Source organism: Nicotiana tomentosiformis, chromosome 11 (assembly GCF_000390325.3).
Source record: "Nicotiana tomentosiformis chromosome 11, ASM39032v3, whole genome shotgun sequence".
NCBI classification, from domain to species: domain Eukaryota; kingdom Viridiplantae; phylum Streptophyta; class Magnoliopsida; order Solanales; family Solanaceae; genus Nicotiana; species Nicotiana tomentosiformis.
Window position 1 is genome coordinate 101,761,908 of NC_090822.1, and position 124,429 is coordinate 101,886,336.

Below are 124,429 nucleotides of genomic sequence, written 5' to 3' on the forward strand. Positions count from 1 at the left end.
ATTCGAGAAGAATAATTAGGCTCATGTTCTACCTTTCTACAATGCTTATAGACGAAGTGATTCGTTTCAAACATTTGTGTATGTAAATTATTGAATTTATTTTGAGTATAGCGATAAAATGACTCAAGATTATTTTAGATTGCATATTTAATTCTCATGCGTGGAATATAGAGCAGCTTGTTTCTATAACCATTGTGCACAGGGTTGGAGCTACAGTAGTGAGTGCGGGTTCGGGCGAACCCAGTGACTTTTTTCCGAACCCTATATTTGTGTTAAAAAATTTAGTGTTCCTATATAAATATAATATGCCGAACCCATTAACAAAATGGCTCTGAGTTTAGCGGTCAAGGTTCTGCGTTCAGAGCCAAAGGATGTTGGTTCAATTCTTCCTGAAAGCAACTTAACTATTTTACAACTTTTTCTTTTTAAAAAAGAAAAATCACAAACTTAATTAAGACATACAAGGCTTCAAAGTTCAAAACGAAGAAGCCCATCAAAACTTAGTAACAAAGAAGCCCATTAGGACTTAGTACCTTGTTTTATTTGTAAGAAATTAAAATATAAATCAAATTGAACAAAAAAATTTGCTCCTCTAAATAAAAAAAAAGACATCACGCTAGGGTTCTGCCAAATCAAAAATCCAAAGAAATTGTCCGTCCAACTCTGGTCGCTTCTTCTTCCTTCTGGTGAGTGGTGACCTCCGTATATATTATTTCTCCTTTCTTTCTCCTTCTTTTCTGTTTTTTTGTCACTGTTTTCCTCTTATATTTCATATTTGTGTTAACAATTTATACAAAATTTTAATTTTTGATCTTTGATTTTAGGGTTGTCCCATATACATTTATTCTCTTTGTCAATTTGTACTTTTGTGCTTCCCAAAATTTCAAAAGTGAGTTCCCGACAAGGTGTGTGGTCATACTTTCTTGTTTTTAGTTTCTTACTTTCTTAGTGAGACCAATATCTTTAATAAAATTAGTGACTTTAGAAGTTTTTAGATTAAACTTTTGTGTTTAATCGATTGTTGACCTCTTCTTTTATTTTTTTTAAATAAAGTAATTGGTCGAGTGCAATTGAAATAAAGTAAATGGTATTTTTTAAATATATATTAAATTTCGGTACTCGTTCTTTAGTCTGTTTGTTATTGTATATTAGTTTTAGGTCATGGTTCAACCTTAAATTTAGAACTCATACACTTCAAATCCTAACTCCGCCTCTCATTGTTCACCCCTACAACAAAAAAGTAATTTCACCAAAAGATAAAGAGAAGAAAACAATCTTGATAATATTTTCCATTTTCCAGTGTGTGTGTGTTTGCTGCAACGTAAAAAAAATTCCTTTACTAATTTGGAAACCTATTACTAATTCATATTTCGGTGTTTGTTTAGGTACTAAAGTAGCTTAAGTATAGTACTAGACTACTAGTACAATGCGGCAGGGATATGCGATAGTGCTTGAGTTATGGTTGTGTATAAATGAGCATAGTGTTTGACTTGACGCAGTAATAGCGCATGCTAGCTCTTTTCAATCCTTTATTAGAAAATTGTCATTATGAAGTTTCAAGTTTTAGGGGTAAAACTTTAGGATATTAAGTTTGACCTATGAAATTTTGAAAACTCATGATAATGGCTATTTTTCAAATACAAAAGCTGAAAATTGGCTAGTTATGAATTTTATGAAGTAACTGACACGAGCAAGAGCAAAAATAGTACTTAATAGACAAAAAGTGAATATGTCCATCTCATTGTGTAAAATATATTTCTTAGGTATATATTTTCATGTTTTTATCAATGTAAGCCAATAAAACATTGTAAAATAATCGCATAAATGAAAACATTAAACAACATTGCACACTATAATTTTTCTTCGAAACTGTACCTTGGAACAAAATGTAATTGCATTCAAGAAGTATTAACATAAGGTATCTGTCCACCTAATCGCTTAAACTAAAAATAGTCGGTAGATATATAAGATATGTATAATTCATATATATTATGTATATAACTGTGTATAATCAGTATATAATCTATGTGTACCGGCTTGGAAAAATAAATAGTAAATCCAACGGGCTATTTATGTAACGGTTCCTATTCAAATTCAAAGGTCCAATTTGCAAAGCTCAAGGTCCAAGACAATACTATTGGGTATTGGGCCAAAGCCCAACGTAGGCCCACGCCCCTCCTTCTCCCACAAAGATTTTTGCCAAAAATGGAGAAATTGGTAGACTTGACGGGAAAAGAATTGCAAGCACTCGAAAAAATATTCTCCAAGTAGATCTCATCTCTATTTATGCACTATTCTAATCAAATATAACAATTCCACATTACAAAAGATTGTACGTGATTGACAATGCACAGCAACTACATAGTTGTATACGGGTAAAACCGAACCCGCTGCATGACTCGACTTCCCGGTGAGCCAAGCGGAGCAGGAATGTGACCATAATAAATTGGAGTCAGAACGAAGAACCCCACATATCAGGGCTCGGGAAAACACCTACCCTCGGGGATATCGGGGCCATATTCTCAAGGTCCGATTTAACGATTGCGACTTCGGAAAGCATTACCAAGCATCTGCACACAACTAACAAAGGGCTGTGATATCCGTGCCTAACCGGATATCACGGTGTGAATCTCAGCTCGTATCAGCGAAAAACCAGCGATCGTCGAAACGGAAGATCTTTATCTTTTTTAGAATTGTACTTAGGGTAAAAAAAACCTACTATATAAAGGGAAAAGCTTATTATTCATAGAGGCATTGTAACACGTACATCAAGACAATATACTCTTATTTTCTCTGCTATTCAAAGTTCTTATTTTTGTTCATCAGTTCTTTATTAGTGTGAACCCGAAATCGAAGGCAGGCATTTCATTAAGTTGTTACTGAGTCCGGAGTCACTCACCTTAATTGATTTGAAAATTTATTACATCATTTATCTGTTTAATCTAATGCAATTTAGCATTTGTATCGAATTAATCCGCATATCCTTAACACCACTTATAAATTCAATTGTTATCCGTTTTTAGGGTAAACAGTTTGGCGCTCATAATAGTGGCAATTTGATACAAATTTTCATAACGCACTATATTTTACACTTGTTCTTTGAACTTTTAATTTCAGGTCAAATTAAAAATGTCCAACTCACAATCTGCCCATTTGAATGTTGATGCTGAGTCCGGCCACCATAGCGAGAACAAGAACGTGGTGCCCAACAATGAGGTGCCCCATGTTGACCCCAACGGAGTCCCAGTCGCGGATCCGATTGATGCTAACTCACACTTGGCTATCAAATCAAACTTTCCTATTGACCCCGAAAACAACATTCGCGGGGAAGACCGATCGATAGCTTGGAGTACACATGACGGCGAAGGTGATGGGATCAACTTGCGAGTGATTTTTGAAATGTTACACGCTCAACAAGCAGCAATAGCCCAGTTACAAAACCAAATACATGCCCCTAGCAAAGTTAAGCCTGAATCATCCTGGGAAAACGCCCGCAGAAATAAACCGGACACAGAAAGGCCAGGTGAAGCTGAATCCGGGACCAACCCCGAGATAATAAAGATGCTTGAGGAACTGACAAAATGGATGGAATCGGGAGAAAAGAAAATCGAAGCCAACGATAAAAAAATGGAGACCAATAACTCCAGGATCGATCAAATCCCAGGAGCACCATAGATATTGAAGGGCCTCGATTCAAAGAAATTTTTGCAAAAGCCTTTCTCTCCGAGCACAGTTCCGAAGCCTATCCCAAAGAAGTTTCGTATGCCCAAATTTTTGAAGTATAATGGAAAAACTGATCCAAATGAACATGTGACCTCCTACACGTACACCATTAAGGGGAAGAACTTGGAAGATGACGAAATTGAATCTGTTCTGCTGAAAACGTTCGGAGAGACCTTGTCAAAAGGAGCTATGATATGGTATCACAACTTACCCCCTAATTCTATTGAATTATTTGTTACGCTTGCAGATGCCTTTGTAAAAGCGCACGCCATGGCCATCAAGGTCGAGACCAGGAAGTCAGACCTTTTCAAAGTAAAGCAAAGAGATAACGAGATGCTCAGAGAATTCGTATAGGTTTCAAATGGAACGGATGGATCTGCCTCTGGTTGCGGACGATTGGGCCGTTCAGGTATTCATCCAAGGACTCAACCCCCAAATCTCATTGGCTTCGTAGAAGTTGAAACAAAATTTGATAGAATACCCGGCGTTAACTTGGAACCGACATCAGGTACCAATCAAAAATTAGGGTCGAAGGCGATCAGCTGAGGGCCCCTTCCAGATCCGTTTATCTCGTCATAACTAGTGACAGATCCAAAAGAGTCATCGATCATGAACCAAGATCGAATAAAGATCGGTATCAACAATACAATGGATATCGAATAGGTAATGGGTCCGGACGCAACCCTGCGAGAAGTGAAAGAAGGAACGATCGAGGCCACAATAGTCAGGGAGTCATGGGTAAGAATTGTTTCAACAGGCCACTCGGGGCCCGGGAGGCACCGAGACTATCGGAATATAACTTCAGTGTCGATGTTGCTAGCATCATATCCGCCATCGAATGCATCAAAAAACCAAATGGCATTGACCACTGCAATCTGATCTTGCCGACAATTAAGAGAAGAAGTAGCCTGGTTATTCAATAATGGACACCTCCGAGAATTTCTTAGTGATCGAGCCAAAGTTCACTACAAGAATAGGGTCTTCAAGAAGCATACCGGACAAGAGGAACCTCAACGCATCATTAACATGATTATTGGTAGAGTTGACGTCCCCCCAGGGTTGATGCTAAAGCGCACTAAGGTGTCCATTACAAGGGAAAAATGAACTCGAGATTATGTACGGGAGGGAACCGTATCTTTCAATGTCAAGGACGCTGAAGGAATCGTGCAACCACATAATGATGCAATGGTAATATCAGTACTTATAAATAAATTTCGAGTTAAGCGTGTGTTAATCGATCCAGGTAGCTCGGCCAATATCATCAGATCGAGGTCTTGTTCTCGAGTTTAGATCGGCCAATATCAAGCAGAACTTTCATCGGGGACAAGTCTTGTTCGGACCTACGAAAAATGACTTATTACTACGTTTGATTTTGTGTTAAGGCATTTGAAATCTTTGCAATTGTAAAAAGGATGCTAAAGATAATAGTGTCATGACCCGCCATATCATAATGCCACGTATGTGCCATTTGTCATATATTAATTCCATGTGGAAGCTTACATATGAAATAGACTAGCACATGTGGGAAGGTTCTAGAGAAATATGGAGATTTCTCATGGAAGATCTTAGAACCCTATGGAATTGCTAGGAAAATCCTTAGAATATTCTAGAGAGGGGACTTACTTATAAATAATAAGGGTCTTGCATATAATTATTACTTACTCACTAGCCCATATGAAACTAGTATATAAAGAGGGTTATTCATTTGTAACTCATCAAACAAACAATTCAAGTTCTCTCTAATACAAAGCATTCTTTAACAATTCTCTTATGTCATTTCTACGATTCTCTTAGTGATCTTGAGTAGTGTAAGGTTGACTTGGCATTGCAAGAACGTGAGCAAGTTGTGCAATATCATGAGTAAATTGTTAAGTGTCGCATATGTACTTAGTTAATGACTAAGGAAGTGACAACGTGGTATTAGAGCAAGGTTATGACTAAGTGACTGTTAGAAAGAACACACGATATTGTTAGAAGGAAGCTTTGTAGGGGACCATAGTCGGGATTACCAAGGGTGTGCTACTTGCAAAAGGGACAAATGTGAAGGTGTGATGACCCAAAAGGTCATCTTATGTTTTAGAACTCGAACTGCACTCTTAAACCTTAAAAATCTCATTTTACCCTCCTCAATTTGTGTGCGCAATCCGGGCAGGTTTTCGGAAAGCTTTTATGTTGAAAACTAATGAAAATAAGAATTTTTGCTTTAAAAGTTAATTTTAGTTGACTTCAATCAACCATTTTGGTAAACTGGCCCGGATCCGTACTTTGACGGTCTCGGTAGGTCCGTATCAAATTATGGGACCCGGGCGTATGTCCGGAATCAAATTCGAAGGTCCCTAGTTTGAGTTATGAATTTTTGATGAAAATTAAAAGTTTGAAAATTATTTGTTTTTAAGAATTAATTGATATTTGGCATTATTAGTATCGGGTTAGTATTTTGGTTCCGGAACCCGGTACAAGTTTGTTATGATATTTAAGACCTGCATGTGAAATTTGGTGAGAAACGGAGTTGATTTGACGTGATTCAGACGTCCAGTTGAGAAAATAGAAATTTTAAAGTGTTCTTGAGAATTTCATTTGATTTGGCGCTAAATTCGTAGTTCTAGGTGTTATTTTGGCGATTTGATCGCGTGAGCAAGTTCGTATGATATTTTTAGACTTGTGTGCATGTTTGGTTTGGAGCCCCGATGCCACGACCCAAAATTCCCACATTCGGACCGTGATAACGCCTAACATGTCACTTGCTAGGCAAGCCAACGTTAGAATAATATTAACTATTTTTAAACAATTTTAAATTTATTACTAACAAGGAAACAAACGCGGAAGCAAAGTTTGAAATATAGTGAAATAATCCATCAAAATAACGGTGTCTAAATACCATCCCAGAATTGGTGTTACAAGTGCACGAGTTTCTAGAATAAATACAAATAAAGGTCTGAATAAAATAAAGTTGTCCGAAAATAAACACACAGCTAAAGTACAATAGACGGTGACTTCAGAACTGCGGACGCCATGCAGTTATACCTCAAGTCTCCTCTGAATAGCTGAAATTCGAACAAGTCTATGGTACGCCGTTGGGACCAACTCCAAAATCTACACAAGAAGTGCAGAGTGTAGTATCAGTACAACCGACCCCATGTACTGGTAAGTGCTGAGCCTAACCTCGACGAAATAGTGACGAGGCTAAGGCGGTTCACTTACATTAACATGTACGCGGTATTAATAATAACCACAAATAATAGAAATAAATCAGGTAACTCATTTATTATAATTGAAGCCAACACAACAGTCATAATCAATTATCATTTCCAACAATTCCGTTGCAGTATGCAACCCGCTCTTATCATATATTTACATTCAATTCTGTTGTAGCATGCAACCCGCTCTCACAACCTATTCACATTCGGTTATAGAACGGCGTACAACCCGCTCCTCCAATATATTCATTTTAATCAAGTGTGTTATATATTTATTTCAATCAAGTATATATATAGACTTTTTAATAAGTCTGTTGCGGCGTGCAACCCGATCCTCCAATTTTCACTTTTCATAAGTCTGTTGCGGCGTGCAACCCGATTCTCCAATATTAACTTTTTAATAAGTCTGTTGCGGCGTGCAACCCGATCCTCCAATATTAACTTTTTAATAAGTTTGTTGCGGCGTGCAACCCGATCCTCCAATATTAACTTTTAATAAGTCTGTTGCGGCGTGCAACCTAATCCTCCAATATTTTCATTTCAATCAATTCTTATAGAAATAATTTTCCCAATAAAAGCAACAATTAATATAAAATCATAAGACAACAAGCATACAACAATTATGATTTAATCATGAAACAAACAATGACAAATAGCAAATTATTATAGAGATCAGGGAGAAAATAGGCAGTTTAATATTTAATATGCTAAATGTCAAATAACAATTAAATCACATAATTCAAATAACATGTAACAATTAATGCAGAAATTCAAGAATTAATATTTGACAAAGAATAAGAGAGAAATAATTATTATAATAATTAATTTATGATTAAAAATAATTTATGATTTTTTTCAAGTAGGCAGGCAAACAATTAATTTGACGACGTATAGACACTCGTCACCTCGCCTATACGTCGTTCACATGCAATTCACATAATAAATAATTTAAGGGTTCTATTCCTTCAAGTCAAGGTTAACCCCGACACTTACCTCGCTTTGTAAATTCCAAATTAATTATTCAACCACAGCTTTCCCTTTTAAATTTGCCTCTGAAAGCTTCAAATCTATTCACAAACAATTCAATATATTCAATACTAATCATAGGAATTAATTCCATATGAATTTACAAATTTTTCGGATAAAAATTCAAAATTCATTAAAACGGCAGTGGGACCCACATCTCAAATTCTGGAAAAACTCACAAAATTCGAACACCCGTTCCGATACGAGTTCAACTATACCAAATTTATCCAATTCCGATATCAAATGGACTTTCAAATCTAAATTTCTCGTTTTTGAAAGATTTTAGAAAAATCTAATTTTTCTTCTATAAATTCACGGATTCATTATATAAATGAGTATGAAATCATGAAATATAATCAATATATGATAAGGAACACTTACCCCAATGTTTTCCGTAAAAATCGCCCAAATATTCGCCTTAATCGAGCTCAAAATAACCAAAATGAGTAAAAATGTCACACTCTTCGATATATACACTGCCTAGGCATTTCCGCACCTGCGGTACTTGGGCTCGCACATGCGAGCTCGCTTCTGCGAGAAAAATCTCGCATCTGCAGAAAAGGGCTGCGAGCGTATTTTCGCATCTGCGAACGAATGCTCGCTTCTGCAAGCTCGCACCTGCGGTCAAAAATCCGCAGGTGCGATTATAACAGAAGGCAAAATACAGATTTCGCTTAAGTCCAATTCTTGATCCGATTTCAATCCGTTTCACTCTCGGGGTACTCGGGACCCCGTACGAATATACCAACAAGTCCAATAACATAATACGGACTTACTCGGGGTCTCGTATCACGTCAAACAACGTTGAAATTACAATTCACACCCCAATTCAAACTTTGAGTTTTAAACCTTTAAATTTACAAATCTCGTGCCAAAACATATTAAATAAATCCGGAATGACTTCAAATTTGGCACACAAGTCATAAATGACATAACAGAGCTGTTCAAATTTCCAGAATCGGATTCCGGCTCCGATATCAAAAAGTCAACCCCGCAGTCAAACTTGAAATATTTAACATTTAAATTGCTAGATCCGTTAAATGGTCATAACTTGAGCTAGGGACCTCCAAATTAAATTTCGGGCATACGCCCAAGTCCCAAATCACGATACGGAGCTACTGCAACTGTTAAAATACTGATCCGGGTCCGTTTGCTAAAATTGTTGGCCAAAGTCAATTCACTTGAATTTTAAAGCTCTATTTCACATGTTAATTCATTTTTCACATGAAAACTTTTCGAAAAATTTTACGAACTGCGCACGCAAGTCGAGGAATAATAAATGGTATTTTTTGAGGTCTTATAACACATAATTACTTATTAAATTTAAAGATGACATTTTGAGTCATCACACCCGAGGGCTGGGTGAGTTTCGGATAGGCCACGGGATGTTTTGGACTTTGAAAATCTGGTATTTTGCTGCATCAGCTGTTCTGGCATGTCCTTCTTCGCGTTCGCGAAGGTAATCTCGTGAACGCGAAGAGTAAACTGGGCAGCTGAAGATTTCTTCTTCGCGAACGCGAAGGCTTGGTCGCAAACGCGAAGCGATGGGGGCGTTACCCTTCGCGAACGCGACAAGACCATCGCAAACGCGTAGTGTTAGGCATTGGGGAGGGGGAGTCAGTCATTCCTTCATCGCGAACGCGAGCAATGCCTCGCGAACGCGAAGGCTTGGCAGCCAATACCCTTCACGAACGCGACAGTGCTCTCGCGAACGCGATGATCACTGTCGCCCAGCACTTAACAGAATCCAAAAACGGGATTTTAGCTAAAAAATTATTTTTCTCAAAAACCAAACTGTGAGAGGCGATTTTTCAAGAGTCATTTCTTCCCCAAAGTGTTGGTAAGTGATTCTAAACCATTTTCTTTCAATTACCCATTACATTATTTTTGAATTATTAACCTAAAATCTAGAGTTTTCGTGGTAGAATTAGGGGTTAGAATATAAACTAGGGATTTCAGGAAATTTGGGGATTTAAACCTCGATTTGAGGTCGGATTCCAAAACCAATTACATATTCGGGCTCGGGGGTGAATGGGTAAATGGATTTTGGTTCGAACCTTGGGTTTTGATCAAGCGGGTCCGGGGTCGATTTTTGACTTTTGGGAGGAAACATTTGGGAAATCTGTAATTATTCAGTAAACTTAGTTCCTTTAGCTATGTTTGATATTATTTAGTCATTTTTGAATAGATACGAGTGATTTGGAGGTGAATTCCAAAGGAAAAGTTGTGATTGAGAATTAAGTGGCCTTCAGAGCGAGGTAAATATCATGTCTAACTTTGGCTTGAGGGAATAGGTATTATGTGTTTATTTGCTTCATGTTTGGTTGTTAAATACGATGTATAGGTGAGGTGACGAGCATCTATGCGTCATTGTCGAGTCATAGCATGCGAGTGAAGTTCTGTTCTTGTCTATTTGGTAGCCTCAAATTCTACTATCCATGCTTAGCGGGTTATTTGAAATGTTGGGTGACTTATATCTGGTTTCACTGAGATTTGGTAACTTTCGAATATTTATTCAAGGTTGAGATTACATTATGCTATTGATTAAGGGTAAAATACCGATTTTTTTGTGATACTCATGTCTATCCGTTGTTATTTATGTCGTACATGCATTATTTATATTGTGAGGAAGAGTGTAAAGCACGAAGGGTGATGCCGTGCATGCATTATTTATATTGTGAGGAAGAGTGTAAAGCACGAAGGGTGATGCCGTGACGTTCTATTATTTATTTGGTGATGTTGAGAGTAAAAGCACGAAGGGTGATGGTGTGCCATTCTATTTATTTATTTGGTGAGGTTGAGAGTAAAAGCACGAAGGGTGATGCTGTGTAGTTTTCCTTGCTTTTTTTTATTTGCTCAATTTGTTTTAGGATTTTCGGTTTAACTCTGTCTTTTCATTATTCTCACTCTTTATATTGTATTCCCTCATTGTATATCCCCTTCCCATTATTTCTGCGTTATTTCTTTATTTATTGTTGTTGCCACTAGTATGATTATACTGTTTAGGTTATATGTGGGTGTCTTGTTCTAGCCTCGCCACTACTTCGCCGAGGTTAGGCTCGACACTTACCAGTACATGGTGTCGGTTGTACTAATGTTGCACTCTGTACTTTCTGTGCAGATTTTGATACCGGCTCAGGTTGATCGAGATTTTGCTATTGGTCCGTTGTGCGGAGACTCAAGGTAGATCTGTCGGCGTTCACAAACCTTGAAGTCCACGTCTACTTTTTATGTCACTGTTATTTTCTTTCATTCAGACAGTTGTATTTCTTCCAGACTATTACTTGTAGTAAATTCTAGAATGCTCGTGAATTGTGACTCCAGATCCGGGTGGTAGTAATTAATACAGTTTTATAAAATTTCGCACCTCTTATATTTTATCTTAGTTAATTATTTTTATTTACTGAATTGAAATAAGGAATTGGTTTAACGATTTTCTAACGTTGGCTTGCCTAGCAAGTGAAATATTAGGCGCCATCACGGTCCCGTTGGTGGGAAATTTCGGGTCGTGACAGTTGGTATCAGAGCACTAGGTTACATAGGTCTCACGAGTCACGAGCAAACTTAGTAGAGTCTGAAGGATCGGTACGGAGACGTCTGTACTTATCTCTCAGAGGCTATGTAGTTTAGAAACAATATCACTTCTTTCATTCCTTATCGTGCGGCATTGATTTTTGCTTGAAACCTATATCTCGTATTCCTTTATATCCACTCGTGTATGACATTACGCACTTGGTATCAGTTGTGCGTCGATGGTTCGTGATGCTGCAGATGAACTACTAGGGATCCAGAGATGCTCAAACATTGCCTCAACGTGTGATTCCGACTGAAGATGCAGACGTATTAAGAGATCACCTAGTGAATCAGATGGGGGATGCAACGGACCTTGGCATCTGGTTGATATATACAAGATGTGAAGGTTAATATTGTGGACCATCGGAAGCGGTGAACTATGACTTCGCGCCGAGTGGGGGGGAGTCCACTATCAATTGATGGATTGCTGGGTCATGTGTTATATCAGTTTTGGCCTGAAAAATATATATGTGGTACTGAAAGGTTCCCAAAAAATTTACACATGTTTAAGGCCTGAGATTTTGTAGAGGATAGGGTTTGTACTTGCAGTATGTCCGGCTACTTAATAATCTTATACTTCAGTACCAAAGGAGTTAGAGAAACAACTTTAAATTTACTGAAGATCTACTCAGCGTGGACGTCATGGTTGCGGATTTTGGGATGCTTCGGAGGAAGTACAGTGGTTGACGAGATTCTGGACTATGTGGTTTGTGCCAAGATTTTTCTATATGGAGCTATACTTTTGTGATCGTTGTATATAAATAGGGGTAAGGGTTACCTCTAAGAAGAAATGAAGAGTATGTTAGGAAATGGATCAGCTCAACAGTGTTGAGTCAGCATAACAAAAGAAGAAATTGGCCTTGGGAGAGATAATTCTCCACAGGTGTCCGTGGCAAGCCTATGAAGAGGGCAGACCAGCCAATGCAACACCGCCCACTTGGCTCAGTTCTCATAAATGCTTTTGAAAGAGTTTGTTCCCGGACTCTCCGTAATGCGTGGCGCATAGTGTTTGAATGGTAGCATCAGGTCACCAAGACGGTGTCATAATATGCCATCAGATTTAATAAGTTAGCCCGTCATATTCCTACTTTGTTTCCTACAGTCAGAGAGCGAGTCCACAGACTCATTGAAGGATCCAATTATAATTGTAAAATTTGGTACGACTCGGGAGCTACAGGCTAATACTTCATTTCCATTAGTGTAGAAATTGCCAAGATATTAGAACGTGTTTGGGGTGAGGAAAAAGGAAACTAAGGAGACCAAGACATCTCGAGGTTCTGGGGGATTCAGTGGATTCTACTCTGCGAGTATAAATCATTATGGCGGGGGCTCGAATAGTTGGCCAGCCCAGTCCGCACATCGGATTACCCGTGGTGCTACAGTAAGTTATTTTAATGCGCCACTGACATGATTTCTTACAAATGGTTATTCCAGTTATCTCGCACAAACTCAATATGAGCAACCAAACCCGCAAAGAGGTTGTTTTGAATACGGTGATACCAGGCACATCATGAGAAAATTGTTCCAAACATGGGAGAGATATATTTCATCAAAGCACTCATACTACGTGACCCATTGCAGTTACCACACCACTCACACAATCAATTAGGGGTGGAGAACATGCGGGTAGAAGGCTTCTTAGAGGTGGAGACCCAGCCGGTGTTATAATTATTTTGTGGTATGGTGGAGGTCGTTACATCAGATGGTGTTGTTATAGGTACGACCTCGATTTAAAATAAAGGAATAATTTCCTTAACTTGATTCGGTTCTGAGTATCAAAACGAGTCCTCCTATTGTGCTCCACTTATAAGTGAGCTTCGTAATTCTATAATCTACTTATGTGTCTACTTCTGTGGGGAGGTTTTATGGAGATAACTACACCTATTATTCCATGATGGACTCTAAAAAGATCTGTGAGGCTAATAGTGCCTTTCTGGTACTTATTTCGGTATGTTTTGATGTATTTCCGGATAATTAATTACAAATTGTAAATTAGATGCCCTACCGGTGTGAAGTTCATTATGTATTGTGATTTTGTTTAACGAAAGTTATTTAAAAGGAGAAAATGGAAAGTTTCGATTGGCAAGATGTCCATATTACTTGTGATTCAGAACTGAGGCTGAGGTCCTCACATTTTAAAATAAATTGATATGTTTAAGCCGGGCTATGAGCTGTGGTGGATGTTATATAAGGACGAGATCCTTGTGATAAAAATTCTTGTGTTTAAATTCTCCCTTGTGAAATTAAATTTGTACGATAGTACTAATAGGGAGTCATGCCTGCTAGGCTTATTTAAAAATATTTGTATAAAATTCTCTGTGCATACTTGCCAAATTCGTGTTGTAATATTAGGTTGTAACCTACGAGGTAGGTGCCCGCCCAGGTGGCGTTAAATGCGACTCGTTAATTCGGATAAATAATTATGAGGTCTTCATGCCTCACATCTCGTTATTAGTATCGTGAAGGTTTGAAACGTGATTTTTGTTAACATGAAGTTAATTGACAATTCTGTAATTGATTATGAACAATTATTAAGACCAGATTGACCTAGAAGGGTGCCCCATTTAGATGGTCAGACGAGTGTGAGTTGAGCTTTCAGAAGCTCAAGACTGCTTTGACTACGATGCCAGTATTATATTACCCATAGGTTCAGGATCTTATACGGTGTATTGTAATCCATATCACATTGGTCTTGGTGCGGTATTAATGCAAGATGGCAAGGTAATTGCATATGCATCGCGGCAATTGAAAGTTCACGAGAAGAATTATCTTGTTCATGACTTAGAATTGGCAGCCATTATTCATGCACTGAATATTTGGAGGCATTACCTTTACAGTGTCTCGTGTGAGGTATTTACTGATCATCGTAGCCCTCAGTATCTGTTAAGACAAAAGGATCTTAATTTGAGGCAGAGAAGATGGTTGGAGTTGTTGAAAGACTATGATATCACCATTTTGTATCGCCCCGGAAAGGCCAATGTGGTGGCCGATGCTTTGAGTAGAAATGTTGTGAGTATAGGCAGTCTTGCATATATTCCGGTTGGTGAGAGGCCACTAGCTGCATATGTTGAGACTTTGGCTAACCAATTAGTGAGGTTAGATGTTTAAAAACCCAGTCGAGTTCTAGCTTGCACTGTCACTCGGTTTTCTTTATATGAGCGCATCAGAGAGAGGCAGTATGATGATCCTCGTTTACTTGTCCTTAAGGACACGGTGCGGCACGGTGATGCCAAACAGGTTGCTGTAGGGGAAGATAGAGTTCTACGAATGCAGGGTCGTATTTGTGTGCCTAATGTGGATAGGCTTCGTGAATTAATTCTTGAAGAGGCACACAGTTCTAGGTATCACCAAAATGTATCAAGATTTGCGGCAACATTATTGGTGGAGGAGAATGAAAAAGGATATAGTTGCATATATAGCTCGGTGTCTAAATTGTCAGCAAGTTAAGTACGAGCATCAGAGACTTGGTATGTTGCTTCAGAAGTTAGAAATTCCTGAATAGAAATGAGAGCGTATCACTATGGATTTTGTTGTTGGACTCGCACGGACTCAGAGAAATTTTGATGCAGTTTGGGGACATTGTGGACAGGTTGACCAAGTCAGTACATTTCATTCCAGTGGCAGCTACATATTCTTCAGAAAGGTTAGCTGAAATTTACACTAGTGAGATTGTCCGCCTTCACAGGGTGCCCGTGTCTATTATTTCAGATCGAGGTAACCAATTTACCTCACACTTTTGGAGGGCAGTACAGCATGAGTTGGGTACGCGGGTTGAGTTGAGCACATCATTCCATCCTCAGACGGACGGGCAGTCCGAGCGTACTATTCAGATCTTAGAGTATATGCTTCGCGCCTGTGTTATTGACTTTGGAGGTTCTTGGGATCAGTTCTTGCTGTTAGCGGAGTTTGCCTACAATGATAGCTACTAGTCGAGCATTGAGATGGCTCCATATGAGGCATTATACGGAAGGCGATGCCATTCGCCAATTGGCTGGTTTGAACCGGGAGAGGCTCGGTTATTGGGTACCGATTTGGTACAAGATGCCTTGGATAAGGTCAAGATTATTCAGGATCGACTTTGCATAGCTCAGTCTAGGCAAAAGAGTTATGCCGATCGTAAAGTTCGTGATATTGCATTCATGGTTGGAGAAAGAATATTGCTTCGGGTATCGCCCATGAAGGGTGTTATGAGATTTGGGAAGAAGGGCAAGTTGAGCCCTAAGTATATCGGGCCATTTAAGATCCTCGAGAGAGTGGGGGAGGTAGCTTATAGACTTGCGTTGCCTCCAGGGTTATCCTCAGTTCATCCAATATTCCATGTGTCTATGCTCCGAAAATATCATGGTGACCCGTCCCACATGTTAGATTTCAGATCTGTCCATTTGGACAAGGATTTGACTTACGAGGAGGAGCCGGTGGCAATTCTAGCCCGGCAAGTTCGCCAGTTGAGATCAAAGAGTTACCCTTCAGTTCGAGTGCAGTGGAGAGGTCAGCCTATTGAGGCAGCTACTTGGGAGTTCGAGTCCGATATGCGGAGTAGATATCCCCACATTTTCACCAGCCCAGGTACTTTTCTATGTCCGTTCGAGGACGAACGGTTATTTTAGAAGTGGAGAATGTGATAACCCAAAAGGTCATCTTATGTTTTAGAATGCGAATCTGCACTCTTAAGCCTTAAAATCTCATTTTTACCCTCCTCGATTTACGTGTGCAGTCCGGACAGGTTTCCGAAAAGCTTTTATGTTGAAAACTAATGAAAATAAGAATTTTTGCCTTAAAAGTTAATTTTAGTTGACTTCGGTCAACATTTTTGGTAAACATGCCCGGATCTGTGCTTTGATAGTCCCGGTAGGTCCGTATCGAATTATGGGACCTGGGCGTATGCCCGGAATCAAATTCGGAGGTCCCTAGCTTGAGTTATGAATTTTTGATGAAAATTAAAAGTTTGAAAATTATTTGTTTTTAAGAATTGATTGATATTTGGCATTGTTAGTATCGGGTCCGTATTTTGGTTCTGGAATCCGGTACAGGTTTGTTATGATATTTAAGACTTGTCTGTGAAATTTGGTGAGAAACGGAGTTGATTTGACGTGATTCGGACGTCCAGTTGAGAAAATAGAAATTTTAAAGTGTTCTTGAGAATTTCATTTGATTTGGTGCTAAATTCGTAGTTCTAGGTGTTATTTTGGCGATTTGATCGTGCGAGCAAGTTCATATGATATTTTTAGACTTGTGTGCATGTTTGGAATGGAGCCCCGAGGGCTCGGGTGAGTTTCGGATAGGCCATGGGATGTTTTGGACTTTGGAAATCTCGTATTTTGCTGCAACAGGTGTTCTGGCATGTCCTTCTTTGCGTTCGCGAAGGTACTCTCGCGAACGCGAAGAATAAACTGGGCAGCTGAAGATTTCTTCTTCGCAAAGTGACTGGGGCGTTACCCATCGCGAACGCGACAAGCCCATCGCGAACGCGTAGTGTTAGGCATTGGGGAGGGGGAGTCAGCCATTCCTTCATCGCGAACGCGAGCAATGCCTCGCGAACGCGAAGGCCGGGGGGAGTAACCATCGCGAACGCGAGCTGGGTCTCACGAACACGAAGGCTTGGCAGCCAGTACCCTTCGCGAACGCAACAGTTCTCTCCCGAACGCGATGAACACTGTCGCCCAGTACTTAACAGAATCCAAAAACGGGATTTTAGCCAAAAATTTATTTTTCTCAAAAACCAAACTGTGAGAGGCGATTTTTCAAGAGCCATTTCTTTCCCAAAGTGTTGGTAAGTGATTCTAAACCATTTTCTTTCAATTACCCATTACATTTTTTTTGAATTATCAACCTAAAATCTAGAGTTTTCATGGTAGAAATAGTGGTTAGGATAGAAACTAGGGATTTCGGGAAATTTAGGGATTGAGACCTCGATTTGAGGTCGGATTCTAAAACCAATTACATATTCGGGCTCGGGGGTGAATGAGTAAATAAAATTTGGTCCAAACCTCGGGTTTTGACCAAGCGGGCCCGGGGTCGATTTTTGACTTTTTGGAAGAAAAATTTGGGAAATCTGTAATTATTCATTAAACGTAATTCCTTTAGAAATGTTTGATATTATTGAGTCATTTTTGAATAGATACGAGTGCTTTGGAGGTGAATTCCAAAGGAAAAGCTGTGATTGAGAATTAAGTGGCCTTCAGAGCGAGGTAAGTGTCGTGTCTAACTTTGGCTTAAGGGAATAGGTATTATGTGTATATTTGCTTCGTGTTTGGTTGTTAAATACGATGTATAGGTGAGGTGACGAGCATCTATGCGTCGTTGTCGAATCATAGCATGCGAGTGAAGTTCTATTCTTGTCTATTTGGTAGCCTTAAATTCTACTATCCATGCTTAGTGGGTTATTTGAAATGTTGGGTGACTTATATCTGGTTTCACTGAGATTTGGTAACTTTCGAATATTTATTCAAGGTTGAGGTTACATTGTGCTATTGATTATGGGTAAAATACTGGTTTCTTTGTGATACTCCTGTCTATCCATTGTTATTGATGTTGTGCATGCATTATTTATATTGTGAGGAAGAGTGTAAAGCACGAAGGGTGATGCTGTGCATGCATTATTTATATTGTGAGGAAGAGTGTAAAGCACGAAGGGTGATGTCATGCATGCATTATTTATATTGTGAGGAAGAGTGTAAAGAGCACGAAGGGTGATGTCATGCATGCACTATTTATATTGTGAGGAAGAGTGTAAAGCACGGAGGGTGATGCCGTGTATATTATGAGAGGTTTAATGCACGAAGGGTGATGCCGTGCCGTTCTATTATTTATTTGGTGATGTTGAGAGTAAAAGCACAAAGGGTGATAGCATGCCGTTCTATTTATTTATTTGGTGAGGTTGAGAGTAAAAGCACGAAGGGTGATGCTGTGCAGTTTTCCTTATTTTTTTTATTTGCTCAATTTGTTTAAGTATTTTCGGTTTAATTCTGTCTTTTCATTATTCTCACTCTTTATATTGTATTCCCCCCACTGTATGTCCCCTTTCCATTATTTCTGCGTTATTTCTTTATTTACTGTTGTTGCCACTAGCATGATTATACTGTTCAGGTTATATGTGGGTGTCTTGTCCTAGCCTCGTCACTACTTCGCCGAGGTTAGGCTCGACACTTACCAGTACATGGGGCCGGTTGTACCTATGCTGCACTCTACACTTTCTATGTCGATTTTGATATCGGGTCATGTTGATCGAGATTTTGCTATTGGTGCGCTGTCCGGAGACTCAAGGTAGATCTGCCGGCGTTCACAGACCTTGAATTCCCCGTCTACTTTTTATGTCACTGTTGTATTCTTTCATTCAGACAGTTGTATTTCTTCGAGACTATTACTTGTAGTAAATTCTAGAATGCTCGTGAATTGTGACTCCAGATCCGGGTGGTAGTAATTAATACAGTTTTATAAAATTCCGCACCTCTTATATTTCATCTTAGTTAATTATTGTTATTTACTTAATAGAAATAAGGAATTGGTTTAACGATTTTCTAACGTTAGCTTGCCTGGCAAGTGAAATGTTAGGCGCCATCACGGTCCCGTCGGTGGAAAATTTCGGGTCGTGACATAAGGTCCCTAACAAAATGAGTATGGCGGAACACGGGACGCACGTGATGTGGGTGACTTACTTTGGAAGGACAAGTACTTTGAGGAAGTCAAGGAGGATGACAAAGTTGTTAAGGTATGCAACGCCTCAATGTATTTGACCGAGGTTGTCGCGCTATGGTGGCGTCGAAAGTGTGTTGACCTGTAGGGAAGGGCTATTCAAGATTGAGATGTGTGAGCAGTTCAAGAAGGAGTTGAAGAAGCAATTCTACCCGGTGAATGTGGTGTATGAATCTAGGCGGAAGCTAAAGGAACTCCGACAGACGGCCACAATTCGGGAGTATGTGCGCGAGCTCACTACCTAAATGATGCAAATCTCATCGTTGTTCGAGGAAGATTCCCTATTCTACTTCATGGATGGGTTGCAAAATTGGGCAAAGTAAGAGTTAAGAGGACATCAAGTAGCCAACATGGATGAGGCCATAGGGGTAGCCGAGTTGCTCATTGACTTCAAGATGGAGCCTGCCAAGTCCAACGAAGGCAACGCCGAGAGATGTGGGGGAGATCATGACAAGGACAATGGGAAAGGCATAGCCTAGGTATACAAGAGCAATGGCAATGGGACATCCCATAACGGGCTGGGGTCCAAACGAAACGATAAGGGGCAAGAAAACGGTAGCGAGTACGTGCCTAAGGGAGGGTGCTACTTCTGTAAAGGATCACATCAGGCAAGTGAATGCCCAGATTTGGGGAGGCTTGCAGCAATGATCGTGATCTTTGCTCAAGCACACAAGGGTGACACAGGAGGGACCACTAGTATTGGGGGGATGCGCTTGGAATCTAAGCAGAAAGTAGGGGATTCCAAAGCCAATCTTGGCGCCAAACAAATGGAGCATAGTGGTAACAAGAAACGTTGGGTGGACATAGTTGAAAAGGATGGCCAGTTACAAAGTGATGGCACACTATCGGACTTGGACAAAGCACGAAGTAGAGGGGTCAAGTTTGTCAATAAAGTTGTGACCACGGAGGGCATCCAAATAGGGAGTGATAGCATGTACCCGATGCTTGAGAAGCTGCTAGACTTGGTCGAGTCATGGGGAGATCCAGGCTAAGTGTAAGGAGAGGCATACGATGGGCGGAGGATCGAGGCCATCATTGCTAGCCGTCCAAAGTACAAACAGGGCAAGAAGAAAGGTGACCAGTACCTTGTAACATGGGAAGGCAAATTGTTCCATAGAGTATCATGGCTAATGGACAAATATCTTCGGCGACACCAAGGCGAGGTGCATGTGTACTTGTCGATACTTTGTGCCGAGGGCGGCACAAAATTGGGTGGGGAGAGTGTTATGACCCACTGCATCATCATATCACGTAGGTGCCATTTGGCATATATTAATACCATGTGAAAGCTTACATATGAAATAGACTAGCACATGTGGGAAGGTTCTAGAGAAATATGAAGATTTCTCATGGAAGACTTTAGAACCCTATGGAATTGCTAGAAAAGTCCTTAGAAGATTCTAGCTATGTAGAATATTCAAGAGAATGGACTTACTTGTAAATAATAAGGGTCTTGTGTATAATTATTATTTACCTACTAGCCCCTATGAAACTAGTTTATAAAGAGGGTTATTCATTTATAACTCAACAAGCAAACAATACAAGTTCTCTCTAATACAAAGCATTCTTTAACAATTATCTTGTGTTCTTTCTACCATTCTCTTAGTGATCTTGAGTGTAGTAAGGCTGACTTGACATAGCAAGACCATGAGCAAAATGTGTAAGATCGTGAGCAAATTGTCAAGTGCCGCACGTGTACTTAGTTAACGACTAAGGACATAACAATAGACTTGAAAATTGCCAAAAGGGAAAAAACTTTATATACATTCCGGAATGTCTTTACAAAGCCAATGAAAATGGTCTCAACAAAATAAATGTACAAGATACAAAAACAAAGACAAAACATCCTAAGGCATCTACGTCTTCACAATAACCCACTTCGTCACCAGAGTCGTCAGGGCTTTCGGGTTCTTCGGAGCCCTCAGAACTTCCTTCATCTTCAGGTTCAGCTAGCTTCTTGGTCTCGACCTCAAGTCTCTCCGCCTCCTCAATCTCGGCTGACAGGTCAAAGCCTTAGGCATGGATCTCTTTGAGGGTCTCCCTTCAGGATAGCCGTCTCACGTACTCAGCAATAGTCTTCAGGCGAGCTTTGGCCGCTTTGACATTTACCCTATAATGGGCCACCATCTTTTCAGCATTGACGGAGGTTATGCGTAGCTCAGACATTATAGCTTCACATTCTTTACCGAGGGTGTCCCGCTCTGCCAGAGTCGAACTTAATTGCGATTGGAGTTCATCATTCAATTAAGATCGTTTGTCGGCCTTTTCTTTCGCCCCCCAGAGTTGAACCTCTACCGATGCCAGTTGTGCCTGGGCGGTTTCCTTATCCGAAGTTAGTCGGTCCATTTTGCTCTTCCAACCATCGGCCATGGCTTGGACCTCATTCATTTCAGCTCGGAATTGGTCGATCCGGTCAATCTTCAGTTGAACCTATGAGGGTTGGCCATGGCTTGGAACTTATTCATTTCAACATGGAGTTGGTTGATCCTGTCAATCTTCTGCTGAACCTGCGAGGGTTGGTCGTTAGTCGCCATGGCTAAGTCTTCATTGCTAACTTCAAAAACCTTTACCTTTTTTACTAGATCGGCATGTTCCCGCCTCAGGTTCGAAGCTTTCCTCCGAGTCTCATCCAGCCCGGCCTAAAGGTCCTTGATGGCCCTTTTATGTTGCTCGCTGAGAAGCTGATACATATCTCTTTTCTCGGCAAGCTCATTGACCTCGAGCTCAAGATGGTTAACCTCAGTCTAGTACCGAAGAAAGCTTTTGTGATGAAGTACCGAGACCTACAAAAGGGTAAAAGAAAGAAAACATGAGAAATATTAAGAACTAAGTCAAAGTTCGGAAGAGCGTAATGATGCCTTACCTGATTCAGCGCCTGCTGCGCCTTGTTGACAGGCACGACATGTCTACCCCGTTCATTTTTACCTGGTCTTCTTCGGTCACCAGACATCGAAGGTAGCTCGCTACTCCCACGGGAGCAGAATGAACTCGGGCATCCTCCGGGACAGTAATGATTATCGACCTCTTACAGTTGGGATCCGCACTCGGGGCAGGGAACTAGTTGATTTACTTTGGGCTCGAGTTTAGCTCACCGACTTCTAAAGACGGATCCTTTTTCGGTACTTCTAGGTCTCTCAGCCCGTAAAATTCTTCCAAAACGGACGAGTCCACGTCGTCGAAAAAGGAACAAAGGGGATCGTCCACGCTATGAGTCCATTCGTTAGATTTCTCCTTCCTCGCTTGGGCCTCCTCGAGCATAGACTCGGTGTAGGAGGGCGTCCCCGAGATCTCAATTACGCAAGGGACTTCCTTTGGTACAGAGCCATCATCCTGGGAAGTTTCACCCCGGGGATCCGCGTCGGCTTTCTGAGTTGGAGGGGGGTTGGTCTCGCGATTCTCCCCCTCAGATGCATCCCAATCCCCGGAATAGGTGGTCTTCCCGTGAGTTACGAAGACAAATTCATCCTCCGGATCGTCCCTAAGCTGAAGGAGGGAGTCGGAGGCATGCACACGGGAACTGGAGCCCCTTCTGGGCTTGCGGAGCACCCACTTCTTCGGTTTCTTCGCCTCGGAGCTCGGGGTTTTTCTTTTCCTCTTCTTTTTTCCCTCCGTGGCAGGAACAGAGGGATCAATGGGCGATGGCACATCTTCTTCCCCATCCAAAGGCCAAAGTTCGGTGGTCTTAGGCAAACCTACAATGAAGAAGAAAATGGATTAGTATAATATAAAGCGGATATGTAATGTTGGCTAATCGTAAAGAGACCTTACCATGAGAACGGGCTTCCCATCGCCCTTTTGAGAGTCCGCGCCATGTGCGCTCGAAGTAGGACTTCTGAGTACAAATGCCCATGATCCACTCCTTTGACCGGGGGACTGCATTCGGAACCTGGGCAACAGTTGCATAGTCACAAACATAAATGAGAACATCGGTTAAAAGAAGAAGAATTTTTTATGAAGGAGTTGCAGTTACGAGACACATTCTATTTCTCAAGAAATGACATGTATTCTAGGGGGATCAAATCCTCGGTCTTCACTCGGACGAAGCGTCCCTGCCAGCCACAGTCTCGGTCTTCGTCGATACTAGAGAAAGGGGTCTTGCTGGCCCGGCGTGTGAGCTTGATCAGTCCCCCTTGGAACATTCGGGGATTGTATAAGCGAAGCAAGTGGTCGATCTTGAACCAACAAGATTCGGTCTTGTTCACGAAGTAACGGAGGAGGATCACGATCCTCCACATTGACGGATGTATTTTCCCGAGGCACACTTCATACCTCTTGCAAAAATCCAGGACGATCGGGTCCACCGGGCTCAACGTGAAGGGATAAGTGTAAACACTTAAGTACCCCTTCATATGGGTAGTAACTTATTAGAGTTATGCTCAATCTTCATATTTCTATCGATGAATAGAACTTTTATCATTAATTTGTTAAAGAATTTTGAAGGTCAACGATATTAATTAGGAAATTCGACTCGTGATTTGTATTAGAACTGTTAGGCAAGCCCCGAGCGTTGAGCGTTAGGAGTGTTTAGGGCGCGCAGTCGGGCGCTTGGGGCGTAAGCCTCACAGAATTAAGCCTCAGGACGTTTTGCAAGTGCCCCGCCTAGGGGCGAATCCCGGACGAATCCGAGAAATGCCTTTTAAAACACTGGTTGGTATTAAGAACTTAACTTATTCGATTAATCACAATTTGCGTTGAGTATGTCCATTAAAAAGAGAAATGCTCTCGGCCAGACGTTTAATGCCAACATTATCGAATAAACACAACTTCAAAATTTAAAAAAGAAAATTGTATATTTACCTCGTCATCGAAATAATTTCATAAGTATGTGTTTCTTACTATTAGTAGTGAACTGATTAATAGGCAACAATCACACCGGACAGGACCCGCCGGGTTGTCGGTGCTTGGATCATGCCTTGCGTAGTGAATCGTGCGAAAGACGCGCTCAATGGTGAGAGTGGGGAACACCAGCTTGCTTGTACTAACTATTTTTGTACATTTTTGGCGTGCACTTTTTGGGTGAAGACTTCGGCGTGATATGTGTCGGTGCTTCTTACCTCAAAACTTTGTAGCAGTACTTTTCTTTCTTCTTCTTCTTCAGAGCATGTGCGTTATATTTTTACTATTCTCATGCTTTTATTATAAAAATCGAGATTTGTTGCGATTTATTTTTATATTATATTATAATATATATTATTTTTAACATTATTTCACTACAATAATAAAAAATATTCGAAAAAACGAGACCGATATAAAAAAGATTGACTGTACTAAATTCATTTCATGTTTTGATGTTTTTTTTGTATTCCTCCTCTCTACTTGTTGACGGCACTATAGTTTGTTTTCCTTTTCCTTTTAAAAAATGAGCTAATCAAAACAGACAGATGAAAACAGTTGGAAAAGAAAAAAAAAACTTGGAGTTAAGATCGTGAAAAGCGCGTGTATATGATGAGTAGAACAAAGACGGAGCAAAAAATTGAAATTAATGGATTCAAATTTTATTTATTCTAAGTTATTAAATTTTAAATTAATAATTTATATATACTTAATAAATTTTAAAAATAAATATAAATTTGGATCAAATCTATTTGGTTCGGCGGAAAGCTCCGGCTCCGCCCAATGATTTGATAGATGTATATTTTTAAGATATGAGCCACGTGATCATGAAAGAGCTGAAGGACAGCTCATGCAATGATAGCTACTCGCATTGCACGGTAAAGAAGAGCGCGTGGGAGAATGAAGCACGTTAAGCTGCTCTTTTTATCTTAAAAACTTCCTCAGTGACCAAAGTAGTCTCTTTCTCGGATCTACTGCTATTACAGGGCAGTAGTAGTTTAGTACTTCGTCCGTTCATTTTTACTTTATATTATACTAAAAATAAATTTTTATTTTAAATTTTCGTTTTACGCATATTAAAAAAAATAATTTTTTTTATGTTATACTCACCGTATTTATTACATATTTTAAATTACTTTCTCAAATATAATAAAATATACATTAATTAATATGAGTATCATGATAAATTATACACTTCATTTATTATTTCTTAAGGACGTTGAAAAGTCAAAACGTGTCAAGTAAAAGTGAACGGAGGGAGTACTTAATAAATTCTTGATTTATAGCCTGTTTGAACAAGCTGAAAAAATTAGTTTATTTTGAGAAGTAGTATTTTTTTCAAAAGAATTTTTTTTAAAAGTATTTTTGGTGAAAAAAGTTTGTGTTTGACTGATTAATTTGAAAAGCACCTCTAAGCATCAATTTGTGTTTGACCAAACTTTTAAAAAGTGTTTCTATGTGTATTTTTCTCAAAAGTATTTCTCAAAAAAATATTTCTAGGAAGAAATTATTTTTTTCTGCTTATACTTAAAAGTATTTTTTTTTCTTCTAAAAGCTTGGCCAAGTATTTCAACTTTAAAAAAAAAAAATTAACTTAGAAGAATCTTGGCCAATCATATTAGTACTGCCTAGTAATATATAACGTGTAACATGAATTGCCAGCACAGAGAAAGTGATTTGCAACAATTAATGCTTTTTATATAACGTGTAAAATAATGCCAACAGAAAATAATACTTTCTGTCGTAGCAAAATCTATAATAATGATGTCAGGGGTCGTTTGGTAGAGTGTAGAAGAATAATGATGAATATGGTGTATTAGTAATGCTGATATTAATTATGCTTGTATTAGTTATGCTGGTATTAGTTATGCTGATATATTTCTTATTCATTGTTTGGTTTGATGTATTAAAGCATTGCACAATTTCTAAAAAAATTATTTGTTTACAAAATACCCTCATAACCAGTCCATCACTTTATCTCTTTAAAAGAAACATATGTCGAGGAATGTCAGTATATGAAAAAGGTTTTAAAAAATTATTTGATTTGTCTACCTATATCGTAATATAAAACTTAATATTTATTTATCAAAAATAAAATATGCTAAGCATTTATTTATTTACTAGGGATATAATTTTATTTCTCGCTTTCTTGAATTATTTCAAACTTGCATTATATAATAGCATATTTTAATCAAGTATAAATTTTGAAGGATATTTTTGTCTTTGGCTAAGTTAATGCATGCATTAAAACCCATTGCATTGTTAATACCATGATTTCTTATGCATTAGTTACGCATAGGATAATACCAAATATGATGTATAACTAATGAAGGGGTTCAAAAAGTGTACCAAACAAAGTATTATTAATACACAAAGCTAATGCATGTATTATTTTACCTATTGCATCCTACCAAACGATCCCTTAGTGTTTAAGTTATAGACATCATAAAAGGTTTACATTACTAATGTAATTTAATTTGTTTTAATGGTTTAGTTATTATTTATTCTTAGTTACTAATTATTACAATCTACATATGAAATTATATATAATTATAAGTTTTTGAAAATATTTAAAAACATTTAGTGACACGACCTAAGAGAATGTATTTCGTTCTAATGCTCTAAAATAACAGGAATATTTCAAAAGTTTTCATTTATTCTCCATTACTTATGTGGATAAAAATATTATAAATTTTGATGGTAGGAGTCAATGTCCAGTCGCAAAACTTCAATGAACAACTTAAAAATAATTAGTCTTAATTGATTTTTTTAGATAATGTTCTGAAATGGGAGGTATAAGTTCATTATTTATTTTTTCCTGAAAGGTATGAGTTCATTGTTACTTCCCTTTTAAAAACTAGACACCATTTTGTTCCATAGGATCATAACTTCAATTGCTACTTTCATTTTTTCATTTTTCTTCCTTTTTAGTGTAGTATAAATTTTAAGAAAATGGAAATTTTTATTATATATAATTTATAATTCAAACTCGTATATCTATTTAACTAAAAGGACAGTTTGATGCATAAAATATTTCGTATTTATATAGGGTCCGAAGAAGGGTTATACCCTTAAGTGTATGACGTAGAGAGTTACTCTAAAATGACAATTCGATACATAAAATATTTTGTATTTATATGGTCCGAAGAGGGATTACACCTTTAAGTGTATGATGTAATGATGTAGACCGTTACTCCTTTTCAACTAACTAACCAGTCCCATAATAATCATTCAGAGAGCAAAATCCAATCAGCCTTATCCGTCAAAATAGTATCTTTTACATTGTCCAATCGTGTAGCGCGTAAAGTAAACGTGATGTTCTCGAGCGTAGAAATAACACTGTTTAGAAAATAAATACAGTCGGGCCACAGCCAGAGACTCTGAGAAAGCTCTCCTCTCTCCTTTTTCTTGCTTTAAATATATACCTTTCTTCTCCACCGTCAAAAACCCCATTCATTTCCCCCCAATCCTCCATATCCATTCACGTCAATACAGAGAGAGAAACTGAAAGAACAATCAAAGAATAACTTCAAAAAATTATAGAGAGAGAAAGTGAAGTTTTTATAAAAATGGCAGGGAGAGTAGATCTGGACGGTAATCCAATAAAGCCAATTACAATATGTATGATTGGTGCCGGTGGATTTATTGGGTCCCACTTATGCGAGAAACTCATGTCGGAAACTCCTCACAAGGTACTCGCCGTCGACGTTTACAGTGACAAAATTAAGCATTTGCTTGAACCGGCAACTCTCCCTTGGGCCGATCGTATTCAGTTCCACCGTATCAATATTAAGAATGATTCTCGCCTTGAAGGCCTCATCAAGATGGCAGATCTGGTAATTTTCTCGCATTTTCTGATATTTATCTGCGCGTGGTGAATTGTGCCTTAGTGTCAACACTAGGATCTGGTTTTCATCGTTATTGCGAAATTGCCACTGGTAGAAAGTTCATTTATGAAAATAAATGCTGAATCTTGCGTTATTTTGAGGAATCTTATCATTTTTCAGCTTGTTATTTCTATGAGTTGATCTCATTCTCTTTTTGTTTATTGCGCCATTATGACGAGCTTTAAATTCTTATTATAGGTTTTTGGAAATTCCAATTTTACTACGCATTTTTTGGGCTCTATATTGTGAATTGAGACTAGTATTGGATCAAGAGGCGGATGTAGTGCTTTAGTTACATTTCGCTAAATAAGTACAAATAATAGATTTCGAACACAGTAAATCAAATAGTTTGTGGTAGAATTTTGAATTCGAACCCGTAACATTCATATCCCAAATCCACTTCTGATTGGATCAGAGTTTGATCATTTGTCGTGATATTGTAGAGAGAATATACAGACATTTCTACCGCAGAACACTTCTTTTTCTACCGAATGCATTTGTTATTATTATTTGGAATTATTTTATTTAACAGCTTTGTCTAATTTTCTGTGGATATTGGTTAATTTATGCAACTGCACATTTTCAGATACTTTTTTCCTGGGATTTTAATGTTGATCTGTGCGAGTGTTTTACTATAACTGACTTTTTTTGCTTTTATTGTGACGTAGACGATAAATCTTGCTGCAATCTGTACTCCAGCAGATTACAACACTCGTCCACTTGATACGATTTACAGCAATTTCATCGATGCTTTGCCAGTGGTATGAATATTGGACTATTTTTAACTTTATTGGGAGATGAAATTGATAGTTTTGATTTTGATGATTGTCAATTGTCGGAAACATTTCACTTTTTTTCAGTTGAAGTTGATAGATGTGAATTGATTAATGCAGGTTAAGTACTGCTCAGAAAATGGAAAGCGTCTCATTCACTTTTCAACTTGTGAAATATATGGGAAAACCATAGGTGCCTTTTTACCAAAAGACAGCCCATTGCGGCAGGTGAGAGTTTGCTTTCACTGTGTTATATTTTCAGTTTATTAATGCAAAACTGATGCTAAACCTTGATCTGTTATTTTCTTTGCGTTTCATGTGTCATATCATGGAAGTTCTTGTTATATTCTTTAAATATCAAATATTTGTGTATGCTGAATTTGGTCTTAATATTGTAAGTAATGTTGTCAGATATAAATAATCTCAATTTACTTTATGTGATTTTTCTTTTCTGGTAAACATGTTTCAATCTAGATGGCAACCTGTAGATATCCTAAAATGTTCTAAACATGGCCTTGTTGCTGTTGTTTCTACATCTTCCTCTTTTCTCCTTTGGTAATTCGAGTTGAAGTCTAGTATAACCAGGATGAAGCCAGCCAACTTTATCCAGTGTAGCACGTCTGACTTTATGTAACTGAAGTAGTCTTGGGCATTTTGTTGTTTGAAGTTACATGGGTTACCTCGTAATTTGAATGGTAACGTAGGAAACTGGATTAGAAATCAATGAATTTTGTTTAATCCACAATGTGTTTAGCTGTGGAATCATGGAGAATTGTCATTATTTACCATTTACTTTTCCATTGTTTGTTGTGGAAATGTTCTAACTCTTTGGCGTTTTGTAGGATCCTTCTTACTATGTGCTTAAGGAAGATGCCTCCCCTTGCATCTTTGGACCAATTGAGAAGCAGAGGTGGTCCTATGCATGTGCAAAGCAATTGATTGAGAGGCTGGTCTATGGTATGTGACATTATGCATTGATGTGGCAGTTTCACAGTTGAATCTCTTATCGTACATATCTCACGTGTTATATTTACAGCTGAGGGTGCTGAGAATGGCTTAGAGTTCACCATTGTGAGGCCCTTTAACTGGATTGGTCCTAGGATGGATTTCATTCCTGGCATTGATGGTCCTAGTGAAGGTGTTCCAAGAGTATTGGCTTGCTTTAGTAATGTATGTATACTTTCCTTTTGGTTGGCCTTAAACCTGTCTCTGATGTTCACTTGTGACCCTTATGATTTCATCATCTCATGTTTCCTATTCTCAGAACCTTTTAAGACGTGAACCTTTGAAACTTGTGGATGGGGGAGAATCACAAAGAACGTTCATTTATATAAAAGATGCTATTGAAGCTGTTCTTCTAATGATCGTAAGTTTGACCTCCTTATCCCTTTCTTTTGTTTACTGAAATACATTAAGATCTATCTTGATTCAAGTATATATCCTCAGGAAAATCCTGCAAGGGCCAATGGTCATATCTTTAACGTTGGTAATCCGAACAATGAAGTTACTGTCAGGCAGCTGGCTGAAATGATGACTCAGGTGAAATAAATGTTCATTTTGTCTTTTCGCTACCCTCTTGTGGTGGCAACTGCTTTGGTCCTAAATCTGATTCAGCATATTGTCCAAATCATGCTGATTTTTCTCAGCTCTTTTCTCTGAATAATACCAGGTCTACTCAAAGGTGAGTGGTGAGTCTTCTATTGAAACACCCACCATTGATGTAAGTTCTAAAGAATTTTATGGCGAGGGGTATGATGACAGTGACAAGAGAATTCCAGACATGACCATAATCAACAGGCAGCTTGGTATTGACCTGTTTCTTCACCCACTGACAATTTAATACTTGTAAAAGTCAAGAATAATCTAACTGTTAAATGTGTGATGACCAGGTTGGAACCCGAAGACATCCCTATGGGACTTGCTTGAATCCACACTCACATACCAACACAGGACATATGCTGAGGCTGTCAAGCAGGCCATGTCTAAAACAACTGCCAATTGATGGTTTGCTACTTGTTGGCAGGTCTTTTTCTCCTCAGTAAAAATCTACATAGTTTGTCTCTCATACACGTAATTTTTTCGTTATTCACGTGTTGCAACATCTAAAGTACCTCTCTTCTGTAAGCAATCATTATTCTATTTTGTGACATCAGATTCATTACAAAATTGTGTCATAGGTTGGTGTATGCCGCTAGAGCCTTGTCTACGACAGTTATTGGGTATTAGACGAAGGAAAAGCTGCCCTGTTCTTTTAATAATTGTTGTCAATTCATATTATTCACTCCTGTGTATGGAAGCATCTTGTATAATTTTGATTGACCTGCTGTTGGGGCTATAAAATTTTCCAATTTATTGCTATTTGTTCATTTGATGTCCCTTCTCTTACGGGCTAAGAACATATGTAACTTGCCAGGAAATTAGATCGAATAGGTGCTATAGATGTTTTGTCATTTGTGTTTGGTTTCAAGTAGTTAATGAAGCGAGAAGCTTATGGTTTCTGGGCTTTCTCCTATTGGACGTGACTATTATTCTAGAATTTAACCTGTTTTTGCACTTTATTACTATGCTCCTGAATTATCGAATACATTAACTATGAACATGCTCCTAGAAACATCCATTTGTAAAATTGCTGAGTCAACCCCTGAGGATGCAGAATTTTACAGATAACTTGGGCAAATGCAGAGTCTCCAAATGAATTCATTCGAGGGCGAGTCTTGCTGCAAATGTGTAATGACTTTTGAGGGACAGGGTCGGTGGTTCGAGTAAATATAGCTGCTTTGAAGGTAAGAACTCATAAGAAGGAAGTTGGCGTGGTTGAATAGTTGAGGTGCGTCCAAATTGATCCGGACGTCACCATTGGAAGAAAAAAAAGAGAGGTTAGGGGTGTACATAGGTCGGGTTGGTTTGGATTTTTTAATTATTAAAGTAAATCAATGGTGTCGGGTTTTTAAATTTATAAACCAAACCAACAAAGTCGGCTTTTTCGGGTTTTCGGATTTTTTCCGGTAAAGTCTTAATAGCATAAAATATGTAACTTGTGCACCAAATTTCTTAAGTTCTAGTAAAATACAACTATATAATGTATTTTTCAAGAAACTAATACAATAATATGAGATAAGTCATAGCATTATACTAAAATATTCAATAACAAAGATAAAATAATAAAATTACATAAAATAAATATTGCTAATTAATAAGCCATAACGAAAATTAACATAATCTAAAAGTACTATATAGCTCATGCTAAAATAAGGATAGCTAATAAGTGTAAGCACGTAATTTTTGACCCGCGCAACTTTTAAAAGTAGTATTTCAAAAATATTTACTTATTTTTCATTTTTATAGGATTTTCCATTAACTTTTAATTTTTATTTTAAAACATAAGTTTAAAAACACAAAAAATAGTTTATTCTTATTAACTAAGATTAATTAAATTATTTTGATAGTATTTTTATTTTTGTTCAACGAGAAAGAATTGAATTTGGGACAAAACAATTTATTGGTGAAGCCCATTTTCGAACCTGAGCCCACTCCTCCCCTCAGCCCATTTACCCATTCCCTAAACCACAACCCTTTTATAATCCCTAAATTAAACCTAATTCCTCTACTCTTCAACACCACCAAACAGACACACATATCAGAGGAGACCCTCCCCATTTCCAAAAAAAAACCAGCAGCCACCTCCCTTCTCCATCTTCGCCGCCTGCTGGCGAGCTTAGCCAAAAAACACCCCAAACCACCTCCGAAACTACTCGAGCTTGGTCGATTTTCTTGAGTCGGGTTCGAGTTCGGCGCGACAAATGGGTCTCGCTAGAGCTTTGGTTGATCGCCTGAGGTTTCCGCGATTCGAAAGGCTCCGTCTGAAAGTTATCCGATAATTGAGCTGCTGTAATTTAAAGTTCACGGTCATCAATAAAGGTCCAATTATTTCATGCTCTATCTCTTTAGTATGCTCTTATCTAATGCTTAAATGAAGTTGGAACACTGTTTCATATTTAGTGATAGTGTGTGGATTTTTTTTAATTTTTTTTTTCACGGGGCTCATAATTTATTTTTCGCATCTTTGCTGCTGCTTTAACGTCTAAAAGCTATAAACTTTTCTGTTTCGGCAATCCAACTTAGGTTGTATTTATGTTGATAAGAAGTGCATTACTTTGTTTGGATGAATAATTGTGTGCTTAAGATGGATGTTGTTTAACGCTGAGATTTGCATCATGCACAGAAGTTTAATGTTGTTTGCTAATGATGTGGGAATCAGATTTGAGCAATGTACAAAATGAAGATGTGAATGGGATTTGGTCCTGATTTTTTTTCTCAATTAAATTTTATAGATTTGGTGCTCAATTAAGTTGAACCATGTCAGGCCCAATTGATAATAGCTATAGGTAGCCCAATCCTAGTAAGCGCATTTTGCTGGCCCATTTATACCGTTCTCCACGAATTCATTCCATAACTCCTGAGCCTCACAACAATCTCAAATTTAGAGAATAATTCATGAACATCGTAGTTTGCTTTAGACGCGATTAATAAATCATCGTGACTATGGGTACGGTCTCGTAGCATAGTCATGATACATAATTCCAATTTGAGTGTGCGTTTCACGTGACTCGACCATAATTTCAAATAATAATAAAAATAGGCATGTTGTAAATCGCGGGTGCATTTCATGTAGCGCGGTTTGCGACGTGTGTCAAAACGACAAGCGCACGACATTGTGACTTGTTTCAAATAAATTTTATAAATATTAAAAGCGGTTTAGAAGATAAAAATGCACACTAGGTTTTAAAAACATGTATTAAATCAGATAATTAGGCTAATTATTAATAGTTGAGCGATCGTGCTAAAATCACGGAACTCGGGAGTGCCTCACAGCTTCTCCCGGGTTAACAGAATTTCTTACCCGGTCTTCTGTGTTCGCAGACCATAAATAAAGTCAAACTTCCTCGATTTGGGATTTAAAATAAACCGGTGACTTGGGACACCATAACTTATTCCAAGTGGCGACTCTGAAATAAATAAATAATCCCATTTCGATTAATGTTACCTTAATTGGAAAAACTCCCATATCCCCCTCGGGAAAAAGGAGATGTGATAATAAGTGCTAATATTAATTACATAACTGAGCACTAAAGAAAAAGATAAACTAAGTTATGCATTTTCATTATAAACTAATGTAAAACTAAAATAATTATCCAACACTATCGTCATTCCTAGTATTGAATTGAATTTCTTTTATTAGCATTAGTATTGATTTGAACTTTGTTTGAGTTACTACATTTATAGGCTTTAAAATTTATTTACCATTTAAGAATATTAAGTCTAAACTTGAAATAATACGTTAAAAGATAAAACTGTGAAAAAGTTTAAGAAATATTTATAAATTACTTTACAATAAATATTTATATGTATAAAATATTTTTAAAATTATATAAATGTACTATCGAGGTGGTTTGGTTTCGGTTCAACTATTTTTAGTTAAAACCAAACCAAACCAATTATGGTCTGGTTTTATTTTTCAATACCAAACTAAATCAAACCGAACCACATCGGATTTTTTTCTGGTTTGACTCGGATTATCGGTTTGATGCGGTTTATCGATTTTCTTTGTACACCCCTAACTGCGGTTAAAAACTTAGATATCCTAGCTACAATGCCATACAATACTTTCGAAAGCAACACTTAAATAGTAGAAAGCTCCTAGAGGTTCAAGCAATAAACGACTTGAGATCCTTTTTGCTAAATGGATAATAGAGATTATGATATCAAGTATCGTTGGTATACTTGGAGTGTTATGTAGGGGATTAGTGATAGGATATGAAAAATAATATCGCAAATGCGTTACCATTAACCGACATATCTCAATCATTTAAAAAGAATTACTCATTTGGTATTAATTGTTAAAAATATTAATAGTTCTTTGATGAAAGCATGTGATTTCATTTCAACACTTATTATGAGCCTATTTTATTTGATGAATGTTATTTTTATTTTCGGTTGAGAGATTAATTTCGCCAAAATCGATTATTTATAATTTATAATAAAGCGTCAATTTTGATCCTGGCTTTATTTAAGATAAAAGATAATCAAGATAACTGCAGATCAGCGGTGTCTACCTCTCATTGCATTTAGCTAAATTAAGACTAAAGCAAATTCGGTTAATTTCTATGTTGATTTTAGGTTTGAATTCAATTCACCAAATAGCCTTGAAATTCTATTCTGTCTTGCTTGGATGAAGTACGCAACATAAATTTAAATTTAACAAGTGTTGTCCCTCAACACTTTTAACTTTTAACTTTTGACCTTAAAGTTCTGCTCACGAGACAAGCCAAGTCAAAAATTAAATGACCACTCCAAAAAGTCATATTTCTGCAATTTTTTGGTCTTGTTTCATGGGTTGATACATATGCGGCTATATGAAATGCTGTTAATGATCTCATTCACTTCAAGGTGACTTAATCGATCAAATACTCGCACTTTTTGCAACTTAATTGCAAAAAGCTAGTATCAATTTTAGCAAAGACAAACTGGAATTTGGAAAATACAATGAATAATAATAATATATATATCGAAAAAATAGTTTTGTTTCTTCTCAATCAAGCTCTGCTTACATTTTAAATGACCGGGACATTAATAGCTTATCTGTTTTGATTTGGTCTAGTTTGCCCTACTGTTGGTTGAAAGTCGTCAAATCCGAAGTCTTGGGCTGGATTGGAAGGTTCTGAATTTAATTCTTAAAGTTATATTGGACTTGCTCCAAATTTAAAACATAGAAGCACGAATATATTGTTAACAAATTACTCTCCTTACGTGGAATGGCCAAAATATTACTTATTTGTCAAATCGAACTTCATCTACAAATAAAACATAGAAATAATTAATGTTCACTTTACAAATTTTACGTCTAACAGATGAAGGAAAATGTTATATAGAAGTTTATGTTAGGATCGGGAACTCTGTTAGTGCGGAATTTAGTCAAGCAATGTTATAATGATAATAACAAAGACAATGCAAGTTGATAACAACGATAATTAAAGCATATAAAGAAGACACCAATTTAACGTGGTTCGGTCACTATAACCTACGTCCACAAGCGGAGAGGAGCAAATTCACTATAGCAACAAGAGTATAAAAGAGCGTACAAAATTAGAGTAAATATTCTAATTAATCCCAAATACCCCCGAGAGAATAACCTCACAAGATCACTCCAAAGAAAGGGGATCATACAAGTGTTTCTCAACACTCAACTCTCTTACAAAATACTCTCAATTACTGAAGGAGGATAAGAAATAAGAAATGAAGACTCAAGTCTTGTTGGTGTGTTTAAAATGAACTAATGGCCTTTCCTTTTATAGGCAAAAAAGCATTGGCCTCTTAGTTGTAAGAGAAAATATACAACTTGTGTAAATGATATCCACCACACAATGCAATATTTTTGGGTTCCAACGAATATTGTCAACAAAGTCTACTTTGCAAATAGACTTATGATTATGTGAGATGGACTCCACTAGCCAAAATATTAGTCATAATTACAAATCTCCACCTTGGCTTATTTTGGCTGATATAATAAATTTGCTTCACCTTCTTTGCAAAAGCCCCAATGGGCATATGTCAAAATTTAATGCCATCAAAATCAGACAAGTTGTCTGATACCGAAACTGTAGTAGGACCTATAACAATGGATCCCAATAAAGTATACACCAAACCAGATCTGTGCGCTTTCATGATCACAAGAGCACCTTGAAATATTTTTAGAACTCCACCTTCACCAGTGAATTTGCACCCAATAGATTCTAAAGTGCCCAAAGAGATGAGATTTTTCTTCAACTCAGAAACATATTTAACATCGGTAAGAGTTCTCACCACACCATCGTGCATTCTGATCCAAATTGTACCTTTGCCAATAACGTTACAAGTAACATTGTTACCAGTTGGACAACTCCACCTTCAACTGAATCATATGTAGAAAACAAGCCCCTGCTATGACACATATGATATGAACAACCGAAATCTAAAATTCACTCATTGTCTCATATGAAACTAGTTTCAGTTGCTAAAAATATAGTTCCCTCAATCTCATCAGTTGCTACACTGGCTTCAGCGGTGCCAATATTTTTTTGCTCATTTTTTCTTTCTTTATGCTTTTCTTTATTTTCCAGTTTATAGCATTCAGAGATAATGTGACATTTCTTATGACAATAGCGACACTCTAAATTATTGTATCTGGATATGGAGTCGGATTTGCCCCAAACAAACAAGTCAACTTCCGCTTGAGTTCCACTAGCTTCCCCAGTAACATCACTATCTTTCTATTTTTTTGATTTTAATATAGATTTAATATCCGTATAAGAGATATTATCCTTTGCATAAAGCATAGTATCTCTTATATGCTTAAAAGATGAGGGTAGAGAACAAAGCAGTAACACTGCTTGATCCTCATCTTTAATGCCAACATCTATATTACTCAAATCCATAAAATTGGAATCAAAGGTGTCAAGATGTGAGAGAATAGAGGTACCTTCACCCATACGAATTGTATAAAGCTTATGCTTCAGGTAAAGTCTATTTTCCATTGTCATCTTTATATATAAGGCTTTTAATTTTTTCCACGTGCCTTTGGCTGTGGTTTCTACAGAAACTTCACGTAAAACCTCATTTGAGAGATTTAAGATGATACCTGATTTTTTTCTTTTTACCTATGACGGCAAATTCATCGTCCATCATTTTATCCGGCTTCTTCTATTTTCTTGCAACGCCAAGTCTAAGCCATTCTGAATTAGGATAGCTTCCATCTTTAATTTTCACATTGCGAAGTTTGCACTTTGGTCAAATTTCTCGACATAGATTTTTGTTAGAGTCATTTTGGCTATTGAAACTAACTCGGTTAGATCCGGCTCTGATACCAATTTATTAGGATCGGAAACTCGGGTAGTGCAGAATTTAGCCAAACAATGTTATAATGATAATAACAAAGACAATGCAAGTTGATAACAAAGATAATTAAAGCATATAAAAAAGACACTAATTTAACGTAGTTCGGTCAGTGTGACCTACGTCCACAAACGGAGATGAGCAAATTCACTATAGCAATAATAGTACAAAAGAGCATACAAAATTAGAGTAAATACTCTAATTAATCTCAAATACCCCGGAGAGAATAACCTCACTAGATCATGATAGTAGCAAACTTGTTGTTGTATGTAAAAGAAAGAAAAGTAAACAAAATAAAAGAAAAAAAATCAAAAAGAGATGAACTTATGTGTAAGCGCTTACATCAACATTCGTATGATGTAAGCGCTTACATCGACATTTCTATGATGTAAGCGCTTACCTCGACATGACATTCAAATGACTATAAAAGGGGTATGCATTGCCATTTGCATATCATCCCTCAAATTCTTCTTTCTCTCTTCAATTAATAAAAAACTATTCTTTGTGTGGTCGTGGAGTAGGCAAAAATTACCGAACCACGTAAATCTTCTCTTGTCTTGTCTTGTGCAATTTATTTCTTTTTTCTTTCAAATATTTTTTCCCTTTTATTAACCTGGCACGTTTCCCAATAACTGATATCAGAGCACAGACAGTGTAATTCTGGTAGAAAAGTACGATATCGGTGCAAGTACTATTCACAAGAATAGTGCGACGTTATTGATCATCATTACTATTCACAAGCACTATTCACATAAATTATTTTTGTGAAAAATGGCATTGGAAGAAGGGAAGGTTAAGATTGACAAGTTCAATGGCAAAGATTTTGGATTCTGAAAAATGCAAATAGAGGATTATTTGTACCAGAAAAAATTACTCTTACCTCTGACCAAGGTAAAACTAGAGACTATGGCCAAAACGGATTGGGATCTATTAGATTGACAAGTTCAATGGCAAAGATTTTGGATTCTGAAAAATTCAAATAGATGATTATTTGTACCAAAAAAATTACACTTACCTCTAACCGAGGTAAAACTAAAGACTATGGCCAAAGCGGATTAGGATCTATTAGATCACCAAGCTCTTGGTGTGATTCGTTTGACACAAATACAAAATGTGGCATTTAACATCATTAACGAGAGGACCATTGCAGGCCTGATGAAGGCGTTATCAAATATGTACGAGAAGCCGTCTCCTTCAAATAAAGTTTATTTAATGCGTCGATTGTTCAACTTAAAGATGACAAAAAGGTAGATCTGTCACGGAATATATCAATGAGTTGAATGTAATATTAACTCAGTTGAGTTCTGTCAATATAACATTCGATGACGAAGTCAGGGTATTGATTATACTATCATCTCGACCGGAAAGTTGGTCTGCAACGGTAAGTGTAGTTAGCAGTTCATCAGGAAGTACCAAACTCAAATTGGATGATATTAGAGACTTGGTTCTAAGCAAAGATATTCGCCAGAGAGAATCAAGTGATTTTTCAGGATCTGCTTTGAATATCGAAAGCAGGGGGATAAACAGCCAAAGAGGACAAAGTCATGGTCGTGGCAGATCAAAGTCAATGAGAAGATGACAATTTAAAAATCGCAAAGACATTATGTGTTGGAACTACGACAAAAATGGTCACTATAGTAGTTAGTGTAGAGAGCCAAAAAAGAAGAAGAACAAGCAATACAAGGACGATAATTCAGCAAATGCAATTGATGAACAAGTCGGTGAAGCACTAATTTGTTGTGCAGACAGTCCAGTCGAATTTTGGATTCTCTACTCAGGTGCATCCTTTCACTCTACATCATGCAAAGAATTATTGCATAATTATATTGCTGGAAAATTTGAGAAGGTTTATCTAGCAGACGGCGAACCTCTGGATATTGTCGGAAAATATAAAGTTCATATAAAGACTTCACAAGGCACACTATGGAAATTGCAAAATGTCTGATATGTTCTTGGCCTCAAGAAAAATCTGATATCTATGGGTCAAATTGATAGTGAAGGATATACAACAACATTCGGTAACAGATCGTGGAAGATAACCAAAAGAAACTTGGTTGTGGCACGAGGCTTCAAGAAGGGAACACTGTATGCAACTGCAATACAGAGAGATACTATAGCAACGGTTGATCATGGTTGTGATACAACATTATGGCACCGGAGGCTCGGGCATATGAGGGAGAAAGGAATGAAGTTGTTGGCATCTAAAAAAAAGTTGCCAAACCTAAAGCATGTTGACTTAGATTTGTGCGAAGATTGCATTTACGGGAAACAAAAGAGAGTTAGTTTCTCAAAGGTGGGAAGGACGCCAAAGAAAGAGATGTTGGAACTAGTGCATACAGATGTGTGGGGACCAACAACTGTAACTTCTCTGGGAGGCTCATGCTATTATGTCACCTTCATTGATGATTCCACAAGAAAGGTATGGGTTTATTTTCTGAAAAATAAATCTGATGTGTTTGTTACCTTTAAAAGATGGAAAGCTGAAGTTGAAAATTAGACAAGTCTAAAGTTAAAATATCTGAAGTCTGACAATGGAGGAGAGTATGATAATCAAGAGTTTAAAGCATTCTGCTCTGAGAATGGGATCAGAATGATCAAGACAGTTCCTGGAACACCGGAAACAAAATGGCGTTGCTGAGAGGATGAACAAAACCTTGAATGAACGAGCCAAAAGTATGAGAATACATTCTGGATTGCCGAAGTATTTTTGAGCTGAGGCTATTAACACGGAAGCTTACCTCATAAACAGAGGATCCTCTGTACCGTTGGATTTTGAAATTTCCGAGGAGGTATGGACAGGAAATGAGGTAACTCTCTCACATCTGAAAATTTTTGGTTGTGCTGCTTATGTGCATGTAAACTCTAATGATCGAGATAAGCTTGATCCTAAAGCCAAGAAATATTTCTTTATTGGCTATGGTGATGATAATTTTGGTTATTGATTTTGGAATGATCATAATAGAAAGATCCTAAGACACAAAAATGTCACATTTAATGAAAATATGATGCACAAAGACAAGCTTGAAGTAGAACCAACCAATACCAGTAGACAGACATTTGAAATAGTTGAGTTAGAAGAAATCTCAGAAAATGAAGTGGCTAGAGAGACTACAGCTGGATCTAAAATTGAAGATGCCGAACCAGAAGCTGAATCTGGATCAAAATCAGAACCAGAACCGGAGATAGAATCAGATGGAGAACCATATCTGGAGTCAGGACTTGAATCAAATTCGGGATCAGTTAATCCTGAACCTACATTAAGGAGATCTAAAAGAGTCACGAATGCTCCAGATATTTTAACTCTCTCTCTCTCTCTCTCTCTCTCTCTCTCTCTCTCCACTATTTACTTGACTGATGCTGGAGAACCAGAGCATTTTGTTGAAGCAATGCAGGTGATAAGCTCTGATAAGTGGAAGCTAGCCATGAAAGAAGAGATGAATTCTCTTCAAAAGAATAAAACCTTGGAGCAGCTAAGTATCGTAGCTGTAGAAAATTTGTATTTGGAGAAGCTAGATGTTAAAACTGCTTTCTTGCCTGATGACCTTGAAGAAGACATCTACATGAAGCAACCTAAAGGTTTTCAAGTTTTTGGTAAAGAAAACCTTGTGGGTAAGTTGAAGAAGAGTTTGTATGGTTTGAAACAAGTACCCCGACAATGGTACAAGAAATTTGATGGATTCATGTATAATAATGGTTTCACACGATGTGAGATGGACCATTGCTGTTATATCAAAAATCTTGATAAATCCTATATCATTTTACTGTTGTACGTTGATGATATGGTAATTGCATGATATAGCATAAATGAGATCAACAGGGTTAAGCAACAACTGGCGGAGGAGTTTGAAATGAAAGACTTAGGACCAGCTAAGCAAATGCTTGGGATAATGATTAGCAGAAACATGTCTAAAGGAACCTTAAAATTGTCTCAAGAAAAGTACATACAGAAGGTACTAAGCAGGTTTAGTCTTCATGATGCAAAGACCAGAAGTACTCCACTCGGAAGCCATCTTAATCGGTCGAAGGACCAATCACCTAAGATAGATGAAGAAAGGAAGTACATATTCAAAGTTCCATATGCTTCAGCAGTAAGAAGTTTGATGTATGCTATGGTTTACACTAAAGCTTACATAGCCCATGCAGTTGGAGTTGTTTTAAAATGAGCAATATTATCTTACAAAGTTTTGCTGATGCAAATTTAGGCGGCGATCTGGATAGTCAAAAAAGTACCACAGGCTACGTATTCTCCTTGGGTGGTACTGCTGTTAGCTGGATATCCAGACTTCAGAAAAGTGTTGCTCTATCTACCAATTAAGCATAATACATGACAATCTCAGAAGCTGAAAAAGAGATGATTTGGCTCAAGAATTTTCTTAAAGAACTAGGTAAAGAGTAGGACAATTGTGAGCTTTTTAGCGATAGTCAGAGTGCAATTCATCTTGCCAAGAATTCAGTGTTTCATGTAAGATCGAAGTATATCCAGTTAAGGTATCATCATATCCGAGAGTTGATAAGTGAAGAAACTCTTTCACTGTAGAAGATACCGAGATCAAAGAACTCGTCAGATATATTGACCAAAGTTGTCAGTGTTGACAAACTAAGGTTGTGCACTGCCTCAGTTAGCCTTCAATACTGATAGCATGAAGGCGCCACTAGAGAATAGTAAATCTTTTTTTTAATTTCTTTCTTGATGTAACATAGGTTTGAGGGGGAGATTAATAGTAGCAAACCTGTTTGTTGTACGTGAAAGAAAGAAAAGTAGACAAAACAAAAGAAAGAAAAATAAAAAAGAAATGAACTTATGATATAAGCGTTTACCTCGGCAAGGCATTCAAATGCCTATAAAAGGGGTATGCATTTTCATTTGCATATCATCCCTCAATTTTTTCTTTCTCTCTTCAATTAATAAAGAGCTATTCTTTGTGTGGCAGTGGAGTAGGCAAAAATTGCCGAACCACGTAAATCTTGTCTTTGTCTTATCTTGTGCAATTTATTGCTTTTTTCTTTCAAATATTTTTTTTCTTCTTTTAGCATGACACGTTTCCCAACAGATCACTCCAAAGAAAGAGGATCACACAAGTGTTAAACACTCAACTCTCTTATAAAATACTCTCAATTAGTAAAGGAGGAGAGAAAACAAGAAATGAAGACTCAAGTCTTGTTAGTGTGTTTAAAATAAACTTATGGCCTTTCCTTTTATAGGCAAAAAAGTTTTGGTCTCTTAGTTGTAAAAGAAAAGATACAATTTGTGCAGATGATATCCACCACACAATGCAATATTTTTGGGTCTCAAAGAATATTGCTAACAAAGTTTACTTTGCAAATAAACTTATGCTTATGTGAGATGGACTCCACTACCCAAAATATTAGCTACAATTACAATTTATTTTTTAACCATCATATAGTGAAATAAGCCTATATAGCACTGAAGGAGTACTATGTGTTTTTTTTTATTTAAAAAAAGCATTACATGAATTGTGTAATATTTAGTCACTAATGAATTTGGATAAAGATAATGAGGATTGCGTACTAGGCATCCAGGGAAGTACGCAAAACTTTTAATAAGCGGTGTCATAATTAATTGATAGCTAATGACCCAAGGGAGTTTAGGGAGATAGGCGAAAATGAAAAGCCGAGTAAAGTAATAACAAACCAACATAAATAAAAATTACAAATTCAAGGAGGGGGTTTCCTGAATATCGGGTAGGTCATAAGTTCGACTCCCCAAAAAATTTCAGCCCCTCTTTTTTAGAGAAGCAGTCTCAAAAACAAAAAGTAACATACGCAAGGGGGATCAAACCCCGAACCTTTGCTATCTAAATCAAAGGCTTGACCCTTGAGCTAACAACTGAATGTTGTTAAGCGATGTTACTTTAAATAATATGTAGTACTTATTTACTGTTCGCATATCATCTACAACAAAAATATTTAATTAAAATTGCCGACGAAGCAGTGTCAATGTGACACTGCTTCGATCTACGTGCGTTCGCCCCTGTAGGCTATATGCATCGACTAATCAATTTTTAGTTATTCACTTTGATGCAGAAAAATAAAGGTATTAGTTAAAAAACATAATGTGATAACTAAAATTGATCTTGATTAATGAAAGTTATTTAATCAAAGAGTGTGATTAGAAAGATTAGGCGAAAATTTTGGAATCATACATGCAAATTATTCTTTAGATCAATATTTTCGATCGAAAGTTTCTGGATTGCTTTAACCAACCAAATATTCTCTCTTACCTAAACGATGCGAATATTTCCTTTACAGGCACATCTTGAAGTTTCTCTTCTCTTCATGTACTATATTTCATATTTCATATTTCATATTTTAACAAACAAATAATTTTGATTATTACATGTTCCCTATGCTTGTTGACTCTTCTCAAATAATACACACATACTTATATGAAACCAAAAAGGGTGGAAAACGTGCTATAAGATAACTTCACTTATATAGGTGGTGGCTAATATATTTCTTCTTGCGCAAAATAATGATGGGGAATTAACAATAGGAATAATTATTCGACAATAATACCAAAAGTATCCAATCAATGGAAAGTGGCTACATATTAGCTCATTTTAAATTTAGCCTGTTTCAAACTAGATAGAAAACAAGAGATTGGGGAAAATAATCCTAACATAGATATAATTTTTGCACTTTTACTAAGAAATCTAGTGATAAATGGGTCAATTACACATATATTCCTTGTTACCTTTTAATATGTAATAAAATCTCCCCCCTTTGATCTATGAAATATTGCATAAATCTTCCGTTTTTCTTTTTTGTTTTTCCCGTAATTTGTCTATAAAAATCAAGTTTATTTTCTTTCTTCCATTTTGTGTTGACAAAGCTACTCTTGCCGTTTCTCAATTAGTTGGATGCATGCAATTTAATGCTTTCAAGTTATTCAATTTCTCTAAATACTATTGCGGTAATGCCTCTACCTTTTTTGAATAAGATCGACAATCCTCCCGAGTAGAAATCCCAGTGAGTTTTAGAATTTTAAACAATTTTTTTTTTCCTTTTGCTTAAAATTTTAATAAATAAAGCATATGATTACTTGGCTGAATTGAGTGAATGCATACAAAATAGTATACTTCATAAGAGAAAGATTTGATATGAATGCAAAACCATGTATAACACAAGAATGCAACAAACAACAGTTTTTTCTTGCAATAGTTTAGAGAAAAAATGTTCTTGACACTAAACCATTAAATACATAGTGTAGCATTTCTTTTTGATTAGTTAATACATAAATGTATCATAGCCTATAGGAGTATTAAATTTATTGAATTTGGAGTAAAAAGAAGTTATAATCCTAGTTTCTCTTACTCCTTTTATTAATGTACTTTAGTAATCAATGACTAAATTTAATGTCCTAAATTCTCGTCTCTTATCTTGTACACAAAGCAAAGCACCAAGTAATAAAAGGCACGAAACGCATTTGAAAAATAAATGATTGTAGTAACGCTATTTTCACGTGTCACCCAATTAAGCGGACCACAAAAAAGAGCCATCACAGAACCCAAAGCCACATTCTCATTGGATCCATGCTGTTTTCTCGATAAAAACCAATTCGCACTCCACCTGTTCGACAAAAAGCGTGAACCAAAAACCCAACCATCATATTCCCCTTCTCTCTCATCATTTACCATGTCTTCTTGTCTCCATTTCCCTTCTTCGCCGGCCTATAGAACCCCTTAGGGGTGGAGGAGGGTGGGGGGTTGTACATGTAGAAGTTAACATGTAGTGAGTGAGGGGTTATGTAAATACAAATCTAAGTAAATAAAATAGCTAGCTACTAGTCAAAAATCCAACTGAATATTGTAATTGGTCTTTGCAGAAAGGAAGAATCTTTGTGTTGCTGGTTTTGGTTTTGTGGGTTCTCTTTACACATAGGCCACAAGTATATAAACATATAGTATACAGTATATATAAAAGTAAAGTGTATTGTATATTATGGACCATACTTGTGTTTGCTGTGCTGTTTTCTTTGTTAGGGTTGTTGTGACTTGTGAGCAGTGAATTTGAGCCTCTTTTTTAGAAACATAACAAGAGCGAAGGGTAACTTTATTGGGGGGGTGTTGGGGGGAGGGGGAAGAAGCTTAGCTGTAAGAGAAGGGGGACCAATGATTATGATTGCTTTTTATGCGTGTAATTAATTGAGTAGATTCTTGTGAGACCACTTAAGGTTTGACTCATTGGAATTCTCTTATATGGTTCCCATGTTTGGTGGTTTGCTTTTTTCCGTTGATGGGGTTTGTTTAATTTTGGTAATTAAATGCTAAGATCATATGGGTATCATATGTTTTTTTCAATTGAATTCAGGAGAATTTGGGTTGGAGAAAGTAGAAACTGAGTGAGGGTGTATAAGGAGAGGTGTGTTGTAGAGTTTGGATCTTGTGATGGCACCTGCTGGGAAGGTTACTGGGTTCTACCGTGAGGGAAATGACTGGTATGTTACTCTGCATCAACATTTCTCTCTGTGGTATAAAAAAACCTATTTTAGTTGTAATTTTTTTTCTTTTACCTTTCTTTAGATTAAAAAATACCTGAGTTTTCGTTTTTATGGGCTACGATGAAGAATTTTGCATCCAGCGCTCAAGGGTGTGACCTAGTGGTCCATGAAGTGGTAGGAGAACCATGAGGTTTTAAGTTTAAATTCCAACGGAGTAAAAAACACTAGGTGATTTTGTCCTATCTGCCTAAGGTTTGGTGGGATGAGTTATACCCGATGCCTGTGCTGGTGGGAGGTAAAAGGTACCTTGTAGAATAGTCGAGGCGCTCAAGCTGGCCCGGACACTACCATCATAAAAAATGAATAATTATGCATTCGGCATAGATATTATTGAAGAGTTGAACTTTATTAGGCTCTTGCTTTTAGGTTAACATGCCAGTTTGATGATGTGCTTTAGATTTTTAGAGGCAATATCAATCTTGATGGTAATATTGTGAGAGGTCGCGGGGGGGGGGGGGGGGGTATCTATTTTATGACAAGGAGGATATGTATGTTTTTGGCTAATCTATTTGGTTAATGCAAGTTAAAATATTATTTCAGTACCAGGAGATTCCTTGGGCTGGGTTATAGTTCTGATTGGAGTCTCATTCACCTTTCAGAATAAAAAACATGATAATAGCTTTGGATATGTTAGAATTATTTAGCTGTGTTTTTTCTTTTGATTCATAGTTTGATGCTTGTGACAGGTTTTGCAATGCAAGTTTGGTCAGTGATGTTACCTTGGTAGTAGATGGAGTAAACTTCCACCTTCACAAGGTAGTCATTCTTCTTTAAATCTTTAAAATTGAGGATGTGCAACTTAGCCTGTGACTAAAAAGATTGTCTTATTTTACCTTTTGAATTGTCCCTAACTTTGTATGTAATCTCTAATTTGAAACTCTCAAGGAAAAACTAGCAATTACATCTGGTAGTCCATGCTACTATGAAAGTTATAGGAGATGCGCTTTTATACTGTTTATGTTATAAACTAATTTAAACGATCTTCCTTTAAAATATTCGCCTACCGAATCCACATTTGATCTGGACCATCACTTTTTGAACCATAACGAACTATGTTGGTATATTTAATATGGAATAGCCATCATCAAATGAGTTTTGAATATTATGTATTGGGTAAGGTTTGATGAACATGATAGCAAGACTTGATGGGTTGCCTGATTAATTCTTGTTTAGTAATAATAATCCTAGCACTGTCATATGATTTAACGGATATGCTCTTTTTAGAATTATGATGTACTGGATACGTTGGGAAGATATAATGGGGCGTGAGAGTAATTCTTGTATAGTAATGATAATCTGTCTAGTGTCATAATCGTCATGGATTATATATTAGTATTTTATTTCGAACAGGTTGGCATACGGTCTGAATGGTGAAAATATATTTAGATTAGTCATAACAATTAATACTGTTTGGAAATAATCATTTCCAGCATCTGAAAATATCTGAATTCTCTGATAATTCCTTTTGATATCTGTTAATTGAGAGAAAGAGATACATGAATTGGTTAATTATCTCCTTTTTTTTTAAATAGCTGAGAAATTTTTCATCTATGAAACTCGGTGAATAATGGGCCCGCCTCTCTATCCTTATCCACTTAAATACCCGACTTGGTTCACTTGTGTAACCTCAGTCCCAAATTAGATAGGTTCAGTTATATGAATCCTCTCTATTCATTCACACTTCAGAAAAAAAGAAGAAAAACAAAAAGAAAAGCATTGAGGGGGATGAATCTTTGTTGGATGAATACAGACGAGTTTTTCTCATGTGAATCATTTCCTTAGACTATTTATGCTTGAAGGGAGGGCGCTCAATTACAGCAGAGACTGATTATGCTTGTGCAGATCATATCCTGAAACGGTGTTTTGCTTCGGAAATACCACTAAGTAATAAAATAGAGAATTTTTTTAAGTTGGAAAAGAAGAGTAGTTTTTATTTTTTAATACCTTAGTCATTCCATTCTATTCCTATTTTTCCGCCCTTTTCAATTCTTGCCTTCTTTTTGCCGAGTACTCAAAATTCGATGTATCTAGTGACTCCCCGATGGCTTATTCTAATTGAATTTGAGGAAATCTTCCTTCCTAATTCTTGCCTCTCCCAAGCAGTGGATGTTCGACTGACAAAGTCACTAACGAGCTTCACTTTTTCTCACCAATCAGCTAGTTTTTGTTGCAATGATTCAGAAAATGATGGAACTTTGGAGCCGAAATAAACTGGAATGCTAATGTTTGTGGCAACTTTGTTTCATCTAATAGGATTTTTCAGTTTTCACAAAGTGATGCAAGCCCTAGTTTAGAACTGATGTGTGTGCAATCAGTGATCTGAAGAAGATGACTACAGTGTCAAGTCTACAAAGTAACTGCACTCTTCTCAAGGGTGATTTTCAATATACTTGCTTTGATTTTTCCTCCCAATCATTACTAGTTTGTCTTAATGCTGTTTCTTATTCTGTATCCTACCATGATCAAGTATTGCTGAATTTACATGGACTCCCCAACTCACCTTTTAAAATAAAATTTAACTTCTCTACGCCAAGTCGTGCCTAACAGCTGAAAATGCTCTGTCTACAGTTTCCACTTGTGTCAAGATGTGGGAGGATTGCCAAAATACTAGAAGCAGCTCAAGGTCCGCATGAAGGGACTTTGCTGACAACTTTAGAAGACTTCCCTGGTGGGAGTGACATATTTCTGGTCGCAGTTAAATTCTGCTACAGTATTCGAGTTGAATATACCCCAAGGAACATAGTAATAATTTATTGTGCAGCAGACTACTTGGAGATGACGGAGGAGTATGGAGAAGATAATTTACTGTTGAAGGCGGATGCTTACTTTCATAAGAATACTATAAGGAATTGGAAAGATTGCATATTGGCTCTCCAAACTTGTGATCCTGTCATTCCAAGAGCAGATAAGCTAGAGATCATTAGTAAATGCTTGAATGCGCTCTCTGTGATGGTCTGCACAGATCCTAGTTTATTTGGATGGCCTATGTTGATGTATGGCAGCTTACAGAGCCCTGGAGGTAGTATATTGTGGAATGGAATTAACACTGGTGCTAGAATCCAAACCATTGAATCTGACTGGTGGTTCGAAGATATCTCATATCTTGCTGTACCTTTATTTCAGAGACTAATTCAAACAATGGAAGCCAGGGGTATTAGACATGAAAATTTAGCAGGTGCTATGATGTACTACTGTAGAAAGTACCTTCCGGGACTTGGCCGGTGGCAGAGTGGGCAAAGTGGCAAAACTAGAACAGTTGCTAGTTTCAGTATGACACCTGCTGCCGTTGATCAGAAAGTTCTCCTAGAAAGTGTTGTGAACCTGCTTCCTGAATTGAAGGGAAAATCTTTTTGCCGTTTCTTGTTGGGACTTCTGCGAGTTGCGCTGATTCTTGGTGTGAACCACACGTGCCAGGACTCGCTGGAGAGGAGAATAGGAATGCAATTGGACCTAGCATCCCTTGATGGTTTGCTGATACCTTCCTACTCAGATTCTGATACATTATATCACACTGACTGTGTTGAACGAATGATTCTTCATTTTATATCTTCTGAACCTGCGGTCGCCACAACACCTGCTCCATCTTCATTTGAGATAGGAACATCACCATCGTCTGACCCTTTAAGGAGAGTGGCGAAGCTGGTAGACAGCTATATTGCAGAAGTTGCATCTGATGTGAACCTAAAGCCTGGAAAAATTCGTTCACTTGCTGAAGCTCTCCCAGAATCTTCAAGATCTCTGCATGATGGGCTATACAGAGCTATAGATATATACTTTAAGGTTTGATTCAGTCGCTGTCTCACTTTGTGCTAATGATGATATATCTGATTGTTTGTGATTAGTTTATTTACCTGCTAATTTACTGCCACATAATGGTTAGTCCTTTCACTCTATTCCATGGATGGCTGTGTTTTAGTATTTCATTGAGTGTCACTACCATACATATTGTCTGAAAATGCACTGTTCCAATTAAACAGTCTTTCATATCTGAGGACAGACCTCTAGTCAAAAGCAACTTGCATCAAGTAAAGCTTAATTTTTTTTATGCTGGCTGATTTTCTAGCTTAGTTTTCTGCTCTCTTTTATGCTGTTTGTGTAATAGTCTTAACACGTATATCTTTTCACTGTGGTTGTTATTTACTTCATTGATGATCTAGGGCTAAATTGATTTCAACTCTGCACTGTGAAACCTTGTAATATTCAAACCTTTTGGAAGTTCTGAACGAGACTCTTAATGGATTAAAATGAAATTGTATAGGCGCATCCTTGGCTCTCGGATAAAGAAAAGGAGCAGCTTTGCAACATGATCGACTTTCAGAAGCTCTCTATTGATGCTTGTGCACATGCATCCCAGAATGACAGGTTGCCTCTTCGAGTAGTTCTCCAAGTCCTGTTCTTCGAGCAATTGCAGCTGAGAACAGCTCTAGCTGGCTGCCTCCATGTCTTGGACACAGAAAGTGCCCCTGCTGCTCCTGTCGCTGTCACTGGCCCCACTGACATGGCAGGTCAAATTGTACAGAGAGATGGATGGGTCACAGTTGTGCGTGAGAACCAGGGTCTAAAGGTGGACTTGGAAAGGATGAAGTCCAGAGTTGGCGAACTTGAAGAAGAATTCAGCAAAATCAAACAAGAGATGAGAAAGGTCACAAAGTCACATAGTTACCTCAGTTCTCCACGATTTCTTGCCCGAAGAATTGGATGCAAGCTGCTTCCCCAATCGTCAGACACTCAACCAGATGTGGTTGAAAGCACAGGTCCAACCCCAAGATCATCCATAGAGCAACCGAGAAGCTCAAGACACCGTAAAAGTTCCTCTTTGTTTTGATTTTATGATGAAAAGACTCAGGTTGGACATCCTTACACCTGAAGAGAATGGCCTTTAGAAATATTTATCCACTGCCCCAAAAAATTTTGGGTTACATGTTTGGAAAAGATTCATCCCATGATAATTGGAGGCACATGCACCTTATATTTCCCTCAGAGAGACCAAATTGAGTTTGTTACATAACATACAACCCTCACGCTTGGACCAAAGAACTACTTTTGTCCAATTTTGGAATGGTGAAAGCCTGATCGCAGAACATTATGAATCTTATACAAACATAGAACTCAGCTGATACTTGGTAAATATTTGTTTCTTCCCCTGGAACAATACAATAGGATTCAAAGTCCAAGTTCTCCCTTATACATGTACAGCTTCATGAAGCGTTCTGTAAAGTGACATGATGAAGGTATTCATGTTTTGTTTTTCAAAAGTATACAAGTGTATGTGCTAATTGTGGCTATAAAATCGAGGTCCAAACACTTTATTTCGATGGGACCAATTATTTCCTAAAAGGAGTATATATAGTGCTTTACGTTCGTTATTTTCAATTTGTGGGAACTCTTAAGCTTGTTTGTACTTTGTACTAACTGGTTACTTTTCAAATTTTATAAGGGCATATTAAATTTTGCTAATTTGAATTCACTTGTTAGATAACATTTTCTTAAAATTTCCAAAGAATATTGAAAAATAAATTAAACAAAAGATTATATTTGTAATAACAAACTAGTGGTATCGCATAGTTATTTTTTTTGTGGAAAATTCTCAAGGAGCTGGGTTGACGTGCAATAATAGTTCGCAAACCAATCTGAGATTAAATAATTTATTATAATTTTTCTATTACTATAATTCATGCAACACGTCATGCAGAGAAGGTCGACATTGGCCAACCCCATTAATTAGTTCCCCGCGCAATCCGATAACAAAGGTCAATCTCGAACTTAGGGTTGCAACCTGCAATCACCTATGTTAATGCCATTTCCTCGTACACTGTTCTATTCCTACTCTGTACTATTACAAAACACTCCATTCATTCCTCTGAAACTTCAAGACAATGGCCCTGCTTCAATCATCACTTTTCCATATATCAAATCTTTCGATACCTCCAAACGATTCCAACTCAAACAACACACTTTTAAGACACTCAAATTCATCAAAGTTTGTATCTTTAAATCATTCGATTGGGAAAACTGATCAAATTTTCAGAATCAAATGTACCGGACAAGAGTCCATCATCAGAACAGCTGATGGAGGTGACGCTGGTAACGGAAAAGGAGGATATCCACCTGACAACGGCGGCGGTGGAGATGATGGTGATTACGATGAGGAAGAGTTTGGGCCGATTGTGAAGTTCGATGAGGTGATCAAAGAGGCTGAAAAGCGAGGGGCGAGTTTGCCTTGTGATATGTTGGAAGCAGCTAAGACCACAGGGCTTCGGAGTTTGATTCTTAGTCGTTACTTGGATTTGCAGGTGCGAAAAATGTAATCTTTGATGCTAATTTTCATTTTTTATATACTCCTTCCATCCCAATTTATAACACATTGTTTGACTGGACTCCGAGTTTTTTTTTTTTTTAAAAAAGGAAAAACTTTTGAAGCTAGTGATCTAAATGCTATAATAATCTCATTAAAGTTAAAATGACAAGTTTAAAGTTAAATTATTTCTAATTATACAAAGCTATCACTCTTTTTAGGACAGACTAAAAAGGAAAGATTATCACATAAATTGGGACGAAGGGAGTATATGTGTAGATATATTCATTGCATTTTGAAATGGTATTTGACATTCAAGGTTCAGCCGACCCCAACTTGTTTGGGACTGAGGCATTGTTGTTGTTGTATTTGACATTCAGGGTTCAGCTTGGCCGCTGGGATTTTTGATGAGACATTGCTCAATGCTGAGAAATCGAATGCTTGCGGATCCGTCGTTTTTGTTTAAAGTTGGAACAGAGGTTAGTTTGATAATTTGGTAGCTCTTGTTTCTTTTACTTTTCAAGAAATAAAAAAACATGGGATGCAGCTATATCCTCACAAGGTAGGGGTAAGGTCTGCGTACAGTTGCCATGCTTCCCAGACCCCACGGTGTGGGATAATACTGGGTATATTGTTGTTGTTGTTGGGATGCAGCTATACCTGTAGTTTGTTATGGCTAATCACTAATGTCATGAGGAGTTTCATGATTGGTATTATCAGATTGACAATCATGCCACGATTATTTCACTCTTTAAGCTCTGTGATTGTGATGTGTGCTTGACTTGCACTTGTATCGTATAGGGTACTGAGTAGCCACTGTGAGGTGACTCAAGTATAAAGCTTGTTTTTATGGAATAGGTTAATTTTTATTAAGTTGTGTGGACAATTATTTAACAATTTGAAACAACTTTATGTAACTGCTAGTCCTCTGGGGACAATAATACATGAGGTGCGAACAAGCAAAAACAGTAAGAAATAAGGAAAAAAGGAAAAAGGAGGAACCGAAGGGCTACACATGCTTGAGGATAGTCAAAGAAAAAAATTTGAATCTAAGGAAACATATTGGGTTGTAACTTGGTAACGTAGGTTTTGCCAAATGGATTAATAAACAGTTTAATTGATGGATAAATTTTGTGCACCAGTTTCCTTCTCAAAAAATTTGTACACCAGTTTACGAACTGGTAGATAACTGCCTTGATTGTTCAAGTGTCTAAACCTGATCTTATAGTGGCAGTTTGTACCTAAACTGGTGTATTGCAGATTGTTATCGACTCCTGTTGTGCAACATTTGCAGAGGTTCAGAAAAGGGGAAAGGATTTCTGGGCAGAATTTGAGTTGTATGCTGCAGATCTTCTGGTTGGAATTGTTGTTGACGTCGCATTGGTAGGCATGTTGGCTCCTTATGTCCGAATAGGCAAGCAGTCCTTTTCAAGCAGTTCTTTTGGACGCTTTCGACATGCTTGTGGAGCTCTCCCTAGCAGGTGATCAATTTATTCTCTGTTTTCTTTGGCTTCCAACTCATGCAGATTTCCAACTTTTGTACTTTCTGTTCTCATGATTTTGCGGACGTAGCATAACATCTAGTGCCTACACTAATTGCGTCAGAGACTCAGAGTAACAGCTGCCACATTCTTCCGAGAGATAGTTCAGTAGGCTAGATACAGAAAGTAATTCTCTATTCATGAAATTGTTTCACCTCGTTTAATGATGAAAAACTCTCCTCTCATGCAGCTGCCACATTCTTTCGACAGAGAGTTCAATTCCTACTGAACTTGAAATTGTTTCACCTCGTCTAATGCTGAAAATCTCCTCCCATGCAGCTGCCATGCTCTTCCGAGCGATAGTTCAGTAGGCAAGACACAGAAAGTAATTCTCTGTTCATGAAATTGTTTCACCTTGTCAAAAGCTTAAAAAATCTCCTCTCATGCGGATGGACCTTGGTCATAACCTATATAAACCTTATCCATATCCTGTGAATTATCTGGAGTTCCTTTTTGTGTTCTCGCACATGGGTTCAAATGGAAAAGCAACGATTACAAACTAATGGACACTTTAAGTAAGATGAAATGGACAATCAATACAAGGGTAAAAGCATTCTTGAATCAACCAGTTAAGTTTAGAATGTATATATCTCCTTGTTGTATCCGATTGATCGCTTCTGGTTTATTTTCACCCTTTCCTGTATAAACTTAATTGAAAGGTTTCAAAATTTTCGGAATGCATTTTGCCATTGGAACATTGAAATTGAGACCGAAGAAGCATACACTGGAGTCAATGCAATATAGAAATGCATGCACCTGCGGAGATTTAAAGCATATGTTTATCTCTTCAGAGCCGATCAATTATAACACTATCTGTTCAGCAGAGACTTTAATATGTAGGATCTCAACAAGAGTAAAACAACGAAATATTTTCTCTACTTTGGATTCTGACAGTATGTGGCTACTAGGAAATCAGATGAAGAAAGTTTTGAACTTGATTCAACTACCTACTGTTGGAAAAAGTAATCTGGTTTGAGAATCTCCGGTTGAATTTTGTGTCGTTTATAGGCCCTTTAAGATCTGGTGGATGTAAGAGAGTGGTGATTGATTTGGATAGCTTGTAATAGAATTATTATGCCTCTTCTCTCGTAGATCCAATGTGTGAGCTGTGACAAGATTGAAGATTATAATGTAGCAGACGCAGACTACCAACATGATGGGATATAAGACTTTCATTCTAGTTGACTAAAAGGTGAAATCAGTATATTGTTATCCAGATATTCTGTCGTCATCAGTGAAGAAGCGTCGACTAAAACTTTACCTTTTCAAGATAGTTTTTGAAAACCTATATTTTTAACACTACTAGTTTCTCATACTTCTGTCAGAGATTTTGAGATTGTGTAGCTATTTTTATGTGCCTAAACATTAAAACGTTGCGGGTTAGATACTGAGGCACGAGCACATATGTTTATTTGCACAGCAACCTCGGTCAAAGGCCAATGTCTCTTCTTGGTTAGCCAGGGCTGTGTCTAATCACCCTTATATTCTCAAGGTTTTCTCTTCTCCTTTTTAAGAACATGTATGCTGTTGACCTTCAGAAACTGAATTCCTTCTTTTGAGTAAAGTAACTTCTGCTGACCAATTAAGATTACTTGGCAAGCTTCACCATTTTAGGACTAAACATGTACGAAAGTAACCAAGTTTCTTGTGGAAATGGACCTGGCGATGGGTATTACGGCATTCTCCATAAAAGGTATTGGCTGCCTTAAGTGCATGCTAGAACTTTGATTTGTGGAAGTTTTCTTGTTCACTAACTCAAGACAAATGACTTAATGCTTCCAGAAGGGCACGAGATCCTATGTGAAAACTGGGAATAACACAATCAGTGATCCTCAGTTCTTTGGTTGGTTAGATTTGATGGTCTATCTTCACAATGTTATGACAGTTACTTATCAAAAAAAAAAACACAATGTTATGACAGCTGATAATAGCAGTGTTGCTGGTTCTGATTTCTGAATATCCATTTTTGTGCAGCGTTTTTGAAGCTGAGAGGCCAGGGTGTAAATTCACATTACAGCAGCGCATTGCAACATACTTTTACAAGGTATAACTTATGATTGAACTTCTTTGCTATCTTTTAGACTACTTTCAGGATATACAGATGATAGATTTTGGATAAGATAATTTGTTTCGACGTGAGTCCTTTTCAAAGTCCTGGTTCAAAATCTGTTAGTTTGGTTCTACTCGTTTCGTTGTCGTCCAAGTGTTCAGCCATTCTGCAATGTTAAATTTTAGTGTTATAACCTATTTCCCTTTCATGGCTGTCAGGGATTCTTGTATGGCTCGGTTGGATTTGGGTGTGGCCTCATTGGGCAGGGCATTGCAAATTTGATAATGACTGCTAAGAGGTATGTTTGTGAACCACTCTCCACAGTCTAGTTCACTTGAACTGCCAATGCACCCTCAACTTTTGGCTAGTCCATTTTCAATCTACAGTTAGTGTTTCTTTGTTTTTGTTTTTTTTCTGTGGCAGCTGCAAGCTACCTAGCAAGAGTTTTTTCTCCTGGCTGTTTTATATCTCTTCTCTTTCCTTCTATTTTTCAGTTACTTTCTGTATGCAATTTAGCAAGAGACAATTGCAGGCTGCTTTGTAGCTATAGTCTACATTCTTTTCCTTTCCTTCTTTTTTTTTGGCTACATTTTATGTGTTCTTTTTTAGATGGATCTCCAATATATTCGAAGTTGGATTTCTTGCTGTGAGATCTGCATTTAGTTTCTTTTCATATTGTTTTTAACATGGATGTTATTGGAACTTTGTGGACTCTCTGTCAAGATGTCATGCTATATTCTCACTAAAGAACATTATACAGAATGATATCAATAAAAATGGAGCTCTTGTGTGTGCACAACTTCTCAAAATATAGCTATTGGGATGTGTACATGTTTATTCTCTCCAATGCATTTAAATTTTCTCCTGTACTTCTGTTGTGATACTTAGTTTCTTTTTCTGATTGCCATGAAATCAGCTGCCTTCTATTCAGCTAATGTGCTTTGCATTCTTATAACGGGTTGACATCTGATATCCTTTTTGTGTGTAACAGGAGCATCAAGAAGTCAGAAGAGGATATACCTGTCCCTCCTTTACTAAAAAGTGCTGCACTCTGGGGTATGTTGAACTGCTTTTTGATTGTACTTTGAATATGTGCAGCCAAACATCATAACACAAGCGGCAAACTCCAGATAGCAAAATCTGATGTGTGCCTCACTGTTCCTATATAGAACAGGGAGTTTCTAGGACCATCACTATTTTTCTGTTTAGAGATCTATCCTGTCATCCTGTGGGCTTTTCTGATTACTATTGATTCTCAAATGCCTGCTGCATGAAGCATTTTCCCCGTTCTCCCTCATTTTTATGATTCTCTTCTTTATGCTAATTGCAAATTTATCTGGTATTACTTGGCTATTACGTAATAGTTCTAAGAACAAGTACTGATCTTTATTACTAGCCAAAGTAGACTAATGCTGAGACTTTGGATTGAATTGTGAATTTGTTACATGCCTTTTCGAAAGCATCTCTACGTTCCATACAAAATACTGAACTATGTCATTACCCATTTAAAGCAAGTAAGCTTTAGAGGATTATTTAAAAGAATTAATATTTAGAAGGAACGTGTATCAAAATAACAAGTAGACCTGTACTCTATATAAAGAATTAAAATTAAAAAATAATTATTATATTCTATGTGGTGTTATTCGTTAGTTGAGTTCTTTAATTGATAACCATTGTGCTTATGAAGATTTGAGGCTCTAGTTTCTGTGTAGTTGTCCATTATTGTAAAGAATACATGACCAACTAATAGATAAATTTTGGAGTGAGACTTGAAAATTTTACCTCCATCATATAGTTTGAAAGAGAAAAATTTAAAAGGTTTAAAATGGACCACAGGATGCAATTTTGAATTTTGACATAATATCTCTGCTTATTAACTTCAATACCTTGAATTTGGTTGATACGATAGTATTACAATTATTCCAAAGTGCTTTTTGCGGTCAAGTCTGCATGTCTTGTAGCCTTTCTCTATCTTTTGCTTGAATTGACTCTTTTCCTTTTCCTTTTCCATTTTCATTCAGGATTCTTTCTGGCAGTTTCTTCAAATACTCGGTACCAAATTATTAACGGGTTGGAGCGCTTAGTTGAAGCATCACCTGCGGCAAAACGTGCCCCACCTGTTGCGATGGCATTCACAGTGGGTGTTCGCTTTGCTAACAATATTTATGGTGGGATGCAGTTTGTGGAGTGGGCTAAGGTGAGTGGAGTGCAATAGGAGAATGTGTTGTAAAGAATAAATTTTTTTCTTTCAGATATTCCATTGTTCAATTTTATAGGATCGTTCAATTAGATAGTTTTTTAATTAAATTCTCACCCAACACCTCTATTCCTTCTTCTTCCTAGAACAGAAAAAATAGTTTGGTATGCAATGCTTTCCTAGCAGACACTGATATTATAGTATCAAAATCAGGTTCATTTCTTGAATAGAAAGCACCAAATGTCAGCCTGTTAAGATCCACTAGTGGCAAGCTAGAAGCCTGTTGAGAATATTGCATTCTACCCTGGATATTTCTTACTGTATGTTGCTAGTTTTCCCTTAATAACTTTGAATGGTATTATGAGCTTTTAGAAGGGGAGCTTGTGTGACCTATAGTTCATGGGTTCGAGCCGTGGGATTAGCCACTGATGCTTGCATCAGGGTAGGCTGCCTACATCATACCGCCTTGAGGTGTGGCCCTTTCACGGACCCTGCATGAACGTAGGATGCTTGGTGCAGCGGGCTGTCCTTTTTTATGAGCTTTTGCTATAAATGTAAATTCATAATGAGATTTCAAGTTTAATGTTCTGTGTTGAACTGGAACTGCATTTGCTTAGATGGCTAGGCAAATGCCTAATGGCCTCAAAGTAAGATCAGTTGTTATGGTCTATTTATCTATGAATTCGTGTTAGTAGTGTTTTTGGCAAGTCCTTCCCCGAACCTCGCGCATAGCGGGAGTTTAGTACACCGGGTTGTCCTCTTCAGTGTCTTTGGAAAGCTCAGCTACTAACATGGCTTTGGAACTACTGCAATTGCAAGCTCAGCTACTTATATGGACAGAATTTTCTTTCTTGTAAAGAACCCATTTTGGTACCCGGGAGAACCACCAGAAGGGCTCATCCCTTCGGAAATTGACGTCAGAACTTGAGTCAATCATGATTCATGGTCATTATCATGGAAGAAATCTTTTAGTTTGAGCAAGTGCAATAATCACGTTGGAAACATAGAAAGAGTTAGGTGATTCCGAATTAGTCGGGTACGAGCAAGCTGGATCAAACAAAAAAATGACGTTTGTGGTATGGTACTTCTGAGCATGCATGATAAGTAATCTACAGGAAATCACGAATGCTCCAACTTTTGCTAGTGGAAATGAGCCAAAGAGGTGGTAGCTAAAGTAGTAGTCCCATTATAAGGGATTTATTGGATGATTTGTGTAACTAGGGGCGGATCCACCCTTAAAGGGTGGGATGGTATGGCACCCGCTCGGTTGGTAAAATTATCATATATTTATGTAGAATTTTTTTTAAACTAGGTTAAATATATGATTCTGACATCCCCATTCACAAACTAGACAAAGGTGTCATGATTGGGAGACCTTTTTGAAAGTTTTTCTAGGGTATAAAATTCAAGTTCGAATTTATCTTGAACTTTGTCTGACTTTCCCTTTTCGTTGTGTCATTTACCTTTTTGGCTACCTCACAATTTCCTATTTGTCGTTTATTATTTTTATATTTTTTCCTCTATTCTATTACTTTATATGTGATCTTTTGCAAGAACACTCAAAAAAGAGCCTCCAAAATTTAAAATTTTCATAATATAAGCATTTCTCTTAATCTCAAATCTTTTAGTTTTCTTCTTTCAAAATCAAAAAACTTGGGTCTTGATATTTAGATTGAGATCAAAATTAATTTATAATTTCTTTTTTTATTATAACATAAAAATTTGTGTTATTCCATGATTGTTACATACAATTTAAATCTTTTTACTATTAAATTATGATGAATATTTCACAAGCATTAGATCTATGATTGTAAGTTTTGAGATCTTGTAGTTTATCTAATTCTACATTTACTTTGGGGTATAATTTATCTATTGAAGATATTTTTTTTATATTTCTTATTCTGATCGGTGGAGTTCCCTTATTAAAGATTTTATTTTACTTGTGCAAATTTATTTTTAGCATACAAAAAAAAATGTAGTTCCCTAGTGAAAATATTGATTTTACTTGTATTATTAATAATAAAGGTGTGATTCCTTCTTTAAAATGCTAATTATATTTGCTTTTTGATGTGTGAGATGTAATTTTCATATGACAATAATAACATATATACCCAATGAAATTCCATAAGTAGGGTATGAAAATGATGTAATTCTTATATTTGCAAATAAATTGCTTATTAAATTGCTCGAATAAACTAGAAAAATGAATCGGACAAATGTTCTGAACAAACTATATATTAGTTATTATAAGGTATTTTGGCACCCGCCACCTTTAAATCCTATATTGCCTCCGTGTGTAACTGCAATTGATTTGCGATTTATCAAGTTTGCTTGAAATAATTCCAGTTTACAATTAAATGCTTATTGGTTATGATTTTACTAGGCAGGCTAGTTGGAGACAAGTCGTGTCAAATCCTCCTCTTTTTTCCTATACATAGTACAAAAAATAATTTAAAATTTGTGAACTCCCAATACTGTTTTAAATCTTGCTTTATGTGAACTTAATTCAATACCTTTTGCAAAGAAATACAAGATTCAAAATTTCTTACTGTTTACCTTAAATGGAGGCATCATCCTCTCCTCCACTACATACCAACCAGAAAACAACAGACAAAAGGGAAAGAAAATACTCCAGTTGTTACTACATCTAAAAAGGGTGTCTTTTAGGATAATAGAAAATTACAGCCTGTCCACATCCAAATCATACATGCATCAATTTATTTTCAGGCCATCGCCCAAAAACTCACTCACAAAAATCAATCTGATTTAATTTCACTGTCATACTGTAATGGAATTTATTTTATTAATGAATTATATTTTAATATATTGTAGTAAATAACTTGTCTTATTTTTTATGAATAATTATATAACAACAACAACATACCCAGTATTTTCTCACATCGTGGTGTCTGGGTAGGGTAGTGTGTATGCAGACCTTATCCCTACCTTGTAAAGATAGAAAGACTATTTTCAATAGACCCCCGGCTCAGGAAAGTATAAGCACCACATTAATAAAAAGATAGACAAGAAGGGACAACACCAAAAAGCTATGTAAAAGCAGCATAAAAAAACAACATGATAATAAGATGATTAAAATGAAAGAAAATGACGGGTAGCCATAGAAACCTACTACCAACAGAATGCGAGAGTGTGTACTAATACTGTCGGTATGAACAATCTAGACCTATTAATTTAATTCTCGACTTCCAAACCTTTTTATCAAGGGTCGTGTCCTCAATCAGCTGAAGTTGCGCCATGTCTTACCCAATCACCTCTCCCCACTTCTTCTTCGGCCCACATCTACCTCTCTGTAGGCCTTGCAATATCAACCTCTTACACCTCCTTACCGGGGCATCTGTGCTCCTCCTCTTCACATGTCCAAACCACTTAAGTCTCGCTTCCCGCATCTTGTCCTCAATATAGGCCACACCCATCTTGTCGCGAATAACCTCATTCCTAATCATATCTAACCTGGTGTGTCCGCACATCCATCTCAACATTCTCATCTCTGCTACATTCATCTCCTGGACATGGGCGATCTTGACTGGGCAATACTCAGCCCATACAACATAGTCGGTCTCACCACCACTCTGTAGAACTTATCTTTAAGTTTTGGTGGAGCCTTCTTGTCACACAAAACACATCCATCCTGCCCCAATACGATGTGTGACATTTTCATTAATCTTCCCACCCCCTGTATAATAGACCCAAGGTACTTAAAACTTACTCTCATATGGATGACTTGTGAGTCTAGCCTCACCTCCACTTCTCCTCCCTGAGTCTCACCAATGTACTTACACTCCAAGTATTTTGTCTTGCCCTTGCTCAACTTGAAACCTTTAGACTCGAGGGTCTAACTCCACACCTCTAACCTCGCGTTCACACCACCTCGCGTCTCGTCAATAAATTGTCGACCCTTGGATGTGGCTCTTCAGTACGTCCATCGCCAGGGCAAACAAAAAAGTTGTCGACCCCTGGTGCAACCCCATCATGACCAGAAAATGGTCTGAATCCCCTCCTACCGTCCTCACTCGAGTCTTTGCTCCGCCATACATATCTTTTATGAATAATTATATATGTAATAATCTTTTAAATAATGTAACAATATTAAACTATTTAATACTCTGAGGCTCCACTGTCACAAAACAATAATGATCAATTTATTCTCATTTGCCAGAAATAAAATAAAATATAGAAACTCCAAAGAAGTGATGTTTTTCTGTAGGTAACTGTATTGAGTCAAAAAAATCACTAAAATAAAATTAAGAGTCGTCTTCCTACGCAGGCAGTGACCGACGGCTTTTCCAAATTTCTTCAGTCCGCATTCTCTCCCTTCCCCCATATTCTTCTCTCTAGATCGAACCCCATTTCTCTCTCTCTCTCTCTACCTATACATAGACATCCCTATATATCTATATATTTTCTCGAATCACGATTATGATAATCAGAGAACACGTAGAACGACGTCGGATCAAATTAGGAAATCGGAGGTGCTGAGAAGGATCTGAGTTGAGATCAATGGCGTTATCTGGTATGAGAGGTTTATCTGTGTTCATAAGCAATATCCGTAATTGCCAAAACAAAGAACAGGAACGCCTTTGCGTTGACAAAGAACTCGGCAGTCTTCGTACTCGCTTTAAAAACGAAAAGGTCTCTTCTTTTTCAATTCCCTTTTACTCTCTTAAGTCTTAACAATTTCAGTGTTTCATCTTTTCTTAGCTTAGCACTTTTGAAGATCTAGCATATACAAATAATCATATCGGTTTAAATTTTTAAATGAAGATGTTCACATAATTCAAGTAAGCTATTTGTTGTTATTTTTTATTGTAGGATTTGTGTTTTATACACTGATATTTAGCATGTTACGACTTATTATAGCATAGGACTCCTTACTTACCATTTATATTTATTTATTAATTAATGCATATTAATAGAATTATTTCATATGAAAATATTTTACGGTTTCACACCATACCTCTGAAATAGAATCCAAGAGTGCTGCAATTTCAAACCAGATGTTTCTTCACTCTTCACTCTTTCCTCAATTATTGCCAAAACATAGAAAAAAGCTTGAAATTGCATTCTATTTTAGGATACGGTGGTTAGGATAATTTTTTGGGAAAAAGAAAGACCAAAGAATAGACTTAATAGACATGTTTTGACATCAATTGTCATCTGTGTCAATTTTTTTTTTCTGGAAATAAATTGACATATATTTAAAATTAAAGGTTGAAATAATTTTGTAATTCTACAGCAAAGAGAGAAGTTCACATGGAGGGCATAATGACTCGAAGTAAATTAATTATGATTTTCTTTAATTTGTTTTAATTTCTGTTTTGTTTAAACTTTAACATAATACCTTTTTGACACTTTTGGAAAGTATTACTATGACCAAAGTAAAAAGTTTACAACTCCAAGCTCCCAACAATCATTAATCTGTCTGTCTATAACTTTTAAGCCTAATTTGTGGGATAGTAACATTTTGGTTCCCTCAGTTATTAGTAAATTTTAATTTATCTTTGTGATATATGCGTATGTACATTATCTTCAATGTATTAAGATGTGGGGTTTGGCCCCTTTATATATATAGCAAATAATAATATGTTACATCTAGACTATTTTTATAACTATATTACCCTCAAATATGAAGTAATAGTACAAATTTTGACATTACATGTAATAGTATATAATTCATTAAATTTGTGAAGATTTACAAGCAAAGAATTAAAAGTATATATTCTTTAATTAAAAGTTAAAAGTTTTACTGTTAATTAGTGTCTAATTCTTTAATTAAATATACAATGTCTAATTCTAGAATTATATAGTTAAACTATTAGATCTTGTACCATAATGTACAACTTTTAGTTTTCATTGTCATTCTTTTTCTTGGAAGATAACTTTTCTTACCTTAGGTCAATTCTTTACTTCTCACGGGTGTCTGGATCTTTAAAAATCGACTAAACCAGCCGAATATCAAACTGATTATTAGATTTCTTTTAATAAAATCATAGGTTTTTATATAAACTTATAATCGTATCGAATAATAGGGTAGGTTTTTAATTTTATAAAAATAAACCAAAAAATACTGAACCATACCGAATAAATTTATATATGAAAAATATATTTTATATACTAAGTTTAAAACTAATAAAGCATTACGTTTTTTTTCTTGGATCTTGAGATTATAGAAATGGCTGCAAGTGGCCAAATAATCAATATCCAAAATACCAACTTCTAAACTTATTCTATACTAGGTATTCCACTAGCAAGCCAATGTCTTTAGATTAGTTCCAATATCTTGAGTAGCAAGCACTAGGTATTCCACCTATAGCAAGCCACAAGTATTGGATATCCTTCCCCTCGTACGATTTAGAATTCTCTTGTTGGATACTAATCTTCTAATAAGCTCTATTTTTGAGTCCCAACTTGATTATTATTTTTCTACTCGTATGGTTTATATTTCTCTTGTCTTTGCTTAATTTGTTTTACATTACCATAAAATAGTGGGATGAATCTCTATTCTGGATATCTTTCATGTTCCTTTGATCATCACTTTAAAAAAAGTAAAAATGTTTAGAGAGTTCTGCCAAAGTTCTATGTAAGCATACATGTGTTGCATTCTAACTTCGACTAGCGACTCTTGCATGACGTTTTTAAAAAAATACCGAAAAATAAACTGAACTGTATCGATACCAAAGAGAAACTGAGATGATCAGGACATTTTCGAAAAGTCTACTTTTGGTTTAACAAAATGGAATAACCAAAAAAAATTAATATGATACAAATTTTATAAAATAACCGGTCGAACTGAACCATTGACACCCTTACATCCACTACTACTCCCCTTACATAAGCCAGAAGAACAAAAAATTATATACATTGAATATAGTTAAATCCTAAATAGAATTTCTTTAGGATGTTAAATATTAAGCCGCACTCGATATTTATATCAAAATTTAATAATTTAATTTTAGTAGCTAAAGATTAAAGTAAAAATATATATATATTAACGTGTAATGAAACAATAAAGAAGAATATTGCAAAGAAAGAGAGAGAATTATATTGATTTTGAGATGAATTACAATAGAATAAAATTCCTCTATTTATAGGGAGAAAGTGTGTTAACCACCAAGTAACAAATACTAAGATCTCTCTAAAATATAAACATTCATCTTAAATATAATTTTATTTATAATAATTATTTAATTACGATTAAGTAATATGTGAGGATTCATATTATTTAATATGTTTGTTGTTGTTGATTAAGTAGAAAATGTGTGCCTGTCTATCCCAATCGAATCGCTAGGCCCAAATGTATTAATTTGGGTCATAATACAAGAAAACCACCCACAAAATTCAAAAATCCAGTATCAAACAGTCAATTAATTCTCTTAAACTAAAAGAATCACAAAAAAAAAAAGCAATTTTAAACTCAAAGAAATGATGCTTTTCTGTGTTATGTCATATCGTCAATAAAAATTAATTAAACTAAAATTAAAAGTCGTCGTCTTCTTCCAACTGGCCGACGGCTTTTCCAAATTTTCTCAGTCCACTTTCTCTCTCTAGATCAGCCTTCTCTCTCTCTCTAGATCAGCCTTCTTTCTCTCTCTACCTATACATACACATCTATATATCTATACATTTCGTGCGCAAAACACGTAGAGCCGCCATTACCGTTCGTAATCTGGACCTCGATCTTTCTTTGTGGACCGTCGGATCAAAGAAAAAGACAGAGTGAGAGGACCTTATCGGCTGGATCTGAACGGAAATGGCGTTATCTGGAATGAGAGGATTGTCGGTGTTCATAAGCGACATTCGTAATTGCCAGAACAAAGAACAGGAACGCCTTCGTGTCGATAAAGAGCTCGGCAATATTCGTACTCGCTTTAAAAACGAAAAGGTTTCCACTTTTTTTGCAATTACAACTCTGTTAGCTAATGTCTGTGATATGGTTTATTAGGAAATGCAAAATTTCAACTCTGAATTTTACGTCAGTGAAGAGTAATTGAGTTTCTGCTTTTTCTGCATTATGCTAGGGTTATGTTGGACGTGCTATAATGACGGCTTTAACAGTTAGTTAAGTAAACACCAGGTCTTCCCACATGTGTGAGCCTTGGCGGACAGAGTTAGGTACCCTGTGTAATTAATCGATGCAAGTTGGCCATAAGGAAAAAAAGAGTAACTTGCAGTAATTAATTTCATTCTTGTCTTTGAAAGGGTATCTTACCACATAGTTTAATATATTGTGAGAAACTGATAGGGTAACTCAGTTTGGAAACCAATTAGATTTGCACCCAATAAAAGAAAAAAAAGAGAAACCAATTAGATGCTTATGCTACTCTCTTGGTTCATTTTTATGTGATGTATTTAACTGAGTATAGAGTTTAAGATATTAATTTGACATATATATTTATTAGTGATAGTAGAATGGAATACTAAAGTAATGGTTGATTAGTTAATTCAATAGAGAAAACATCAAATCAAAGTTTAATATTTGAATAGTTTAATGACAGTGTCAAATTAGCAATAAAAAAATATAGTGTCAAACATTTGTGACATTTCGAAAAGGAAAGAATGCCATAGAAATTGGGACAGAAGTACGTTTTTAGACAAACAATGTGGGGTTCTGGTTACTAAAGGAAAGATAGCAGTTTGAAGGTGGCACATATTTCAAGGTCTGTTAGCTACTGTACGGGGACCTGTCAAATAAGGGGTTTTCACTTGATCATTAAGTTGAATAGTAGTCAATAACAGCAAGTTGTCGATGGTGTATGCCAAAAATTAAGCCTGTGAAAAAGCAGTTAGTGGCAGTTAGTGCAACTCATACCTAGAGTGCTGAAGGGAGGAGGACCTTTTGGCTATGCTAATCTAACTGATATCCATTTATATACCTGATATCACATTTGAAATGGCTGTCACAAGTGTTGTGGAAGCTCTCCCCAAGGAAGTGTACCTGAACTATTACTTTGCCCAAGGCTGGAAAGACAGATATACTTTCTTACATAAGCTATTGTGAAATCTGAATTCTTTATGTGCTGTATCAGGTAATACCTAGAAATGAGGTAAATATGGTAGATATGGTATTCCAAAGAGATGCTCAGTAGTTGATTTGAAGTATGATCGAATATGATTTGTGGTTGCTGATGGTATGACTGGTTTTAAAAATATTAAGCTTTTGCTAGGATATTCTGAAAATTAATTTGGAAGCATATACGCCTTACAACCAGGATTATATCAACATCTTTTTCTACAATCCCTTTGATGCAGGGTGATGCTCTTGTTAGGTGTAATTAGCATGTTAATATTCAGGATAGGTTGCCTTTGTTTCTTTGCTTCATTTTTTATCCTGAAAGTTATTAGATCAAAAAACAAAGACGCCCCCAAGGCTTTGGTTCAGTGGTAAGAGTGCGCTCTTGATGTGTGTTAGGTGCATGTCAAGCGTTCGGAACCGCTGCAAACAAAAACCTGGTACTTAATTGGGGAAGGGTAGAGGGCGAGCCCATTATCCACTGAGTTTCCGACCATGCGCCAATTGGCCCTCAGAGATTTCTCGGTTATTAAAAATAAGAAGACCAATAAACAAAGAAAGATGTAGAATGGTCAGAAATTGGTTGTCTTGTGAAGCTTTATCCATGTCATTTTCCTTAAGTTGCTTTTAATTGGGGTGAGGTGAAAGGGGGAAGGAGTCATTTGAATGGAGTTGTTTTAGGTATTGGACTATCCTTCAATGGCAGCTGGTGATAAAGTGATAATAAATCTCAGTTATTTCTTCTCTTGTTCAAAAGGGGATTTGGTAAGAGGGGGAAGGTCTTTCTTCTCCAGACTATCAATGGTAACGCGAGTTTTATAGTGATCTATTATAAAAGGGAGGAGCAGAAATTATATTTATAGTAGTTTAGACGCATTATAAACTGACAGGTACTTGATGCTCTTCCCTAAGCTGCTCAGTTATAGCAAGGCTAAAACATTAACATATTTATAATAATTAACTCAATCAATTGTAAGTAGTGTAACATTCAATTTCCTTAGGGGTAAATGTCAAAATGTATTCCTGATACAGATGTTATTAATTTTTTATTTTTTATTTTTATCCTTAAAATGCCTGATAACCAGGCTGCAATCCTTATAATGACGTCTTCTCTGACCCCGTCATCCCCAAAATAACAGGATTTGAAGAATATACTGGAAGCTCCCTCTTGCTGGCCACCTAAATTCACTATGCTTGTCTCATTTTTTTGTCTCAGTATTTTGCTGGAGTTTTTTATCGTGAACCATGAAATAAAACTAGTATTACTACCGTTGCAAACAAAATTCCTTTTCAAGCAAGAAGAGACTAGGGCCACTTCTTTCCATCCTATCCAGAACATCTCCATTGGGGGGAATATGTTTCTCAAATGAATATGACAATCATTTCTTTCTCACCAGCTACATTCATATTCAAAACAAACAAAATATTTTTCTATGAAAAGATAAAAGTTTCTATGATGAAATCGAGAGTATACTATTCGAGACTGAAGCGGTTGTGATTGTCATGAGATGTGGAGCATGTGGGAAACAGAGATGTTTTATTGATGTTCTGGGGGGGGGGGGGGGGGACCCTGTATACTGCTATTTGAGTGATGTCCTAAATTTTGTGTAGTCAAACGTGAAGCTTCCCTAATAAATATTTCCACTTTGTATGCAAATTGGAAAAGTTGAGTTAAAAAATATTCTAAGTCAAGTGATGATCTTCAACATTCTGATATGGCAAACTATCCAAATACACACATAGAATTGGCAGATACACCACCCCCTCTAATCTTGAAATCCCTGAAATTTGTAAAAAGCTGGACTATCCAGAGTCATTGTTAGACCTGAATCTTTCTAAAGATAGCATGCAAAAGAAACTGCACAAGGATAGTGTATCATCAATTTCGTTCTAATTCCCAGAAATCTGGTATTAAGACCATGCAAAGAATAACAATTAAAAAAGAGACCAAGCAAAGATAAATGAAATCTGGTATTAAGACCATGCAAAGAATAACAATTAAAAAAGAGACCAAGCAAAGATAAATGAAGAATGGTTTCAGTGCAACTCATGCAAGTAATGCTTGGATTCAAAAGAAGAGTTTTTCTGGGAGACCGTGGTTGCTAGAGCTTATCAGTTATCACCTTCTCTTGTGAAAGACTGCAGGGAGACTTTATTTAACAAATCTAATGAAACATGAACTCTTTTTCATGGATTATCAAAACAAGTCAAGTTCATACGAGCCTTTGTCTTCATTGAACCTAGAACTATTGGGAGGTACTTGTTTAGCAAAGATGCATAGGAGCTAATGAAGTGTCAACGTCTTTCTCCTGAAATGTTTTACTTATAGAAATATCTATGATTGAGTAGTCTCTCTGTCCTGTCTAGCCATCTATAATAGCCTGATTTCTATCATTTACCAACTTCCGTTGCTAACAACTATCATTGACATCAGTGCTCGTTCTCTCTAACCGATTAGTTGTCACCACCATAACTATTTCCTTGATGGAACTTTGAAACAGCTTTTAGTGTGTTCTAAGCTTCTCGGATGGTTATGAAAGTAGCTCATGTCATTTTTGGATTTCTCGCGTGCTGTCTACTTGGCAGTTTGCCAGCCTTTCCATGTTTTAAGAAAGAATGAACTTGAGGTAGAAGTGTTGCAGAAATAGGTGCACTTGTTTTTTTGGCATCAATTTTTTTCTGTAATAGGGGCAATTTATATTCAATATTTGCATTAACATTGTATCATTTGCGCATAAGTTGAATGTGTTGCACTTTAAATGCATTCAGACTACACTTAAAAAGTTTCGGAATATAGATCATTTTTCTTCAGAGCGGGGTATGGCCAACCGAAGATTAAGTGGGGAGCGTTGACTAAGGTTAATGCTCAGGAGTTGGGGGAGAAGTTGCTGGCCATGGGGGCCTGGATGAGTAGTGGGGACGCGAGTAACATGTGGACCACGACAGTAAACTGCATTAGAGAGGTGCTAGGGGTGACGAAGGGTTATTTGGGAGGCCACAAAGGAGACTGGTGATGGAATGCGGAGGTCCAAGGAAAAATAGAAGCTAAGAAAGCAGCATATCTGAAGTTAGTGGAGAGCACATACGAGGAGGAGAAGAAGACGTGTAGGGAGTGTTACAAGAAGGCAAGGAAAGAGGCAAAATTGGCAGTCACGGCGGCTAAGACTGCAGCTTTCGAGCGATTGTACGAGGATCTTGGGGGCAAAGGAGGCGACAAGAAGTTGTCCAGGTTAGCCAAGATTAGGGAGAGGAAGGCTCGGGACCTGGACCAAGTACGGTGCATCAAGGACGAATATGGTAAGGTTCTGGTGGAAGAGGCGTGTATCAGGCATACATGACAGGAGTACTTCCATAGGCTATTGAACAAGGGAGGGGACAGGAACATTGTGCTAGGTGAGTTGGAGGATTCAGGGAGTTAGAGGGATTTTGGGTTTTGTAGGCGTATTAGGAGCGTAGGGGTGGAGGGGGCGATGCGGAAGATGAGCAGGGGTAAGGCTACCGGGCCAAATGAGATCCCAGTGGTATTTTGGAAGGTAGTGGGTCGGGCGGGTTTGGAGTGGCTTTCTAGTTTGTTAAATGTCATTTTCAGGACGAAAAAGATGCTAGAAGATTGGCAGCGGAGTTTGATGATCCTGTTGTATAAAAACAAAAGTGATATCCAGGATTGTAACAACTATAGGGGTATCAAGCTGCTGAGTCATACTATGAAAGTATGGGAGAGGGTGGTAGAGATGAGGGTGCGACGTAGTGTTACTATTTTCGAGAACCAGTTCAGATTTATGATGGGACGGTCGACGACAAAAGCCATTCACCCTGTGAGGAGATTGGTAGAGCAGTACAAAGAGAGGAAGAAAGACTTGCATTTGGTATTCATCGACCTAGAGAAGGCCTATGATAAAGTCCCGTGAGAGGTCCTATGGAGATGTTTGGAGGCTAGTGGTGTCCCGGTGGCATACATTAGGGCGATTAAGGACATGTACGAGGGAGCGAAGCCTCGGGTGAGCACTGCGGGAGGAGACTCTGATTAATTCCCAGTGGAGATGGGGTTACACCAGGGATCAGCTTTTAGCCCGTTTTTGTTAGCTTTAGCGTTAGATACGCTGCCGCGTAACATACAAGAGGAGGTGCCATTGTATGCTATTTGCTGATGACATAGTCCTGATTGACGAGACGCGAGGCGAAATTAATGCTAAATTGGAAGTTTGGAGACAAACGCTGGAGTCTAAAGGTTTCAAGTTGAGTAGGTCGAAAACTGAGTACTTGGAGTGCAAGTTCAGTGAGGGGATGCATGAAGAAGAAGTGGAAGTGAGGATTGGTACTCAGGTCATCCCTAGAAGAGACAGTTTCAAATATCTTGGGTCTATTATTCAAGGCAACGGGGAGATTGACGAGGATGTTACTCATCGTATTGGAGTGAGGTGGATGAGATAGAGGCTCGCATCGGGGGTTTTGTGTGATAAGAATGTGCCACATGGACTAAAGGGCAAGTTCTATAGAGTGGTGGTTAGACCGACTATGTTATGGAGCTGAGTGTTGGCCCATCAAGAAGTCCCATGTCCAAAAGATGAAAGTAGCTGAAATGAGGATGTTGAGATGGATGTGTGGGCATACTAGGAAAGACAGGATTAGGAATGAAGTTATTAGGGACTAGGTAGGTGTGGCATCTGTGGAGGACAAGTTGCGGGAATCAAGACTGAGGTGGTTCGGGCATGTGAGGAGGAGAGACATGGGTGCTCCGGTGAGGAAGTGTGAGAGGTTGTCCATGGTGGGTCTGAGGAAGGGAAGAGGTAGGCCTAAGAAGTATTGGGGAGAGGTAATTAGGCAGGACATGTCATTGCTTCAGCTTACCGAGGACATGACCCATGATAGGAAGGTGTGGACGTCGAGGATTAGGGTTGTAGGTTGACAGATAGTAGTGTGTTCCTCCTAGGCCATTCAATAGTACTAGGACTATTTTTGTAATTTTTTATTTACGGTTCTTTATTACGCATGTTGTGGCATTCGCACACGTTACTATGTTACATTGTTGCTAACATTCTTTGCTACTTGGTGCTTTATTTTCATTGTTTCTTGAGCCGAGGGTCTATCGGAAACAACCTCTCTATCTCTATGAGTTAGGGGTAAGGTCTGCGTATACACCACCCTCCCCAGACCCCATTTATGGGATCAAACTGGGTTTTTTCTTGTTGTTGTATCTCTCCCCCCCCCCCCCCCTATCTTTCTATCTTTCTCTCATTTTCTTTGTTTCCCCCTTTCTTGTTCTTTCTGTTGACTTTTTCAGTTCACCATAAGTCTTGCAAACTATGCTTTGTCATCAGGGACCAGATCCTGCCATATTTGTTCACTGCTTTCCCATGTTTGCTTATAAAAAAAAATCATCTTTTTTTTCCTCCTAAAATCATCACCCATAGACCTGCCTCATTGTGTGTTAAATTAACATATATGTTGCCCCTGAATATTGAATTATATTTTGCGTTATACAGGGTTTGACACCATATGAAAAGAAGAAATATGTCTGGAAAATGCTGTATATTTATATGCTTGGTTATGATGTGGACTTTGGTCACATGGAAGCTGTATCTCTGATATCTGCTCCAAAGTATCCTGAGAAGCAGGTACCTTCTTTTTTCCTTTTTCATTTCTAGACATGGATAACTCATCAAAATTGGTTTAGGTAAGTTAAAAGTCTTTCATCTGTTTGACTGAATTGATGTATATGACTAGTAAATTGAGAATGTATGGAAAACACAATTTGTTTTGTCACATCTTGCTTTTTATACTAGTATCTTGGTGACCTTATTCATGTTGAATGCAACACTCTTTTCTGTTTAGTCTATTCATAATGAGCGTGAACCTTCCAGAGGTTGATATTTCTCATAAAACCGTTTTTATCACGGTTTAACATTTGATTAAATTGGAGAATGTTTTGGGTTCTCAATGTCTTGTTTTACTTGGTAATGTCCATGCATTCATATTGATAGGTGAGCTAGCATATGCCACTCTTCCTTGTGTTGCACCTTCCGTTTTTTGTGTAATTTTTTTGAAGCAAAGGCTTAAAAGTTCAACTGATTTTTTTGGTATTTTGTAGGTTGGGTATATAGTGACATCGTGTTTGCTCAATGAGAATCATGATTTTTTAAGATTAGCCATTAATACAGTACGCAATGACATAGTCGGCCGCAATGAGACTTTCCAGTGTCTAGCATTGACGTTGGTACGAATTTCAGGTCTTTTTTTTTAATTCCTTCCTAGAAGTAGATCCGTTGTTCTTTGTTAGTTCGTTACAAGTTTCAACTGTTTGATATATCTGTATAGGTTGGAAATATTGGGGGAAGGGACTTTGCAGAATCTCTAGCTCCTGATGTTCAAAAGTTACTTGTAAGTGATTTTTGCAGTAAGTGATTTTTGCAGTAGCCAGTCAGTATCCCAAGTCTATGACTGACGTGGGCTTTCTATTCTTTTTTCCTTTTTTTGTTGATTCAGATATCAAGCAGTTGCAGACCACTGGTGAGGAAGAAGGCTGCATTATGTCTCCTACGTCTTTTCAGGAAAAATCCTGATGTCATGAATGTAGATGGCTGGTAAGTGTAATAACTTATGTGGATGTTTATGAATTGACTTCATTTATGTCCCAACAATTGGAGTTTTCCTCATAATCCAGGTCAGATCGGATGGCACAACTGCTAGATGAACGGGATTTAGGTGTCTTGACATCTTCCATGAGCCTTCTAGTTGCATTGGTGTCATATAACCACGAAGAATATTGGAGTTGTCTTCCAAAATGTGTTAAAGTATTGGAAAGGCTTGCAAGGAGCCAAGATGTACCACAAGAATATACCTACTATGGGATCCCATCTCCCTGGCTTCAGGTTTGTTTACTTTTCCTGTGCAATCTGCAATAGCCATTACTTGCTTAAGAAAAAAAACTCAATACGTTCTCCTGAACTTTATATATACTAATATGCTTTGCAATCGGATGAGTGATCAATTTATGCACATTGAATGCATGAAATAGAGCTGGGCGCACAGATAGGATGTCAAATTTGATGCATCAATGTGAAAGAATATGTCAGAGTCTGGCATCTCTGCTTAAGCATGGTCTCAATTTTGATGATTCTCGTTTCAGGTAAAGACTATGAGGGCTCTTCAGTATTTTCCTACTATTGAGGATCCAAATACTAGAAGATCACTGTTTGAGGTATGCTCGCCTGCTAAGCAGAAATAATCTTCTTTTACTGAGAGCATATCACCTTTTCTATTTGATCTTTATTTGTCCAAAAGGAATCTGCAGTAAAATCTCAAAAGTGTTCTGGATTCATTATAATCAATCAGGTTTTGCAAAGGATATTGATGGGAACCGATGTGGTGAAAAATGTGAACAAGAACAATGCATCGCATGCTGTCCTCTTTGAAGCCCTTGCTCTTGTAAGTTTCTAAATGTATCAACCATTATCCTTTCCCTTTAAATCTGTGCTCTGTATGAAGATTTCTTGTTCATATGCTAATGGCAGTGACATCTTACATTAAGTTAGTTCTCTATGAATAATGATATTCCTGAAGTGGAAAGCCTGGTGATTAGTTATTCAAAAGTGCTATGTGGTGCTTCTGTTCTCTTTTTCTTGGACATTTGTGATGATGTCAACTTCAAACTTATGCATCTTCTATTTCTTCCAGTTTCCTGACAAATTCAGGATTTATAGCTACGTGACAAGATCTCTGTTCTTTTTTTGGTACATAAGATGGACTTGTTGCATTATCTGAATTTTCAAAGCCTGGCTGCTGTTTTAAGTTGTCCCTTGCTTTCTTGGAATTCTTACTAAGTTTGACTTCTAATTGATTTGCTGTAGGTCATGCATCTTGATGCTGAAAAAGAGATGATGTCTCAATGTGTTGCACTGCTTGGGAAATTCATTGCTGTCCGTGAACCAAATATTCGTTATCTCGGTTTGGTAAGTTTTAGCCGCATACAAACTATTCCCTCGGTCCATTTTTACTTGTCCCTCATTATTAAGTACTACTAATCATTTTTGATTCGTTTCCCAACATTTTGGATTTATAATAGTTAAAGTTAGTTTTCCAATAGTTAATAAACACATCAGATAATGTCCCTCCATTACCACAACTAACCTATATGTTGTATGGAGTACTTATGCTTTTTGTTAAACTTAATTAGTGCATTAGGCAACATCCCTCTATCACCCTTGTTTCTTAGCAGAAATTCTTCAGAGTGAAGCATACATACCTTCGGAATATTTTGGTGAATTTGTCTTGTAGCCATACCTTTGTGATCTCTCAACAGAGTGAAACATTTTTAAAAGGGATATTTTCTGTGGAAAAATTTTAAAAAAATGTATAAGATGAAAAAAGGATAAAATGTTTTGCTCCAATTTTTTTTTTTGGAGATGCGTGAAAGTGTTAAAACCAATATTTAATTATTGGGTTGGAAACTTGAACGAACTATTAGTTGGCTGCACTAGGGGTGGCAAACAGGCAGGTCGGGTCGGATATGGACGGGTCGAAAACGGGTAACGCAAAAAACCGTTAAATTATCCGACTCGACCCATAGTTAATACGGATAAAAAATGGGTTAACCGGCGGATAATATGGATATCCATATTATCCATGGCTTCTTGAATATAATCACTTTTGGGAGAATTCCTAGTCTCCCAAACCGGAACTCCCTATTTGAAGATTTACAAATGTAAAAGTTAAATCCATTAGTTATCCATTTAAGTAGATAATATGGTTCTTATCCATATTTAACCCGTTTTTAAAAAGCTCATTATCCAACCCATTTCTCAATGGATAATATGGGTGAATAATTATTTTCTTTTAACCATTTTGCCACCACTAGCTGCAACTTCTATGTATGATTGATTTCAATTATTTAGATAGTTATTTATAACTAGGGTGATAGAGTGAAATTATCATTTTATTAATTGCTTCTTAAGGGATGTGCCTAGTCAAACATGGACGAGCAAAAATGGTCGTCCATTGTTACTTGTTCGTGTTTTGACTAGGCACACCCCTTAAGAAGTAATTAATAAAGTGATAATTTTACTATACCACCCCTAATTATAATAAGTCATCTAAATAATTGAAATCAATCAAACATAACAGTTGCAGCCAACTAACAGTTTGTTCGAGTTTCCAACCCAATAATTGAATATTGTTTTTAACACATTCACGTAGTCCTTATAAAAAAATTGGAGCGAAAGTTCCACCCTTTTTTCACCTTATACAATTTTTTAAATTTTCCCACCAAAATAACCCTTTTAAAATATTCATTCTATTGAGAGAGTTCACGAAGGTATGGCTACAAGATAAATTCACCAACTTACTCTGGAGAATTTTTGTAAGTGTAATGGAGGGACGTTGCCTGATGCACTTATTAAGCTTAACAAGAAACCAGTGTTATCAAAGGCGAAAAGCACAAAAAAGCTCTACGGTCTATTGGGCTTTAGGCGCAAATAAAGTGTGGGCTTTAATGGAGAAAAAATACAAATATGCATGTGTAGTCCAAGATCAATATTATAAGTATGAATAACAATTATATGGACAAAGAAATTTAAAAATATATATATGATAAAATGAAATATCAATTGTTTAGTGTCGTCCCTTCAACATTGCACTCATTGACAAGGAAAAGTATGTCTAAGAGCCTTGACGATGACATTGAAGCGTCCACTGGGCGAGGCAAGACGCTCAACATGTTTTGCCCTTCGCTTTAGGGCTTAAACGCGCTTTACGCGCTCCTTTGACAACAACGCAAGAAGCATAAGTAGTTTATACAATATATAGATTAGTTGGGATAGTTGAGGGACGTTACCTGATGCATTTATTAACTATTGGAAAATTAAATATGATTATTATAGATCCAAATGTTCGGAAATGAATTGAAAATGATTAGTAGTACTTAATAATAAAGGTAAAATGGTTTATCTCTTGGTTTACCAAACTGGACAAGTAAAAGTGTACATCTTTTTTTAGTGTAGTGGACAAGTAAAAATGGACAGAGAGGTATCTTATTGTTGTGCATGTAAGAGGTCTTCATTTCAGCAGCTGCACTTTCACACTTGTAGTTCCTGATATGCTATTCTCACAAACTGTTGGAACTTGCAAAAAAGATCCAATTACCCTGTATAAACCACTGTCTGATTTCCACATCTCTGTATTCCGTGCAGGAAAATATGACTCGGATGTTGATGGTCACAGATATACAGGACATCATAAAAAGACATCAAGCCCAGATTATTACCTCACTGAAGGATCCTGATATCAGGTTATTTGGAGCTTTTCCGTTTTCCTTATCATCTATTCCCTGCTTTTGTTTTTCAACAGAGGTACAATAAGTAAACTATGCTGCTGCAGCGACTAAGTTTTAAAAGCTCAAATTTGTCTGCTCAAACACTTTCTGTTTGTGACATGTGCATTGTTACTTCTTAAAGAGAGATTTGCTTATCAAGACATCAAAGCAGTACATTCGGTATCTCTGCTGTTTTATTTAGATATCCTAATCTTTTCTGGTGAAATGATGGAAAAGATGTTAGTAATAGTCTCTTGTGTGTGTGTGTGTCTATTTTTTTAAGCTTAGCCTATGTCAGTTCAACTTTGAAACTATCAAATTGCTTTCTTTTACTGACATTAAGCACTACAAACAGTATAAGGAGGCGTGCCCTGGATTTACTATATGGAATGTGTGATGTTTCCAATGCCAAGGACATAGTGGAGGAATTATTGCAGGTATCAGGATTCTGCATTGTTACTTTCTGAATTTTTCTTTTCATGGTTATTTAATTTATATAATATGTAGAACAAAAGTTTTGAATGGGCAAGGTAAAAAAATACGCAACTGATCTGTTTTGTTTGTCAGTATCTTAATACAGCAGAGTTTGTGATGCGTGAAGAACTGTCACTCAAAATTGCAATTCTTGCAGAGAAATTTGCTCCTGATTTGTCATGGTATGAAATAGATATTGACATAATGAAACTTCACTTTTCTTGAGCAGTTTAGCAATATATGGTTGCCTTTTGGAATTTGGAGTTTAAAAAACTTTGCATATATGTTCTTTATCCGAAAAAACATGTTGCATACATATTCTGACTACACTGTGAATCAAGGATATAGCGAAATATCGTTTCTCCTGCTTTTGAAGTTGACGAAATTCAAATATCTTGTCTTCTCGAAGTCCTTCGGTTTGGTTGTTGAAGCCTTTTCAGGGGATTTATTCAGTCAATTGTTATAAAAGGGACCATCATGAGAAATATATCATACAAAGATTGTGTTGCTCTCTTTGTGCATATTAACTCCAAATCTTGTGCTTTTAGTAGCTATCAAGCACTCAGACTTAGATGAATGTGGCTGAAACTGTCTAATCTTGCTTTACGGATCTACAATGTGATAACAGCTAAGAGTGTCCCTCGTGGTTTGGCATGCAGGTATGTTGATGTCATCCTTCAATTAATTGACAAGGCTGGTGATTTCGTCAGTGATGACATTTGGTTCCGTGTTGTGCAGTTTGTTACAAATAACGAAGATCTACAGGTAACTCTAGCTGCTCTTTTGTATATGCTACTTGAGTTTGGTGTCTCTTTAGACGGAGCTAACTACTTTCAATCCCTTCCTCAGCCTTATGCAGCTTTGAAAGCCAGAGAATATCTTGATAAGCCTGCCATTCATGAAACAATGGTCAAGGTGAGCACATTCTCTTTCAATACTAATAACCTGTTACACACACACACCCCCCCCCACACACACACACACACACACACACATATATATATATATATATATATATATATATATATATATATATATATACACAAATGGTATGAACCCTAATGGATTATCTCTGCTTACTTAGCATGCTAGACTCATTGGTAGCTGGTAATATGAATGGGTAGTCCAACCTAAGTCATTTTGACATATAATAGTTACATGAACTTTGAGCTACAAGTCTCTATGCAGCATACCTTTATTTGTTATTTTGGAATATAAATTAAACTAGAGGAATGTCCTTGGAAGTCGGGAATTCATTTGAAACCGTGTGCATGAGAAGGGAAAACCAAGTCTTGGATATGTACCGCCATGTGGAAGAATGAATGGAGTTACCTTCTGAGACAAGTTTGGAAGAGATGTTAGGTTGAGCTGTTCCTGAGATAGAAATAGCTTGCACCTTGATTTAATCATGCCCTTATACCAAGAACAGGCTTGAGTCAAGGATCAAAATTTAAGGCATGTATTGTCAACAATTTGAGACCTGGTTTGACGCCTCCATTTTACATGGATGCCTGCTGTTAATCCAAGGCATTCGAAACTCATATATAGCTCATTTATATTGTTTAGGCTTCCATTGTGTTGACCTAACCTGGGTAGCACTAATTTATGTTCAAGCTAGATTTTCATCACCCTATTGTTAGAACTTTTTTGTTGTTTCATTTGCTCTTCAAGTTTTATGTTAGTTGCCTCACAGCCAGAGATAAGCACCTAAGAGCAAAATAATCGTCTTCGTGATTTATATTTTGAATTCCGATGCATCTGCTGTCCTTTTCTGGTCAGTTTGAAAAAGAAAATACATTGGAAAGCTAATTGAAAATGTATTTTGGATGTTATGTGATGGAGTAGGTCAGTGCATATATCCTTGGAGAATACAGCCATCTTCTGGCTAGAAGGCCTGGATGTAGTCCAAAGGAAATCTTTAACATCATTCATGAGAAGCTTCCTACTGTTACGTAAGTACATTCAGTGTTTGATCTCATTTTGTCATTGTTTTTTATTATCCTATCTGATATTTTACACAAACTATGTTATTCAGGACTTCAACAATTCCCATTCTTCTGTCAACTTATGCAAAGATATTGATGCACACACAACCACCAGATCCAGAGCTACAGAATCAGATTTGGGCAATATTCAGGAAGTAAGATAGTACTATTAATTTATGGTGTTGTAATTTCTGTTTATCCTGTACGGTCGTTTTTTCTTCTGTGTATATTTCCTAAGGTATTGCGATAATTTATTGAGCTACGCAATATCCCAGATATGAAAGCTGCATCGAAGTTGAAATACAGCAACGGGCTGTGGAATACTTTGAGTTGAGTAAGAAAGGTGCAGCTTTAATGGATATCTTAGCCGAAATGCCAAAGTTCCCTGAGCGACAGGTATGCATGCAGGACTTCTCGACTTTGATTATTTATTTTCTGCAGTATTCTGCATAATTGATGTATTAGTTCGACGGGAGTCCTCCTTTTGCATCATGTAATGTAATCTTTCAATTTTTGCAGTATGACATTGCCCTTTTATTATTGTTATTGTTATTATTGGTGTTAAGCGACAATGTTCTCTTTACGATGTAGTCTTCACTGATAAGAAAAGCTGAGGATACTGAGGCTGATACCGCTGACCAAAGTGCAATCAAGTTGCGTGCACAACAGCAAACTTCTAATGCTTTAGTAATGACAGACCAACGCCCTGCTAATGGAACTCCACCAGTCAGCCAGCTAGGTTTAGTAAAAGTTCCAAGCATGAGCAATGTGGTAATGTGTCTCTCTGACCATTTATGCAAAAATTGAGGATATAATTGTCTATGTTTTTAGTATTAGATGGTAACCAACAATTTACTTTATGGACAGGATCGTGATTCAGCAGATCAAGGGGAGACTCAGTCAAATGGAACTTTGACTGTTGTGGATCCTCAACCCCCTTCGCCTGATCTCCTGGGTGATCTTTTAAGTCCTCTGGCTATTGAGGGCCCTCAGCCTGATGCTAACCAATCTGACCATAATTTGGGTGCTGGTGTTAAAGGTGCTCCAACTGCAGAGGATGCACTAGCACTTGCACCTGTTGAAGAACAGATGAACACCATCCAGGTACTGCTTTCTTTTACGTTTGTTAATATATGCTTTACCCACTAGCTTTCTTGTTATGACTCCTAATTTAGTGATAGGAAGATGCTGCCATTTCTTTTCAGTTTCTGGTTCCCGTGATTGCTTTATCAGATTCAGGTCTCTCAGTTCATCATATTTTCCTATTCTTTGAAAGTTGTAAAAGATTTCTGTTATTAATTTTGCTGAAAGCTGCTGGGATAAGCTTTAAAAGTGTTTGGCTAGTAAAGGCACTTGCTTGGATGACCGCAAATACATGTTCATTACCATTTTCCAGTAGAAGCACATTCGTTTCATTCTCTGCAAAATCAACTAATAATTATTGCCTTTTCCAAATGAAGGGAGATTTTTGCTGCACTTAAAGATTTTTATTAGGGTGCAGTCACCTGTTCGGAAATTAGATATTCTGACAGACTGTTTTACCTTTCCTGGTTGTAGCCAATAGGAAACATTGCAGAAAGGTTTCATGCCTTGTGTCTTAAAGATAGTGGTGTATTATATGAGGATCCATATATTCAGGTAGATGATCGATCCAGAGTTTATTGTTTTAACTGTCAAGTGATGGACTTCTATGGACTTAGTGCTTTTGGTTGGCATAATTCCAGATTGGTATAAAAGCAGATTGGCGGGCACATCATGGACGACTTGTCCTCTTCTTAGGAAATAAAAATACCTCTCCACTGGCTTCAGTACAGGCTCAAATATTGCCTCCATCTCATTTGAGGGTGGAACTATCATTAGTACCTGAGACTATTCCACCACGTGCACAGGTCAGATAGTTATTTACTTGTTTCATGAGTTGAGTTTTTGTTATTTGATAGTCACATCTTCTAATCTCCAACTAAATGAATTTCTCCAGGTTCAATGTCCGCTTGAAGTTGTTAACCTTCGTCCAAGTAGGGATGTTGCTGTTCTTGACTTCTCATATAAGTTTGGAACCCATCTGGTACTAATTCTTTATGAATTGTGTTTTTCATATGGTTTGAGTCAGTGATATCCTAGTGGCAAGGACCCACCACTTCAATCATGAGGTTGGGGGTTCAAGTCACCTAGGGAATAGAGTGAAAACAGCCTCTTTCCTGGGTAGAGGGTTTAGAGCTTGGGTGTTTAATGATCTGTCATTGTTAAGTCAGCTCTTGTATTTATTATTTTTACTTTGTTGTGCATTTTACAGGTTAATGTTAAACTTCGTCTTCCTGCTCTCTTGAATAAGTTTCTTCAGCCTATCTCAGTATCTCCAGAAGAATTTTTCCCACAATGGAGATCACTATCTGGGCCACCATTGAAGCTCCAAGAAGTGGTATGTCCATTCTCTTTGTTGAACTTTAGCAATATACTTGCATATGGAAATTTGCTCTTACGTGTGCATTACTAAGTACATCACAATTCACGGACGAATACCTAGATTTCCATCTCAAACTTACGTGCGCACATCAATATCTGACATATGGCCTCGAACTTATTTTCTATTTTGACCAGGTTAGAGGTGTAAGACCATTGCCACTTCTTGAAATGGCAAACTTGTTCAACAGTCTCCGGTTGATGGTGTGTCCAGGACTTGTGAGTTTCTGATCTTTCGTCTATTTTGGCTTGTTCCCTTCAGGATTTTTTACCTTCACATTAACATTATGTTGCAACTCTTGATTTCTTATGCAGGATCCAAATACAAATAATTTGATTGCTAGCACAACTTTCTATTCTGAGAGTACGCGAGCCATGTTGTGTTTGGTAAGCTAGTGATCTTGTGATACTGCTGCCTTAGAGCCCGTTTGGCCAAACTGTCAAAAATTGCTTATTTTTAAAAGTACTTTTGTTCAAAAAATGCTTATTTTTAAAAGTACTTTTTTTCAAAAGTGCTTTTCGAAAAAGTACTTTTGCAAAGTAGCAGTTTATGTTTAGCCAATTCATTGAGTAGTGCTTTTGCAAGCAAATTGTGTTTGGCCAATCATTCCAAAAAGTAACTTTGAGTATTAAATTATGAAAAAGGACCGTAAAGGTTCAGTTTGCAATTAGTATTATTTAAAAAAGATAAATAAATTTAAATATCTATTATAATAAAAATATAATTTAAATGATAATTTGAGGTATCTAGTATCATTTATTGTTTACATGATGATTTAAATATATCAAAATACATCACTCAATATAAATTAAAAATCTACTCTTATAGATCACTATATAAAAGAAGATAGATTAGGACAAAGAGAATTAAAATATGATAGAATAGAAAAGAGAAGAAATGTATGGTAAAATGAGAAAAAAAAAAGTTAAATTAATGAGGGATAATTTGATAAATATAAATTTAATGTAGGATATTTTTGTCTTGAATAAACTAATTATCTGCTTCTTGGAAGAAGCTAGAATTTGTAGCTTCTCTTCAAAAGCAGAAAAACTGTTTCTGTTGCTGCTAAAAAGTACTTTTTTATTTTGGTCAAACATCTCACATTTTCCAAAAAGCACTTTTTTAACAAAAAAAAAAAGGAGTTTTTGCTTCCTCTTAATGCTCTAAGAAAATACCATAAATTTTATTGGCTCGGTGGAGTTGAAGACGAGCATTTTCTGCTGCTTAGAGATATATTTTAATTTACTGAAACAAATTTTTTAAATATAATATGACTAAGTTTATAGCAGTATACGAGTTAGCTCACCGTATCAGTTTCTTCTTCTTTGGGGAATTTGCCTTCTACCTGGATTGAGTAGAGCAGTTTGTCCAAAAAACTTACATGACAGTTGACAGAAGTGGTCATTCCTTCATGAGAGAAGGTGGAAACTGTGGGTTTTTTTTTTTTGGAAGATGTCATTTTTTTATGGAAAACCTTTGACAAGAAGATGTTATCTTTATGGTTTATCATTTAGTTTAAAATAGAGAAGTGTTCTAGAAAAATTATCCAACTTCTTTAATTGTGTTGTTCAGGTAAGAATAGAAACGGATCCAGCGGATAGAACTCAACTGCGTATGACAGTTGCCTCTGGAGATCCTACACTGACATTCGAGTATGAGCTAAATGTGCTTTCTAATGTTAATCTTCTTAATGCTCATTACTGACGTATAAATCACCTATGGATTCTCTTCTAACTATATGTAGGTTGAAGGAGTTCATTAAGGAACAATTGGTTAGTCTCCCTACAGCTCCTGGGGCGCCTGAACCACCCATGCCTCTACAGCCACAACCACAACCAACAAGTCCACCACCAGCTGTATCAGATCCTGGAGCGTTGCTTGCTGGTTTGCTTTAAGTGGCTTTAAATATGTTGGGAATTGCATCCACAATCAACAGTTGTAAAATTTGTTTATACTGCAAACTGAAACGTCGCCAAAGGCAAGATTGGCACCTAACAACATGATGCAAGGGCTGGCGGAAGTGAGGGTGGCACTGATTTACATAGCTCAAGATTGGGATCTCGGAAGGGTTGGGTTGAAATTTTGAGATTCTTTGCACAATATGTTGTGCTTTGGTGAGGTTTATAGGTTTAGATGATAGGGCCTATTTATTTTTTTAGTTCCCCTTCAAATTTCATGTTCAATTCGTCAGGTTTTAGACCATTGGTTTCTGAAGTGTCAATAGCTCAAGTCATTGTAATTGCTGCTTTGGTCTGTTCCTCCCTATGTATTCTACAAGAATTATAATGAGGAAAAAGAAGTATTTGGCTTTGATTGATCTTTTCTTAATTCTTCTACTAAGGTAGTGAAAACGTGTTATGATTTTTAAATTCTGTTGAAGCAACTGCAGCACACAAATCATTTCATATATAGATAATAATTTCTCAATCTATTGTCAGTCTTCTATTTTTTGTCATATAGTGTCTTGCTAGTTGATTCAGCTGAGGGGTTAAATTCGATTGGCTACTTCTTCCTTCCTAGCTAAATGGTAGTGGCTATGCAAAAGGAAAGCTTTCCTCTGTCATTAAATGTAACTGGGAAAATGCAAACTAAAAGATTGTATAATTAGGTGTTATTTAAAGTTTCATTTTTGTTCGTAACTGATTGGTTGGTGAAATAAAATCCAATCGCTCTTATTAGCTTCCTCACATTAGTCTTAAGCAAATGAAATAAAAAACGCATATGAACGTATTCAACCCGTCCTCATTAAACCTGGGAGGCAAATCATATTTTCGTATCTAACTAGTCTCTATGCTCGTGCGTTGCACGAATATCTTAAGTCAAGTATTAAATAATTTGTACAAAAGATATTTATAAATATATATATATATATATATAGTATCATTTTTAGAGTAATATAATGAACTAATTAATGTATCTAATTAACTATCATCGTTAGTAAATTAATATATCAATTCAAAGCGTAATTGGCCATTGCTTTGTAATTTATATGTAACTTGAATGATCTTTCGAGTCAACTGAAGAGTCGTAACACCAACATCTTCAGCGGCTGATCATCCAACACACATTCGTTTGCAGTCAACTATCAACCTAAAATTGAGTTTTTTTTAATAAAGTAATTAAGATAGTGTACATCTTATTCAAACTTTATGAGAGAAAGTTCCACCAGATTTATAAATCCTTAGTGCAAATTAGTTTGAGTCAGTTAGTGGATAATTCACCATTGTTCAACAATATTTTGTGAAATTAGTATGAATTAGAGTTTCTGTTTAAAGAATTTAATGTTTAGCTAGTTTACTTCAAAATATTAAATATTAGAAAGTCCTAATGTATTACGATTTTATTCAATGTGAAATAATCTATGTGAAAAATAATTTAAGCCTAATCCCAATAAATTTCAATTTCTTTCAGTCCAATGTGATTTAGTCTTGATCGTGCATTGTAAATGTGACCCTATAGTCGTTCCTTTGATCTACAGTTATGCTAGCTTATAATTATTAATATAGCTATCTTATTAATAAAAAATAAAAAAGTATTAATGTCCGAAACTTGAAAAAGTGGGTCAAAATCAGATTTCTAAAACTATAAAATCAAAGACAAAATTGTTTAAGTACGTTGGATTTGTAATAATATACAATAAAAAATATACAAAAATTCTTTTGAATAACAATGCGTTGTTAGTTTCGGGTAACAAACTCAAAATGTTTTAAGAAAATAAAATTAGTTGAACTTTGTTTTTCATGTCTTGGAATTCAAACGAAAACTAAAAAGTTTTCTTCAATTTTGTAAACTAATTATTTTTATTTTAATACTTTGAAAATATATGACTATATACAATTGAATTAACTTCCTTCAATTCTAATGTATTTTTTACGCGTTTAGCTAGAGGAAAGTTTAGAATATTTAGTTTTAGGATTTACTTTTTCTTATTCATTCATAACTCTACTTCTTCCACTATTAAGTCCCTATTCTACTACAACTCTTCATCCTAACGTGTCTATTTCTAGTTGTGTCCTTCCATTATAAGTTCCTGTCAAAATTAATATAAATAGTTAAGGGTATAAAAGTTTATTAATATTTTAGGAATATTTTAGTCACTCAATATTTAGCGCATAAATATAGATAGATAAAGGAATTTTAGTCTCTTTTTATATACCCAAACATATTAAATCTTTTAAGGCAAATTATTTCATAGAATAATTTCTTGACATCGCAATGTTCTATTTTCTCTTTAAATCACACAGTGGTGTTTAAAAACGCGGATAGCGGTCAGAGTTATTTCACAGTGATAAAAGAACTATACGAGGAAAAGAAATCCTAACTAATGGCCTCTTTATACAGTCAAAAATATCAGATAAGCACCAACAAAAAAGAGTTGCTTATCTGCCAAGGTTGGAGCAAATACCACAACCTCCCACTAATCATTTCTACACGTATATTGCGCACGATTGTTTTCCTATCATCCAGCTATAATCATTCAAAAAATAAGAGATGAAACCTCCCAAATTGGATGAGGGAAATTTTCCAGGTTGCAGAATTGGAAGGTGCTCTCGCGCCTGCTTAGCAGAATAATTACCTACTGGCATCAAAAGTGACTTCGATTTCCTTGTCTATTTGTGACAAAGCAACAAGTAGACTACCATCCAAAACTGCATCTTGTGTAGTTAACCAACTCTTAGATCGATGAAGTCAAAATACATCACATTCCCTCTAGCCGATGCACCTGACTCCAATCAGTAAGATCACAAAATGGTAAAAGCATCGACTATCTCCAGTCCCTACAGTTGCCACACCTCCAACCGGCTTCTCCAAATGACTCCTCAATCCAAGGTGAACAATGACTGTGGATCCATATGCCACACATTTGACAACAAAGATCAGGGCATGGTTCAGAATGGGAACACATCTTACAAGGAACAGTGACAGCAGCAGATTCTATGCTAAACTCAGGCTCGTGCTTAAAGTAAGACATATCAGAAAGTCCATCAGATGGAAACCCCAATGATGTGTCAACATTGTCTTTCAAATTAGCAGATCCATCCAATGGGCCGCAATCATCAGATGCAAGCAATTCATTGAAAGAGAAATAGGTCTGAGGTTCAAACTCCATATCCTCATAGTGGAGATCATCGTATTCAAACATCATGCCTTCCTCAAAACCATTTCTGGAAGTATCCCAGTCCACCCCATGAGGTGTTGATAATTCAACTTCCGTGGAGTTGTTGGCGAAATGAGTATCTGAATTCTTCTCCACTCCTCCATGTCTTCTTACTGGCAGTTTAGTACCCCGTTCAGCATTAGATGGTATTTCTTCCGCAGAAATCATTATGTTTCCTCCAAAAAAATCAGCATGGGAAGGATTGCTTGGAAAAGAAGAATCCAAATCATTCTCGTTCTTCACATGCCTCCTTACTGGCAACTTTTTAGGCCCTGGCACAGACATGGTTGCAGCATTCCATTCACAATCAGCTTCTGGGAATTGCTCATAGAATTCTTCCGGAGTAGAAACAAGAGAATTATCATCCTCTACATATATGTTTTCCTCTTTTGAGGGCACCACTTGAGTAGACATCTCATCCTCCATATGCCGCTCCGGAATGATCCCAGAGTGAAACTCCGTTCCAGGATTATCCATCTTTGAAGCCCTTGAGCGCATTCTCTTTTCTTCTAACTGTTTTTTGCTTTTTGGATCCAAATAAGGACAGATGGGTATTCTAGTCCTACGGCATCTAGAACATTTGAACCCCACAACTTCAGAAACCTTTGACTCCTCAAGTCCAACAGCATCAGCATGAAACCAATCTGCAAACTCACGGTGCATTAATTATTTCTCCAAACCTAAAAAGTAATGGAACATATATTCAAGATTACGAGGTTAAAAGAATTCCTCCCAGGAACAAACTTACTTGTACACGTTTCACAGCGGATGTACATCAAATCAGGATTGTATGGCTTGCGACAAAGGTAGCAAGTAAGTCTGGGAAAATCTCCGTCTGCATTGCCCTTAAGAAAAATGTTTCTTAATCTAAACTCAGTGCCAGTGTCCTCATTCTTCTTTCTCCAAACGACACCCAACTTGTGTTTTTTTTTCGTTGTGGAGTTCGAAGAATTACCATGCTTCCTATCAGAAGAATGCTTCAATGTGGCAACGGAGGCTGAAAGATGACTAGACTTACCAACATTTACTCCTTTCTTGGCTGATATTTGCTTTGGAAAGTATTGCCCTTGCAGGAGTAAAGGACTTGTTGGAGATTCATCACTACATTTAACTCCAGTAAGGGCTCTATTTTGGCAACACTTTTTGCAAGCGTTTGTGTACTCATCATCGTCGTTACCATCAACTGTTGAACTAACTGTACACAGCTCATGACAGAGACCTGCAAAATAAGATAACATCAATGAACTCCGAGACCAACTAGCTAGCCCATATAACAACATGATAGTAACTGATACAAGGGAAATAGATGTTATTATAGTACCTTGGCATGTATTGCACTTCACCGCATTCCTGAGAAAATGAGATAGCATAAATAAACGAACATAAGAAAAAGCAGAAAAAGGAATTTCGATAAATGCATTAAATGGATACCTAAATGGCACATCCGCTTGACATGAAGCACAACAATACTTATCATTGCCATCTCTCTTCAGTACTAGATAAGTAAAGATATCTTTACAAGGAGTCCTGAAGGGGTTTTTCTTTGTAAATGCACTTCTGGGTTTGTTGGCTGAAGGCAGATCTTTTCCCACTTTTTCTTCATACTCTTTTATTAGATACAAAGGAATCCGCAATTCAGAAAACCAATATTTCTCCTTTCCATCCTGTGTTTGCTCTACTTCTACTATAATCTTCATCACGCGAGATGGGAGATGCTTCTGATTTCCAAAAGCAACACCATACCTAATCTCATTTTCAACAACTCTTTTGTCACATATGTAAGCATTTCTGAAAGCAGAAGCTTCTGTTTCTGGACCTTTTCCATCTTGGACGCTCTGTTCAGGACGAACAAGGTCACTCCACCTCACATGCATGTCTAGGTACCTCACCTGTAGCAAAAGAAAACAACTTTATTCACTAGGATTGAACATCAGAAGAAACACTCAATCCAGACTTGCAACAAAAGCTTGCCACAAAAGAGGAGCTCAAATCTTTATCGATATATCTCAATCACCTGAAGCGCGAGCTGTGATGTCGTCTTACACATATCAACTGCAGCCCGCCAAACAAGCTGCCTATTTCTTTTGGCGGTCTCAGACCCTTCAGCATAATAAATACCAGGTATCTTTCTTATGCCACCTGCAAGAGAATAAGCTGTTAGTGAACTCTTTTTTTTTTGAGAAGGTAAGCTGTTAGTGAACTCTCATGGCATTTATATATGTACGCCACCAAATTTATAGTAAGACAAAATGAAATATTCTTTCTTTTTGACAACTGAAAAACTGAAGACGTTTTGCATAACAAAAAAATGCGGGTATCAAAGACACCTTGACGTGCTGCTTTCTTCACCATCCTTCGGGGTAGAGTCCCTTTCTGGAATATAAACTTTGAAATCAAGCCACCTCTCCACCAAGTGAAGTCAGCCGGTATATCCTGGGACTCATCGGCAGTGGCTTCAACAACAGCCATTGGTTTCCTACCACGTCTCCCTGGTTTACGCTTATGAGTTGATCCAGCAGCACCAGCAGCTGAATGAGTGGGAGAAGATTCAGATGACCCACCATCAACAAGCTTGGTCCACTCCACACAAAATGCAACTAAGCGGATATTCTCCTCAAGCTACAAACATAAAACCAAATCACTTAACACAAAAAAAGCAGACACAAACATAAATTCATACTACGTTTTTTCGGCACAAATTAACAAAGGACATAATTATCTATAGATAAAATCATATGTAGAAAGTTCCCACAGCAAGGCCAGAATTGCCTAATCCTTCCATGTTCTATAGCATCTAATAAATTGGAATATTCTGCTGCAGTTCAAAATAAACCTGCAACTAAGAAATCAAGGCTGCAACTTAAGCAAAGTGGAATTTGCCATTAGTAATGCTGGATTTCATACTTTCTTATTACTTCATCAAAAAAATGCTGGATTTCATACTTCAGGTTCACGATTAATGAACCACAAGCATAATTAAAGCACAGGACCTAAGCACTTGATCCACTTGCAGCAAAAAGAATATTCACTAAGCAAACACAACGGTAGGACAGAAATTACATGTGCAGATATCCTGTATCCTGCAGACCTGCACCACATTACTTGAAAGTGGTTCACTGCTGCTCCCCGATGGCAATATTCTCTTTGCCGTGCAAAACTCTCTCATTATTTTTAACCACAATTACATTTGTCTTAAAGATAAAAGGCCAAATAAAAACAACGGAAAAGGTTCAAATATGCCCTTATACTATACGAAATTGAGCACATTTGCCCTTCGTTAATACTTTAGCTCAAATATGCCCTTACCGTCACATAGTTGGTCCATATATGCCCTTAGAGTTACACAGTTGGCCCATATATGCCCTTTTCGAAACGAAATCCACCCAAACTAATTAGCTCTTTCGTTAATTGTATTAATGTGTATTACAAACACTATTTCCTTTTTATTAGTACTTTTTTTTCCTTTACCTTTCTCTTTTCTTTCTTCTTTTTTCTTTTCTTCTCTTTTTTTTTCCTTTTTCTTTCTCCCTTATCCGATTTCCTCCATTAATGATGTCTTCTCCATTTTCATCACCAATTTCACTTGACAAAACTCATGAATTCCAATTACTAAGAAAATTCTCCCATAAGAATATTTTTATAGATCATATGTTTGTCAATTTTTTAAAAAATTTAACAAAGTAAGATTGAAATAATATTTATGTAACAAAAAATCCGAAAATCCAACAAAACCGAATAATCCAAACCGATATAATTGGTTTGGTTTGATTTTGATAAAAATCGAACCAACCCGTTCCATGTACACCCCTAATCTACATAGTTAATTAAAAAAATAGAAAATGTCCAGCTGAAAAAAGACTAACAACTCAAATTTATAACACTATAACTTGAACTCTAGGCTTTTAATCATTAAATTATCTTTCTAGAAACAATTTAAATATTTTGGTCTTTTGAGTATTGTTAAAGGTTGAGATATTTTTATTATTTTAAAGTTTAAACCATAATTTTTGGAACAATTTAATTTCGTTTACTTAGATGGCCAGTGAAATTGGAACTTTATTACCTTATGGGAGAATTTTCTTAGTAATTGGAATTCATGAGTTTTGTCAAGTGAAATTGGTGATGAAAATGGAGAAGACATCATTAATGGAGGAAATCGGATAAGGGAGAAAGAAAAAGGAAAAAAAAAAGAGAAGAAAAGAAAAAAGAAGAAAAAAAAGAGAAAGGTAAAGAAAAAAAGTAAATAAAAAGGAAATAGTGTTTGTAATACACTTTAATACAATTAAAGAAAGAGCTAATTAGTTTGGGTGAATTCCGTTTCGAAAAGGGCATATATGGGCCAACTGTGTAACTCTAAGGGCATATATGAACCAACTATGTGACGGTAGGGGCATATTTGAGCTAAAGTATTAACGAAGGGCAAATGTGCTCAATTTCGTATAGTACAAGGGCATATTTGGACCTTTGCCCTAAAAACAATTGGTTTTCCAGTAGTATCGTGATTTAACTAGACTTTCCTCATATTCTTAAAAGGACCGTGTATTAACCATGGCATCTAAGGTACAAGCTTCTACACCATTAAAATATTTATCATAATTTATTCAATTGCTTCACATTATTGCTTTAACTTAGACAATGACTGGTTGGGGTGAAAAGAGGAGAAGTAGGATACTTAGAATGTAAAAGACAATAAATAAGGGCTAGGTTGGACATGATATGTGGGTTAGGGGCACGTTGTTGGCTCGAACCTTGCCGCAGACAAAAGTCTGGTATTTAAGTGGAGAAGCGTAGAGGGGCGAGCCAATTATCCATTGAGTTTCAAATCGTGCACCACGGGCCCTTGGGGTTTCTCGGTTATTAAAAAAAGACAAGAAATAAGGGTTATTTCCCATGGTGCTTACAACGTAAAAAAGGAAACGAAGTAAATATGGATGAATCTGCACCCCTCCAAGTTGGCATTTTCAAACCTCTCAGATGTAGCAAGGAGAAAATGATATTGGAATACACTCCATTTATAATAAACAACATAAGCAAAATGACAAATGCGGAACCAAAGAGAAAAGTCAGCTGACTTATGCCTCCTGCTTAGCCATCACATCACCCCCACCTTTTTTATTGGATAAGTACAGCTTTTGGATCTTCTCACCACAACCAAATATAATGTGTAAAATCGTTCACTCAGGAGTCAAAACTTTAAGACTAAGGGACTGCTTAATAATAACTTTAATTTGAAGACGAGCATCTAATAAATCTTCTAATCAAATTTAATCATATTATTTTCTATTTAAAATATTTATTGAATTAGGACAAAACGGAGCATATGGCTGAAGATTTGTCATTACCATGAATTTCAAATGTATAAAAGTCAAAATCAAAGAAATCCTTGAGAATAAGGGAGATCCTCCTATGCCTAGTTTTGTGTGATTTCATGTCTCATTTAGTGGTATAATCCTCTATAAGTATTCTCTCAACTTGCCCTATAAATTCCATAGCAGACATATGACAATACCTCGGCTAGTTTATACAGCTCAGCAGAGACCTCAACAACTGGGAACTTGACTAATGCATGCTCTCAACATCTCTTCTGAATGGGGCACCACCACAGAAACACTGTCTACCAAAAATGATTACTCTTTCTGGAATCCTAATACCAAAGGTGATTTCTCTGTTAGGAGCTGAGTATTCCTCTTTGACTGGCTCTGCCTCTTCAGTTTCCTTGGAAATCTATTTAGAAGAACAAGGCACCTTATAAGGTCAAATGCTTCACCTGGCATGCAGCAGAGCTAAGTGTCTTATTCTGAACAATCTCTAGAAAAGAGGCATTCCATTGTGCACTAGATGCTCTCTTTGTAAAGAGGGCACAGAGGAGATCAATCATGTTTTTCTTCAATGTAATTTTACAGGTCAATTTTGGCATTTTTTCTTTAAAACCCTGGGCATCAGGTAGCTTCACCTAGAGCTCCCTTGAATTTCTTCCTAGCTTGGCGAAAGAGGGGCATGACAAAGTTTTCCCCCAAAATCTGGAACACTATCCCAGCTATTATATGGTAGTCATTCAGGAGAAAGATATTCTGGAGTCTTTAAAGACAAGAGGGTCAATATTTTTTCTTTATTTTGATAATTGTAGTGTCCGGGCCAGCTTACACGCACCTCGACTAATTCCAAGGGGTAACTACTACCAGCACAGATACCGTGTAACTCTGTCCACCAAGGCTTGGACAAACAAGAGGGTCAATATCGTGAACCTTAAAACACAAATGACTGTGTTCACTCAACTTTCTTTAACATGGCCACTACCAATGTTTTTAGAGTTGGTTGCCATGACAGATTTTCTTAGCTCTTTACATTCTCGGTAAAGTTCTCTTTGGATGTACTTACTCCGACATTTTGCCAACATACATCAAATCAATAAAATACTCACATTACCTATAAAAAATGTATTCTCTCACGAGGAAACAAGATCCATACATTTTGAAATATATATACAAATATATATGATAAGACACAAGTTTTACACGTGTTGGCTATCCAACATGAGGTTTTCTTATAAGTATTGACTTTCCAACATGAATTTGTAACTTACTAAAGACATAGTTACTTTACATAAATGGTTGCCCATTTACCAAGTAACCCCTAATACTACTAAAACAAATTACTATTCAATGATCAAAAACGATAAACAAAATACAAGATTACCAAGTAATCTAGTCGATCAAGAAGTGGTAACAAACATTTTAAGAGAGATGATGGAAATGAAAGCGGGCATTATGCTAACTAACATTAACATAAACAAATTTCTGCAAGAACTTACTTCAAGCAAAAGAGATTTTATCACACTGCAACTAGTAGCTTGTTCTGCCTGTTTACGCCATTGCTTTCTGAAAGCTGCACTCCGGAAATTGCCAGATATCAAACCAGTTAAGCTCTCCTCCATCAATACAATATATGTAGCAATACCGGGAAGACTTCCATCACCACCCTTAGCAGGACGTAGACCACTAAGTATCTTCACAGCCCCCTTAATGGCATTTGATGCTGCAGCATTCAACAAGCATCCTCTCTTACTAACCACAGGAGCCTTACAACTAAGACACCAACTACATCTTTCCCTTGGTACTTCCACGAGTCTCTTTTCAGTATTTGGCCAGAAAAAACGCATTGCTACTGATGAGAAAGCTTTAGCTTGAAGTAGGAAATTTGCAGACATATGTTTCCGCCTATTGTCTGAAACACGAGTCTCAGAACCCTGGTTTTCTTCAGAAGAAAGGACAGCTAGACTAGCAGCGGCAGATGCAGCAAAATCTCCATGCAGATAACTATTTATATATCCTTGAGGTTTAAAAGATGAACCCATGTATAAACAACCTCTTCCATGAGACACCGTGACACCAGAATAAGTACCACTAATTTGTTCCAAGTAGTTATTGCGGCTTCTTGAAGTACATATAGCAGCCTTTGCCAAATTTGGGCCATCTCGTTCAGTCCATTCAGAAGGAATAAGATGCTGATCAAGTGAACCAGTGCATACAATGGGCCTCACTTTAATTTGTTCAGATGGCAACGAGTCTAAAGGAGTGTTACTCTGTCTTGCTATTGACTCAATATTTGCCAGACAAAGACCGTCAGGTTGGGAAACTGCATCTAATTTCTCATTCTGCATAGGTTCTGTCGAGAAGTTGCCTAGAAGATCATTTCCTGGACCAAATTCAGTGACACAACTTACAGTATTCTCTTCCCCAAGACTTTCCTTAACCAAAGAATTGAGTGATGGCATAAGGCGACCACCTGTTGTGTCTTCTCCTCGCCCACTAATTTCAAATAGTTCACCATTAGGGAATATGGCATTGACTGGAATTTCCCAGTACTGCATAATTCCTTTGCATATTTCCAAATATAAGGCATAATGTTGCACATTGGCATTAAGTACTTGCAGGACCTTGGGTATGTCTTTGTTATAGTAGTATCTGACATTAGACTCTATACCAGCTAAAGCCTTCAACCTATAATAGAAGATTAAAAATGCATTTAGAAAAACATAACCAGAGGAAGATTTCAGCATGAACTACATAAGATTAAGGGCATTACAAATCTCCACATAGAATATCCCACAATCAAATACTGCAACTTAACAGAGTCAATCAATATAAAAGTTAAGAGACATACACAAGTAGATGATTGCAAGTACCCATAAAGATCTGTCCATAGGGATCAACACCAAAAAACTCTGATCCTCTCAGATTTGTTCCCCTCATAATTTTAGGCTCGAGCTCATTGACTGCACACTCAGGGCAATACCATGCTCCTTCTGGTATATACATCTTGCAAACACCAATGCACCTAGCATGGTAAGATGAGGGACAGCCGTCACAGCAAAGTAAAGTCCCATCCATACCGCAGAGACGACATTCATCACCATTACCATCTTGATCAACATCACGGAAAGCATCTTGTCCACTAACTTTGGAACCCAAAGAATTAGTATTAGTTTCTTTGCTAAGCTTGATGGCTTCTCGGTCCTTGCAGGCAGGAGTTTTAGAGTACCGTGGATGCACTCTGCGTGGTCCAATTACAGGGGCTAAAACTGTACCCGTATCTGAATCGATAACTACCTCTGATTCTTCGCGCATGTCGATTTCTGCTCTTAGCTCTTCAGAATCTAGGGCATTGTCACACAAGATCTGCAGAACTATGAGTTTCCTGCCAGCAGATAGTGAGTAGTATTCCTTCTCCAAAGTATGGGGATAAAAACCTTCCCAACCATCTTCATCTGTGTATCCCATTCCCGTCAGATAATGAACTAGATAAGCAGGCCAAGTCATTGTATCAAGCAAGCTCCAATCAATGTTCCTATGAACAAGCAGAAATAGATAAGTTTCCAAAATGCACCTCACTAGATTTTATAATTGTTAACTTTCCAGTCATTTGTATTCTTCTTCTGACGAATTATCTAGCTTTTAGTTTATTTTACATACCATAATCAAGAAATTTTCAAGTTCAGTGGTGTATTTTTTGGAAGGACGGCATAACAGGAAGTACCTCCCAAAGGATTCAGAACCAAGACAGCACTAAAGTAAACCAACTGACTAGAACTCAGTCCAACAGTTTTTTGAAAAATATCCTCCGTAAAATAGGCAAATGTACTCACCTTAGGCATTTTGATGCAAGCCCAGAACCATCAGATGACAGATTTTCAAGATGACGCTTCAAAACACGCATAAGAGCGACATGAATAGAGTCCAACAATGAGTTTGGAGCAGAACAGTTGAGTGCACCCACAAAATCATCAAGTCCAAAGGGACTCAGAAACAACGTGGTACTAAACATCCGTAAAAAGCTATAAACAGACAAAAGGTGTGATACATACTCCTCCGGAATACCAATATTTCCAGAAGAGGGGGGCAGTTCAGGTGCAGGAACAAGAAGCTTTTCCACCTCCGAACTTGATTCCTGCTCCTCATCATCATCAGACGAATCGCTCAGTGAATGAGCATCAACATCTACTTGCATCTTCTCAACCTCAACAGGACAATCATTTCCCAAATCACTCGCAACTGGCACTTCTTCAATCTTATCAGCTACAGCACTTATCGGCTCAGCCACAATCTTTACCTCCCTACTAGCTACCAATTCATTTAACTTTTCCTTCCTATCCAACCACTCACCAACCAACTCATCGTCTTCAACCAAAACCTCTTTCACTTCGGCAGTATCCAAATCTTCACAATCTCCATCGTCGTATTCAACCCTATACAACCCCGAGTCATAAAACATAATCTTTCCCAAAAATAACCCGTTCCCCTCAAAATCCTTCCTCACATACCTACCCACCAATGCTTTGGGTCTCAATCCAACAGCAGCCCTTTTCTTCCCATCTTGATCAACCTCCACATTTTGCACATCCTTTCTTCGCCTTTTCCTCCCTCGCTTTTCTGATCTAACCACACCACCACCCTCCATTCCACGAAAACCCCCACCTCAATACCCGATCCAATTTACACCATAAACCTAAATTTCCTGCAAATTCAAAATCGCTGGTCTTGACAATCGAACCTATTCAAAAAATCAATCAGATTTTAGGGCTCTTTCCTTCAGATCGCAAGAACCCAACAACAATTAAATCTAACAAACAAAACAAAAATCAGCAGAATCTCAAGTATTTTCACAAATTATACATCATTAAGGTTCAAACCCTTGCGTCTATGTACAAATCTATGAGTAAGATAGCATATAATATATAAATAGGATATGTATAAAAATATACATATATATTGGTATGTGTGCGTGTATACAATGAATGTGAAAAAACTCACCTTGTTAAGGAAAAGGCACCGCCATAGAAGACATAAATGAAAGAAGGGAATAGAGATAAGGGAGAGAAATGAATGAAAAAAAGACTGATAGCCCTAAAACCAAAAGGCAAAAACCAGGTCCAGATTCTTCAGTAGCCAAAGAGTTTAATGGTGTGGGCTTTCTGGATATTATTTTCTTTACCCCATCGCAAAACTCAGTGAGTTTGTGTCCGAGTTTACAACTCATTGACTCCGACGATTGGCGGTTCTGAGTTCCTCAATAGTTTGTAAACAATTCAATTTATTAAGAAAAAGATTATGTCAAACAATTAAAGTTAAGTTTATTTATTTTGATTTGAAACTTTTTCCACACTACTTTTGATGGGGGAAAAAAACTATTTTTCTAAATGGGAATATGACTTACTTCACTTCACTATTGTAATAATTACAGATATCATTATCAATCTTTAATATTAAAAAATTTCATAAAAAATACTACTACTATTTAATTTACTAATATTATCATTAATATTTAATAAATGCTTCTTTTTTAAAAATTTCCAAGAGAAAATATTAAATTTATATAGGTTAATTTTCACAAAATGGAAACAAAAAAAATCTCTTACATTATCAAATATTTCGAAAATGAAAATTTTAAAGGAAAAATTTACATATTATGTGTGTATTCCTTCTTTAAAGTATAAAAACGTTTCAATCTTTGATAAAATTACTTATAATATTTATAAATAAAGTATCGTCGACTAATGTAGTTGTAGTTGTGATGTTTCTTTGAAAATTTCAAACTTAATTGAAAAAGTTCAATATCTGACTTTAAAAATATCATAAAATATAATAACGATTCTCCGTTTTACAAACAAAATATTTTAACAAATTGTGTTATCTCGTCACATCAATAATAACATATATTAACCATCAAATTTTTTTACTTGAAAAAAACAATAACCAGCAACTATAAATACTTGTTAGCAAAGTTTGTAAGTGGAATGTTTATATATGAGAAAGAAAGATTAAAGGAAAAAAGGAACAAAATGGAAGCATAATTGATCACCGATTGGTGAGTCAACTCGGTCTCGTTTTTATTTCCATTAAACTTGTTCTTTTTTTTTTGGGACTTCACAATTAAACAAACCAAATAACAGGAAACCTATTGGCGGGAACAAAAGCTTTAGTGATTTTGTGTTCCCCGCCAAACATCTTTATAACTTCAAAAGGATACTCTAAAATATTTTGCAACAAAATATTTTGTTTTCAACGGTCGTGTTTTCAATATTCATTTGGATTTTTACATCGTATTTTACTAAATATTATCCCATGCCAAGTAGCAAATACTCAATTAAATACCATCTTTTAATATCATCATAAATACTTATCATAGAATAACCATATAAAATCGTTCTATCTATGCTATTGCGGTTGACAATCTTATTCCATTACAATACCAATCATGAATCAACCCTTAATTTGAGAAATATCTAAAATCATGTTTCGGAGATCTCATTATTTCTTAATATGATCGGGGTATATGTATATACTTTACTTGTATGTGTGTGCATTTTTTTTTTGCATGTTTTAGTGATATACATTTTTGTCACGATCCAAACTGAAGGGCCGGGACGGGCACCCTGTGCCTAATTCAATCGAGTACCAACGTACCGTATCCTTCTTATTATACTATCAAGGGTAAATGAGCCTAAAAGGCCGTCATGAGATAATCAGAATTAAACATAAGATAATACTCGACATAGGCCGTCATGAGATAATCAGAATCAATTCAGGTTTCTCGGCACTAGAATCACGTTAGAAGACTTGAAATCACCTAGGGTTGTTATGAAAACCTTGGGAGAGTATTTTATAGAACTTAAACCACTTTAAACAACTCCCCGCATGAGTTGGAACCACACCAAAATCAGCAACCACAAGAAGAACAAGAAACTCACTAGCATCACGGTTTTTGTGTTGTTCGCCCTTGGTTTGGGTCTTGAATCATGGGAGAACTTTGAGAGAAATTTTTTAAGTATCTAGGATCTGAAGAGAGTAAAAAATAATGAGTTAAAACGGGCTTTGGGCGTCACATATATATCAAGATGTCTCAATTGCCAAAGTGGATCCCATAGGGAGCTGCTTGCGCAATCTGGCGAAAATACGAATATCTCTCTACTCCGATGTCGTATCGATAAACGGTTTAATGCGTTGGAAACTAGACTCGTAGATATTCAATTTGGTAGGTAGATTATCCCGTAATTCTAACAATATTTAGAGAAAAGCTCAGCTTCATTTGACCTAATTTTTGGCACATTTATGAATATAACTTGTGATGACCTTTGCCAACTTTTGTTCCACAACTCGCTTGATTTCAAAACGTAATACACGACTATCATACAACTAAAATAACTCATAACATAACCTCCTTATCATGTTAAGTACCATAGTATCATCCCAAATGTACATGTTATAACATTCCCAACTTGTCGACATTCGATGAAACTTATTTTCTTCAATTTGTTTAGCTTCTAAGCCTTTCAACCCTCTTGGTACTTGCTATCAGTGATCTTAAAGATCTGTAACCTCCAAGGTAACATGATCAACTTACTTTTTATACTTTTAAAGATTATCTCATTTCCGAGCTTACATCAATTGACTTACAACGTACTCTTACGTACGAGAACATGAGGTATAATAATTTTTCACTAAACTGCCCGGTAAATTATTGGGATAAGATGCTGCAGATTCATCCTTAGGAGTTGTCCAGTTGGATATCCTATATAGTTTAAGTTACTTATTGATTCGGTGAATTCTTATTTTTTGACTTCTTCAAAGGACACTCATAAATGAACATCTAGATTGGGTGAGAAATTTAAAATTAGGGAACATCAGGAACTAAGCACACTCCTAACAGAAGACAACGAAAATCAAGTTTCAAAAAATGAGCCACTGAGGATGCTGACGAGGGAGGAATTGAAGGTGCTAACGAGAAAGAAATACTAGAAAAGTGTTGAACATGTTGTGATGGATGCAAAGGACCCAAATGTCCAAGATGTAGAGATGGTTTCTAAGAGGGTCTCACCATTAATGGAGATAAAAAAGAAGCCAACGAGGAGAAAATTTATAGCAATAAAATTATCCCGGAGAAAGAAACTAATCATAAACCTTCTACATTGGATGCAAAGGACTTTTATATTTAGAGTGTAAGGATGCTATCTAAAAGATTTCTTACCAATAAAGATAATAAGAAGGGTGATTAGAGAAAGCAAATGGCAAATCGCCACCTAAATTTTAAATATTTAAGTGTAATTATAATTTTATTTCGTAAGAACTCTATTCTCAAAAGGTAAAAAATTGCTCAACATTTTACTTTTGAATTTTTATATTTGTAGAAGTATTAATATTATTAACTTTTGTCGGCCACTATCATTTCTCCCTCCTTTTATCTTTATATTCTTAAATAGTTCCAATTGTTGAGTGTAGTTTTCAAGCACTATACAAAAAATCAATGAAGTGATCAATATTATTTACATAAGAATGAGTTCAAATATATTATGAAATTATATTATAGTCCGTGATGTGGCACTTCCTTTTTACCAATATTCATAATTATATTTTTTTTTTCTCCTTCTAATTTGTAAGCCAAATGATATTCTTATGAAGTGTCTTTTTCCAAGTGATTGGCTTTTCCTTCTTTAAGCATTCACATTTATTCTTGTTTTTTTTAAAACTTATTCTTAAAAAATAGAAGTGGCTAAATAATTATATATATTTTTGTTTTTCTTCCCTTTTTAATTCAATTTTTGTGTTTTCCAAGTGATCATGTGTTTCTCTATGCTTAATCATTCATTCTTTTTATTCACTTCACTAATGGCAGTGTCTTGGGCCAGAATTTCGTTGGGGCTCAACGGAGAGCCTCCACTGGAACTGATTTGTCCTTTTTTCCGTCACACTAACCTCGTCCCCTTTTGGGCATTAGTCATATTAGTTATGCATCTCTTACTACGGCCTCTTCTCTTGCTGGGCCGCTATTACATCAAGCATCACCATTAATGTAGAGCGTATGGGGCTCATTTCTTCTGTGATTGTCACCATTATATCTATAGGACGTAATATTTCGGTAGTACTCATTTCTACTACAAGTTTTATATCTTTTGTGGCTTAGACTTATTCTATAATTCTCATAATTGCTACGGGCTCTTCTCCTGCAGGGGCCACTGTTTTAGTAGGCATCGCTATTGATGAAGGGCACATTTTTCCCACCGCTATATTTGCGGGACATGATATTTTGGTGGGCTTTATTTCTACTATAATTTCCATAATTTTTTGCGATTTCAACTGTTTCAACAACTTTCGCAACTATGGGTAAAGGTAAAATCAATTGAATTTTGTTCTTTAGATAAAAATCGAGTAACATGGACATCAAATTTATGTACTTGTTTATAACAACGGAAGTTTTGTAGAACTTGTTACGATCAATTGCTCTAATCCGACTTCGTCTATCTTGGAAATAAAATTTTTGTTCACGAACTAAACCTTATTTTTTTAGTTTTACAGTGTGTCTCTGGTTCTAGGGAGAATCCTTCACCCCAATTCTCTATCGAATAGGAAAATATATAAAGGAGAAGAGAGGTTTCAAGAAAAAATTGTCGCTCTCATAAACTAATCTCACGTCTCCATTTTTTTTTAAACATGCAGCATGTTTCTTTTATTTATATGTATTTTAACTTCCCTAGATAACCTCTTTAAGGTTTATCTCCTCTAAATGGGTAGGGTCAGTCCACATGGGTGATCCGTGATCCTAACCCAATATCCAACATCATTCAGTTTGCACGTGATGGGCTAGATCCAAACCAGTGATATGACAATAACACACGTAATTCATACTAGTAAATAGTTCTTGCGACATGCGAGCATCGGGAGTTATAATATTTTTAATCCTTTAAGTTCATTTAATATAGCTCCATGTAAAAATTTAATAACATTCGGAAAAGTTTCACCACTAACATGAGGATCTTATTACTCGTTATACCTCATACATCGTTGGCTACTCCAATAGCTAGTTATCCGACCCCTCATCTTCGAAAGAAGTGAACATGAGTTCATATCTAACTTCGCATCCATAATTACACTTCATACCCTTAGGTAAGTATAATGGTCGATCTATGAATACAAGTTAAATTATTAACTTTTAGTTGTCTTATCTTTCTACTTGAATCTATCCATTACATATCAACTACTTTCATGGACATGCGCTGCATTACCGAATCACTCATGGTTATTGGTGACATGCTAAAGTAGCAACATCGATTGTCACTTCAATATAGAGTTAAAGGTCAAACAGTATTATAATAAAAGTCAATATAACTTTTTGGGGATCTCGCACAATAAGGAAATCGGGATCCATTCTTCTGTTATCTCATTGGTTGCTAGCACACGTGATATGAAACATATGCTATGATGTTCTCACCTTACATTGGTATGTGTCTCGTTCTTTTACTTATTCAATACCGTGCAGATCTTGGTCTAGACACCTCCAAATGTCTAACATGAGTTGCTCACTTTAATAATCTTGCAATACATTTTATTAGAGAAACTCGCATAGGGCTTACAAAACAAGTCATAATCGAATGATGGAATTCGTATGTTTGACTAGCTATCAAGATCGACCTTCATAAGTAAATGTGACCTCGTACTGACCAATGTTTTATAAGGTTTCATCTCTTTGTGTTTCTCATTATAAGAGGCGATTGCTCATGTGAGAAAGTCAACATAGCAACTTGTTCGACACGCTTTATTAACAAAAATTATCATCACATGCATACGAGATATGAACATAAATTCAAGAGTTAAATATTAATGAACATACTATAATAATGAATTCATTTTACAATACAAAAATATGGTTATATCCTTCACAAACCTAGAGCCATAACATGTTTATCAAACTTTCTAGATAATGTTTTTGTAAAGGGATCAACTATCATACTTAGCGTAGGGATATATTGTAAAATCATTTCTCCACTTGCTACTATATCTCTCATGAAGTTATACTTGATGTCAATATGTTTGGTCTTGTTGTGATACTTACGATCCTTTGTGTATGCAATAACCGCTTGACTATTACAATATAGAGTCGTAGGACCCTGAGAGTTCTTTGTAATATCCAAATGCTCAAAGAATCTCTTCAACCAAATAACTTATTGTGCCGCAGATGCACAAGCCACGAGCTAAGCTTCCGTCGTTGAAAGGGTTGTCCAAGTTTGTTTATTACTTTTCCATGAAATAGCACCACCATTAAGTAAGAAAGCATAACCAAATGTTAATTTTCTATCATTCTGGTCACCAGCTCTATCAACAACTCTATATCCTCTCAAATATAAAGTATTTCCATTATAACTTAGTGAATAATCTGTAGTTTCCTTTATGTATTTAAAAAATCTCTTCACATCTTTTCAATAATTTTGTAATGACCCGACCAGTCGTTTTACTTTGTAGATCCCTGTTTCCTTAATAAGACTCCTTGTATGTACTTTTATTATTTTATTACTTGAGGGAATGGTTAGTTCGGGATTTGGAAGGGTTCAGGTTGATATCAGAACACTTATTTTGTAAGGATAGCAAAAAGAGCTAAGTTTAACTTTGGCCAACGTTTTGAATAAACGACCTCGAAACAGGGATCTAACGGTCCCAATAAGTTTGTATGATGATTTTGGACTTGGGCGTATGTTCGGATCGGGTTTTGGATGAACCGGGAGTATTTCGGTACTTAATATGGAGAGTTAGCACCTTGAAGGTTTTAAAGTTCTTTAAATTTGGTTTGGAGTGGTTTTGGTGTTATCGAGGTCCGTTTGGGATTCCGAACTAGAGAATAGTTCCGCATGGTAATTTAAGACTTGCACGCAAAAAATGATGTCATTTTGAGTAGTTTAAGCATGTTTCGGCGCGTTCGGAGTAAGTTGGAAGAATTTAAAGTTTATAAGTTGATTCAATTTGGTTTGGGGTGTGATTCTTAGTTTTGATGTTGTTTTATGCGTTCTGAGGGTACGAGCGAGTTCGTTTTATGATTTTAGATTGGGTGGTATGTTTGGGCGGGGCCTGGGGGCTAGGGCGTTAAACGGACGAGGGGCAGACCAAGTTTTGGACTTAGAGGAAATGGCTGAAGCATTCAGCTTCTGGTGTAATCGCACATGCGGCAGGCCAGCCACAGGTGCGAGCTCGCAGAAGCGAGCCAGCAACCGCATAAGCGGCCCAACAAAGGCTGCCCAGGAAGCGCATAGGGGGGAGCGGGGAAACCAGCTGAGGGGAGGACTGCATCTGCGAGGCCTTTTCCGTAGATGCGGCCAAGGAGCCGCAGAAGCAGAAGTCCTGGAGGCAGTGAGCTTCATTTATTACTGGACTTAAGCCATTTCTAAACTATTTCTCTCACTTTTGGGTGATTTTGGAGCTTCATGAGAGATGTATTCACCTAGCAACTTGGAGGTAAGTAAATTCTATCTAATGTAAGTTAAATACATAGATTAAAGGTAGATTTTAGTATGTAAATCTGTGAAAATTATGGGTTTAAATGAAAAAACTAGGTTTTGATAAAAACGAGGTTTAACCACGAAAATGATTATGGAATTGAGTGAAAATTACATATTGGAGTTCGTGAGGTTATGGGTAACAAATTTCTTCGAAAATTTTCGGAATCCGAGCACGTGGGCCTGAGGATGAATTTTAGGAATCCTTCAATTGGGGTTGGGTAATCACTCAAATAGCTAGAATATGAACTTTTGAACATATATTGATTGATTTATACAACATTTGACTAGTTTCGGATTGTTCGGCACTGAGCTGAGACTTTAGAGTGATTTTGAGGCCGAAAAGTGAGCTTTGAGACGTGGTAAATCTCTTGTATAACCTTGCAAGAGGGAATTTACCCCTTAGGTGATTTAAATTAATGGTTGCTTCTAATTGTGGGGGCTACATATGTACGAGGTGACGAGATTTTGTGCGTAGCTACTAATTGTGCTTATGTCCGTGTAGTTTTAGGACCCAAATCATGAATTACTTATAATACGTGTACCCTACTTGTTAATTTAAGTGCCAAAATTATATTAGAACTTGTTAGAGGAATTTTAAAAGACCGAATTTCACTTACTTGAATTTTTAGCGGATTACTTGGCCATTAATAGAAATTTTATTACATTGTGTATTAGCCTTGTTAGAACGTCTCTCTCTTCTTGTGGAGCGGGTCGAACGCCTCGGCAGTAGATAGATGCATCTATGGATCATGCCGCATGTTCCTCGGCAGTATACACATTATTCTGGATCGGGTCGTACGACCTCGACATAAATCGTGCTTAATAATACTCGGAACCTAATCACACTTGACATTATTTTTGTGGCTTATGAGGTTACATTTATTAAATGACGGGAATTTATTTGGGATTTATTAAGATGTGAAAGAATTATTTGCTCCTACTTGCTAATGAATTACTATAATTATTTACATAACTCATGCTTATTTTGAATTTCTGTATTCATATTCTTAGCCCTTAGTAAGTGTCGAAGTCGACCCCTCGTCACTACTTCTTCGAGGTTAGACTAGATACTCACTGGGTACATGTTGTTTATGTACTCACGCTCGCTTCTGCACTAATCTTGCAAGATTTGAGGCATGTGCATCTGGTGGTCCTACCTGTTACACCCCATATTTTTGTACGTGAAAGTACATCGTAAGTCAATTGATGTAAGCTTGAAAATGAGATACTCTTTAAAAGTATATAAAGTGATTTAATGATGTTACGTCCCATTTTTGCAAGCCTTTAAGAGTTATCATTTGGGGAAAATATTTCTAAGGGGACATGTTGTTATACTCCGTACTTCAGACGTCACTGTCATTATAGGATTATCTAAAGTAAGCGCAAAACAGACGAAATCCTTCTACAAGGATAAGAAAGGTTTACCGAATTCTTAAGTAAGTTAAGATGAATATGAGACTTTATAATCATGATTTAAATGAGTTTAAAGTCATGATATGACTATATATGATGTTTGTATATGGAATATAAAGTTTGGAAAAAATCGGATTTAAGTTGCGGAAAAATCGAGTTAAGATTTGCCTTGTAATGAGCCATTTTGAGAAATTAATTCGTAAGCTTTATGATATCATTTTGGGACATATATCATACTAAAATGAAGGTATATGAACCTAGTTTTCAACAGTCTAAACCATTTATTCATACGATATCATAGTAAAGAAATATGGATTTTTAAAGTAGGGTTGCCAAGTCACGTCGCCGCACTTCGGAGAAACTGGCAGGTTTATAGGCCAGGTTATGAGATAGTTTTCTCCCAATATATTGAGAGTTACAAGTAGATATTTATATTTAATTAACGCCCCATGTGTCTAGTTTCTAACACTTCAAACCGTTTATTAATACGATATCATTGTAGAGAGATATTTGCGTTTTCGCGAGACTGCACATGAGGACCCTATGGGACCCACTTGGTTGGGGCCCAATCTTCACTTATTCTTATCTCGTTTTTGGGATGAGATTTGCTCATTTTTTTCGTTCTCCTTCCAGACTCGCACTCTCCAAACCCTCCCAAACAGCTCCCCAAAGGCTCCAAACTAATTCCAAAGGAATACACCATAATCAAACATCAAAAGTTAGCCTAAGTGATGAAGAGAGTCTCTATGGTATCGTGATGTGATTAAGGGTGGTTGTAAGATAAGGGAATCTTTGGTTCGAGTTTTTCCAGATTCTTTAAGGTATGTATAATACCCTATTTCTTGGGATTAATCTTATCTATGTATTGGTTAAGTTATTGGATGAAGATTACAAGATAACACTTGAAAGGGGAAAAGTATATATTGAAAGGGAAAGAGTTGTTGTTATCTTTTGTTGGGTTGTTTTAAGGCTATATATATATGTTGTTATGGCTGAAATTTCAAGTTGTATCTACTGCCTAAGGTATGTAAATCATGTTCTTGGTTGTGCTTAAGGTTAATCATGTATTGTTTGAGTTGTTTGAGTTAAAATCTTCAAGATAGTAATTGACATGGCATAAGGAATCGTTATCTTTTTTGTGGGCTGTGTTGAGGCTATATATATGGTTGGTCGTGGCTGGAAATTATTATAAATAGTTTGATTAAGTTGTGGCTATTGGTGTTAAGCTTATCTATGTGCTAATTCAGTGGATTAAAGAAGATACCATGAAAAGCAAGAGGTTGACGATAAAGGTTAAAGTATTAGGCGTGTGGACTATTTTTGAAGATTATTATTATGATGTTTTGGGATGAAAATGATACGGTAAGCATAAGTATGATGTTATACAAGTTGTAGGCATATTCATGGAAAAAGGATTGGATTAAATTATATTTTGTTAATTGTAAATTGAGCTTGCCGCTCAAAATAGTTGTTGAAGTAATCAGAGAGTTTATTGTGAATTATATTGTTGTTGTTTGGATTGTTTGTTAACTTTTAGTAACTTATGGGATGTAGTAAAAATAAATGAGGTGCTGTCCATTTTCTTTTTAGAATATTGGTTTAGAAATATGAGAGATACAATGCTTATATGATGACGACAAAGTCGGGTTACTCATTGTAGACGTACTAAGATCATATTGAGCTTGGTTGACAATTGGAGAGAAGATTGCAAAGGTATGTTAAGGCTAAGCCCTTCCTTCATTTTGGCTTGATCTCGTAACTACATGTGTTTGATAACGAGGCAAAAAGAGAAGTTCATACTCCCGAATTTATATACATTATCCTAGTCTCATAAATTACAGTATTCTCCCTTATCGGGACTTTATATTCAATTGAGTAAGTTGTGGCTATTGGTGTTAAGCTTATCTATGTGCTAATTCAGTGGATTAAAGAAGATACCATGAAAAGCAAGAGGTTGACGATAAAGGTTAAAGTGTTAGGCGTGTGGACTATTTTTGAAGATTATTATTATGATGTTTTGGGATGAAAATGATATGGTAAGCATAAGTATGATGTTATACAAGTTGTAGGCATATTCATGGAAAAAGGATTGGATTAAATTATATTTTGTTAATTGTAAATCGAGCTTGCCGCTTAAAATAGTTGTTGAAGTAATCAGAGAGTTTATTGTGAATTATATTGTTGTTGTTTGGACTGTTTGTTGACTTTTAGTAACTTATGGGATGTAGTAAAAAACAAATGAGGTGCTGTCCATTTTCTTTTTAGAATATTGGTTTAGAAATATGAGAGATACAATGCTTATATGATGACGACAAAGTCGGGTTACTCATTGTAGACGTACTAAGATCATATTGAGCTTGGTTGACAATTGGAGAGAAGATTGCAAAGGTATGTTAAGGCTAAGCCCTTCCTTCATTTTGGCTTGATCTCGTAACTACATGTGTTTGATAACGAGGCAAAAAGAGAAGTTCATACTCCCGAATTTATATACATTATCCTAGTCTCATAAATTACAGTATTCTCCCTTATCGGGACTTTATATTCAATTGAGTAAGTTGTGGCTATTGGTGTTAAGCTTATCTATGTGCTAATTCAGTGGATTAAAGAAGATACCATGAAAAGCAAGAGGTTGACGATAAAGGTTAAAGTGTTAGGCGTGTGGACTATTTTTGAAGATTATTATTATGATGTTTTGGGATGAAAATGATATGGTAAGCATAAGTATGATGTTATACAAGTTGTAGGCATATTCATGGAAAAAGGATTGGATTAAATTATATTTTGTTAATTGTAAATCGAGCTTGCCGCTCAAAATAGTTGTTGAAGTAATCAGAGAGTTTATTGTGAATTATATTGTTGTTGTTTGGACTGTTTGTTGACTTTTAGTAACTTATGGGATGTAGTAAAAAACAAATGAGGTGCTGTCCATTTTCTTTTTAGAATATTGGTTTAGAAATATGAGAGATATAATGCTTATATGATGACGACAAAGTCGGGTTACTCATTGTAGACGTACTAAGATCATATTGAGCCTGGTTGACAATTGGAGAGAAGATTGCAAAGGTATGTTAAGGCTAAGTCCTTCCTTCATTTTGGCTTGATCTCGTAACTACATGTGTTTGATAACGAGGCAGAAAGAGAAGTTTATACTCCCGAATTTATATACATTATCCTAGTCTCATAAATTACAGTATTCTCCCTTATCGGGACTTTATATTCAATTAAGTATTGCATTTTTCCAGTCAAGAGAGGAGAGGGTCTCTCTCTCTCTCTCTCTCTCTCTCTCTCATATATATATATATATATATATATATATATATATATATATATATATATATATATCATAGTATTTTCACTACCATCGAGCTATAATCGGTGGGCAGGCCCCTATTGGGCAACCTTTGATCAGATGGTAAGTTATATACCAAGCCTACTGTGGCCGAGCGCCTATGAGCGAGCCAAGAATGGCCGAGATACAAAGCCTAGTATGGTCGAGCGCATATGGGCGAGCCTACTACGGTAGAGCAGTTACACATACCGAGCCTTATATTGCCGGACAACTATTTTACTTACTATATTGAGAAAGATGAGTCAGTATCAGCAGGTAAGCATATCTTCAAATTATATTTGACTCCTCAGGTACTTTCAGTTATTATATTATCAGTTCAGTTTCAGATTTCAGTTATCTTATTGCCTTACATGCGCGGTACATTATTTCGTACTAACGACCCTTTTGTTCGGGATGCTACATTTCATGCATGCAGGCACTAATAGACAGCTAGATATACCTTCTCAGTAGACAAAGTCAATCATTAGCTTGGTTGGTAAGATCCACTTCCTCGGAGTTACCAGGTCGATACCTTGGAGTCTATTTTATATATACATGTTTGATGGGTAGGTCGAGGCCATGTCCTGACCATGATACAATTCAGTTATTCTTAGAGGCTTGTAGACAAGTTCTGTACTTTTTTATATCAGTATTGTGGCTTGACCAACTCTATGTAGATGTTTAGTTTGTTATTGCTGGTTGTAGACGTTATTTTTAGAGGATTCAGAATATGGCCTCATCGGCCTAAGTTGAGGGTTACCCTCCAGAGTTCACAGTTATGGAGTGGTACGCTCGGACCGTGTATGGCATCGGGTGCCGGCCATGCCTCTTCAGTTTTGGGGCGTGACACTACCGACGCGCATCCCAGATATCCCAAGGCCTAGTGGTAAGATGCTTTTATGAGCCATTCTGCAGCACCTAGAGTCTCTCCTTTGCATTTATTTATGTCTATTTCCATTTCAGACAATAGCTAGAGTTTTGTATAATCTATTAGTGCTCATACACTTGTGACACTAGGTCTTTGCACACACACTAGCAGTCAAATAGTTTTGGATTATTCTATTGTTATGATTGCACTCAACTGCTTTTGTCTTTTTATTTAAATTTGTTGTTTCTTAACTTTTTAATTAATGAAATTTAATTATTTAAAAATTTATTAAAAGAGAAATAACATGGTTTGATTTACTGTTGGCTTGCCTAGCGGTAGCGTTGGGCGTCATCACGGCCTATAAGAGAATTGGGTCGTGACAGATTTCTTCCTGGATTAGATTGATACTTGTTAATCAGATCTACAGCATAACAAATGCCCGAACAAGTACACATTATAGCATACATCAAGCTCCTAAAAATACTCGAATATAGAACTCGAGATATGTTTTCTTATTTATTTTCAGTCTTTCGATATATTTCAAGGCTTAAAGTTTTACCTTTCGCTAGTATCCATGGGTTTGTAACTATTCATACGGAAGCATTCCAAAATTTTATTTATATATGTTTCTTGAGATTGACTCAATAACTTTTTGGAATCGTCCATTCGGATTTTAACTCCAAGGATATAATTTGTTTCACTCATATCTTTCATGTCAAATGACTTTGATAGCCAAAGCTTGATAGTTTTGAGATACTCCAAATTATTTTTGGCCAATAAAATATCATCCATGTAAAGATAGAGAATTATAAATATTTCATTGGACTTCTTTATATATATATATGGAATGATATTCGTTTGTCATGGTAAAATCATACGAGATCACCTCCTTGTAAAATCTCAAAGAGCATTACCTTGAAGACTGCTTCAGGCCATAAATAAATCTTTTCAATTCATAAACCTTCTTTTCTTGGCCTTTAACGATAAAACTTATAGGTTATTCCATGTTGATTTTCTTGTTTAGTTCTCCATTGAGAAAAGCTGTCTCCACGTCCATTTGGTGTAATTCCAAATAAACGTGTAACAATAGCCAAAAGTAAGTGAATTGATGTAAACTTCGCAACCTTTGAAAGTGTTTTCTCAAAACATATTTCAGCTTCTTCAGTAAGGCCTTTTGCCACAAATCGTGTCTTTTATCTCTCTATTGACCTATATGCTTTGTGTTTAACTTTAAAAATCCATTTGTTCCCAATATCTTTATACCAGGTGGAAGGTCAACTAAATCCCGAACTTAGTTGATTTTTATGGACTCTAATTCTTCTTTTATTGCTTTCATCCACTCATTTTTTTCAAGGCTCGATAAAGCCTCAGTCACAGAATTTGGCTCATCAATTGTTGTGGAAGATACCAAGAAAACGTAATCTTCAGTCTCATAAATATGTCTAGGTATATTTTTTCTGGTACCCTTTCGTAGTTGAATTTTAGATTCATTAAAAGGATTATGGGATTGAGAACTCCCACTTGGACCGAGAACGTGATTTTTGTCGATTTGATCATTAAACGTGTCAAAATACACTTGCTCATTATCTGAGTTCAACATTTCATAAAGAAATGCTCCATTCTTTACCTCGCCCTTCTTTGAAAAATTATTTTTTTTAGAAATGTGACGTCTCGTGATTCAATTTTAGTAACACTTTCATCCTCTAATTCACTTATGAACACATACCCTTTGGAATGTTCTAAGTAACTTATAAAGATACATTTCTTGCCTTTTGGATCAAGTTTTTCGAACTTACTAAAAGAATCTTTTACATATGTAGCACAACCCCAATGTTGTAAATCATCTAAATTTGATTTATGACAACTCCAAAGCTCATAAGGAGCGGAAGAAATTGATTTAGAAGACACTTTATTCAATATGTAGACTGCAACCAATAACGCATATCCCCAAAAGGATATAGGTAAATTTGCTTGCGCTAGCGTGGATCTTATCATGTACAATAGTGTTATATTCCTCTTTCCTGCTATACTATTTTTTTGAGGTGTGTAAGGGATAGTGTTTAGTGATGCTTTTTTTATTACATAATTCTATAAATTATTTTGATAGATATTCACGCCCTCTATCGGTTATTAAGGTCTTAATCCTTTTGTTTAATTGATTTTCAACTTCATCAAATATCTCTTAAAGCATTCAAGTGCTTCAGATTTATGGGAAATCAAATAAACATAACCAAAACGCGTGAAATTCTCAGTAAACTAAATAAAATATAAAATATCATACCTAGCCCTCACATTCACTGAACCACAGATATTGGAATTGATTAATTGCAATGGAAAATTAGCTCTCTTAGCCTTTTCAAATAATTTACATATAATCTTTCCGGCAAGATAATTTTCATATATTAGCATTTCAATTTTAGAGAAAAAATATGTCCTTCCTTATCCAATCTATTTATTCGATCTTGCCCTATGTGACTTAATCTTGCATGCCATATAACAATATTAATATTATTATTGCTAGAATAACATATCATAACACAACGGCCAACATGATAATTATATGTAGAAGGATTAAAATCTAACACAATAAAACCATCATAACAATGTCTAAAACCATAAAAAAAATATTGTCTAGAGTGATTATAATACCATTGTGACTAAAGTTCAAATTGAAACCTAAACAAAGAAGAACAAATACAGAGACTAACTATCATCGAATCTCCGGAACATAGGACGTCACATAACATCAAAGATCGGCCACCACGCATGTCCAATCTGCAAGTGCCTATTCCATTAACTTCAAGCTTTGCATTATTTTTCACATATACATGCCTTGATCGAGGTGAAACTCGATGAAACTCTATAAATGCTTCTCTATCACGGGTCATATGGTCGGTGGCCTTTGAGTCTATAGTCCACATATGATAAGAATCAGTTAGTAAAATGGTGCTAAAAACATATATAGCACTTAGAAATGCGTTTTGAAATGCTATATTTTTTGGCTCAATGCACTCACGAGCAAAATGCCTTGGAACTTAGAAATTGTAGCACTTTATCTTGCTCTTGTTTTTTTTCTTGTAGCCATTTTCCCTTCTTGGAATTTGGCTTGTTTATTTTCTTGGAGGATCATCCTCTGGTCTCCTTTCTCTTTCCGTTATATTTTCAGTTTCTCTTACACTTGAAGCTTGAACTATTTGTACCACCTTATTCTGCCACAAAGGCACTAGGTATAGCTTTAGCAACACCAAGTTGCTCATCTTCAAGATCCACATAACGGGTAACTGTAACAACCCGATCGGTCGTTTTTGAGAAATTTCACTTCGCTCGACAGTTTGAGGGCAAGCATAGCTCCGTATGATGTATTATGACTTGTGTGAATCGTCGGTTTTGGTTTTCAGGTTATTCAGAATTGGTTTAGAAGAACGAATTTCATTGTTGAAGCTTTAAGTTTGAAGAGGTAATTATGTTTGACTTTTGTGAATTTGACCTAGAAACTGAGTTCTGATAGTTCCGTTAGGTCCGGTGGTGATTTTGGACTCGGGCGTATGTACGGATTTGTATTTGGATGTTTCTAGAAAGATTCGACACCAATTGGAATTTTGAAAGCTTGGAAAGTTCATAAGTTTGACCGAGAGTTGCCTTTGATGATATCGGGTTTGAATTGTAGTTCCGAAAATTGGAATAGCTTCTTTATATCAATTGGGACTTATGTACAAAATTTGAGTTCATTTCGGGTTGACTTGATATGTTTCGGCGCGAGTTTGGGAAGTTAAAAGTTCAAAGTTCATGTAAGTTTAAATTGAGGTGCGATTCATCATTTTGATGTTGGTATGTATGATTTGAGGCATCGAGTATGTCTGTATTATATTATGGTACTTGGTGGTATATTCAGACGGGGACCCGAGGGGCCCGAGTGAGTTCCGGGCGAGGTTCAGATCATTTCTCATTCTCATTTGGTTGCTAGTAGCTGTTAGTGCTGGTGTTGCGCACCTGTAGTTAAATTTGCACATGTGCGATGGTCGCAGAAGTGACAAAGGAGTCACAAGAGCGGATGTGAAGCTGGGGCAGGGTTCCGCAGATGCGAGAGTTGGGACGCACATACGAAGCACAAAAGCGGTGCGTTGAGTTGCATGGGCGAGAAAGTTTGCAGGTGCGATAGCAGTGTCGCATCTGCGGTCGAGCAGATGTGAAGTGTTATTCTGTAGATGCGGTGCCAACTAGGTTATGGGGTTCTCGTAGAAGCAAGGTTGATACTGCATAAGCGGTGGTAGCAGATGCGATAATGTGACCGCACATGCGGAAATGCTGGGTAGAACTATATTTTCGAAATCTTGGTTCTTAATTAACATTTTTGGGAATTTGGAGCTCGGTTTGGGAGATTTTGGAGAGGAAGTTCACTATGTGACTTGCGGTAAGCATTCTTTACTCACTTGTGATTATATTTCATGATTTTATCCTCGTTTTTGGTAATTGGATTATGAATTTTAAAGAGAAATTGGGGGTTTTAGCATAAAGTTTCATAGAGAGAGTTTCTGAATTTTGAACATCGATTCGGAGTCGGATTTGGGTAAAACTAGTATGGTTGGACTCGTAATTGAATAGGTTATCAGATTTTATAAGCTTTGTCGAGTTCCAAGGTGCGGGCCCGGGTTGGACTTTTGGGTTGATTTTGGGCTTTTGACTAAAGATTCGACTTTTATCGATTGAGTTTATTTCCTTTGGCATTATTTGATGTATTTTAGTTTATTTTGGCTATTTTCGAGTCGTTCGGAGGTCGGTACATGCGGGATGGCATTTTTGGAGCATTGTTTGGCTTGCTCGGCGTTGAGTTTGGCTTGTTCGAGGTAAGTAATACTTCTAAACTTGAAGCTGAGGGTATGAACCCTAATTATACGTGTTATGTGATTTGTTTGAAGTAGACACACATGCTAGGTGACAGGCGTGTGGGCGTGCACGGTAAAAATTGAGACTCGGTCGATTCCGTAGAGATGTGTAGTCAATTGACTTGTATTTTTCGTGTATTTTTCCTGTGTTAGAGAAACCGAGATGTGACTCGTATTAGAAATCATGCTTAGGCAAATGCTGGTATTATTGGGACCAATGAGGTTATTTCTGCTATCGAATTATATATTTAAATTGTAATTTCGTACTCAGTCATATTCATTCATTGCATATCCTATCTTAGTCTCTGTTGTTATTTATTGATACATCATATTATTATTTTGGGCTAGTTTCATGATATTGTGAGCCCGAGAGACTGGAGAGATTGATGATTGAGTGAGGCTGGGGGCCTGATTTGTGAGTGATATTTTTGGGATCGGTCTGCACGCCACAACATGTTTTTATTTATTTATACCTGGACCTGGCTTATTATAACGCTTGGGTTGAAGGAGCCCCTCCGGAATCTACACACCCACAATGAGCGCAGTGTATATTATATTTGGGATGGAGTTCCCTGGGCATGGAGTTGCCCTATATATTCATATTTGGGATGGAATTCCCTTGGCATGGAGTTACCCTATATATTCACATTTGAGATGGAGTTCCCTGGGCATGGAGTTGTCATATACATTTATATTAAGGGATGGATCTTCCCTCGGCTAGACCTGCCCCGTACAATACAGTGAGATTGAGTACTCTGTGTGAGTATATGAGTTCATCATTGAGATGCATTGCATTTGACATGCGTACTTGAGATATATGCATAGAGATGCATTTCCTCATGCTACCCGATTTTGGTGACATTCATGATTTCACATGTATATTGACATGTAGGCATAGAGATGTATTTTCTCATGCTATCTGAAAATGAAATCCTTATTTATTATTGAAAGGTTTTTGGAAAAAATCACAGTTATCAAACTTATTCATATATTTTTGAGGTTTTCGGTGAAAGATATGGGATCTATTGTTATACTTGAAACGCATGCCTATTTTTCGTAACTGTGAACTAGCTGAGTTATTTCTTGTACCATATTTATTATATTATTATGAACTATTACTTGTTATTGAAGTTGGACTCTGACCCTTGTCCCAACTCGTCACTACTTTCAACCTAAGGTTAGGTTTGTTACTTATTGAGTACATGGGGTCAGTTGTACTCATACTCCACTTCTTCACCTTGCGTGCAGATGCTGGATGCTGATGTAGCTACGTACGGTGGGAGCTTGATCTGAAGATGTACATGTGTTCCTGTCATAGTTGCCTCTTGATCGTGGTAGCTTTAGTATTTCAGATCTATTCATGTATATTTCAAACGGGTAATGTATTTTATTTCAAACCAACTTTGTAAACTCTATATCTTAGAAGCTCATGATTTGTACTACCAGTCTTTCGGGAGTTGTATAAATTCAGTTATCTCATCTTTGACTCATATCAGTATTATTATATTATATTTTATAGTTAATTGGCTTACTTAGCGGGTCAGGTTAGGTGCCATCATGACGGTTTGGATTTTGGGTCGTGACAATATCAACAACAAAAGTTTTGATACTATCATTGTAGGTCAAGTTATCCTTTATATGTTCCCAATTATTGGGAAGGGACCGAAGTACTGCCTGAACATGCTGCTCATCAGAGAGAACATGACCAACACTTTTGAGTTGAACAATCATGTTTGATATCACCCTTAGGTGTTGTTTGACACTGTGATCATGTCACTTCTTATACGTGTCAAACTTGATTATCAGCCGTCTGTGGCGAGTTATAGTTGTACCGCCATATGCCTCTCTTAAATGTTCATATATAGCTCAAGCAATATGATATTGCTCTCCTTTAAATCATTAACCATTGAATTTACAATAATTCCAAGCGTGGTGGAACCTTTCATTTTTCAAGTATTGTAAGTTTCAAAACCGTTCTATGTTTTAGGCAATGTTACCCTCCTCTTGGTGACTCATAACGTGATGTATTCCTTCAAGATTGTCTTGCTCTTCCTGCACATACCACGTCTTACGACTCCATATGAATTTTTGGCATTCAGTTTGTCACCCTTGTTTTAATTTAGAAATGATACTTTTTGATACCATATCTGATATAAGAGACAATTTTACTAGCTTTACTCATCAATATATATATATACTTCAATCAATTTATGCATGTGATTGCATACTTAAGCAAAACGATTAAAATATTGACTTTACATTTAGCATAAAATTGAAAGGTTACTATGTCACTCTTCATCTATATCTAAATATTTAGCCAATATTAAATTCGTTTTCGTGTGTTTACAATGATGTCAATGAATTTTGTTTTGTAAATTCATTAAGTCTCAACATAAAATAATAATAAACAGGATATGAAATTCAAGAGACAATCAACATGATTTCAAGTTTCATAAAAGAAAATATTTACAATAATAAGTTATACGTTTCTAAGATATGTATATACAAATGGTGTACAAGTTTTTGCACATAAACACTAAAAGGTGCATTTAGCCAAATCTCATAATAAATATTAGTAAAATACAATCCCAAGGCTCTCAGAGAGAGTCCAGTAAAATGGCTAAAGCTTCCCAATCCGAAATCACTATACAATTAGATAGCACAACTTGTTATGCCTATAAAATCTGAATATGATAAGGTAAGGAATATTAGGAGCCATTTTGAATTCCTTAAACTATTTAAGCTTCTTTTCTCTTTCCTTTCGCTCAGTCCTTCGATCCCTTAAATCATTTTGCATTCCCTCGGCACCCAAACCTAATATTCAATAGTTCTTATTTTTGAAAACTAATTTTTGGGTTTTGCTGTTGATTTTGCCATCAATGATGATTTAGAAGGTTTAGAAAAAAAAACTAACAGTGGGATTAAACTTTAGTTATTGTAGTGTATATTATGAGGCTAGCTAAAAAAATTATTTATACTATATGAGTTGTATGAACTAGAAGTTTAGATTAGTTTAAATTTCATGCTAATAAATAATCATTGAAATATTTCTTTCTCTGGTATTATTATCAAATACTATATAACTTTCTCTCACTTGAAATAAATGATGATTATTTATTATTAATTTGTACATTAATATAAATTAATGCATTTTAAGGGGAATGGAACGACCTGATCAGTCATTTTGAGTTCTAGCACGTAAGGCCTTGAGTAGCTTCACTTTAGGTACTATGACTTGTACGTGTGATCGGAATTGAATTTCGGGAAGTTCGGAGTTGATTTGGTAAGAAAATTCTAATTTTGGAAGCTTTAAGTTGGAAACATTGACTAAGGTTTGAATTTTGAGTAAACGGGTTAGGAATTAAGATTTGAAGGTTCCAATAGGTTCGTATGGTAATTTTGGACTTGGTCGTATGTTCAGGTTGAGTATCGGATCACCTGAAAAATTTCGGCGCTTATTATGGAAAGTTAACATTTCGAAGCTTTAAGAATCTCCTAAGTTTGGTTTGAAGTGGGCTTTGGTATTATCGATACCCGTTTGGGATTTCGAGCCTTGCAATGGGTTCGTATTGTGATTCATGACATGTACACAAAGTTTGGCGTCACTCCGGAATGTTTTGGAATGGTTCGGACGCGTTTGTCGAAGTTTAAAAATTTGAAAGCTTAAAGAAGGATTTCGATCGTCGATCCGTAGTTTTGATATTGTTTGGCGTGATTTGAGGCCCCGACTAAGTTTGTAATGTGTTTCGGGACATGTGAGTATGTTTGGTTAAGGTCCCGGGGGCCTCGGGTGCGAACCAGATTGGAAAAAAATCGTGTTTGGACTTGGGAGAGGTGCTGAGGCAGCTCAGATTTAGTGCAATCGCACATGCATGTTGAGGGCCGCAGGTGCGAGCCTGCAGGTGCAGTGTTGGGGCCGCATAAGCGACAATTAGACTGAGCTGGGGTGGCCACAGATGCGAGGCTATTTCCGCATTTGCGAGTCCGCATATGCGAAGGGTGCTCCGCAGAAGCGGAAAGCAAGAGGGGCAACTGGGTCGCAGAAGCGGAGGATATCCTCATGTGTGGGAGCGCATGAATGTGTGGGGGACTGCAAAAGCGGTCGCGCATAAGCGAAAATTGGTCCGTAGAAACGGATTTGCATGGCTTGGAGGGAACCGCACCTGCCGTGGATTTTTCTGCATGTGCGGAGCCACGGGTGCAGTTGGTGTTCCGCAGGTGCGGAAAGTTGGCTGGGCATATGGTTTTAAAAATCGGGGTTTGCTCATTTCACTCATTTTATCTCTTGGTTTAGATGATTTTTTGAGAGCTTCAAGTGGAGGTTTTCATCATTTATGGCAAGGTAAGTTATTTCCACCTATTGTAAGTTAAATACATGGATTCTATACAGATTTAAGCATGGAAATTAGTAAAAATTATGGGTTTTTTGGGTAGAAAACCTAGAATTTGATATTTTTGGAATTTGACCATGAAATTGGACATGAAATTAGGAATAAATTATATATTTAAGTTTGTGGTGTTATGGGTAAAGTTTATCTTCAAAAAGTTTCAAAATCCGGGCGCGTGGGCTGACTTTGTTGGCTTTTTGAGAGGAGTTGGGAATCATTATAAATTGTTAAATTATACGTATTAGGGTATATTTGGATTGGTTTGCACATTGTTTGGTTAGTTTTGAAGAGACGAGCATCGAATTGAGATGTTTGAGTGGCGTTGGAGTCAGTTATGGAACTTTGGAGCGAGGTAAGTCTCATGTCTAACCTTGTGAGGGGAAAACTACCTCTAGGTGATATTTATTGTTATGTGCAACTAGTTGTGGGTGCTACATACGCACGAGGTGACGAGAGTTCGTATGTAGCTAAAGCATATTTATATCCGGGTAGACTTAATACTTTATCATGTAATAATTGAATTATTTGAACTCGTTCTGCTGGCTTAATTAATTAAAGTTATAACTGAATTTGATTTAGAAATAAATATATGTATAATAGGTCGAGCCTTAACACTTTGAGTTGTGGGCGAGTTATTTGAGAAGTGTAAAGATTATATTCGTTATGTGCTCATGTACTATATTATAAATACGTGTCTCGTAATTTGGTAACTTTCTTCCTTTCTTGTGGAGCGGGCCGAACGCCTCGGCAATATATAGATGCATCTATGGTTCGTGCCGCACGACCCTCGGCAGTGCTCGCATTATTCTGGATCGGGCCGAACGACCTTGGCAGAATCGTGCGTTATATCGCTATTAGTCCGAATATTCACGAGATAAACCTTCCACTGATGGTCAACATTTTATGGTATTCCTTATTTCTTTGGTATTGACACTTGGCATTTCTGAGATATTAAGGTAGAATACAAGATCGAAAAATTTATACTTAAAAGAAGTAATTGGAAAACTATAAAATTTACAGATTTACTCCATTATTGTTATGCACTTCATATATGTTATGAATTATCATATTATTTTATTGGACCTCTAGTAAGTGTCGATGTCGACTACTAGTCACTACTTCTCCGGGGTTAGGCTAGATACTTACTGGATATGCGTTGATTTATGTACTCATGCTGCACTTCTTCGCTAAATGTGCAGGATGTGACATGTTCATATGATGATCAACTTGGCGCGTAGCCGCATCTGTTGAGGAGACTTTATGTGAGCTGCAACTCAGGCTACGCATCGCAGTCCACCGAGTCTCCATCGTACTATTTGTTTTATCTTGTCTTATTTACCTTCTAGACAAATGTTGAATTATTATTGTATTCCTTAGAAAAATGCTCATGTACTTGTGACACCGGGTTTTGGGGGTTCCTACGGGTTGTTCTTAATTATAGTTGTGTAAATATTATCATTTACCATGTTAATTCCATTTCATACTATTTTATTAATGATTTTTTTTTATTTCAAATACTAAAATGAGTAATTAAGTTGATCAATCACCATTGGCTTGCCTGACAGTGGCGTTAGACGCCATCATGACCTACAATAGATTTTGTGTCGTTATAGCTTGGTATCAAAGTATTTGGTTCACTTGGGTCTCACGAGTCATGAGAAAGTCTAGTAGAGTCTTGCGGATCGGTACAGAGATGTCTGTACTTATCTTCGAGAGACTACAGGGCTGTTAGGAGCACTTTTCTTCTTGATTTCCTCTTCATGCCGTTTGATTCCATTGAGGCTTGTGTCTTTATTTCCTTTATACTCAATTTTATGCTACGTGAAACGCTTGTTATCAATTGGGCATCGAGTAGTTGTATTGGTACTGTAGACGTGGTGCATGATGTTTTTCCATGCGTGTTCGGGCAGGCTATTATCGTCACCTTGCGGAAGGGTGTTCTGTCATTTCAGTTCAGTATACGTACTTCATATGGTTTTGAGGTTATGCACGGATTGCTATGATGTTTATGCGTTGTTATCACACAGTGTTAGTGTAATTGTAGGGTGCTTGTCTATGTCTCGAGACAGTGAATGACTTGAAAAGAGGATTTTTCAGTGTATGATTTAGAGGTTCAACATTTAATTCCAGCAAAGGAAGGGCAATCAGACTGTGGATGTTCAAGCTTTAGTTGATGTAGTAATGAGACTTGATATTTTCGAGCATGGTGGAATTCTTATTTTTGACGTGGCGTCGTCGTCCTTGTTGGAACGCATTAAGTTCCATCGGTGTTATAGTCTTCTTTGATTTTTGCCTTCGGGGCAGGGTGTTGTGAAATAGTGCCTAAGACGCGGTTGTTAGAGGTAGCGGTGTGTAACAGTTCAGAATCGAATTGGTATTTCTAATGTTGATGGCTTGAGAAAGATGATCTTCTAAGAGGTTTAGGGTTGGTAGCAATTTATTAGTTCAGGTGCTACAGAGACGGGTTTTGATTTGGGGCAGCATTTGGGCAGCGAAGGATGAGGAAGGACATGGTGGGAGGTGTCTCGCGGTGGTTGAATTGCTAGCAGGTCAAGTATGAAAAGCAGATGCCGAGAAGTTGCTTAAAGAAGATGGTTTAACCAAAGTGGGAGTGGTAGAGTAGCATATGGATTATGTGGTAGGATAGCCACGTGCCTTGAGAAAAGTTTAGAGCGATTTGGGAATCGTGGTGGGGGAGCGACTAGGTCTACGAATTTATTTGGAATGGTGGCTATTGTATTGAGGAACATCAAATACGACAGAAAGGAATTTGCTTGAAATGAAGATGGGTGTGAAAACTTAATTATCGTTGGGATGCAACATGACTTCGAGTTTGGAATGTATTGTCAGACTTTCAGTTGATGTCAATGGGGAATGAACAAACTTGTACAGCTGGTGGATGAGCACGGGCTCGGGAGGGTTTACTGATTTCTTGGTAGTTGTACTTAGTGCAGCGTTGTTGGGAGATGTCGGTATGGAACTCCACATGTGGGCTATCTCCTGTGGACAGGTCAGCGGTTGTACGATTTGATGAAGTTTCTACGAAGAGTTCTACTTACTACGAAGCAGAAGGTCGAGTATGCGGTTATGGTTGATATTTCGGGATGTTCATGAAAAGTTTAATAAGAAACTACAAGAAATTTGGCGGGTTAACGGTACAGGATCATGGTAATTGAGGAGGAGGAATCGCTGTGAGCTCTACATTATGTGATGGTAGCTTAAAGCTAAGCGGGGGAGCCCTACCGTCTACGATTAGATCATGTGGTTGTCTGCTTGTGCGGTTCCCGGTTATCGAAGCGTTGGTGGATTATTTATGACTAAGAAAAAAAGGATATCAGGGGTAATTCGAGCAAAGAAATTGATAAATGTGCACTATATTCCGCCTTATCGATTCATGTGCAGGTTTTGGGAAGACTCGTAGTTTATGCTTATTGTGGATGTGATGTACAAGGAAACAAATTCAGTCGGTTGCTTCTTTGAGAGAGTGTTCATGTGCTAGCATAGCGTTGGAGTTTCTTATATTCGGGATCAAGTCAGAGTAGGTAACTCTCTACAACGGTCCTAGTGAGTTCAAGAATTAAAGTGTAGTGCCTAAGGATTTCAGGTCCGCTAAGTGGTTAAGGATCAAGTTTTCACAGTGGATTATGAGCGGCACTTAGAATGTTCTATGTTATCATCGGGTATGCGGTGCATTATTGGAGGAAAGGAAGAAATAGCTTCGGATTCGCAAAAAGGTCTTGCAGAATTGGTGTACCGGTTGGAGATGATATTGTGCGCGTAAGGAGAGCATGAGATAATTCATGGGTATCGAGACGATGTGGTCTCGCGATTCGGGTCACTTGGGATGAGTGCAGATTAAGTTCGTTGTGTTATGAATGGAGCTATTATTATTTCTAAGTCAGGTCAAGAGTAATTGGAAGTAGTTGGGTCAGTTAGTAATAGTTTGAATCAGCATGATTGTGGCAATGATCAGTTCCTTCGGCGTGTTAAGTTATACATGTGGTTTGTGGCTATACGTGCGGGGTTGGCATCCATCATAATTTGAGTGATTTGGGAAGTATTTGATTTAAACGGCCTTGTTAT

At 36.8% G+C, this 124,429-nt stretch overlaps 5 protein-coding genes across 9 annotated transcripts; 4 read left to right on the top strand and 1 right to left on the bottom strand.

Annotated features, from left to right (window-relative positions):
- The first annotated feature begins 27,431 nt into the window (after positions 1 to 27,431).
- Positions 27,432 to 31,062, top strand: LOC104114199 (UDP-D-apiose/UDP-D-xylose synthase 2). The gene is made up of 10 exons (XM_009624581.4): positions 27,432 to 27,880; positions 28,600 to 28,692; positions 28,825 to 28,932; positions 29,547 to 29,661; positions 29,741 to 29,874; positions 29,969 to 30,070; positions 30,151 to 30,243; positions 30,374 to 30,509; positions 30,594 to 30,727; positions 30,882 to 31,062. The coding sequence occupies exons 1-9, from the start codon at positions 27,614 to 27,616 to the stop codon at positions 30,704 to 30,706; spliced, it is 1,161 nt and encodes a 386-aa protein (XP_009622876.1). The 5' UTR covers positions 27,432 to 27,613; the 3' UTR covers positions 30,707 to 30,727; positions 30,882 to 31,062.
- A 13,971-nt stretch (positions 31,063 to 45,033) lies between these two features.
- On the top strand, positions 45,034 to 51,526 carry LOC104114200 (BTB/POZ domain-containing protein At3g44820). The gene is made up of 4 exons (XM_009624582.4): positions 45,034 to 46,090; positions 46,840 to 46,909; positions 48,722 to 49,933; positions 50,412 to 51,526. The coding sequence occupies exons 1-4, from the start codon at positions 46,041 to 46,043 to the stop codon at positions 50,976 to 50,978; spliced, it is 1,899 nt and encodes a 632-aa protein (XP_009622877.1). The 5' UTR covers positions 45,034 to 46,040; the 3' UTR covers positions 50,979 to 51,526.
- Positions 51,527 to 51,848: 322 nt separating this feature from the next.
- On the top strand, positions 51,849 to 58,367 carry LOC104114201 (protein RETICULATA-RELATED 1, chloroplastic). Its single transcript, XM_009624583.4, has 7 exons — positions 51,849 to 52,446; positions 52,829 to 52,927; positions 53,709 to 53,929; positions 55,964 to 56,033; positions 56,258 to 56,337; positions 57,031 to 57,095; positions 58,061 to 58,367. Exons 1-7 carry the CDS (start codon positions 52,030 to 52,032, stop codon positions 58,252 to 58,254), a joined length of 1,146 nt encoding a protein of 381 aa, XP_009622878.1. The 5' UTR covers positions 51,849 to 52,029; the 3' UTR covers positions 58,255 to 58,367.
- A 4,139-nt stretch (positions 58,368 to 62,506) lies between these two features.
- LOC104114202 (AP-2 complex subunit alpha-1-like) lies at positions 62,507 to 84,803 on the top strand. 5 transcript variants are annotated; one of them, XM_070188516.1, is made up of 27 exons: positions 62,507 to 62,886; positions 72,748 to 72,879; positions 73,353 to 73,478; positions 73,580 to 73,642; positions 73,748 to 73,845; positions 73,926 to 74,133; positions 74,391 to 74,462; positions 74,597 to 74,689; positions 75,112 to 75,213; positions 77,449 to 77,546; positions 77,926 to 78,007; positions 78,138 to 78,226; positions 78,704 to 78,809; positions 78,894 to 78,959; positions 79,890 to 79,996; positions 80,080 to 80,184; positions 80,305 to 80,425; positions 80,621 to 80,800; positions 80,897 to 81,133; positions 81,587 to 81,667; positions 81,754 to 81,918; positions 82,008 to 82,094; positions 82,323 to 82,448; positions 82,628 to 82,708; positions 82,805 to 82,876; positions 84,063 to 84,142; positions 84,235 to 84,803. In XM_070188516.1, the coding sequence occupies exons 1-27, from the start codon at positions 62,755 to 62,757 to the stop codon at positions 84,383 to 84,385; spliced, it is 3,060 nt and encodes a 1,019-aa protein (XP_070044617.1). In that variant the 5' UTR covers positions 62,507 to 62,754; the 3' UTR covers positions 84,386 to 84,803. The 5 variants fall into 5 exon arrangements, 4 of the variants coding, with proteins under 4 accessions (XP_070044617.1, XP_070044615.1, XP_070044616.1 ...); XR_011412188.1 differs by lacking the exon at positions 62,507 to 62,886 and adding an exon at positions 65,696 to 66,136 and having other exon boundaries at positions 82,633 to 82,708; XM_070188515.1 differs by lacking the exon at positions 62,507 to 62,886 and adding an exon at positions 65,700 to 66,136.
- A 2,002-nt stretch (positions 84,804 to 86,805) lies between these two features.
- On the bottom strand, positions 86,806 to 98,206 carry LOC104114204 (DDT domain-containing protein PTM). The gene is made up of 10 exons (XM_009624587.4): positions 97,959 to 98,206; positions 96,794 to 97,698; positions 95,812 to 96,495; positions 94,460 to 95,648; positions 89,976 to 90,267; positions 89,663 to 89,787; positions 89,080 to 89,537; positions 88,970 to 88,998; positions 88,397 to 88,867; positions 86,806 to 88,292 (listed from the first exon to the last, which is right to left on the bottom strand). The coding sequence occupies exons 2-10, from the start codon at positions 97,603 to 97,605 to the stop codon at positions 87,256 to 87,258; spliced, it is 5,097 nt and encodes a 1,698-aa protein (XP_009622882.1). The 5' UTR covers positions 97,606 to 97,698; positions 97,959 to 98,206; the 3' UTR covers positions 86,806 to 87,255.
- Between the last annotated feature and the right edge of the window lie 26,223 nt (positions 98,207 to 124,429).

What these genes read in the sequence shown, in the direction of transcription:
- LOC104114199 (XM_009624581.4), top strand. Translation starts at nt 27,614, where the DNA reads ATGGCAGGGAGAGTAGATCTGGACGGTAATCCAATAAAGCCAATTACA. An exon ending in TATTGGCTTGCTTTAGTAAT is followed by an intron (nt 29,875 to 29,968) that starts GTATGTATACTT and finishes TCCTATTCTCAG; the next exon opens with AACCTTTTAAGACGTGAACC. An exon ending in CATAATCAACAGGCAGCTTG is followed by an intron (nt 30,510 to 30,593) that starts GTATTGACCTGT and finishes TGTGATGACCAG; the next exon opens with GTTGGAACCCGAAGACATCC.
- LOC104114200 (XM_009624582.4), top strand. Translation starts at nt 46,041, where the DNA reads ATGGCACCTGCTGGGAAGGTTACTGGGTTCTACCGTGAGGGAAATGAC. An exon ending in TAAACTTCCACCTTCACAAG is followed by an intron (nt 46,910 to 48,721) that starts GTAGTCATTCTT and finishes CTCTGTCTACAG; the next exon opens with TTTCCACTTGTGTCAAGATG. An exon ending in CTATAGATATATACTTTAAG is followed by an intron (nt 49,934 to 50,411) that starts GTTTGATTCAGT and finishes GAAATTGTATAG; the next exon opens with GCGCATCCTTGGCTCTCGGA.
- LOC104114201 (XM_009624583.4), top strand. Translation starts at nt 52,030, where the DNA reads ATGGCCCTGCTTCAATCATCACTTTTCCATATATCAAATCTTTCGATA. An exon ending in TTGATAATGACTGCTAAGAG is followed by an intron (nt 56,338 to 57,030) that starts GTATGTTTGTGA and finishes TGTGTGTAACAG; the next exon opens with GAGCATCAAGAAGTCAGAAG. An exon ending in AAAAAGTGCTGCACTCTGGG is followed by an intron (nt 57,096 to 58,060) that starts GTATGTTGAACT and finishes ATTTTCATTCAG; the next exon opens with GATTCTTTCTGGCAGTTTCT.
- LOC104114202 (XM_070188514.1), top strand. Translation starts at nt 66,005, where the DNA reads ATGGCGTTATCTGGAATGAGAGGATTGTCGGTGTTCATAAGCGACATT. An exon ending in GAGAAGCTTCCTACTGTTAC is followed by an intron (nt 79,997 to 80,079) that starts GTAAGTACATTC and finishes TATGTTATTCAG; the next exon opens with GACTTCAACAATTCCCATTC. An exon ending in TGATGGTGTGTCCAGGACTT is followed by an intron (nt 82,709 to 82,804) that starts GTGAGTTTCTGA and finishes TTTCTTATGCAG; the next exon opens with GATCCAAATACAAATAATTT.
- LOC104114204 (XM_009624587.4), bottom strand. Translation starts at nt 97,605, where the DNA reads ATGGAGGGTGGTGGTGTGGTTAGATCAGAAAAGCGAGGGAGGAAAAGG. An exon ending in ACTTGCAATCATCTACTTGT is followed by an intron (nt 95,649 to 95,811) that starts GTATGTCTCTTA and finishes CTTCTATTATAG; the next exon opens with GTTGAAGGCTTTAGCTGGTA. An exon ending in CATCACAGCTCGCGCTTCAG is followed by an intron (nt 89,538 to 89,662) that starts GTGATTGAGATA and finishes CTTTTGCTACAG; the next exon opens with GTGAGGTACCTAGACATGCA.